Source organism: Synchiropus splendidus, chromosome 1, assembly GCF_027744825.2.
Source record: "Synchiropus splendidus isolate RoL2022-P1 chromosome 1, RoL_Sspl_1.0, whole genome shotgun sequence".
In the NCBI taxonomy this organism is placed as follows: domain Eukaryota; kingdom Metazoa; phylum Chordata; class Actinopteri; order Syngnathiformes; family Callionymidae; genus Synchiropus; species Synchiropus splendidus.
The window spans coordinates 35,746,447-35,853,919 of NC_071334.1; the positions used below are offsets into that span (position 1 = coordinate 35,746,447).

Below are 107,473 nucleotides of genomic sequence, written 5' to 3' on the forward strand. Positions count from 1 at the left end.
GACGTCTTGTGGAAATTGTCCGATTCTGTGTGCTGCGCTGTCCTCCACTGCCTCATCTTGATTCATCCTATGACAACTTGCCAGGCAATGCTCAGTCATTTTTACTCTTGTCTAGCTTATAAATTTGCGCTGTTTTACTTTACTAACTCTGCTTTAACTGTCCCTTAGCTCTTCTGTGATGCCATGTCTATGAGTTTCCTTTCATCTCACTGTAAACCATCCGGTACCGTCCTAACTTTTTCCTTGCTTATTTAAGTCTTGCTCGGCCTTGACCAATGCAGCGTGGTGTGCAATGCTCTATGTTAGTGCTCTCCAGCTCAAGCTTCTCTGGCACATCTTGTCCGTCACAAGTTGCTATTATCATGTACTCTCTTCTCTTTCTTACACTCCTGCCCACTCAAATCTGTTCTTATCTTGCCTCGGATTGATGGGAATTGGGAAAGTAAGTGTTGATTTGTCTCTCACGTGTTGGTCTTTACAAATCTTACCACAACCATTGACAGAAACAGGGATACTATTCAAGATGACCCAGTCCTCTTAAGCAGGACCAATGACGGTGAGAGTTTTCCCTTTGGTCTTGGAGCAGGAAAGTCTTTTTCATATTTATGTTATGAACCTTATGTAATCGCTGCCTCTACCAGCTAATTTGTTTGACATGCAAAGTTCTGCGCAGCAAACGCACGCGTCTGCACCGATGGCCGGTGTTTTCTATTTCCATTTGAATGTTTCCATCACACCGCAAATTGTCCAGATAAACACATTTTCCAATTCAAATCGAGGCGGTTCCGTGGTTATGTTCCTATTTGCATCACTGCATCATCGCCATCATCCACGGCTTGTCATATCTTAAAATAGCTCGAGTTCATTCAGGAGAGGAGCGGGATTTTGTGTGTTACAATGGCGCCACCTAGCGCAAAATCGTATAGAATGGCAGGCTAAGGGTATGACATTTTTGCTGTATAAATCACAATTTCAATGATTCTTGTAAACCGGACTCATCATCCATTTGTGTACCCCATGGTGCACTTTCAGTATATATGTCTAAGAGCTCATATTATTTAACATTCTCGAACAACAGATTTCCAACCACTGTTTTCCACATCATTCAGAACGTCGGTCAGACCTCGTCATTGGTTTGCATGGCGTTAATAAGGCTTGGTCACTAGATGGCAGCAAAAGCCAACGCCGAGACTGTTGCTTTTCCCCCTGGTTTTACTTTTCATTCGTGAAATTCAAATGGTGCTCGATGAATTCCATGCAGGAACTGCTGCCACTGTTTGGTGCTTTTCAAGACCTGGCCCCCATTGATGTCACCGAAATCCCCCTCGTCCAATCAGATACCTGCTCCTCTGCGTGGGGTCGTTAGCGTCTTGCAGACCCCGCACTCAGCTGAGAGGTGGTCTTTGTTTCACCGAGCGGAACCGGGAGCACACGCAGCGGAGAACAGACCCTGGGAGAGGAGAACAGCTGCTCACGTTGTTCACCAACAGTCTCCATGTCTGTGCGCGAATCTGCCTGATTCTCCTCCGAGACGCCACAACTTAGCAGAACTTTGAGATGGAGACCCGGTTCTTATGGCTGACGCTGGCGCTGTCAGCCGTATGCGCAACCGCTCAGGACGCAGACACCGGAGCCTCCTCCGAGGACATCCCAGAAGGAGCATCCACCCTCGCTTTCGTGTTCGATGTCACCGGTTCCATGTACGACGACCTGGTCCAGGTGATAGAAGGAGCCTCCAAGATCCTGGAAACGTCTCTGAGCAGACCCAAAAAGACGCTGTACAACTTTGCCCTGGTCCCCTTCCACGACCCAGGTAATTTTAAACCACGTCAGGATTTCAAACCATTCCCCAATTCTGCGGTTCCCGACTGTTTCTGACTTACTCGGTGGAAACAACAGCTCACTCAGAAAAGTGAGAAATGTCTTAGTTTGCTCACAGTCCGCCCTTTGAATGTTCCTCACACCTTCCTCTGTCTCCGCGCACAGATGTTCGAACCAGGCGCTCACTATCATTAGCATTCCGTCCGGCACGGTCATTAGTACCGTGAGCCGCGGACACCCAACCAAGCACACTTGCGCCGCAGACCGCTTCATTTCAACCCTATTTTGCTCTTTGCTCGCTGGGATTAGCTGAGCCGTTCAACAGCGGCGTAATAAGAAAAAGTTCACCCTCTATTGACATATAATGACTGGGGCTGTCAGTAGATTGCAATTTTGAATCTCTGTTAATCACATTAAAACTGAACTAACTCTCGTTTACTGGCACATTAATCAGTGCTTTCCTCGTGCAAACAACCTAACATAACATAACATTATTGGCCACTCATGGGTTCACTTAAAGTTGCATTGGAATAGATACAAAATGTGTGATTCATTTAATTTAAATACCCTCTAATTGCGAGTTAACTAACTTTAGTGTGATTAATTGAGATAAAAAATCTGTTGAAAGTCCTAGTAATGACCTTTAACAACATACTGCATCATAAAAACTAATTTATCAAGTCAATAAACATGCAAGAATTTGAATGAGAGTTCTTTAAACTTACTATTTTGCACCATATTTTAACAATCTGTGCTGCTGGGGCAATCTCCAAATGCAGGTCCCACAAGAGAAAAGGTTTAAACCACTGGCCACTTGCATGTTTGAGTTTTATACGTCTGGCCTTGACATCTGTGTTTGAAATGTAAGGCAAGTTTAAAGTGGAATACTTGTGACTTCACTAGTCTCAGTCTCATCACAGATGTTCTGGTTTCGCAAAAGCAGCATGTACTGTACTTTGTGATATTCTGCATGTCTCATTGTCCAAAACACGGCGGTGACTTTATTTTTTTGGTACACTCCAGGGTTAATTGGTGAAGAATAATATCATATAGTAGTTTAATTTGCAGTACATGAAAGAGGTGGCCTACTTATTTCATCTTAGATATGCAATCAGAAGGTTGATTTTAATCACAGATTGTCTCAAGCTGCTTCACAGCAAAGTGAGTTTTGATGTCTCTTCCAAAGCCCATGGCTTTGTTTGTCCCTCATCATGGAGTGATGTTTGTTTTGTTACTTAAAGTGTTTACAAGGACGTCCGAATGTGTTCTTCGGAGGCCTCTGGGAATAGAGGAATGATTAACACAGCAGCAGGTCAGGGTTAGATCAACATCTCCAAATTATTGTGCTGTCCAATTTGTTCTTTCATAAGCTTCCTTGGAGAGAAGACACATTTCTGTTAAGCTCTTTATTTAAAGCTTCAGTTTGACTTAGAGCCCTAAATTCTCCTCGCCATCCGTCCCAGTGTGATTAAACGCTCTCCCTCTGTTTTATTTGGCTCCTGTTCAATCAGAGACCACAGGCTTTCCTCTTATTTACACGGCACTATGACATGGTAAACATTGAAGTGTGTATTTGAGTGTCTGTGGTGCTGTCAATCTGTCTTGTGTGCTCGCCTTTTTGTGTCAAGCGAGTGTCAAGAGGATGCCTGGATATTGGGGCCAGGCTGGTTAGAGTAGTCAGGAAGCCCCCCTTCCCTCCATCCTGCAGGGAAAGAAAAGAAGGAAAGCAGGAGGATACTTCACAAGTCATTCACTAGAGGCACAGGGGTTGTGTATTTAACACCACTGCCTGACTTCGTTCAAATGAAACAGTTACAGGAAAGAGGTTTCAATCACAATGTGGGCTTGGTATTCAGATGGTACTTAAAAAGTTGCAAGAGGTTACTCAAACAAGACAAAGGGACATCATTGCTGCCACTGGAGTGAGGAATTATGATCTTTATACCATAAGTCCTTTGAAATTCATGTGTGTTTTGGTTTCCCTGCAAAATGCTCAAATAGTGAGGGAGAACTGCAATCTAACACTTGTTAAAGTCAGGGTGGATCTTGCTCGGTTGTGTCTTATGTGGCTGGTTTCTTCCCCACCTTGTAGTGCTCATCCATGCATAAGGAATAAAGCAAAAATAACTTCAGTGTTCAGGACACTTGTTAGAGCCATGTGTGAATACATGTATGTATCATGAACTGGTTCTTAACTGAATATCAGAACACACCTTTTAAAGCCTTGTGGGCAGTTGGCCACTGTCCAGCTTGTGCTTACGTTGCAGTGATCAAACCACTTGTTTGAAAAACTATTTCAAAAATAATTGTTTGCCATTTTCACATTGGGGCATGAATATAACTGGCCTCCATCTCAAGCAAATATCAGCATGGCTGTTGGAACTGGATCTGAGAAGCATGAAACACCCTGAACATGTCTGTCATATCGACAGACAACTCTGAAGACCTATTCACCCCAACATTATACAATTTAGAGTCATCACCTAACTTCTGTATGCTGTGAGAGAGCAGACAAACTCAGAGTACCTGCCTTCCCGAGTAGCCTCAAGCTTAGTTCGAACTCTTCCTTCTGGGAGCCTGCTGCCCGTTCATGAGTGGCAAGCTTTATAGCAGTTTAAAGTCACATTTTAAGATTTTTTTTCTTTCTGTTGTCACATGAACTTCTTAGGTAATGGGGTTCAGGAGTGACAGGTGGAGTTGGAAGTTATAACGTCTACTTGCAGCTGATCAAAGGTGCTGTTCTCAAAGCCTCCTTTGTTGCTGCCCAGCCCTCTCCTTCACCATCCCATAGTTCTTTTGTATTCTTGTTAAAGCCGTGATTCCTTTTCTGTCAGAACGCTCCCCTCCGCCTCCCCCACCCATGCGAGATTACAAGGAGCCTGCGTTTAGCTGGTCACAGTTAATAATGATGCTATTAGTTTGGAATGTCAAAAGAGATAGGTGGAGGTTCAGGAGAATTAGAGGAAGGGCAGAGTGTGTCAGTCCACGTCGTTTCATGTCCCAATACACCTCCCCTGGAATATTAAAATGCTCTCTAATTTTTAGGACACTACATGCGCCTCTCTGAAGTGCCCTGAGGTGCTCTTAGCTCAGCAGCCTTTAACTCTATTAACCTTTGTAATTGGTGGCCTTTGGTTATTCCCTGTAATCTTGGCAGCACATACCTAAAGACAGCTTTGCAAATGTGTTGCCTGAGCTTTCAGTTATTAAATGTTTCTGTAATTGTGTGTCACAAGATTACAAGGTATAGACAGATTCTGGAATACCTTTGCTTGCTCTTTATATGACCTTTTGTCAAAGCTTTCTGCTTGCGGCTGACATGTATTGGCGAATGCTCCTCTGAGGTTCATTCTTGACGTCAGTAGCCTCCATAAAATCTCAATGTATTTTATAGTAATACATGGAAACAAAATGCTATGAAAACAAATGCTTTGTACTGTATGCACTGAATGAAAGCCAAGTATTTCTTCTCTCTAATTATGTATTGGTTGATATTGGTGTTGGTAACATGTTCTGTTGCCAAGGCCCATTTTATTTATTGTGGAAATTAATTCTCTAAATTCCAGTGTTGCTTAATAACGTCCAGACATCATAACCACTTGTTAATATCCAGTCTGAAAGGTGTTGATAACAAATATGGCGTCCAGGAGGGCATGAGAATCTGTGAAATTACTGAGGAGAAACACAATTTTTCACAAAAGCCAGTATGATGGCACAATGATCAGAGCACAAGACAGACAATAATGATTGGAAATTGAAAAAGAGCCTACTGAAAAACAGGTTGTCCAATTTCTCATGTTTCTCAGTTTAGGGTGTCCTGCTCTTTAGCTAAAGGCCTGGTCTGTTCCAGGTACTCCCCATAATGCTCGCTGCTTGTTTATGTCTGATACCCAAGGCTTGTATGAAGATCTATTTCGATTGTGGCTTTTAATGCCTCAATACGTGAAAGATAATTTTATCAAGCGTTTCATGTTCTAATATATGCTTTCATGTTTTTGAGCCCATTTCTTTGTGACTGTCCGTCAAGGTCCTTTCTTCAGCCCACCTGTGCGCCGTTCTTTCGCTGTTGTAAAACTGGCGACTGAAGATGAAAGCCTTTTGACTGACAGGTCGGCCTGGATGGCTTGTGAGTGTGGAGAGCAAATGTTAGAGGGTTCCTCAGTGGTCTGCCAGAAAGAAGAAAAAAGAAAAACTTCATTTTTCTCGTAGACATAGTTTATTTTACAGGCTCATGACGTGAATTACAAGCACGTTGTGGGCTCTGGTGCTGCAATAATTGTTCTGCAACGACAGAAAAAAGCTGGTCGTTCAGTATCTCACTCTGGTGTAGGCAGAAAATTTGTTGCATGCATAGTTTGTCTCTTAGCTTATCATGTGTACATTAGAATGTATTTGTATTGGATTGGGTTATAAATGCTGTGGTCACTTTTTTAGAATGAGTATGACAGTAGCACTTTTTCCACATCATTTTCAATTTGACGATTGTAGATTTCCGTCCTTTATATGACCAATGTCTACACTATGGTGAAATGCCTGTATGTGGCATATTTGACTGAAATAGTTATTTTCTTCCCCCATTGCTCTGTCCATTTCTAGTGTACCTGTGGTTGCATGACACATTGGGGTCAGTTTTGAAAGCTGGTTTGTTTTGTAAGATGTACTCAACATGTTGTTGAGGTAATTTATGGGCTGGGAAGAGCCATTACAACTTGACCTTAAAGCCCCCATGATCAATCAAAGTAGATGGAAGCAGGTCAAACTGAGACAACTGTGACCAGTCAAGAGCCACAGGTCAGCAGAAGTTTGAAAAAAAAAGATAACCATATCACTTAACATTTTTCTTTACTAGGGAAAAAGGGCAGTTTATAAATTCCAGTATATTTCTGTGTTCTTAGTCAATACACAAACAACATGAACCCTAAAGTCATGTTGTGACAGAGCCGTCGCTTTGTTTTGCAGCCCTTCTTTTGCTGTGACAGGAGGAATATATTGATGCCACACTTGCTCAGAAACCCAATGACTAAATATGAATTATCAGGGGACTTTTCCACTGAGCCTCTGTATTCAATACCGACTCAGTACAAGACATGTGTCTCATGAGTTACTTTGTTCATGTGCATAATAGTGAGAAAAAAAGGTTGACGTCTGGGTGATGAGAGAAAAATATGAATGATATGTCCTGGCTGCGAGGTACTGTGACAGATTTGCTTCGACAGGCAACCCACCTGTGACTCAGAGCAGAGCAGATCTTTCACACAGACACATTTGAGATGGCTGAGATGGTGGGTGTCGGGAGGCTCTCCTGGAGCAAGAACGTGGGCAAGACCTAGACATGAAGGATAGAGGGATTACATTGACACACAGATCTTCCAGAATGTTTTTCATAATGGACACCTATAGTAAGATCATTATACATCACACATTGCCACATGCCACGTCTTCACACCTACATGAACATAGATCAAACTCACCTCAACATGTGTTCTGTGTGTTGAACAAATTACATAAAATGCAGGATCCTGTGTGTTTGTGCTGCAGGGTTGTGTAGTTGTTGTGTATGCTAACAGTCAGGATGACAACTGCTGACATTCTGGCAGATTTTAAGTCTAAGTCAGCAGAATGACAGACGTGTGAGTGTGTGTGTGCGCGCGTTTACTGCCCCTTTGCTGTTAAGTGATATAACAGCTACTTGTTGTGTAACTCAGTCGACATAGCAAGGGTCCTCAAGCATGTGCAACAGCGTCAGGAAAAACTTCTGCTTTTGCTTTCCATGTACACACCTGGGAATATATAAATAGTTTATCCGTGTGGTGTAGGGTCTGTTACATTTAGAGATAGCTTGGTGCCTGCCCCTACTCCCCCACAGACCACCTGATCATGCACTCTCATTGTCCAGATCTAAATCATCATGGATGGGTGAGAAGAATACTTAGGTGATAACTGAATGGTCCAAGTGATGGTAAAATGTTGACAATGTCGGGTCATGCAAGACATCTGATCTGTTTCTGATGTTGCTTGTACACCATGTGTAAAACACTGACACAATATTCTATTCAGTGTAAAGCTCATTATTGTGTGGCTGCTGGTGGTCTTTTTTCCCAAATGGTGTAGTTAGGTCCAACGCCATGTAGAGGTAAGCTTGCAATCTGAGGTAAGGAAAAGTGGAGAGTACAGAAATCAAACACTATAAATGTCTTCAAATTTCCCACTAGTTGTTGAGCTTCATCATTTTGGTCACTGTAACCTATGACAACTTAGAATGTGTTTCCAGCACTGACCGTATCAGACGTGACTCACACACACACAAAATTGCTGAGCAGGTAGACTAAAGGTGGGTACAAGCCCGGATTTTGAATGCACCTCTGCAGTTTCCTTTATTCTTCTCTTGATGTGATTCACGGTGAAATGCTCCACATCTGGCTTCACTGATAAATGGAAGAATGCTGATGAGAAGCCTGGACTTTGTTGAGATGATTTGCTTTCATGCATGCGTCACAGATGAAGAAAGCAGGAAGAGTCTCAAACTTGTGTTTGTTTGATGGTTCTGTTATTTGTTTTCTCAACCTGACATGAGTGTAGTGTGAGCGAAATCATTCTCTGTGATGATGTGATTATCTTGTTATGTATTCCGTTAAATGTCAGTAGAGTAACTACATGCACTCTTCGTAGTAGAAGTTTGCTCATCAGGTGGAAGTGCCAGTCTTTACAAGTGAAAACTCAGCAATTAGAAGCATATGCAGTGGCCCTGTATGACCCAGGTGAAATGGAAGCAGCATTTCCAAGTGGCAGACTTGGCAACACAATGATGCAAGTTTAGTTCACAGGTGACAGGGCCAGTTGCCGTCTTGAGTTGAGCTGAACCCATCTATGGCAAAATCATGGAGTGCAGTGGGATGCTGAGTTGGACAAAAAGTAATTTTGAATCTCACTACTTCAAATGAGCAAGTAACATCACTCTTGTAGAGAAAGGGAGAGAGAGAGAGAGACAGTCGCAGGTGAGGGGAACATCCAGGGCAGCAGGCACCACTGTAACCTGTGGGGAGTGTAAGTACATTTCAGCTGATATATGTACATATATCATACATACATAGCACATATAAATCAACTGTCTGACATTCAGTTAGGACACCATGACACAAAAACAGAGAGAGGACTACCAAGATGAGGCATCCGCTACAACCACGAGGCTCAGGTTTTCCTTGTTTGTCTCAACGAGGATGGACAGATTTCTGGCATAGTTTTTATAAGTGACTTTGATATTTGCTAAATCACCTGGATGATTTGCAAAGACTCCAAAAAGTTTGAAATGGAAATACTGGAATACTTGAATGTGTCGGGTCATTAATGCAAAACAAAGAATGATGATCCTAAGTGGGGGTTTTCTGTTAATGTCCTACTCTCCACAGCAGGGAAAGTCCTGTTCCCTAACATGCTGCATTAGCAAAATTGCTGTGTGTGATTTTGCTCCTCCTCATCAGGCTCATTCCTTGTCACAGCTGCAGTGGCTGAAGTCACACAGCTTGACTCATGGAGAAGCTTAGCAGCTTGTTGACTTGACAACAAAGTGAGCTGAGAAACAGTGATGAGTCAAGACCTTGTTATTGCTGTGTGGTCGCTGGATAAGAAGGAACATCAGCCTGAAGTAAATAAAAACTCAAAACATTTTTGGCATGACTGGATAAACAGGTTGTCAGTTTGAGAAAATTAATTTGGTGTTTTTGATTGCTTGTTCTTTGTTTGTTTGTTTAACTTAAATTGTGATTTCATTAAAAAAAAATTCTCCCCTTTATTGTAACAAAGTTGAAAATTTTAGGTGTTGTTGCTGTATTTCGACACGTGAGCTGTAATCCAGGTCACATCACACTAACTACTGACTGAACTGAAAGAACAGTTACTGAATGTTTTCTGTGAGGACTGATTGTGCCACACCATTCATTATCTAATGGATATGGAATGGTAGTGTTGTCTGAAGCCTGTCTGCTGAACATCAGTTAACAGAAACTTATTGAGGGTATTTCAGGGTCAGCTGCAGCTTAGAAGGAGGTTAAATCTTGGTTAAACACTTGGTTGATCAGAGGTTATCATGCAAAGATGTGAACTGAGTTTACTGCTTTTAAGCTTTGTTTGAAACAACAGCACTTCTTGTTGGGGAGTTCATGCAGGGCAATTCTTTTTTCGCCAATCCACCTGAATGCAGTTTAGTGCATTTCAGGTGTCCTGAAACCACCTGGCTCATTGGAGACCTGTCAAGAATGAGCTTTACTGTAGTACAGTAAGGGAAGTCACCGTATGGGTGGAGTGAGCTGCACTTCTTGTAAATTATGAAAATTGAAGTCTGAAATTGAAATCGATATTTCCATTCTGCTCTGGCTCCTTACTTCCTCACACCCTCAAGTGTTTTACAAAGATAATATTTGTCTTGTAGAAGAATTTGGCAATGTTTTCAAACTCATACACATTTCCTTTTTTCCACTACAGAGATAGGTCCGATCACAATCACGACAGACCCGAAGAAGTTTCAGTATGAACTGCGAGAGCTGTATGTTCAGGTGAGCATCACCGCCATGGTCACATCAGGTCATCTGGCTTTGATAAAAACTGCAGATGGATGTCAAGCCAGACGTCTGCTGCACTTCTCAGCTGATTAGTCAGTCTGGAGATCAGTGATCAAAGATGTGACGTTGAGTGTTTACTTTCCTAAAGCGGACTGACTTTCTTTCGCATATGGAGACAATGACCAAGTGTCACGGTGAGGACCTCCGTGCTGCAGATAAAAAAAAAAAAGTTGTGTATTTTCCTTCCTGCATCGTTACAAACAGTGTATAAGCAATAACACACAACAGCTAGAGAGATAAACAAAGAAGTGCCAAGTTCAAATTCTTCTATGATCACTCGGGAAGAGACAGGAAGTAGGGGAGGAACTTGGAAGTTAGCATGCTGGGAGTAATCGGTGATTTTAGATGACAGATGCAACAGTCTTAAAAATATCATTCCTTTGAAGACTTTGGCAATACTCCAGGCAGACTTGGCAGAATCTTTTGTACCGTTCAGACCAGATTTAGTGTGTTTGAAGGGCAAATAAATAAAGCTTGTTTTATCAAGGCCCATCAAAACCTCCGAACAGCCAAATGTTGTTGAAGTTCCAGGCAGTCTTGCCAGTGAATTTACAACCTGAGAATGTCATGTGGTACATGTCGGTTTTAAAGATAGTACAGTATTTGTGATTTCTCAACGACCTTTCAAGTTATTTAACTCGTGTCAGCATTGTGGGAAAGATGCTTTCACTGAGCATCACCTGATCCTACACTAATATTTCCCCTTAAATATAGAGCCGTCCTAGAAAGTCCTCTAATGCAGTAAGTGGTTTAGTCGTATTCAACTCCTGTTGATAAAAGGGTCTCACACTGCCATCTCTCCAGGCTTCCTGCATTTTGATCCCACGGGTTTAAAAAAAAAAAAATCTAAGCGGATGAGAAACAGTACTGCGACTGGCTTGTTTGTCTTGCATCATCTTCTCAATCACTTCCCTCATACACTGGGTTGTATAATTGAAATCTCCTTTTTCGCAGGGCGGTGGTGACTGTCCTGAGATGAGCGTTGGTGCCATCAAAATTGCGCTAGAGATCTCGTTGCCGGGATCGTTTATTTATGTCTTCACAGATGCACGTTCCAAGGATTACAAACTGACCCACGAGGTTCTTCAACTCATTCAGCAGAAGCAGTCACAGGTCTTCACACAGTTGTTTAGCAGTCATAATTGAATTGCGCTGGGATTTTTTTAAACTAAGGTGTGATGCGTATATTCAGGTTGTGTTTGTGCTGACTGGCGACTGTGATGATCGGACTCATATTGGCTACAAAGCTTATGAGGAAATCGCCTCCACCAGCTCAGGGCAGGTCTTCCATCTGGACAAGAAACAAGTCAATGAGGTAACTATCTTATAGCAAGATCAAGATGGTGCACTGGGGCGAAATCTGTTTTTATTCCATAAATTTCAGACAGCATTGGCCTGATCATCATTGGAGCAGTCAGTTACTCCTTTGCTATTACAACATTTTGTTTTCCCTCTTGTTGACTGCATGCTGTACTAGACACTTGCCATCTATGTTCTCAGAGTCAGAGTATGTCTAAAGTGAAGTGTGGTTGCGACGACAACCGACAAGCTTTCATTGGCATAAGTGTGTTCGTCTTTTGGCATTTCTCATCAGGTTTGTGATAATGCCTCTCCACCTAAAACTATCTTGATCAGTGTCGTGTCCTCATTCACTGCATCCTCCAAGCTCATTGTTATCTTCCTCTTTTACATCTCCTATGTTCAACAGTGGTCCAACAGTGTCTCTCTTCCCTAACTGTCTCTGAACTTCTCCACATACTGTCCTTCTGATGTACTAATTTCTGATCTTGAACACCTCTCTGCTTGGAGATACACGCAGTGAATCAAATACAACCTTGTCATTAGTAAGTCATTTGAGGATGAGAGAAATATCAGTCAATGTCTCATGGCTATCCCTACAGGTGTTAAATTTTACCAAATAAGTGATTTACAACAAGTAAAAGAAAAAAACTACAAGGGAAATTCCTCAAAGATGAAGACACTGTTCATGTCATCATGAATAACATGTCTTGTTGCTGTAGATCCTGAAATGGGTGGAGGAGGCTGTCCAGTCCTCGAAGGTCCACCTGTTGTCAACAGATCACTTCTCAGGGGTCAGCAACATTTGGCGGATGCCCTTTGATCCCAGTCTCAAGGAAGTCACAGTGGCCCTCAGCGGACCGGCACCAGACATTGAAATAACAAACCCAATGGGTATGTAAATTGTTGTGTTAGGAATGTGCTTGCAATAAAGACTAGAATCCCTTTTCCTCATTATTTTATGTTCATTTATGTTTAATTTTCCTTTATGTGAAATAGTGATGCCATCTGTTGGAAAGAACATTGCAGTAACATGTTATACTTTACATTATTATTTATCCTTTGATTTGATTTTGAAGGTTTGGATTAGATCAGTTTTCTTTCTCAACTTGTTGTGGATTGAAGTGTCGCAGAAAAATGAATGTGTGTGTTGATGTTTTGCCTCCAGGAAAGGTCATGAGGAAGAGTGATGGTCTGACTGAGCTCTTGCACATTCCCAATTCTGCCAAAGTCGTGAACATCAAGGACCCACTGCCAGGGATGTGGTCCATCAAGGTAAACAATGCATTCTCTACTTGGAAATCAGCGTGAAGCCACAGGCTTCTCATTAGAAGTTCCAGGGAAGAGCTGTCCTGTTAAGAGGACTTACTGCCAGTGGTTAGCTGGTTAATGGCTGGACCAAGGTCACAACTCCAGGAGGGAATCCTGCTCTCATCTTCAGTGAAATGCAGTATTTCATCAGTGTAGTCACACACGGTGACATGTAATCTAATATGGAGTGAGTTTAACAAACATTTTTCCTTCAGGAAGTCGTTAAATTAAGACAAAGTCAAGGCCACTGGTGTCAGAACAGCCTGTTACATTGTTGTAAAGCTGCTCTTTTGAGAGGAGCCGCTGGCACCCTGCTTGCAAGAAAACCAAAAAAAGGCTACTTATTTGACGTCCAAGCTTCTCTAAGCCAGATGTTTAAAATGGAATTCATTTAAGTGGTTTGCTGTCCGACTCGTGATGGAGTTCATAGGGAATTCTTCTTTGCATTGTGATGTTAGAGGCAACAACGCTTTCATTACACTTCTGGTTAATGCATCCACGCGCATTCACAATGTTATTCTATCTGTCACTGCCCAAAGCTTGTGGCCATCGGTGAGAACAGGGACTTAGAGGGAGCTTCTTCACCATGAGTCATTGTCCTGATCCATCAACCAATATCATCAATCTCATCTCAATCAACATCCCTAGATCAGGCACATGGAGTTTAACCAATCAGGAGTCTGAGGAGGATCGGAATCAGTTAATTGTCGTCTTTCTTTTAGCGGCACAATCACCTGGTTGGTTTGAGCATGTGTGCTTGACCTGCGCCAGGTCAACTAGTAGACCACTTCTCCTAGGTACTTGAATGCCTCCACCTGGGGACTGCACGTTCCAACCTCCAAACCTGTTATTAACCTCATATTAACTTGTGTTTTATGCTTCACACTGGCCTCAAATCCTTTTAGAGTTGGCTCACATCCCACTTTCTTGAGCTCTACCAAGTATTCCGTTCTCCTGGAATTTTTCCCTGGAACTACACCATTGTCATCTGGCATGAAAACTCTTGGCTGACTCATCCTGAGTGAATCCGGTTTCCACTCTTGGCTATGCATCTCTTTTTGAGCCCTGAACATCATATTTCAGGCTTGGAGAAAAAAACGCTCCTCATCTTTGGTGTTCACATAACCGAGTACATGCATATGTTAGATAGCTTATGCTGTTCTACCATGCTGAGTTCCAGTCATGCTAAGGTCTCATGTCTCTGTTGTGGAAACCCCAATGTCGTAAATTTTTGTTGGAGAAAGAATTTGATCCATTTTAGTCTTCCTGTAGTTGCATAGTGTAGGGCTTGAACGCAAGCCATCCTGCAGTCTTTTTGTGTGAATGTTGAGCAGGTTGGTATTTGTGTGTATGTGGAAGTATGCACCTTAGCAAGTGTTCTCCATGTGAGACGTCTGTGTGCTGCTGTGACCCCGACATTGACGAGAACATTTAAACCTCGTACTGAATTTTATAGGCCATGATGATAGTTTAGGAAGCTTGTTATTTTCAAAGCATGCAAAGTGTGCCTGTGGCTGTGAACCGCCTTTTGTGCGCTTTTCTTGCACCCATCTGACCTAGTCAAGTCAGTCGTGTAGTCGTGTAGCTGTACAAACAAAAGTATAAGGGATCTGAGACTGAGCATTTAACTGGCAGATGTAGCCACCAGCTTTGTATAAACCACCTTCTGTTGTCTAAATGGGATTTGTGTGATGTTGATGTCGCCTACAGCAGGGGTGGCCAACCAGTCAGATGCCAATTGCCACGTTGTTTTACTGTGTTGCTGAGAAGAGCCACATCCGACAAATATGTAAGGCTGCAACAGCTGGTCACGTGACTTAGCGGCAGTATAGTGGTTAAAGCCTGTGTGTCACAAGGTTGCTGGTTTGCGTCCGGCATATGTCTGCTGAGCACGTATTTTTAAAATTCATACATTTTACAGTGATCCTCCGCGAAATATCAAGCGGCGTAGATAGAATTGTGTGCATTTATTTTACTTTACAACAATGAATAATAGGTGAAACACATGCCATACGTTTAGTTTAGGGAATGACAAAGTGAAATGTGGAAATAAGTAATGTGAATCGCATTGATCTTGGATCTGATGATGGTCCAAGTCTTGGGACCACGACTCAACCCACCCAGCCTGGAGCATGTTTATTGTATGTTTCAAAGTTAAATGCCAGTCAAAGTCTTTGAACAATATTTTGACACTTCGCCGAAATAGCTCTAACTTTTTCGTCTTATTTCACCTATAAACGTTCATTTCAATAGCAACTTCACCTTTGGCGGCTCATTTGGTGAAGAGCTTATTGCATTGCACTAAAAATGTAACAGTCGTACAGTTGTTATAATCCAATGAGGTCATTTGTTGTGTGGAAAACCACTGGGTGTCACCTCTACACTCACCTATCAGGAGCTTCTTCCTGTCATTTGTGTTCCCGTGGATCCCTGTGCCGGTCAGTGGGTCCGGGCGTGAAACTGTGAAATGAGAGCCTTAATTACAGGGTGGTCTCACTTATTAGGTCAGAGCGTGACCGTATGGTCTATTATTTCCCTGCCACCGGAGCCTCACTAATTCCATGGCAGCAATTAAGGAGCTCTGTGGGCCGTAACTCCCATTGTGTTTTATGATTGTATTGGTGGTATTAGCATTTCGGGCTCCACCAAAAATCCCTTTGTCCTTTTGTGTTGACTCACTATTCCTTCAAATATCCATGCAATTTAACAATTTTCTTCCAGTGGGTGAGCGCCGTGTGGTTTGAACTGAAATTAAAGTCTACTTATAAAACTATTATGTCAACTGAATATACACTGTCAGTATATTGAAATAAAGTCTGACACCTCCATGGAGTTTCCAGCCCTCACTAACCTATACTCCTATGTAATTACCGCTCTCTGGATCTGCCTTGTTTTACAGGGCTTTTGCGTGATTGCGACCACATGAGACATTTAATGTGATATCATTTGTCATTATGGTGATATTATTATTATGTGTGACTGAATTGGCTTTTGTTGAACTTAAGATGCTTCTTGAAGTCTCGGGAGATGACTTACTAAAGCGGCAGGTTGATACTTGCACACAAGCAAAAGGCTGTCATTGGAGTCTGTTGAGACCAAACCTGTTATTTTTCTCTTTACTGGCTGAGATCATGAAACATAAAATATATGACACTTAAAAAAATGTCAAGAATAAAGTGTTGATTAGACAAATCTTACAGTATAATCATTGCTATTACAAATATCATAACTAGTATTCTTAATGTTCATCTTACAAATAAGACAATCAGTCTGGCACATCTCTGTCTCCATTTTGTCTCCTCCACTCTAGACCTCAAGTGAAGGTAGACACTCCGTCCGTATCTCTGGTCTCAGCACCATTGACTTCCGAGCTGGCTTTTCAAGGAAACCAACGCTGGACTTCAAAAAGACCATCAGTCGGCCAGTTAAAGGTCAGCGAGGAGTGTTTTTCAACAAGCTTTAAATGTTAGTAAATACAGATTCACCAAGAAGTCGATATCCATTTTGCAGGTATTCCTGCCCATGTCCTGCTCAACACCACCGGACTGGCTCCGCCTGCTCGGGCAGACAGACTGGAGCTGCTGTCTGTCACTGGAAAAGTATTGAAGACAATGCCAGTCCCTTATTTCCCCCAGCGTGAACCCTATGGTCTCTGGAACATCACAGACTTCATCCCCCCTAATGAAGCCTTCTTTCTGCGACTCACTGGATATGATCGAGATGGTTTTTTGTTCCAGAGAGTCTCTAGTGTTTCATATTCAAGCATCGTACCAGGTTATTGCTTGCAAATTTTAGTGTGAAGTGTGTTTCGGTATGGAGATTTAACAGTTTTGCTTCTCTGTTTCCTGTTAGATTCCCCCAAAGTGACGATGCCTCCCACAACCCACGGTTATTACCTCCAGAAAGGGGCGGTTAATTGCCACGTAGAGAGTCTCATTCCATTTACGCTACGCTTTAGCAGGGATGGGAGAAGACTTGGTGTGGATCTGCTGTTCAGGTGATGATGAAATAACATGGAAACTTTAATGATCTCTTTAGCCTTGAGCAACACTGTGGAATACATCATCAGATACTATGGTTTTTGTCATGGTCTCAACTTTACTTTATACTGTCTTGATTACCTGATGTGTTCTCGCTTCCAGAGAGTCGGACAGAGGATCGTGGGAGATTGAACAGGTCACTCTGAAGGATGAGGGCTACTATGAATGTGTTGCGGTCAGCAGTGCAGGGACGGGACGAGCTCGGACCTTCCTGGATGTGTCGGGTAACATTAATGACAGAAACTGCTGTTTGATGGAGCAAAGGCATACTACTGTACCCCTTGTGTTAGCAGTGTTTATTTTAGTTCGCCAAGTATGAGAGTGTAGTTTAAGTTAATCAGCAGTCCATCGCCATAAGTGTGTGTAATGAGCCAAGCAAGAATGTCGTGGAGTTTCAGGGCTGGTTGGCATTAGACTGTCAACAACGTAATTGGTGTGTGATGGATCGACTCAAAGGGAAGTTTTTTAGGTATCATGGGTGCCGTGCAATCTCAAGAAATAAGCTTGTAATTGACATTCTGAGGGTCCACATGCGTTTATTCAGGCATGTGCACGCATATGGGTTTAACTTTCATCTGCTGATATAGCTGCAACTTATCTCCAGCTAATATAGATACCTATACAACTACTCGCCACTGCCAGGTAGTTGGAAGTCAAAGTTAAGAAGTCTCGACTGCCGGAATGTGTACAAGCCAGACACAATATAAAGCAACTAAAAAAACCCCAATCTTTTTTTTACAAGAAGAGGTGAGCATAGGACTGTTAAATTGTGTTCAGATTTCTGTGTAACACGCTTTAGGGCCGTTTTCCGTTTGTCTGGTTCTTCCCGTGTTGATGTCAAATACTGCCATATTATAGCATATTTTGAAGTATTTTGTTATTTTACAGCATGTATTTCTTTTGAATTTGTAAAAAAAAAACAGAAAGAAACATTGCAAAAACCAGCCCCGATATAATCAACTCACACAGACTACCCGATCTGGCAACATTGTAGCAAAGAGATTCTTTTCCCTGGTCAATCTGGTTAGTCATGAGACATTCCAGCGCCAGGATGCACATGGAATTCCTCCACTCAGTGCTGCATTGATGGTTCCTCTTAGAAGGTCGGTCAAGGTTTGGGACCCAGAAATGGGACACATAGCAGGGTCGTATCTTAGCAATGTGTAACCCGTGTTTAATCCAAACAAAAACCTTAGAGAGGGTGAGGAGAAAACTAGACAAGACTAGCTGAGACATAATTGGCATAACTTGGTGAGACAATGACTTGATGTGGAGACTTGATGGGGCAAGACAAGACAATAGCTTGACCAGACAAGACTCCACCAGACTGTTGCTTAAATGGAGACTTGACTAACTTGACAAGAAGACAGACTTTACTTGACAGGACTCGTCCAAACTGTTTATGAACTGACACGGAGACTTGTGGTGATGAGGAAAGACAAGACAATGACTTGGGTTGGCAGGACTTGACCAACTCCAGTTTCCATCAGAGGAGCATATAAAGGGGAGACAAACTAAGACACCAGGTGCAATCAATGAAGGGATTCGATTGGGACACAGACAAGACAAACAAGGTGCACACAGAGTGAACAGACTAACCCCACCATAATAAAACAGGAGATAAACAACCAAACGAACTAAACAAACTAACAGATGGATGGAGACAGAGTGGTGGCACCCTGCAGACTTCTCTCTCTAATTCAGCTGTCTTCAAGGAAACCATTGCCTTCTTCAGCTCAACTTTGGGTTTCACCTTGTTGGTTGCCTATCACCCTTCCTTTGCATGTATTGAATGAATGGCATAAAAACTGTTGCAGAAAAGAACGCGTAAGACACATTAATTTAGGAGTTGCGTTGTATACAGAAGGTCGAGCTAACGAAAAACTGCTCCTTCAGAAAAACCATAAAAAAATCTATCCACCTTTTTGTGCATATTGCCATTAACTGAAGTCTTGTTTTTTGTTCTGCCTTTTTTATTGAAAGGATGAATTATGCGCCTTATAAATACAATATACCCAGAAGTGTGAGTGTTGGCTGAGTTTAAAAAGCTGTAAAGTTGACATTGTTTTTCCCCTCTTACAGAGCCCCCTCCTGCCATCTCAGTCAGCAATGTCACCGTCTCACCCAGTGCCAGTGCTGTGCTCACCTGCCACGTAGTCAGCACCGTTGGTTTTAACCTCACCTGGCTACGAGGAGGACAGGATGCCCGTCTGGACCCTCGGGTGCAAATCCTGACCAACCACTCCCTGCAGGTGTCTGCCGTCACGCCAGATCACGCTGGCTGGTATGAGTGTGTCGCTATCAACGAGGGAGGACTGACAGCTGAACGTGTCTACCTCGTCGTCCAAGGTAGGAAGTGTTTTCCTCCAAACAGCAGATGCTTTTGAGCTGGACTGCGTGTTGGACTTTGCAGCTGCTTTTCCTTTTTTTTTGGTTGTTCTTTGGCAAACAAAACGTGTCCTGCTTGAAATCATCTCCTGTGTTAACTCATAATTCACTTGAATGCTTCAATGTACATGTGAAATCATTTGTGCTCAACTCTTTGGCAGTGTTTAAGTGGGTTCTCTGTCTCATTCAGCTTTTATGGTTTTGTACTTCACACCGAGCTGAGGTTTTGACAGTTACACAGCGCCTGTCATAGCAGTAACTGTTCTCAGATGAATTGAGTGTCCTTTTAACCTACGGGAGCCAAAGAGATCAAAAAATCATTGCATTGTCAAGTCTAATGTTACACACTGTTTGTTATATAAGCATCTATCTCAGGTCAAGTGAAATGAACGGCCACATGTATTTCACTTTTGTACATCTATTTTTTTTACTGTTTAATGAACATGGTTTAATGAAGTGTCTTCTTCTTTTAAGTAAACTTAATTTGTAAACAAATCAAATTTCACTGTTGATTCTATGCGGTTTTGTCCTCAGGTGTACTGTATTGAAAGACTGCTGGAGGTTTCTTTTATATGGCATTTTTTTCTGTCCTTTTGGTCTTTCAAGCTTTTAAACATCTGTCAACTCTGGGTTTTGTAACTGGCCCCTGGCCGGTTCCCTCCCAGTTATTAGCCTCACTTTGAAATAGTTTGGGTCAAACTTGTTGCAACACCATGTAAAAACGTGATATAACTGACCTTCAACCCTCCAAAAATATCCCGGCCCAAGTTCTTGGGTTTTTCTCCTGGTGCAATTAATGCTTTTCACTTGCTGGATAATTTACTATTGAATGTACCGTATTTGTTCTTCAAATGAGAGTATAATAGTATAATAATTATACAAGAGCTACAAATGTGTAAGAATGAGAGCAGAAAGTCAGTGCAGCAAGATTACTCTTAAATAGATGGAACATGGAAACAACATGGAAAATGCACGCCATACTTATACTTGATTTTCCATTGTTGGCTAATTACGCAATGTAAGGTGGCACAGTAGCAAAATAACAAATGTTATTTGTCTTTAGTCATGTGACAAAAAAGAAGTGCACATTCCTTTTTATGACTCATGAAACTACTGACAACTATTATTTTAAGTGATAGTTGGAGTTTAACACAAAGCCACTCTCGGATTGCAGTAAAAATTTGTGACTTGGTTTTGATGTCTTAACAAAGAGCAAGGCTGTATTTACGGTGCGCTAGTGCAATTAAATGTGCCTTATACAGTTGGGCTCATGCTCATTTTAATTCAGTTTAATTTCAAGTTGCCCCTCAGAAGGATATTGCATCACCTCAAACTTACACGTACATGTCTGTCACCGTCAACATCTTACCTTTTTGATGCATTGCTTGACTTAGTTTTTTTTTAATTCCTTGGGTTCACAATCTGTTCTTTTATGTGGTGTCAATGAGTTAGAGATGAATGCAGCTGGGGGAGGACAGTAAAAGAAACACCCCGTATCTTGGATGGAATTCTGGTCATCAATCAGCTGTAGAGCCTGGGCCTGGAGTCTTTGTTGCTGTGCCAACAATAATAAACACTACACATGGAAGTGTTAGTTGGCACTTCACTAGCAGTATAATACTCCAACAATATGTCCAGATCTTGCAATAATGAAGAACATCACTTTGACCCTCATTTTCATTAAATTTTAGAGCATTTTTTCCTGGTAATGTTCTGTTGTAACTGAGTTGGACTTGTGTGGTATTAATCAGTCATCAACAGATATTTGTACATATTGTTTTTTTTTTTATTTATGTTGTTTGTATTGTTTTCTTGTAGAGGAGCCTAGAGTTTTGGTTAATCCCCAAAACCAAACCTTTGCAACAGGAGATGAAGTGAGGATCAGGTGTTCTGCCAGTGGTTACCCTGTGCCTCGTCTGGTGTGGACACACAATGACATGTTCCTCATGGCCACAAACAGGTGATAATACTGGTCACCAATCCATTAGACGGGTTTTCAAGTAGTGAAAATTTCTGGATGAACTGATTACGGCTTTTTGTTTGTGTTTGTTGGAGAGTCAGACCACACTTCATTCATGTTCATGTCGTGTTGGTTTAAACTGTACAATGCTGTTAGATAAAGAATCCGGTTGATTTCTTTTCTTCTTCAGACACAGGATGAAACCTGATGGAACCCTGGTAATTAAGAAGCTGCAGAAAAAAGATGAAGGCGTGTACGGCTGCCTCGCGAGCAACCAGGCTGGAACAGACACAATGAACTCCATTCTGACCTACATTGGTGACTAGAAGAGAAATCACTATCTTTCTCTTATCAAGACATAAACATTGTTTTCTCTTTGTTTGTCTATTGTAGAGTCGCCAGAGGTGACAGTGGCTTTGAGTGAAATAATGATCAGCATTGGAGAAACCGCAGTGCTGGTCTGCTCTGCCTCTGGACTACCTCCGCCTGAGATCTGGTGGTACAAAGGTGATGCCACTGGCAGCATCTCCACACATCAGTGAATTTAGCTTCACTGTATTGCTCTGTTGGCCTCATCCAGATGATGTCCTCATGAGAACCACCCCCTCTTTGGATGTTGACCCGCTGGCTGGTGTGTTGACCATTAAAGATACACAATTGGCTGATGCTGGAGACTACAGATGTATGGCAGTCAATCCTGCTGGTACAGCAGTGGGAAAGATCTCTCTGGACGTTGGAGGTACTGTTGTCACAATTTGGACCTGTGTCACCTCGTTGAACATTTTGGCGGCACTTTACTTTAAACTCTTATCTATTAGACATTATTAGTACATTTATAAAACATCATAATGCATTTACAAGAGGATTGTCAATAATGGGTTAAAACTTTATTAACGCTGTTATGCTAATGTTACTAACCTGCTTTACATAAATGAGATCCCTGTATACATGTGCTGCAGTCACATTACCCGTCAAGTGTCTGACATGCTTCTAATTAAAGAAAAAATCAGACCCATTTTTCTATGAACACGTTTTGGTCTGCCAATGAGGCGTGATTTTGCTGTTTGCATTTTTGCGGCTTTGTAAACATGCAGACGTCTCCTGTACATCTGTTATTCCCATTAGTCTAGACTGAGCCGAGGTTGTGATGGAGTGCTTGACTGTCTGTTGAATGAAATACAGATGGACACCTTCCATATAGTCTCTGACCCCAGCTGTGTTTGACCTTGACCTTGGCAGCTGCACCACAGTTCACACGAGAGCCGTCACATGTGGCGATGGACATTGGATCAAACGTGACGCTCCCCTGCCTTGCACAAGGGCACCCTGCCCCTCAGGTGACCTGGAGGAGAGAAGATGGCTGGCCTCTTCTCAACAGACATCATGGGCATGGAACCATCAGTCTGCGAAGGGATGGTCTTTATATAACTAGTAGGTTTTTGGTGTTGTTTTTGGAAAGCCAATAAATATTTAGCGATTAAAAGGTGTCTTGATTGATTGCTAATGTCTTTGTCAGATTTGTGGGTGGAGGATGAGGGCGTGTACATCTGTGAGGCTCAAAACCATTTTGGCAAGATCCAGACTCAAGCTCACATCGCAGTGACAGGACTGGGTGAGTGTACATGTGTCAAACAAACAGTGAATGGATTCTCATCTCATGACTGACTCACCAGCTGTGCTGCAGTTGGCTGCTTTATGGTGCCTTATGTCGATAGTAATAATCAAATGAAATATTCAATTATACAATTAAAATCAAGTTAAAGTCAATATTTATCTGATTCAGTACTAATAAATGGGTGTTTTTTCACTTAATTCCAAGATGTGAAATAAGTCTTACTGTCATGGCAGTAGAAATCTTACAGTCACAGTAATCCCTGCTTGTCTGTGACAGACTGCCGTGTTTTTACAATGTGATAAATCCTTTATATCTTTCAAGACACATCACTGCTTGTTACAGTGTTGGAACACGTGTGCCTTGTTAACAACTGTTTCTGTTTCACCCACTTTTTATGTGTGGGCCAAAGTACTGACCTACACAGATGACTTGCCCCACTGTCCCCCTGCTAGAGGCGATGTCGCATAAGACACATTCATTTTACACTGACACAGGAGTAAAGCTCCATCATGTCTGTTATGGCTCCTATTAATTACATCATTTGCCCCACTTACGGACAATTATGGATGTTGTTATTATGAAAAGCACACTCAGCATACCCTGTTGTTAATGTGTTTATAGGAACCAGAATCCCTCTCACTGATTCCCACAATGCATGTGAATCTTATTAGAAGTTGGCTGCAGGACAGACCCATGAATATCAATAATTAAAGGAGTTCTCAACATTATTCAAACCTGGGTTTTCTGCATCCATCAAATATGGGAATCCTGTAGATCCTGTGGAAATGAAATCCAGCTGGGATACGTTGTGTGAGAAGTTAATGTTGGACTCTTTTCAGTTTTTTTTGCACTTTTTGGTATTTGATTTGGCTTGTTTTTATAAACCTCTGATTCAAGTAACTTGAAACATTTGCTCCTTGTATGTTTAGGCATTGTTTTTATTAAGTTTTGTCTATTTAAAAAATGTATTATTCTTATTTGGCATCCATAGTGTCTCCAGTCATTGCAATGAGTCCAGCTGTGCTCACTGTGATCCAGGACCAGCAGGTGACGTTACCTTGTGTGCTGCTGGCTGGGAACCCGCTGCCAGAGAGACAGTGGCTGCACAATTATGGCCTGGTAGGAAAAAGAAAGCACAGTATTTAGAGCTTCTACTACACAGTTCTGAAGGTTTTTTTCCTGCTTCTTCAGTGTTCTTCTTCATCTGTGTTGTCACTGAGTAATAATTCTTCTTTATATTGTGAAAACTTGTTGTTAAATAATATGCTCACCACTTTCATCCTTGTTAAGATGAATGAATTATTAATATTTTTCTGTGCTGTTCACTCTTCTTCTGATGCATCAGCTGAGCTCAGACCAGTACGTGTCTGTGAGGAGAGATGGAAGCCTGCACATTGAACGTGCCCGGCTGGAGGACAGTGGTGACTACTCCTGCCTGGCTGAGAATGTTGTAGGGGCCACCAACCACACAACTACCCTTTATGTCTATGGTAATGTTCACGAGCTGTATCTTTTTTATTTCTCCAGCTCCTTAGGGAAAGCATGTAACTGCCATAAAATTTCCTACCATCCGTTTCATACTAGGCTAGAACACTTTTGTTGCATGTTGCAAATATCGGTGTTTTTATTCGTCACCATAATGACCATATTCTACTATAACTACTGTTGATCTTAATTTCAGCACACACAGCACAACTTGTGAATTTCTGATTATTAATAGTCAACTATAGATGACTATCTTTATGACTCAATGTTTATTGTTTATTGTTTATGCAACTTGTTCAAGTACAACACTGTTGTATCCCTAGTGATGCCAACCATCCAGCATGGACCTCAAGTGTTTAGCACGATTGAAGGCACCCCAATTTCTCTGCCTTGCCGTGCCACTGGTGTACCAGAACCTGAGATCACATGGTCCAAGGTATTTTAATGAATTATTCTGTTCATTTGGTTGCACAGACCATGGATAGTTTTTGCAGTTCATCAACTGTGTTGCACTCTTTTGTTTATGTCTACACACTCCATCACATTTCTTTGTTGCTGTAGAAGAATTGTTGTTTAAGTGGAATGCTCTGCAGCAACCTACTGTATAGAACTGTTAAACCTGTCCTACTTGGTTTTCGACCCTGATGTTACCAGTCAATTTTTTGATTCCATTGAGGACGCACTGCATTATGTGTATGACTGTTCTTGTTTGCATAATCTGGTAAATGGTCATTTATTGTAATGTCGTTTGAAGGGAGGGGAGCTGCTTTACTTGGGTGGTCCAGCTTTCTCACTGGATCCTAGTGGAGGTCTGGTCATCACGTCGCCCTCGGGGAAAGAGGCCGGAGAGTTCCTCTGCTTGGCTACAAATGCTGCCGGCTCTGCTACTATTAAAGTCCAGCTCACTGTTTATGGTAAATCCCTTTCAATTTGTGAACACTACATTTGATCTACAGTACAGATAATCAATTCATAATAATACAAATAATCTTTGATATTCAGTCACAGATAAACGTTAATATATTTCAGAATTGATTCTAATAAACCAATAATTCATTAAGTCATAGATCTTCAAATTGGCTTTTCATATTTCTAGCATATGATTTCTTTGTATGTTTTGCTAGTGCGTCCAAGGTCAAGCACGGATCCAGAAGACACATCTGAGCCTGTGAAGGTGACGGTGGTGGAGGGTGAGGATGCTGTTTTGCCATGCGAGGTCCTGAGTGTACCGCCACCCTCGATTAGCTGGGCCAAAGAGAGTCAACTTATCTCCCCTTACTCGCCCAGGTGAAGTCTCCAAAAGCATATATCTTAAGCATCTTATGCATCATTTTTATTGTGAATTTTGCTCTTGAAAACTCTTTGCATGTGTCACCCTTGTTGCCTTTCACCTCAAGCTTTGTTTCACTAAATGACGGATAATCGCACTCTGTAACCTCTTAAACCTGCTGATGGTCTGTTTGATGTGGTTTAGTTGCAATTACTGCACTATATGTTGACAGCAATCCAGCATTACTACTAGTAACACTCTCACTTTCTACTCGATTTAATTACTGTCTGTGCGTGTGTGTGTTCCTTCTAGACACAGTCAACTTCCCACAGGGTCGATGAAGGTCTTGGAGACCAAAGTGTCAGACAGTGGAATATACGTGTGTGTTGCCTCAAACATCGCCGGCAATTTAACTCTATTTACTGAGCTCAGTGTTCTGGGTAAGTATACAGTATATTCCCAAGGAAGATTGGCCTACAGGTAACTGTTCTTCTCACTGATCCACAAATACTTTGCGATGCAGTCCCTCCCAGCATCCAGGCAGGTCCCAGAACCATGAAGATACAGATGGGATACCCTGTGGAGCTTGCCTGTGTTGCACATGGAGTCCCAAAGCCCACACTTATCTGGACCAGGGATGGTAACAGCTTCTCAGCCAAGCCTGATGGAAGTCTTGCCCTGGGGCCAGTGACTCTGGATGATGAAGGAACTTATACCTGCACAGCTACTAACGCTGCGGGCAGAGACCAAGTCAATGTCAAACTTCAGGTCCAAGGTGAAGTGAATGCTTAGTTATATTTGAGTGTGGTTGTCTCACTGATTTCATCCAGTTCATCACTGATGCATTTCTTAAAGTTCCCCCAGTGGTAGAGGTACTTGAGCCCCCCTTCAATAGACCCCTACAAGAAAGAGTTGCCAATCAACGTATTGCTTTCCCTTGCCCTGCTAAAGGTGAGCAGAGAGTCCAATGACGGTTGATTGTCTTCTTGCATCACGCTTAATTGTCCTTCTCCCAGGTCTCCCTAAACCAGTGATCCGCTGGTTGCGCAACGGTCAAGAACTGTCTGGTAATGAACCTGGTGTGTCCATCCTGGAAGACGGTACGCTGCTGATCCTAGCCTCTTTGTCACCCTTGGACAACGGCGAGTATGTCTGCACGGCTGCCAATGATGCTGGTTCTACAGAGAGGAAGTACCAGCTCAAAGTAAACGGTGACTGACCATTAAATCTCTTAAAAACAGATGACGCTCGTCTCCTCAATCATGTGTATAACTCTTTTGAATTGAATGTCTTAACAGTGCCACCAGACTTTCATGACAGTGGCACACCAGGCAACATGTCTGTGGTCCTGAATCAGCCAACAAATCTGGTCTGTGATGTCAAAGGCAGTCCAACCCCTGTGATCACCTGGTACAAGGATGGAAATCCTGTAGGTACTTTCCTTCATAACATTGTGCATTGATCACATTCTTCAGTGGTAAATGGAAATGGCCTGATGAAAACTACTGTCTATCTTCTGAGAATGTCTGGTATGGACTTTCTATTAGTTACCACTAGATACCACTCTACATGTTTCCATTTACATATTCCCCCTGCTACGAAGACCATTCAAAAGTAAGATGGAGAGCAATTAAAGCTTCACCAAGTTTGAAGGTGGAGGAGGACTGCCGTAATTCCTGATGGGGAGTGACGGAGCGCAAAGAAGCTATGAGTTAAAATGATTCATAAGAGGACAAAATTTGAATCCCCAGTCTTGGTGTTTCCTTGTATGTTAGCACGATAGCATATTCTATCATGATGACGTGATGTGATAGGGTTGTGCCCAGTAAGTATAACAGTCTGATTGCACCGTAGCTGATAAAGAGGAGCCACATCTTATCAAACTTGTCGGTGGAACGTCTTAAAAGAAAACAAACATTTTTCGATTTCAAATGTTGAATAACATCTTGTAGCCACCATTCATAACTGGGAGGGCAAGGATTTTTTTTCCTGTTTATCAATATGAGTCTACGAGCAATGAACAGACTAACATCGCCATTCTGTATCCTGAAGTGGACCATTATTGCTGTGGATCCCAAATAGGACAATTTTGGATCAAGGCTGATTAAAAGCCCAGTAATTTCTGACAAAGAGGTAAAAACCAGGCAGCAAAAGTTAAATCAATTTGGGCAAAGCCAAAACATGTGTCCAAGAGATGCTGGATGTTATCTGCATAGGTCAGAAAGGGGATTCGGTCGTTTGCTTTGAATGTATTTTTGGCAAACTTGGGCTGCTTGGAAACAGGCTGCCTTAGAAGTGATTTTGGAGAAGGTCTGTAGCTTCATTTGGTCATTCGGAGAGAGAGAGTGAGAGTTTGAATCAATGTAATAAATCAATTGTAATGTGGTCATTGAGACAAAATGTGGATTTACCAGTGTTTTGAAGGTTTTGTCATGCATTCCCTCTTCTTCACATCTTCCAACCGTCATTGAAGCTATGACGGTGCTGCCACCTCCTGTCCAATTGAGTGCTCTGAATATTGTGAACAACAATTGGGGGGGATAAAGGGATTGGTCAGTATAAAGAAAATGCTATCTGCATGGAAATGAGTTGTTTCGCTGACACGTTTGCGTTCCTTGATGCATTTCTAGTTAGCATTGTGCTACAGCTGAAACATAAATAAACCCCCAGTGAATACCAAAGTGGGATTCAAATCTAGTTGTATGCTCAGCTGAATTTAGTTTGTTTATATGTCTGGGTATTCTATTGACAGGTGGTTCCAAATAGCAACGTTCAGGTTCTTGATTTGGGAAAGACTTTGAGACTCCTGCAGGCAGCTACGGAGGACGGCGGAGATTACAGCTGTAAAGCTATCAACATCGCCGGCAGCACAGAAAAAGACTTCTTCTTGGACGTACTAGGTGAAAAAAATTGAGGGTATAGTTTTGGAACCTGTTTATCGCTTACCGTCTATTTCAATTTGTTGCATGTGTTGGTTTGTAGTTCCTCCCTCAATTGAAGGTGCAGCGTCTTCCCAAGATGTCTCCGCCATCCTCAAAAAGGAGATAAGTCTGGAATGCAAAGTGCATGGAGTTCCATTTCCCACCATCCAGTGGTACAAAGACAGAAAGTATGTTTGTTTTAGCACATTGGTTCACTCTTTACCATGTAACCATCTACCACCATTCACACACTCATGTTTCTTCTTTAATTATTTGCTTTGTATTTCATGTCTCCTTTTTCATCTTTGCCACCTCATCTTGGAATAATCCAATTTTCTTTTTACTTGTATTTTATTGCTTACCACCATTTGTGATATCTGTATTTTAATATTATATTTAATATTCTATGAAGCAATACTTTTTATATTTTTAACATGTTTTTCTTCTTGTTATTGTATTATATTATAATTCTAATGTAATTATTGTATTATTTCCCCTCTGTTTACTGTTGCAAAAATATATATTTGGTTTGTATTATTGAAGTCTTTTCATAATGCAGATAGTAGTTCCTTTTTAAGTACAGTTCTCTGTTGCCTCTTGATACGTATTCTGAATGGTTTTGTAGTTATCCGCAGTCCATTGCTGTAGGCAAATAATGCAAAGTGCTATTCTGCTGATCAGGAATACTTGTAACAGTTTTTATGTCCTTAATTTTTAGATTGGTGTTTCTTGGTGATCCAAACTTCGAGGTTACAGATCGTGGTCAGGTTCTGAAGATAAAGAGTGCCAGACTGGGCGACCAGGCGAAGTACCAGTGTAGTGTTGTTAATACAGCAGGCAAACATTCCAAAGACTTTAAGCTGAGTGTTTATGGTGGGTATGTTTTACTGTGTGTGTATATGACCACAAAACTATCAGCATATAACATATATATTTGTTCTCGTAGTTCCACCGTCCATCAAAGGTGGCAACCTCACGACAGAAGTCACAACCCTGCTGGACACGGTGGTAACACTGGAGTGTGAGGCCCGTGGAGTACCACTTCCCACCATCACTTGGTACAGAAAAGGGGAAGCCATTGTGTCTCACCGGCAGGCTCAGTATGTAGAGCGTGGACATTATCTCAAGATCCCGCATGTGCAGGCTTCCGATGCAGGCCTGTACACCTGCAGGGTGACCAGTGCGGCCGGGACAGCTGAAAAGAGCTATGAGCTAGACGTTTACTGTAAGAGTCAAATTTATTGTCTTCAAGTTGTCTCACCATAATGTACAGGGTGTCTTTTCCGTATTATATTTAGTACCTATGTCTTTTTTTGTCACTGACCTTGAAATTCGCAGTTCTCAGGATTGACTTTTTCAATACTTCGTCTTGCAGTGCCTCCGACAATATCCGGAGGAAGTGACACCCCAACTGAGATGAAAGTGGTCCTCAGTAAACCTCTGATACTGGAGTGTAAGGCTGCTGGCTATCCTCTCCCTTCTGTGACCTGGCTGAAGGATGGAGTTCCTGTTCGGGACGGTGAAAATGTCCTAATTCTTGAGCAAGGCCAGAAAATCGAGATCCCATCAACCTCGGTGTCTGACTCGGGGCAGTACTTCTGTGTGGCCACCAGCATCGCAGGAGAGAAGGACGTGCAATATGATGTCAGAGTTTTAGGTAAGGGTTCCTTTTTCTAAATTGCATTTCTCAGTTCTGGCCTGAAAGTATCTCACTATGAATAGGCCCTTAGGCAGTGTTAGCATCACGCATTGCCCATGGGAAGTTGTCACCTGGAATGTCCGTATCTCTCTGCACTAGACTTTGAAGTGCAGGATGGATTTGACCAAACATTTGACAGAATCATTTAGTTGGTTGCTTGGTAACATTTGCTTTTACTTTTCATTGATAGCAAAATGTTTTGCCTTTCCGTTGTGACGCAATGTTGTCTTTGAGTCTTTCAAGTGGAGGACACCGGTATTGTCAGCCCTGCAAAAGGATTCGTAATAGAACTAACAATGTACCCAATATGCCGGAAGTAAGAGCACTATGTGTTAACTTGGTCCTTTTTCCAAGTGAAAGTGTAATCCTATTGGTTGTTGGCAGGAGACTACAATAGAGTTCTCTTCCATTGCTGTAACCACTCAGCCACAGCTCGAATATAGCTGTCCCTAGTGCTAAACTCACACCACATACATATCTGCAAATTCAACCCCTGGTACATAATTGTCTCGTATGCTGCACCCAGCCGAGTGGCTGTGAAATATGTAACTCAGTAAAACAACTCTGGACTGTACATTTATTTAAAATGTTCCAGTATTACATGCATTTCTATCGCATGATATGGCTCAGAGCACAACTACACACCAAGATTCCTTTTTTGGCAAGATTTGAACCTGTGTATGAGTTAGTGACATTTCTGCCACATTCCCGGCGAAGAAAGTAGCTCATTTCAACACTATATTTACTATTTATCAATGACTGACTTTTTTTTTTAGAAAGTTCCCTATAATTTCTTGCCCTCTATTCATCACAATCGCATAAACCTTGATCAATTCACCATTGGACCATATACAGGGGTCTGACAAAATAATGGAAACACTTTAAAGCTAAAAAAAAAACTTTAAAGTGTCCATTATTTTGTCCAACCCCTGTAAATGAAATTATTATTCTGTCTATTATTCTATCATTTTCCATATCTAAGAAACCCACTGTTACAAGTTTTTATTTTCCAACCTATAGTAGCACTTTTCCTCCTATTTCAATGTATTTGTTTTATTTTCCTAAACTGTACCTCTGTCCTTTTACTCTTCCAGCTACAGATGTTGGACAAAATAGTGGAAACACCTTAAAGCTTTTTTAGCTTTTAGGTGTTTGCATACATCACACTCATCCCTCCTGTGCTGAACCTAAGCACCGTACGATCACTCAATTGTGTAATTTGTCTCCCTGTGAATCTCTTTCATGCTTATAAAATAAAAAAGGGTGGTGGAAATGAAAAATCATTTTTAAAAAATCATGAAGATAAAATATACTGCTAAAACCCCAATGATTCTCTAGTCCCAGTCAGGTATTCTAAAGTTGCTAGGATGTTCTGTTATCTTTATGTAAGGTGGCTAGGTGTTCAGTGACGTTGCTGGCATTCCAACTTCTATTGTGGTGTGGTGATCTGAAGGTAAAAACATAGCTGGCCAATTTTTGGCTTGCTGCTTCGTTGTTGGCCATATTCAAGTTAGCATTGTGCTATTCATCACCTTAATCACTCGGCTACTGAACTACTGAGCACTTGTTCTTTCTATTTTCATTAAAAAAAAATAATTTTCATTGTGGCTTCTTGTCTGCAGTGCCTCCATTCATTGACGGTGGAGATGACGTGACGGGCAGCACGGTGATCATCAACAGCCCCCTGGAGCTGGAGTGTCAAGCCTCTGGAACGCCGTCACCTGTTATAACGTGAGACCTCTGACGTCACCGCTAAAAACATGCACCTAACTCTAACACGATATGTTAAACAGGTGGTACAAGGATGGAAAACCTGTCAGACAGAGTGAAGGACTGAGGGTTGCAGCAAGCGGTAGACGACTGATCATTTCCCGAGCCCAAGTCTCAGACACAGCCCGGTTTCAATGTGTAGCCACCAATGAAGCAGGAGACCATGAGCGGGATTTTGATGTTTCTGTCCATGGTAAAGATTTTTTTTATTTAATTTTACCAAGAAGGTTTGTGATTATTGTGCTTTAATGTAAATTCAAGCTGCTGGGACTCGATAGATTTGGTATCGAGATTCTTAATGTACCCAGACTATCTGTGAGTTGGAATCTGTCTATTGTGCTGTTATGATCATGAATGTTCCATTTCAGTTCCACCTTCGATCCGTGCCACCGGTACTGCTGAACGTGCAGTGGTTCTCCACAAACCCACCAGTCTGGAGTGCATCTCCAGTGGTGTTCCCCCTCCCAGTATCACCTGGCTCAAAGATGGGCGGCCTTTGGACACCACACAGGAGCACCTAAACGTCAGTTTACACATTTATTAACGTTTTCTCTGTGTTGATTTTTGATTTAAGAAAAAGGCTCACATGTAGTGCAAGACACTATCAACTCGCTAGTGGATCTAAACACTGCTATGTGTAATTAAAAGCCTTTTCTTAATTCTGAAAACATTTCTCCCCTTTTTTGTCAGAAATGTGTTTATATACATTTTGTCCTTATTTCTTACTTGATAATGTTATCTGTATGTTCAGCTGGAGTCAGGAGGGCGATTGCTCAAGGTCATAGGTGCAAAGCTGGAGGATTCTGGGAAATACACTTGTCTGGCGACTAATGCTGCCGGCGAAACTCAACAAACCATCCGTCTCAGTGTCCATGGTAACTGTCACACCACCTGTGCTTCTGCCAGGTTTTAGAAAATAAATCACTTTCAACAAACCACTATGTTTAAACCCTAGAGCCACCCCGTATTCCAGACTACAAGGACGTGGTCAACCGTACTATCGTGGCTGGTTTTCCCATCGAGCTTCAGTGCAAAGCCACAGGCAGCCCGCTTCCTGGTGAGATGACTGATCCAACTCAATGCAATTTTGATTATGTTGTCCACTGGTGCAGGTGCAATCACAGCTTTGTTAAGATCATCACGAAAAAAAATGTTATTTGGCTAATTTACATTTCTTGCCTGCAGCCATCACCTGGTACAGAGATGGGCGACCTCTGACCTCTGCTGCTGGGGTGACTATACTAAAGCACGGTCAGGTGCTTGCGATTGAGAGGGCTCAGCTGTCAGATGCTGGGATTTATAAATGTGTAGCGGTCAATGTGGCTGGAGCGGCAGAGATCTCTCACAGTCTGCAGGTGTTCGGTGGGTGCCCTTTTCTTCTTTGAGGGGGCTTCGTTTCATGCATTTTTGTAGAGTAAATAGTGACTTTGTCATATGCCTCCCAGTGCCTCCTGTGATCTCCAGCCGTGGCGGCACAGTAACAGTGGTGGTTAATGAGGCTGGCAGGTTGGAATGTGTTGCTTCTGGAGTTCCATTCCCAAGTCTCACGTGGCTCAAAGACGGCAGCCCCGTGGCCAGTGTGTCCCATGGAATACAGGTGATTTTTTTTAAATGGCAACAAAGTGGTGCTATGTACGCTCCTGAACCCATTTGTGTTTCAGATATTGTCAGGTGGCAGAGTGCTGTCTCTCAGCAGCGCCCAGGTCAGTGACACGGGCAGGTACACATGTGTGGCCGTCAATGCTGGAGGAGAGCAACAGCGTGAATACGACCTGAAAGTTCATGGTGAGACCAAACACTATCACACTATCTACACTATTTTTACAAAAAGTGGAGAAGTCTATACCGTATATTTGCTGTCATGCAATGCATCCATGGTTTCTTGATTTTGTTTTAAAAATGTTACTGTCAGCCCTTTAAATGTCTACTTTTCTTAGCAAATCAGCGTCATCATTAAGAGTCCATCAAAAATGAGATACAGTTGAGTTCTCACTATTCATTGAGATATTTCTTGCCTCATGATTATTATCATACTTTTGAAGTTTTTACTATTTTGAAGTGTTATAAAACAATATATAGAGAATTATATATTGGGACATTTTCATTTTAGTCATACTTTGAGTTCTCTCTTTTTAAGGAAGTCCTGTTTAGACATTGGATATATATTTAGTCCCTGTGATGCAGTGGTGACCTGTCCAGGTTCATCCTCTGCCACCATTGTAGCAAGGATAGGCTTCAGCTCCTCTCAGGCTCTGTTCTAGCATTATCCATAAGATGTCTTAAAGGACAGCAGAAGCAAAGCAGGTGTACTGCATGTGGTAGGACGATGCAATTAATTGAGAATCAGTTTTGATTTTGATTATGGCATTGGACAATCCTGCAAACAAGATGAGATAGTAAGATCATATTTTGCCTGTAGTTTGCCTCTTTAATGTCAAGTGAAGTTTTTAAGGTCAACAAACCCAAATCCCAGTCGTTCTGAATCATCATGATTTACAGTATGAATCAAAAGTAGTTGTGATTATGCTTTTGGCCATTATTGCCCAGCCATGCTATACACATATATGATAAGTATGGCTCAGGCTTATGTAGTTTACTGCAGTAAACAATCCAATTTCTTGTGTTGGGCTTGATGGCAACCGGAGTATGATCAAAGCCGCTGCCACTGAGCCACGACCAGAGCAGCTGTTTACTTGCTGGTAATCTGTCCCCCAGGACATGGGACACTTCATGGAAGCGAGATGCAGATGTCCACATGTAATAGATTTGCATAGAGAGATCAAGAAGAGCTTGTCCAGAGATATAAAGGCAGATTTGTAGTGGTAATTACAACCATTCTTTGACTGCTTCCTGTGTCTGGCAAAAGGCATCTGCTGTTTCTGTCCTTCTCTTATATTATGCTAAAAACCAAAATGACTAGTCTAATGGCCTGCAGGTAATTGCTGAACACAACCAGACTTCCACAAACAATGGCTGTTTTATTTGAAATTGAGGGAAACCCAATTCAGTAACCTCTTTTAAATTCATATTAAAAAAGGTAAAAAAAAACAAAACAAAACATGGATTAAAATATCTATTCCAGATTCCAGAACATGATTTTAATGTATTTACTCCTATATTGTTCTGACATGAGGGCAAAACTGCCCTGTATTGTGACAGCCCTGTTGTAAATTTGCTCTGACATTAAGACCGATACACGTTTGCAATAGTGCCCCCAAATATCAAAGGTGAGGAGGCTAATGCCACAGTGATGCTGGGTCATCCGGTGGAGTTGCACTGCCATAGTGATGCGATACCACCCCCCACGCTAACGTGGCGCAAAGATGGACGTCCACTGTTTCAGAAGTCGGGCCTGACTGTCTCAGCTGATAGGAGTCTTCTGAAGGTAAATTGTAAATTACCTTCTGTGTCACTGTGGTCGATTGTTTGCATTAAATCATTTGCATGGTCAGGTTGATGCCGCCCAGATTCAGGATTCAGGCAGATATACATGTGAGGCCACCAATGTTGCAGGGAAAACGGAGAAGAACTATAACTTGAATGTCTGGGGTGAGTTTTCATGACAATGTAAAGTGAAGCATTACTGCAATAACCAGTAACTTCCGATATATATTTTTAGAAAATCTGTTTGAATTGCATGTGTAATTAAAAAAATATATATATCATTATTTATTTTCATGCTCAGAAATAAATGAGCATAAATGGGTAAATGTTAAATTATCTTATGAAATGTTTGGAGTGCCATGACTTCGAAATTCATGAGAGAATGAAGGAAAATACATACATACATACATCGCCACTCAACCATCGCAGTTAACCATCGCTTAGTCCTGTTCAGGGTTACACCCTAGACAGTTCGCCAGTCAATCACACATACCATTCACACACACATGCATACACACACAGCTAGGAAGCAGTTAACCTAGTGAGCATGTCTGTGGGAGGAAACCAGAGCACAGCCACACTCAGAGAACATGCAAGCATGGCGGTCTGACCCAGGAATAGAACCCGCAACCTTCTTGCTGCAAGGATTTTGATCATAGTCATTTACAAATTATGGCTCTCCAAACACTTTGCCTCTGCCTTCCAGCTAGATAACTCAATGTTATTTTTCCATATTCCTAGCAATACATTTTGTGATATGCAAAGCTTAATTTGTGTAAAATTGCTCACTAATGATGGTGATTTTACAGCAAATTGTGTTTTTCATAAATTTACCACGGGTTTTTTATGGTTGTTTTTATGTCTGCTAGCTTCCATTTTATATTTTATATTATATTCAAAATGATACGTGAGCGTCTCCTTCTGGCATGTTGTGATTACTACAGTGCTACCCAGTATCCGTGGCTCTGAAGAGGTGAGCCCACTAACTGTGATGGAAGGTACTCTGACCACATTGGTGTGTGAATCCAGTGGTATCCCGCCTCCCAGCCTCATCTGGAAGAAGGACGGTGAGTATCACGCAAAAAACACTAATAGTGAAGAAGATTTAAGACGGTGAAACGTTTACCTCCAGATGTGGAAGTCAAGCCAAACCAGAGGCTCAGAGTTTTATCAGGAGGTCGCCAGCTTCACATCTCCAATGCTGAAAGAACAGATTCAGGTTCCTTCACCTGCACGGCTACCAGCGCTGCAGGCACCACCTCTAAAGACTACAGCCTTCAGGTTTATGGTTCGTGGACAATAATTCACCATCTAGAAAGTGTTCACACCAACACATCACTGGGCATGCTCTTCGTCTTACCTGCTCCTCTCACTTCAGTCCGGCCGTCCATCAGACGCAGTGAGGGGAAACCAAGTGATGTCATCGTGACTACAGGCGGTGATGTCAGCCTGCAGTGCTTGGCGGATGGCGTCCCTCGACCTGCAGTTTCCTGGATGAAAGATGGACGTCCAATTGCAGGCCAACAAGGAGCAAAGGTCTCGAATGAAGGGAGGCTGCTGCAGATTAAAAATGCCAAAGTGTCAGACACAGGTCGCTACACCTGCATTGCTGTTAATGTGGCAGGGCAGGCTGACAGCAAACATGACGTCAGTGTGCATGGTAAGATTGGATGGCTAACATTGTCCAACTTTTTCAATAATGTCCTTCACTCTGGTATTCCATCCAGTGCCTCCCAGCATCATAGGCAAAGTCCACTTCCCAGAGAATGTCAGTGTTGTGGTGAAGAACCCAGTTGGTCTTAGCTGTGAGGCTTCAGGCATTCCCCTTCCAACCATCTCGTGGCTTAAAGATGGTCGGCCAATTAAGGGTTCCAGTTCTGTGCGAGTCCTCTCAGGTAAAATATATTGTGAATGTTTTATCTTATAATTTGATACCTCGGAATGAGCTCACGAGGGAAAGCAGGTGGCAGAACGGGTTCTTGATGCAAACATCCGAAAACATGGTTGTAATTAATGTGCTTAATTGAAGGGGGGAGAAGCCTGCGCCTCATGCATGCTGCAGTGGAAGACGCTGGGAGATATACCTGCGTTGTGTGGAATGCAGCCGGAGAAGAGAGGAAGAACTTTGACCTCAATATCCTGGGTTAGATGACTGACTAACTTAAGCAAAGTTAAAGCACTTACTCCAAAAAGTTGAGGAATATTGAAGATATACTCTCCACTTCCAGTCCCTCCCAACATTGTCGGTGAAGGAACAGTGATGGACACAAAGGTCAAAGAGAAACACAACTTGACTCTGAACTGCGACGTTTCAGGTAAATGTTGTAGTCATCTGTTTGTCATGAGTTTTGGGAATGGAACTTTCATGAACCAACCTGTCTCTTTTACCATCAGGGAACCCGGTGCCAGATATCATATGGATGAAAGACGGTCAACAGGTGGTGCCCGACGCTCGGCATCAAGTGCTGTCTCATGGCCATTTCTTTCAAATCTCTGGTGCCCAAGTTGTAGACACTGGCAGGTACAGCTGTGTAGCATCAAACAGTGCGGGAGACCGCAGTAGGCATTTCAACCTCAACGTCCTGGGTGGGTGATTCTACTTCCTGAGCAAAACTAAAAACAATTCCAGCCTTAAAGCCTGCTAACTTTTGTCCTGATTTTTTGACAGTTTCCCCAACTATTGCTGGGTCAGGTCCTGATGGTTCTGCAGAGGAGGTGACAGTTACACTGAGCAGCCCAACATCACTGGTGTGTGAAGTCCAGTCGTACCCACCGTCCCTGATCACCTGGTTGAAAGACGGAACACCGTTTGAATCAAGCCGCAATGTCAGACAGCTTCCAGGTTTGACATCTGCTCACCAGCTGCTGTCATTCAAATTTGGGGATTGTTTTTAAACTTTCGTTGTGAACTTCGTTAACTTACCTTGTCCAAATGATTACTTATTAGATGTTGAAGGCTTTTTCATTTCCCCTTTTAATGTATGAAACAACTATGATGTTTTACAAGGTGGAAGGACACTACAGATTCTCAATGCCAAACAAGAGGATGCTGGGAGATACACTTGTGTGGCCACCAATGAAGCAGGAGAGATGCTTAAACACTATGAGGTCAAAGTGTTTGGTGAGATATTCTGACATACCACCATGTTCCGATACTATATGTGTGACTAATGTCGTCTTCAGTTTCTCGTGTACACAACGCAATTGAATATCAGAGCGCAGACCTTGAAGTGTCACTGACTTAACTGACTTTTGTCGTCCTTAGTTCCACCACAAATCAATAAGAATGATATACCAGGTGAAGGACTGTCCCCTAAAGAGGTCAAGATCAAGATCAACAGCACTCTGACTCTGGAATGTATAGCTCAGGCTTTCCCTACGCCCGTGCTGCAGTGGTACAAGGACGGGCAGGTAAATCAATATTTCTCTCACGCGAGTTGCTGAAGCGAGAATAATCACAATTTCCTTCCAGATCCTGCGAGTGGATGAGCATGTGTCCATCACAGGCAATGGCCGCATCGTTCAGATCAAACACACCCAGGTCTCAGACACTGGACGTTACACCTGCGTGGCCACTAATGTTGCAGGAGAGGACGAGAAGGACTTTGATGTAAATATACAAGGTGACTTGGGTTGACTGGCAACTGTCCTGAATCTGCATTTTTGGGGCTCAGAATAAATAAGTCAAAGTGCAAGATAGTGGAACAAGCGCCTCAAAAGCGTTACTTGCCATTATGTGAAATGCTTTTTAAATGAGCAATGTTTCATTTTCCAAACATTTTGCTTGCTTCTTTTTCTCTCAGTTCCACCTCATTTTGGCAGAATTGGGGGACTCGGTGACACCACATCCCCTTCTGGCTTTGGGGTAGAAGCCAGGGAAGTAATACTCAATAATCCCATCTCTCTCTATTGTGAGACCAACGCTGTTCCCCCACCAACTCTCACCTGGTACCAAGATGGGCAGCTGCTCAGCTCAAGTGATAGTGTTTTGATCCTTCCAGGTGAGACAAGGACATCATGCTGCCAAACATCTAGAGTGGCAGGAAGTATTTAACAATTCTGTTTTGTCTACAGGAGGAAGAGTGTTACAGATCTCCAGAGCTCAGACAGACCACTCTGGCAGATACACATGTGTAGCCATCAACGAGGCCGGAGAGGACTCCATTCAGTATGACATCAGAGTTTTATGTGAGTGGCTTTTCAAAGGACAATAATGCATTCAAGAAATCATTTACAAACTCCCAGTTATGTTTCGATCAGTGCCTCCAACTATAAGAGGAACAGAAAGTGACTTGCCAAGTGAAGTGACGGTTCTGGTCAACAAAACTACACAAATGGAATGTTATGTCGATGGAAACCCTGCTCCTAAGATTACCTGGTTCAAGGACAACCTGCCGATTAGCTCCAGTAGTTTGATCAGGATTACTTCAAATGGACGGATCATTCAGGTAACTGCAAAACCATTTCCATTTTCTGTAGATGACCTTTCAAATGCAAGTCTGATAAAAATGAAATGGATCCCTTTGAATCTCTCCTAAAAACATTAAAAAGATGAACCTAAATTAAAACTAGTCTAAACTTGGGCAAGCGTGGTCCTTTCACTTTCACTGTTATGACAGCGTATATCCATATCACCACCAAAGGCATGGCTGAGGTTGCTGCACCTCTCTATCCATGCCCCTCTCATGGACAAGACCCCAACTCCTCCTTTAATATCCATCTCCAGCCAAATGTCAACATCAGGCTTCTTTTTATTTCACACGTTTTGGAGAGGGGAGAATGTGAAGTTCAGACATGCCACTAAGCTTCTTTTCACACTGTGTTTTATTTATTCAGCATTTAAGAACACAAGGTGCTTTTTTGTTTTGTTTATAGTCAATATTAATTAGCATCAATTGCTTTTCTGTGGACGATTTGAAATGATCAATCAGTACATTTTGTTCCCTAAATTTTGTGTCAATTATTCACTGTGCTACAATATAAATATTGGTTAATCAATCGCTATAGAAAAAAAGACTCACTCAAGTGTTTTTTTTCAGGTGATGGACGCCCAGGTAGCGGACACGGGTCGTTATGTGTGTGTTGCTGACAACATAGCAGGAAGTGCAGAAAAGTCATTTCATCTTAATGTTCTTGGTGAGATGCAGCAGTGATTCTCAGTTAGTTGTATCCTTGTGATTAAAACTCTTCTTTCTGCAGTACCTCCTGCCATTTATGGCTTCAACCCTGAGAATGTCACAGTGGTGGTGAACAATTTTGTGTCCCTCTCATGCGAAGCCACTGGGTTTCCTCCTCCGACTTTGAGCTGGTTGAATGATCGAGGCCCAATTCAAGCCAATGCCAATGCTGTCATCATGCCAGGTACCCAGCTCTGAGGCACAGCAAAGAATTCAACATCAACACCAACTATTTGTGTTTCTTCGTGCAGGTGGTCGAACTTTACAGATTCTGAAGGCAAAAGTATCTGACGGTGGAAAATATATTTGTGTGGCCATGAATCCAGCTGGAGAGGCATATAAACAGATTTACCTAACGGTCTTTGGTGAGTTGACAATGACAATGGTGACAGGATCCTTAACGCTAACTCCTTCACTGTTTCTGCTGAAGTTCCGCCCATCATTCGGGACAGCGGTGGAGAATCACCTGTCATTTTCAATGTGCTCGTTGAGAAATCTGTAACTCTTGAGTGTGAGTCTAACGCTGTTCCGCCTCCCACGATAACGTGGTACAAGAATGGCAGGATGCTCACAGAATCAGAAAACTTGCAAATCCTGGCGGACGGGCAGATGCTTCAGATCAGAAACTCAGAGGTGAGCGTGACATTGTTTGCTTTAATGGAAATTGAACTTTATAGAGCAGTTATAACATGATGGTTTAGTCCATCTAATTGACATTTTTTTATCTGTGTAGATAAAGAAATAGCTGTTATCCCTGATGACATTCAACATTCATACCCCACTTCTCTTAAATGACCAGGTTTCTGATACGGGACAATATGTGTGCAAAGCCACTAATGTTGCTGGACAAGTGGACAAGAACTTTCACTTGAATATTCATGGTAGCAAAATATCTCATATCCCCCCTATTGTTTGATCACATCTAGTATATTAATGAGAAATGTTCCCCTCAGTACCTCCTAGTATCGAAGGTGCAGCGGAGGAGGAGGTGGAGGAAACCATCAGTAACCCAGTAACCTTTGCATGTGAGGCTACTGGAGTCCCTCCACCCAACCTTATTTGGTTGAAAAACGGAACTCCCATTGGTGAGCCTATAACTCTATTCTATACACTTAAATTGTTCGTAATGAGTCTGCTGCTGTTGAGGCATCTTATATGACGCTTATGCATTAACAGACAGCACTGGTTCTTTGGAAATGCACATCTTCTCCAGTGGCAGTAAGCTTCAAATTGCTCGGTCACAACTTTCTGACAGCGGCATTTATACTTGCCTGGCCTCTAACTTGGAGGGAAACACACAGAAGACCTACCGCCTCGACATACTGGGTATTGTATTGTATTACCTTGTGACAACTGCTCATTATTTCTCTCTAATAATCTGTTCAGTTCCTCCTAGTATCTCTGGATCTGAGCTGCCCAAAGAGGTCGGAGTTCTTCTAAATGAAAGCATTCAGCTAGTCTGCCAAGTCCGAGGAACCCCGACTCCCTCCATCCAGTGGTTGAAGGATGGAGAACTCCTGAACAATACAGTTGACATGGGATTCAGGTAGAATAACTTGACTAAAAATAGATTGTTTAGTAGAAGACAGTAACTTAAAATGAAACAAGCTACCATATAATTTAACTATTTTATTATCACTTTAAAAAGAAGCACATTTGATTCTGGAAAATGTATAAACAGACAATGCATTATCCTTTTATAATGTACTATGAGAGTCTTTCACTTTCACTAATGGTGCCTCTTATTCAAATGAGAATTTATTATTACATTCGTCTTTATCACTTGTCTTTATCTTTTAGCGGTGACAAGCTGTTCTTTTTCTGTCTCATCTGGGTTGCCCCAGCAATACAGCCTACTACATCTTGTGCATCCTCACTAGTCACCCCTATCCTCGTCATATCCTCCATATCCTGATCCTCAATGGTTGTCTTCCTCTCCTTCATTTGCATAGTACTTCCATTTTTAACAGTCTTTGTCCAGGATGCCTCCTGCCTCTCGTCCCCATGCATCCAAACCACCTGAGTCTGGCCTCCTGAACATTGTGTCCAAACCTTTCTACATGAATTTTCCCTCTGATATACTGATTTCTAATCTTGACCTTCCTAGTAGCGCCCAATGAAAACCTGAGCATCTTTACCTCTAACTCTACAAACTGTGCTTCCTGTCTTTGTGTAAGAGCTATTGTCTCCAAACTACCCATCATGGCAGGTTTCACTACTGTCCTGTACTGAACTGTCACTGATACCACAGTCGCCTCTACCTCTTCCACCTCCTTCCTGCACTGTACTCCTCTCCTCTCAATCCCCTCACTCCACATGACTGATCCCAAACTCTCAACAGTTTTCACTTCCTCTCCGCCCTGCATCTTCACTGCCACTCCTGCCTCTCTCGTTCAGACACATGTATTTTGTCCTGGTTGTACTTCATTCAGCCACAGCAATTATTTGGTTGGTTGAATTTTGAACATTTAGAAAAAATGTTTGCAATTAAAACATCAATGAATCCTATATCCTCAATCGTAGCCTTCTAAATTTTGCAAAACCTCGACGATGACCATGTAAAACTGGTTTTGTTGAAGGATCAGTCCGGATGGCAGCACACTCACGCTGACAGAAGCTCAGACGGAAGACAGTGGCAAGTTCACCTGTGTGGCCACCAACAGTGCTGGCGAGGAAGACAGAATATTCAATCTGAACGTTTATGGTCAGTTTTATTGACATAAAAAATGAAATCAGTTAAATTCCATTAATGATTCTGTAATTTTAACTGATCCATTTCTGTGATTCAGTTCCACCTGTGATTGAAGGCAACAGTGAGGCAGCAGGGCAGAGGACTGTCACCCTGGACAGCTCAGTCAACATAGAATGTGTAGCAACAGGCTCTCCCACACCACAGCTCAACTGGCTGAAAAACGGTCTTCCTCTGCCAGTGTCCTCTCATGTTCGACTGCTCTCTGCTGGACAGGTGCTACGGTAAGACTGTGGGCAGCTCTAAGAACAGTAGTCATTAAAACGCATGGATCCATCGCTCATATTTACATTTCAGTAGTTGGAATGTATTCAGATTTTCGACATATTCTACAGGATTTCCCGTGCTCAAGTGTCAGATGGTGGCACTTATACTTGTGTTGCATCAAACAGAGCTGGAGTGGACAATAGACATTTTAAGATCGAAGTGCATGGTGAGTCTGGAAGCATAATGAAGACGTAGTGAAAACTAAATCAATGAAAAACAAATCGCTCGTATTTGTCTTTGTAGTCCCACCAGTTGTGGATGGGGTAGGAAGTGTAGAGGACGTGACCGTTGTGAGAGGGAACTCAGCGTCGCTGGTGTGTGTTGTTGATGGATCTCCTGCTCCGACTGTGTCCTGGCTCCTGGACGGGGACACCCTTCAGCTGGACCCTCATCTAAGGCTCCTTAAGCAAAATACAGTCGTGGAGATCACACAGGCCCACGTCAATGATTCTGGACGCTACTCTTGTGTGGCTAACAACACAGCCGGTCAAGCAAGTCGGCACTTCAATCTAAAAGTACTTGGTCAGTGAAAATGGTATGTCAAGAGCACTTTAATTTACAAATCAAATGAAAATAATCCTCATATTTCTGCTTTCAGAGCCTCCCAATATCAAGGACTCTGAGGCACCAGATGAAGTATCAGTTTTGTTTAATGACATCCTGGAGATGCGCTGTGAGGCCTCAGGTATCCCTGCACCTTCACTGACATGGCTGAAAGATGGACGTCCACTGCCCCAGACCGACAGTGTGCAGCTCCTCGGAGGAGGAGAAGTACTCCGAGTGGCCTCAGCACAGGTGCTTATGGTTCCTTATGAGTGTTCAAGGTCTTGGTCTTGTTGTAGAAAGGTGGAGTGGAAGCACTTATGGAAGCACTATATGCAGCAGTGGAGGTAGATATCAATGAGGAGCAAAGAGAAGGCCTTAGGTTGAAGAGAGTATAGAGGAGTCAGAAGATGTCAGACCTTCAATTCTACTGTTTTATTTGGTTTCAGCTGGAAGACACCGGCAGATACAGCTGCTTAGCCAACAGTCCAGCAGGAGACGATGATAAAGAGTTTCTGGTTCGAGTGCATGGTAAGTAAAAACAATTATTTGCAAGGTGGAAATTTTGTTTACAGTAACCTTGATCAGCTTTTTTATTGTTTACTTTTTGACTTTACTCATCAGTTCCTCCTAATATCGCGGGTGAGAGCACACCTCAGGATGTTTCAGTGCTGCAGAACAGGCAGGTGACACTTGAGTGCAAGTCAGATGCTGTTCCACCTCCCACCCTCGTCTGGCTCAAAGATGGTCTGCCGCTTGAGGTCAGAGGTCATATGCTGAACGAATGGCTTTGTTTGTTATTGTGACATCTAGGGACGTGTGAATTTTGCAGGCCTCTCCCCGTGTGCGAATCCTTTCAAATGGACGGTACTTACAAATCAACATGGTTGTGGTCAGCGATGAAGCAGAGTATACATGTGTGGCAAGCAACGTTGCTGGGAACACAACGCGCCAGTTTAACGTGGCTGTAAATGGTGCGTTTTTCAGATTAAGGGAAACATGCTGTCAACTATTTTAATACTCTTAATCCTGGCATGTCTTTTTATAGTTGCACCTACTATTAAAGATGGCCCCCAGACTGTGTCAGTACATGTGGACAAGCCAGCAGTGCTGGAGTGTATTGTAAGTGGTGTACCACCACCACGTGTCACTTGGAGGAAACATGGAGCACTGTTGACAGAGAATGTTTCCCGGTAAGGCTGTTTTTGTTGTCATGTGAAAATTATTATCCCTCTTGAGCAGTTCTTAGTTGGTGTGTGTGTGCGAGCAGGTACACATTTGGAGAGGATGGCTCTTTACTCATCCACTCTGCTCAAGTGACTGACACCGGCCGCTACTTGTGCATGGCAACTAATCAGGCGGGAACACAACGCAAGAGAGTGGATCTCCAAGTACAAGGTGAGAACCATGCTTGCATGCTTGTACAAAAAGATCCCTTTGAGAACTGTCTTTTATCCTTCAGTCCCTCCATCCATCGCTGATGGTCGCACAAACATGACGGTCATGGTGAATGTTCAGACCACCTTGTCCTGTGAGGCCACTGGAATTCCCAAACCTACTGTCAGTTGGATGAAAAATGGCCGCCGCATCAACGTAGACCAGAACCAGAATATGTACAGGTTGATTCCAGGTTTTAGCCACTTGTGGTGGGTCCTTTAAATTAAACGTATACCACAAGCTCATATATTTTTATGTTTTCCAGACGGCTTTCGTCAGGGTCTCTGGTGGTGATCGCCCCCACTGTGGAGGACACAGCAGTTTATGAGTGTGCCGTCGTGAATGAGGCTGGAGAAGACTATAGGTCCATCAACCTCACTGTTCACGGTGGGCACTGTTAGCTAGGCAATATTTCTATAAATACATGACAACATGGTTTAAAACTACCTTGTAAAAAGTGTGCTACCTCTTTTCTCAAAGTTCCCCCATCAATTGCTGACGAACCCACTGAGCTGGTTGTAACCAGACTGTCCCCAGTGGTCATTGCCTGCACTGCATCTGGTGTGCCAGTGCCAACAGTCCACTGGAGTAAAGATGGACTGGAGCTTCCCAACCAGGGTTCAGGGTACCACGTCATGAACACAGGTACAAAAAGTAAATTATCCATGTCACTCCCTCACTACTAGACTGTATAGAAATGCTTTAACCAATCTGATGAATGATCAGGTCCAATTGAGATCACGTCAGCTGAGCTCCATCATTCTGGACGTTACCTGTGTGTGGCGAGGAATGCAGCGGGATCCACTCAGCGTCACGTTCAGCTCGTAGTGCAGGGTGAGATCCAGTCGTCATGGTTACATTTTTATGTCACCTGACAATTCACGTAATCTCTCTCCAGAGCTCCCAGTGATCCAGGACCACCCGCAATTGCTGGATGTGATTCTCAACAACTCCATCATGCTTCCATGCAAGGCCTCAGGCTCACCAAGGCCAACCATTACCTGGCAGAAGGAGGGGATCAATATACATACGACAGGTTAGCGTTGGGTTTGTTACCTTCTCGAGATCCAACGCTTCATCATGTGATTGCCTTTTTGACAGGTGGAAGTTTCACATTGCTGCCCAGCGGGAGTCTGCAAATCTCCCGAGCTTCTGTGTCTGATACCGGCACCTACATATGTGTAGCTCAGAACCCTGCTGGCACCGCACTGGGCAAAACCAAGCTAAGAGTTCAAGGTACCTTTAAAGTCACTGATTTATGTTAAGTTCTTTTTCTTTCTTCTTTTGTAGACAAAACATTGCTGGGTCTTGATTTGATCTGGCTTTATGTCCTATAGTCCCTCCTGTCATCAGCTCAGAGAGCCAGAAGTATGTGTCACCTGTGGACGCCTCCGTGACACTGGAGTGCCAAGCTGATGGCTCGCCTCCCCCATCGGTCACATGGCATAAAGACGGGCAGCTACTGAGTGGGTCAGTGCGTCAGAGAATTCTGATCTCAGGCTCACTGCAGATCGTCTTCGTTCAGCCAAGCGACACCGGACGATACACTTGCACTGCTGCAAACGTCGCAGGGACGGTCAATCTGGAGATGAGCTTGATGGTACAGAGTGAGTAGTTCTGACACACAACTCCAGTAGAAACAGTGAACTTGTGAGGAAAGGTTGTAGAGGCGAGGAGGTTCTGCTACGCATCTTAACTGTTAAAGACATTTTTGTTGTTTGTTGTTTCTATTATTGATAAGATACGTATGAATCTCATTAAGGGCTTTCTCATTGCAGTCCCTCCTTCCATTCTTGGGACAGAGCAGCAGGTAGTGGTGGTTGAAAACAGTCAGGCCCAGCTGGCGTGCTTTGCTGAGGGCGTCCCTCAGCCGACAGTGTCCTGGGAGAGAGACGGAATGTTGCTCAGTGACAACGCGAGTGTATACACCTTCCTGCCATCTGGAGAGCTAATGATCGACAGTGCTCAGGTGAGGCCCCCAGAACATGATCAGATAACTAAGAAAGTACAGTATCTGCAACGCCGTTCTTAAAGACACTTCTTCATGTTGAGTGTGATACTGACTTCTCAAACCAGCCAGAAGATGCAGGCAGCTACACATGCGTTGCCACAAATGCAGTCGGACAGGACAGTCGGACGGTCGAGCTCTCTGTTAACACCCACCCTGAATTCACTGAGCTGTTGGGAGATGTGGCTCTGAACAAGGGAGAGCGCCTCCTACTGACCTGCGAAGTCAGTGGTATCCCAGCACCAAGAGTCACATGGGCCTTCAACAACAATATCATTCCAGGTTTATTGGTTTCTTAATTTCAGCAATTTTCCCCAAACCACAAAATCAACCAAATTAAATTTCGCTCTCTCAATTCTTTAGCTCATTATGACCACATGAATGGTCACAGCGAGATGGTGATAGAGCGGGTGACCAAGGAAGATTCAGGCACCTACTCCTGTGTTGCAGAAAACATTGTGGGAACCATCAAATCTCTTGGATTTGTCTACGTCAAAGGTAAGAATTGAGTTACTAAATTTTCTGATTGAGTTGAGGAACTGCAATTGGTGAATTCCTTTGCGCCCTTTTTCCTCTTTTTTTTTTTTTTAATAAGAAACTGTTACATCTTTGCGTGCTTTTGGCAACCCCAACATTAATTTTTCGCACCAGTAGAAAGGACAGACTGAATGCAATGGAGTTGTTTTCAATTGAAGTTTTATTTTTTAGAACTTGTAACTTACAATTTATATAAAATTACATTGATACATTCATTTAATATAACACTTTGACGCACACTTCTCAACCCGTTTTCAAATAGATTTTCAAAATTCAGCTTGTGTTACGCATATTTAATTTCCAGTAGTGTAGTCAATATTGTGTGGAGGTCAGACGAGACCAATGAGGGGTCGAGACCAAGACCGAGTCAAACTGAAGCCGCGAATACAGAAGCATAAATCTATAAACACATATTAATTTTGTACTGCAAAAAAGAGGCCATCATTTTTCCAAAATAAACAATTAACAACTGAAATGTTTGTGGTTGTTTGTTTTGCTCTTGGTCCCACCCCCTCATTGGTCTCTGTATGTTCAGGTCTCGACAGGTCTTGACTACAATGCTATTTCCAGTGTGCTGTCTAGTCTTTTATATACATTATTTTGGAAAATAAGTCATTTAGGCTAAAGTCTGATTTATTTCTCACCTGTCTTTTTAGAACCACCAATCATTGATGGAGACCCCCATTCCAACCACATTGAACCTCTGGGAGGCAACGCCATCCTCAACTGTGAGGTGCGTGGGGACCCCCTACCTTCCATTCAATGGAGCAAAAATGGAATTAACATCCAGATCAGCAACCGCATCCGTCAGCTGGACAACGGTTCCTTGGCCATATATGGAACAGTGGTAAGAGCACTGTCATCATGAAATGTTTTGTTTTTGTTTTGTGTTTTTAATAGACTAGACTAATAGATTTGACTGTAAACAGAGTGAAGATGCAGGTAACTACATCTGTGTGGCGACCAATGATGCTGGCGTGGTGGACAGAAGTGTCACTCTTAAGCTACAAAGTAAGTGCTTAGTCTACATTTGTTTGTGTTTTAAAAACACATGCACTCATTGAAGTTGTTTTTAAGGGGCACCAACTGTCACGGTGGAGCCCATGGATGCTGTGGTAGATGCAGGTACCACAGTGGTGCTAGACTGCCAGGCGGAGGGTGAGCCCACACCTGTGGTCGAGTGGTCCCGTCAGGGACGTCCACTGCTGAGTAGCAATCACTTCTCCATCATGAAAAATGGCTCACTCAGGCTCAGCAGCACTCAGAAGGAGGACACTTCTGAATATGAATGTGTAGCTAGAAACCTGATTGGATCTGTGATGGTCAGGGTCACACTCACTGTGCAAGGTAAGCTGTCTTGTCTCCTGTTAGTTATCTCCTAAAATGTAATAATACCCAACTTTGTTTTCTGTCTGAAGTTCATGGGAGGTATTCTGAGTGGTCAGAGTGGGGAGTGTGCAGCGTCACTTGTGGAGCAGGAGCCCAAACAAGACAGAGACTATGTGACAATCCTCGTCCGGCCAACGGCGGGCGCCACTGTGAAGGGGTGGATGGAGAAACACGTGGCTGTCATGGGAAACCTTGTCCTGGTGAGGCATTGTTCAAGGAGTAAATCTTGAAATTTCAATATCAATGTCCTAGCATACAGCTGACCCACAATTTTGTAAAATCCAAGTTCATGTGACTGAGCTTCTGATACTTTTGTTTTGCAAAGTGGATGGAAACTGGTCAGAGTGGTCTTCCTGGGAAGAGTGCTCACGGAGTTGTGGGCAAGGCAACAGAACCAGGGTCCGGTCCTGCAGTAACCCTCCTGCTCAGCATGGGGGTCGCCCTTGTGAAGGGAAGGCAGTGGAGGTCATCATTTGTAGTGTCAGACCATGTCCAGGTGCGGTCATCATGATCTCTTTTTCCTACTCAGTCAACTTCTTCATGTATTTTCTAAATTTGAATGTGGGTTGATTCTTTTTTTCCTGCAGTGGCAGGTAACTGGGGTTCGTGGCTCCCATGGACTCAGTGTAGTGAAACCTGTGGTAAGGGGATGCAGTCGCGAATCCGACTCTGCAACAACCCCCCGCCTGCATTTGATGGTCCGCAGTGTGAGGGCACCGATACTCAAACCCAACTTTGCAAGGAGAAGCCTTGTCCTGGTGAGGACTCTTGCACATCTCTCATGATTTCATTACTTGCAAAAAAAAAACCATTCAATCTTCTGGGTTCCCTGCTCGCTCACCAGTGGATGGCAATTGGTCTTCATGGATAAGTTGGGGTGCCTGTAGTGTCTCATGCGGAGGTGGAACCCGTCAGAGAGCCCGCCTCTGTGCTAGTCCCGCTCCACAATATGGTGGCAGACAGTGCGAGGGCAATGATGTGCACATTGACTTCTGCAACAGTGACCCCTGCCCTGGTGAGTCTGCATGCATCAACTTGTTTGTGTATCCTTTTGAGTGACTCTCTTTCAATTTTCTATCAGTGGCTGGTAACTGGGGTCCGTGGAGCAGCTGGGGCAGCTGCAGCAAGACCTGCAACGGAGGTCAAATGAGGCGCTACAGAACATGTGACAACCCAAGACCGGCCAATGGGGGGCGAGCGTGTGCAGGCACGGACACGCAGATACAGAGATGCAGCACATCGGATTGTCCCGGTCAGCTTATTATCTGTCTCAAACTTGAATTGCATGGAAGTTGAAACTGATGTGAGATGGATCAGCCACTAGAAATATGTTTTGATATCATTAAAAATGGATATGGGGTTCCCTGTTTGCTTAGTCCACTGGCCTGTCGGGTCTAATACTGTGTGGTACCTGAGTGACTGCTCTACGTGTACAAGACATTGATGTTTGTAATCGGTTGCTTGATCAACTACAGTTGATGGTAACTGGGGATCATGGCAGCCGTGGGGAGAATGTTCCGCGTCCTGTGGAGCTGGAGAAAAAACCCGTGTCCGTCTTTGCAACAACCCGTCTCCCATTCACGGTGGTCGTCCGTGTGCAGGGGACTCTTCGCAGCTGTCCAGATGCAACACTTTGTCCTGCCCAGGTGATACAGGTGGCATGCATTGGCCTTGTCCAGGCAGGAGAACAAAGCCAACATATGTTCTGTGTTGGTCAGGTGGACCCCAGACAGCGAGAGGAAGCATCATAGGGAACGTCAATGACATTGAGTTTGGTATTGCCATCTTGAATGCGACTGTCACGGATGGAAAATCAGGCAGCAGCGTCATCAAAGCTTCCATCACTAACATACCAAGGAGTCTAGGTTTGTGTGTGAAAAATCTTTTACATGTATTTCCAGTCACTCTGATCCTCTTCATTTGTCATCTTCCTTCATCTCCAACATTCTTGCTTCAACACTGCCTCTACTCTCCATGTGTCCAAGCCATCTCTCCTCTCTATAATTTGGCCTCCAAACACCTTAGCTGTCCCTCTGATACACTCGTATCTGATCTTGACGTCTTCCTGTTAGTAACAAAATTTAATGAAGGAAAATGGTCTCCCTTAACAAGGCCCTGCGATGAGGAAGCTCATCTCCATCCTGAATCCCATCTACTGGACCACAGCAGAGGAAGTTGGCGAAGCTGTTAACGGCTACACGCTAACTGGAGGCGTCTTCAGGAGAGAGACACAGGTGGAGTTTGCCACAGGTGAGCAGGACTTGTATACATTGGCTAAGCTCACAATCACACGCAGGACAGTAATAAACATCGCACCGAGTGAATCCTGGTTAACACCACAATGCCATTCATTACCTTGGACAGAAATTGGTAATGTTGTTGTAGCAACTATGCTCACTAGGAACAGCACACTGCGCGTGTGCCACCACAGCAGGAGCAGGAGATATGAATATGTTCATATCAAAATAATCAACAATGATGAAAATACATGGAGAGGATGCACACATTTGGACTGTGAGTGATTTTCTCTCCACAGTTAGGGTGAGGGATGAATGAAACACAATTGGAGAAACTGAAGGATATTTTAGCAACGATCCAACTGTCTGATGGTGAGGGTTTCACTGGGCGACCAGGGTATCATTAACAAAAAAAGAAAAGCTCTCTGAAGCTCTGGCTACACGTTACCTAGTATTTTGTGTGTGGACATGTGAAATCTTATTAAATGGACTGTAACTTCACTACTCTCATTGTCAACGCATCGGAGGAGTTCATGTGTTCACGGGTTTGGCCAAGTGGAGAGAGGAAAGGCTGACCTTGCCAATCCTGTCTTGTCCATGTTAAAGATATAACCTGGAACATTCTGCTTGTATTGATAACTAGGCGAGATCTTGAGGATGACTCATGTTGCCCGTGGGCTGGACTCAGATGGAGCGTTGCTACTGGACATTGTGGTGAACGGACACATCCTGCAGCTGCCCTCACATGCCGACATCAGCATTAAGGTGTGGGGATGTATCTACGTGACTGTGTTGTTGTTCTCCAGAGTCTCATGAGGTCAAGTCTGTTTCTAGGACTATACAGAGGACTACATCCAGACCGGGCCAGGTCAGCTCTACGCTCAGTCCACTCGCATGTTCACCATTGACAGGGAGAGCGTCCCCTACTCCTGGAATCACACCATTTCTTATGACGTGTCCCGGGGGAAAATGCCCTATCTGGTGGAGATGCTGCGTGCCACTGCCATTAGTGCTCACTATCACCCTCTGGAGGAGATGCTCGAATTCACCATTCGAGCCAGTATCACAAAAGGTGATTCTTAGTTTTGAATTTTGTCAAATCTTCATAGTGTTGTTCATATTGTCTCATGTGATTACAGGTGAACGGAGCAACCAGTGTCCTCAAGGCTTCACCTTGGTCTCGGCTGGGCCCTTTTGTGCTGGTAACGTTTACTCACACTGACATGTTCTGATGAGGACATTCGCTGATAGAAGTAGCATGACACTGGCAGGTTTACCTGCTGGTTATAGTCCAGTGTTGGGAGTTTCAATTTCCCCTAATGCTCCAGCAAATCACACAAAAAATGTGAAGGTCAGAGTCCATGTTTGTGCTGCAGATGAGAATGAGTGTGAAGTTGGGAACCCCTGCTCTCATGAGTGCCACAACGTCATGGGCACCTACTACTGCTCCTGCCCGCGAGGTCTCACCATCTCAGCTGATGGCAGGACATGCCAGGGTAACACGCTCACACACAGCTTTCCTTTGACAAGCAGAGTTTCAGCCTCATGTTCGTATCGCTTTCCTTTTCAGATATTGACGAGTGTTCTCTGGGAGGAAATGTGTGTCGCGACGGTCAGGACTGTGAAAACACCATTGGTTCATACCGATGCGTGATGCGTTGTGGGCGAGGCTTTAGGAGAACAGCTGATGGCCTCAGTTGTACAGGTACGTGCATTAACTTCAAATTTTAGGGGTGTAAGATTCGATTCATCGATTAATATCCCAGTGATCCAAACTCGTGATTCCGAACTATCTGTCATCGTCATCAATCCATTGTATCAATGTTAGAGAATTATACATTGCATTTCATCACAGCAGACCTCATATAAATGTGTTCCCTGCACTGTTGGTTATGATACAGACACTAAACATGCCCCGATTCAGATTCAGCTGGGCTTCTCCGCTACAGCAGTAAACTAAACAGCACGCACATGGTGGTGTGAAGCAGCGGTGCGAGGAATGATGAAGTCAGCGTTAGGGACCAGTGTTTTTAGCTTTTGCAACAACGGAAAAGTTCTAAGTAGTTCGCGGTTGCAGTATGTTGGATGTGTAGAGGTGAAGGAAAACACCAACCATCGAGGCATCTCAAGCTGTTTTAGTGCTGTTAAATATCACATGTTCTCTTGTTTGTTCATGAACATGAGAAGACTAGCAGGTTCAACCACTGATCAGAAGTAATGCTGCACTTTATTTTCATGTCTGTATTGTATCTTTGCCTCGGAAAAACAAAAACTGTAGAAGTTTAGCTTCACTTACTCAAGTTTTTGTTTTTCAATTTAGACACATTGCAGTATCAATAAAAAAAAAATTGAATTTGTTATATTTAATTTCAAGTCACTGAATTGTCTGGAATGGTATTGTTCTAAATGAACCAAGATCGTCCTTGAATCGTATCTAGCCTTGAAAGTAATCGAAGCGTTGTCAGAATTAATCCTTGCCCCCCTCTTGTATATCCATCCATGCAACTTAGTGTTTTGTTTACAATGTCATTTCATCTGTTAAGACATAAACGAGTGTCAGGAGTCAAACACCTGCCATCAGCTCTGCCTCAACACAGTCGGAAGTTACCGCTGTGGCTGTGAGCCAGGCTTCCAGCTCCGGAATAGGCGTTGCATTGGTAAGACACTCAGGTCCAGCAAGTCAGTTCACTTCAAATAAAACATCAAACACATTCACTTTTATTTCAGATATTAATGAGTGCAGACAGAGAGTGTGTCGCTCGGACCAGCAGTGCAAGAACACACGTGGGGGCTACACCTGTATTGACCTCTGCCCGAGTGGAATGACCAAAAGTGCCAACGGAACTTGTCTAGGTTTGTGATCCACAGCTTCACTTCAAAGCATGTCGGTGCCACCTGTATGAGACTTGGTTGCTTCACTGCAGATATCGATGAGTGCAGAGACGGCACTCATCAGTGCCGGTACAACCAGATCTGTGAGAACACCAAGGGGAGCTACCACTGCACCTGTCCCCGCGGATACCGCTCACAGGGAGTGGGCCGGCCCTGTCTTGGTATGTGCTTCACTGAATTCATGCTTGAAGATGTGCTACTAAGCTGTTGCTGACTAGGAAAGTAAACAGTCTGTGGTTAAACAAGAGCCAGTCAAACTAGATGTGATCTAATATTTGAAGTGCTGCTGCTGCTGCTTCTCGAGTCTTCTCACCTGCTGCCGCTAGAACTCCTCCACGATCATCACTGCTTGCACTGCAGACTAACACCTGCTGACTAACTTGTGCCTGACCCAGCGCATTTTGGGACATCTATGACAACGAAACCCCACACAAAGAAAACACACGGTTATGTCAGGGCAGTAGTGTTAGAAGACCAGCACCTCTTTTCCACCTCTCTCTTTCTCTCGGTTTTTGGTCGTGGCTCCCTCTCTGTGATGCTTTGTGATGGCGGACTGCAGCAGCTACTCTGGAGCCAGCGTCTGTTAGGTCACACATGTCGAACCTATGTTGATGCTTTAATGTACATTGAAGTGAGTGACTGTCGTCGATACATTTGAGTCTTAGGGACAAGTGTCTTGTTGTGCAGCGGGCTAACTGTCCCTTCTGTCTCCCTCTCATCCTCTACTTTTCGACTCTTTCTCTTTGTCACTGTCTCCTCCTGGTGCTGGTCTTTTCTTTGTGACGAGTTCAGATGTAAATGAGTGTGAGCGGCTTCCGCAACCTTGCGCCCACCGGTGCATCAACACGCCGGGCAGCTTTAAGTGCACCTGCCCTCCAGGGCGCCACCTGCTGGGTGATGGCAAGTCCTGCGCTGGTCTGGAGCGGCTGCCCAGTTACGAGAGCTACTCGTACGGCTACCGGACGTCTCAGTCGTCCCCCAATCACAGCTACCAGCGGCTCTACCACAACCTGGCTTCTCAGAGCTTTCACTCCTACAACGCCAACACAAGGGGGCAGCAGAGGCGACGTAGTCGCAGAGAAGCCGATTGTCGGCAAGGGTTTGTGTCCAGAGGTGGCAAGTGTTTGGGTAAATATTGAAGGACAGGCAGTGTTGAAGGAGGGAGAATGTGAAAACTAGCGTTTTATTTCTCAGAGTTTTCATCGATTGTTGACCTTAGTGAGTACATGAGCAATGTTGTAAAAGATTCATTTTGTCGTGTGAAGAAGTACAGGAAACAGTGGAGGTGCATACTATATTGACCACTAATCTGTCGCCAACAAAAGCACCAGGAAGGATTTCCATTTCAGCCAGCTTTGAGTGTGAAACCTCAAAAGGTTCTTGAGCCTTGTCCTGCTAGAACCCTGTTGTAGTGGCTCTACCCTGAACCTCTGATGGATGTCGGAGCTTGTCACTCTTTCAGAGACAGCCAAACTTGGGAGTTAGTTACCAAAGATTATTGGCTGAAAGAGTATTCTTCTCCTGCCCTGCAACTGCAGTGACGTCATGAAACCGTCACACACACCTCATCTTAGTTACGTTGTCCAGTAAACTTGAAAATGGCTTCGTCAAAAGCATGTCTGAACATTAATAAAAGTTCACGAGCATATTTAGTTGGTAAAGCTTTTCAAGTTTGTCTTCACGTTCCACTCCCTGTGTCCTCAGACATCAATGAGTGTGAGGTGAGAGACTCGTGTCAGCACGAGTGCATCAACACCCCAGGAAGCTTCCGCTGCCTCTGTCCGTCAGGGTACCACCTCATGGCCAACAGCAAAACCTGCCAAGGTGAGAGCTGGCCTGTCCACCCCATCGCTCATCATCACGCTCAGATATGATCACATTAATGGAGTACTTTCAGAGTTTCACTTCTAGTTCTTTTGAACCGGAAGTCACTCGACACCACTCTGAAGCAAGAAGGCAGTCAGAGACTCTTGTTTGTGTCCTCAGACGTGGACGAGTGTCTGGAGCAGAACATCCAGTGTGGAGCCAACAGGATGTGCTTCAACATGAGAGGCAGCTTCCAGTGCATCGACACCCCGTGTCCCCCGAACTACCTGAGAGACAGCACCACAGGGTGAGTACTGGTGCTGCTGAGTCGTGAAACCTTTTCATTTCTGTTTTAAACAGTTTTATTTGCCTCTCTAGTAACCCACAAGAGACCAACTTTTATTTCTTTCAAGGAAATCAATTTGACTTTTGTGGTGGCCAGCATCACAGTCTGGGCCCACCACTGTACAGGGAGCTACGTCCCATTGAGCTCACTGCTATTGCTGATATTTGAAATATATAGGGCAATATTGATGAAGTGGTTTGTAAATTCAGATTTTGACAGGCTGTGAATGCTGAAACCTGATTTTTGCGTTTCAGGTTCTGTCTAAAAAACTGTCCACCTAACGACCTGGAGTGCGCGCTGAGCCCGTACGCACTGGAGTATAAGCTCCTGTCTCTGCCCTTCGGCATCGCCGCTAACCAGGACCTGATACGATTGGTGGCCTACACGCAGGACGGGGTCATGCACCCGCGGACCACCTTCCTGGTGGTGGACGAGGACGTCACGCTGCCCTTCGCGCTGCGTGACGAGAACCTAAAGGGGGTGCTGTTCACCACACGGCCGCTGTGTGAGCCGCACACCTACCGCATGAAGGTCCGGGCGCTCTCCTACAGCGAGGACGGCGGCATCGAGTACCAGACCACCTTCATCGTCTACATCGCCGTCTCTGCGTACCCCTACTGAGAGCACTTGGTGGAGACCCAGCAGATTGAAATGCAGACTTGATGCGTGTGCGTGTCAGTGTGGGTGAGGCAATTGAATAGCACCACCCTGAAAACCTGTCAGTTTAAGAGTCTGGACGTTCAATGTTTAAGTGTCTGCTAGAGGTGAACTGGACACTCGAGTCTGATGATGTCTGATGCTTGTAAAGTGAACGTGTTCACCTGCAGGCAAAACTGGTGCCTTGACTGATCGTGTAATTCTTTGAACGACTCATGACATTCAATATTTGCAGGGCTTGATCACGCAGTATATCAGTGTTATGGATGAACAAAGTTGTACTCCACCTTAAAGTCAATGCTAAAAACTAGGACCGCTGAAATTTCCCATGACATTGAATGCAGCATGTGTCTCAGAAGTCAATGATGTATCCAGACAACTTATACTGATTTCTTTTTTATTTAACCTTAAAGGAGTAAAAGGTGACAGTACTCACTGACCAAGTCAAACATTGTAAGGTTTGGAAAATGTGCTTTGAGCAGCATGATGAAATGGTGTGTGTTGCACTCTTCTCGTGACTGTACTCAAAACCAACACTTCATGAACCAAACTCATATGTAACACGGAGCTTGTGTCAGCTTCAGATCCATTTGTTTGTCCAGTTAAACATTTCTTCTCTACCTACTCTTGTAATTAACTTATTAAGGACCGAGCCTGAAGGTGTAACTCAGGCCGTCCCTGCATTACAGCATCTTAAATCAAGGCCTTTGTTGAGCAGCTGTGTTTACTCTGGACTTTTATAAGTTGTATTTTAATTTTGATGACTTGTACATACAGTGTTGTTTCTCCTTACCTTCTGTACCTTATTTGTAATTAAAGTGTCATAAACACAGCAAAGTTTCATGTCTTCACAGAAGTTGAATTAAATTTGGATTAGTCTTAAAATCACAAATAAATGTAGAAATTTAACGGTGTTACCCATTTCCCTGAGCGAGGCGGATTTATTTGGAGACAACAGCAAATTCTAATTAAAACTTCATACTGAAAATGTTAGTTACAGTGACTCGCACACAGGCCTCTTCTGGAGGTCCATCTGAAGACACGACTGATTTCATCCCATTCTCTGTCCAAATGATGCGTTTGAGGCGAAATATTTCTTTTTTTCCGGCTATTCTCGACTTTGCCAAAGCCAAAAATATTTGATGGGATTGTAAGCATTCATGTTTTCGTAAGGATGAGAAGAATATTAAATAAAATACCATGGTGCTCGCTCACATTAAAGGTGTTAATAAGACATCAAACAAACCAGGACACGTGTTCTGTCAGCATTTACACCTTTTATTTTATGTCAAAAAAAGCACTAACATAAGAAAGGAGTCTTCAGTAAGGCAGTTTGTTTCCACCAGTCTGGTTCCATTGACAACCCCAAAAGAATCCAGTGAGGATGCTTCTTACCTGATTAATCACACTCCCTCATGTGAACTACACGAGTACAACTAACATGTTTCTGAGAACAGAACGATGCTGAGGTTTTTTTTTTGTTTTACTTTACAAGAAATGAAGTTCAAACATGACTCTGCTTTTAAAACTAAGACCTCTTTTTGAAGCTTTGTCACACACATCTTCACAACTCCCCAAGTCTTGTTTAACCCAGATATGAATCCTTTTTCTGAAGATTTTCATGACATTTGACCATTAAACAGGCACCCAGATTGCACATGGCTGAAGAGTCACGTATAACTGCCGATCGAATGAGCACAGCCAGTGCCAACTCACAAGGAATACGTTTGGCAAATGAGGAAGGAGGTCATTTTAATTCCTCTTTCTTATATATATAATAAGTTTTATAAATTAGTGTGATGGTCACCTGAACCCAGATTGCATACAAAAGCTCCATAACTAACTCACAGGAGTACAAAATTTAAATCAAAGTATTTGTATGATTGGTCAAGCTGTTGTTTTTCAGAAATGAAATCAAGAGAAAGTCACTGCTGAAGAGGAATGTGGATTATAATTTGGGATAATTATTCCATTTTGAAGCGCAGTACTAATCCTCACACATTTAAATGAGTGAATTTCTGTAAGGCGGCTGTTTTCAACCGTACCAGCAGTCACACGACTCACAGCTCAGACAGTGAGTTGCATTGTGGGTGGTATTTGTCCACTGGGGCAGTGGGCAAGAAGCGATGCGAGGACAGAAGACAGGCTCCCACTCCCTAACCCTGAGTGTGGAGTGGGATTGAGGACTTTTCAATGAGGTGATACTGAGGATCAAGATCATCTACAAGCTCGTGGGGCCACGTGACCTGCAGGTACAGGGTACAGACAGCGACGCTGCGCGGGAATGACGAAGAAAGGCTGAAATGAGGAGCAGCGAGGTGAACGGGGGGAGTTCATGCAGGCTGATGACACACACTGCTCAACCATTGAAAAAAAAAATCCTTTTAAGTCCGTTTACCATCAGGTGTAAAGTGTGTCGGCTTGAGAGCACTCCCAGGTGATGAAGAACGTTCATCCGTTAAACCGTCTTCCTCGCCGTCAGTACCCGAACAATGCTCCCCACACCACCGGCCACCAGCGCCTGACAACGACAGAGACAAGTGAAACCCTGTCTGCAGCACATCCTTGACTCAGATAAGAGAGAAGAGGCCGCTACCTTCTCGTGCCACTGCAGCAGGACAGCGCTACTGTTCTCCGACGGCCTCTCGAAACCCTTGTAGATGTATTTCATCAGAAGGTCAACACCGTTCTTGTCCAGAGACTGCACTCCTTTCTCAATGTCGCTGCTCTTGAAGGCGCTGAGGACCTTCAGCACAAGATTCTCCGCCCGCTCCTGAGGACACCAGGGATTTTTAAAAGAACCAAACATGGGATTCAACGATCCAAACATGCATGTCAATCAAAGCACTCGGAACTAGAACTCTTGGCTCAACACAAAAACACAGCTGTTAGTTTGACCTATGTCTCATTTGTGATACACAATAAATAAACTCACCTTAACGTTCTGGTTCTTAGTGTTGATTGGTGGGTTCTTTAGAACTGCGTGTAGGGCCTCCATCAGGTTGCCTGTGCACAGGCGGTTAAGGAGGCAACAACACATACCAGCTTCTTTCTGAATGAGACAACAATGTGTTGCTTCCCCAGTTTCAGTAACAAAACCGTCTTGCGTGTTGTTGCATGCTGCAACCACAACTTAGCTTAAGAAGACAAGGGAAGCTTTAACAGGAGAGGGTTTTTTATGGGAAAGGTTTAGAGGCTCAGGAGTCAGAGACAGATGAGTCAGAGACAAAAACACTGAGGTTGTCATTGGAAGTGACTAGAAGGGATCAGATCAGTACATCAGCATACATATACATATATACACACACACACACACATATATATATATATATATATATATATCTATATATACATATATATGTGTGTGTGTGTGTGTGTGTGTGTACACTGGAATTTTTCATTTAAAAACAGAGAACCTTGACCTCCGGTGGCGGTAGGTCAATAGGGCCACGTGGCACAAGGAGCATCATATTTATCATTTTTCATTATCATCACTATTTTGAGTGACAGAATGTCACCAATAAAAATAGAAATTCTTTTATTTAATGATAGCTGCTAATAACTATTAGACTGTCTTGACTACTTTCAGGTTTGTCCGCACTTTGTTTGGAAGTATAATCTTGTCACATTCCCAACACTTGTTAACATAATCCGACGGTTCATGTTCCATAGTCGCCTAAAGTGAACTGGCAGCTCAAATCCTGCTAACTTCCCCGAAAAAATAAATAAAAAATAAATAGCTTCTGGAATTTTCGCCAGCATTCAGAATGCATCAGCATAGATCACTGCTGTGAGCTGCGCATGAATGTCAACAAGGAGTGTTTTTAATCCAGCTCAATGTGGAGAAATGATGGCAACAAGAATTCACAGTAATATGAAACGGTGCAAGAATGACTGAATGAACTCTGTCGCTGTTAAAATAATCGGTGTGGACATTTCCTTTCACCAGCCGACGTTGCTGACCTCCATCATTTCACGGCTTCACCGAACTGTCAACCATGTTGCTTGGTGCAGTCTTGAAAGTTAGTGGCCAACACGAGGCAGGACAGATTCGTACTAGAGCTAGAGCTAGGATTGTGGTTCTGAATGGGAGGTCACTGCGTTCAATGAGGAAGTGCAGAGGTTTCTCGCCATATAAGGCGTACAAGTGTCAAACTCACGACTGGGAAGTGAAATAACGAGAAAAAGCTGCAGGTGGAGTAATTCCATCCAGTTGGTTTATCGAACAGAAAGAAACCAAATACTGATCTAGTCTGCAACATGAAAGTGTTGCGTCGACTTGGAGTGCAGAGCGACACTCTGGCGAACAGTGAAACGTATTAAGATGAAGAAGAGCGAACATATAGAGCAGGCGGCGAGGGTTCGCCTGGAGCACTTATCCCTGGAATGTGACTGTCAGGCGAGTCCCAACTGGCCTGTCCACCGTCGCCCCGTTAAAACGCACCGAACAGCACCGACGATTTCTGTTGAACCAAACGACAAACGATGATCGAGCTCACTGGAAGGATATTGTCTGATCAGCGAGTCCACCTCCGCCTCGTCCGGACCCAGCTGGTTCTCTGCTCCGTCTTCCTCGTCCACGAATTTGTTCTCGTCGTACTCGTCCACGTCCACTCGTCTGAAGCGGGCCGACACGGTGTTCTTGGCCATTTTTCAGATGGTTTGAGGTGAACAGACAGAGTCAGAGCTGAAACTCTATTCCGGCCTTTTTTCGCTCAGGAACTGACAGCAGCTTCCTGACTTCTTCTCTTTCTTCCCACCCTGAGGATTTTGCTTCCGCGTTGAGGCTGCTGCCCTCTAACGGGGGAAATGCTGTACAACAGTTTGAGTGCTGCACGTTCAAGTGGTGTCCACCAGAGAACAGCAGCACATCAGAAACACGGCTACTCCCGCTAGTAAGCCGAACACGCGAGTAAAAGATATATTCGAAATGAGCGTAAGGGGGAAATCACCACCTGTAATGTTTACAAAAATACATCATTGTTTTTTTTTTATCTTATTATTTATTTATTTTATTATTCTTTCAATTCCTCAAAAACCCATAAACACAATTCTCATTTCAAATATTAAGATTAAAGGCGCCCTCGTGTCCACTTTTTCGTCTTCAGTAATCAATTCTCACACACTTATAGCGTCGCTTCATATCAAAATAAAACAAGTTAAAGCTTGCAAAATGGCTGCTTTACTCTACACACACCTACATGGGGCATGAACTGAGCTCTCGTGTCACTTCCGAAGTGTCACTCACCGAAGCATTTAAACAAGCCTGTTTGTTAATGTAATTGATTTTTAAAATAAAAATGACTCACCTGTCATCCTGGTGAGATGTTTGTCGCAGCTTTTCAACATGGAAGTCAGTGTCGCGGCTGCCAAAAGTCCACATTCATGGGAGTGAGGATGGGTTGGTGACAGAGCGTTTGTGTACCATTTGCAGATGAACACTCACATCTGATGGTGTAGAATAATGTAGTAGCAAACAGCAAGGCAAACGCAACAGTTAAATATGAAGTCGAAGTCGGTGAAGTTGAACACACCTGTTTACGAGTCGAGACGTTCCCTTCCTCCCTTATTTCATATATTTGTTCTCATTCTAGTCTTGTACACCATGAAGTTCACCAGTTTATTGGTGGCTTAGAATGTGGCAAAATCACAGTATTCACTTCACTGAGCGCAGCTTCAGTGAAGAGAAGTCACAGATTTTGTCTTCAAAGTCTGGATCAGGACACGTGTGTGGAAAAAAAAGGGCAAGGGCTTTTGAACCGGACCTGGATAGCTAGAATACCAGGTTGCAGGGGTCGGCTGCGTGAGCTACATGGGACTCTTCAACCTTCAAGTTGTGACTCCCCTCAGCACTGTCTAGTGATAGGACAGCAACAGCTTCATCAGCGTTTTACAGTGAACAAAATCCAGTTTTAGTCCATGTCCTGCGCTGAGACATAATTCACTTGCGTGGTTACGCGCACTGAGCCACATTGCACGTGTGGACACACACTGGCGTTTTGGAGACGGTTGTAGCAAGCAGCCACCCAGAGCGGTTCTTTTTCATGTCACCAGCTCAGAAGCAACTCGGAGGGAGTCTGGAAGACCTTCGTTCATAGTCGCAGTCCAAATATACTTTTAATACAGACAACGCCCTGTAATAACATTAGAAGTAACAGAGACTTGAGTAGTGCTGGATTTATTTGATGCGATGATGATTCAGTTGTCAGACGTTTAGATCATAGTGAGACGCACGAACCACACAAGAAGTCAGTTAGTCAGCATTTCACCTATTCGTCATTGATCGCTGTGAAGTCATTTTAATTTAGCGGAGCAGAGAGTCAAAGCGAGATGCTCCAAACCACTGCGTCGCCTCCACTTAATGGTAGCAAGGCCATGATAACGACGAGATGGAGATCTGCCCAGCAGCATCAGAGCACCGGTGGAATCTCAGTCACGCACGCCCCTGCCAGCTACGGTAACTCCCGACCTGACAGATCCATTATTCCTCTATGATCATTGAAAGGGAGGAATAAACCTGCAAAAGCTTATTTGGCCAGCAGGAAACACCAAATCTCACCATACCTTCCTCTGCGCTGGGACATTGTCAGTGTCTGTCCCTTCAATTGATCATGGGGTGTTTGATGTTTTTTGATGAAATGTGATTGATGGAACTTTGATCAAAGTGTTATTGTTGCACAGTTCTTTTGGAGTTTGGTGTATTCATGTTGTAACCCATTGGACTGTTCTACGTTTCACCATGTGGTGCAAAGACAGTACAAACTTCAAGATTGCCGACATAGCAAAATGTGCAGTACCTTTGGCCAAATATCAAGTTGGCGATTGTCTGAACACCCACAGAACGCAGGCAGGTATTGACAGAGAGGCTGGAAGTCAAACGACAAGCACAGGCAGCACAAGACAAAACTGACAGGCAGTCAAAGAATCAACCAGACGAAAACGAAACAGAACCAGAACAAACATGGCACAAAGGTTTGAGTGCAAGTCGCTGTTTTCTTGCCATCACACTTTGTCATGGGATAGGGACAGATCACTGTGATCAATAACTTCACTGTACTTACTGCGCTCAGGCTCTTGGCCTGGGTTTTCATTAGAGGAATGTGGAATATGCTTTTCAGTGCAACCACTGGCTGCTCTGCTGCTCTTATATAACCTCTGACTGTAAGGTCCAGGACGAAATCCAGCTGCATGGATTTGGGAAAGTGACTCAACTTTGACGGGCACAAGGGAACGGATAGACATCGCCTCGTCACTAGAAACACAGTCAGAGATTCGCAAATCCGTGACTCCACCATATTCATCGCTCTGTGTTTCTGTGCAGCCCCCGACTTCCGCTGTCCAGGAAATACGTAGACTGTTTGCTGTGTTTAAAATCTTTTTGTTTTAGTCACAACTTGAAGGGTTGGATGGACAAATTAATAAACAAATACACCAATGCTTGACCCATACATTCATAGATGAATATAAAAAGAATAATAAATAAAACCTTGGTGGTGGTTAACCACGACCATATTCACTGTGGAACAATCGAATAATTCTGTTAAGCATTTTGTGTGTGGTGAAAAGTGCTTAAAACAAACAAAAACATCGATTATTAGTACTATTGAATTGAATCGAACAAAACTGTAATATAAATCAAATGCTGATGTTCCATGAAAATGTGAAAAAAATAAATGTAATGAAAATGCATAAATGCATTTCTAATCAAATTCAAATCAAAATAAGATTCAACACTTCTTTTGGGGATAAAGACATCAAGATAAATGAGTCATTATAATTAGGTTTAGGTATAAGTTTGGTTCAAAGTTCTGGTTGAGTATATGCATTTGTATTGGATTGTTGTAGGTTTAGGGTGAGAGGCTGGGGAACACTGAGTTACTGTTATGCAACCTCATGCCTCTTGGTCATGTAACCGAGAGTGAGTCCATATGTCTCCTATGAGACTGCTTCCTGTTCAACATATTACATTACTCTTCTTTACACGTCTCCACCAAAGAGAAGTTCTGCATCCGCAGAGCCTCCAACGCATGTTTCTCCTCTGAGGTCGAACAGCCACCCGGATGAATCATATACACTACATATATACAGAAGAGTGCGTGGAGGAACAAGTGACGGTAGAAAAGGCATGGGAACATGATAGCTGATGTTTTTCTTTTTCCTCCCCAGTGGAGTCCAGACCAAGGAAATTAAAAATTCCAGTAGGTGTGCCCCGTCTTCCCAGAAGCGGCGTCTGATTTGGAATTTCTGCCGCAGCTTCCACATCTCCTGTGTCGAGGTGCTTCCGGGTTTGCCAACATTTTCTGCTCCACGAGTCATCTAAAGACAACAGTTCTGTTTTTCTTGGAACTTCCTGCGGAGAGAGTCAGACTGGTGTGCTCATGAAAATCCTCTCCTATGTTGCTTTTGAATTGCCGAAGTGAGGTCATCACAATCGCCCAGTGTTTGCATTGACACTGGTGCATGAATCAGCGCAGACTAACACCGAGCTAACCACACTCAGTGATTTTCCAGGTCTGCTGCAAAGCATGAAGCTCGCCATCATCCGCCATGATTCACCGGTGGATTACAAACAACCGTTGAGATTTCATCTCAGCTCATAAGTGTTGCTTTCTCTGGGCTTTAACATTTTATTCGTAAAACATGTTTCAATACGTAATACATAAATCCATGTTGTAAAGAGAACTACTGACACTACACGAAGCTAAGCAGTACTATCAGCCTCACTGCTATATTCATTTCCATGGTGTCTTTGGAGTGAACACATTATATTGCTCTTCTGTTACTTTGTTCTTCTGTACTGTTGTTTTTCCCACATTTTAGATGCCCGCGCTTGTGTATGCTGGAGTGTCACTTCAGCCAGTTGCTGGGCATTTATTTGACGATGATTAGTCGTATGCAGAACCATTTCTGTGAGTCGGGAAGCAGGCATAACCTGCATGTAGACCACCAGTTACCACCAGAGCCCAAGATGGTTGATGGCTGATTTGTGTGAAAATTGGAGATAATCCCTGGAGCAATTTTACACCACTTCACACAGTGTACTGTTTTTTCTTAGCTGCGAATTTCAACATCTTGTTGCTGTAAATTTTCATTCTATTCTATGATTTTTTTAAATGTATATATGTATAAAAAAAAAACTAAGAATTTGCAGCTGTTGCAGGTATCACTGTGATCAGTAAATGTTTTCAGTTCAACACTTTGTTTAGCTAGTGATGCTAACTGCAACATTTAAATGGCACAGCATTTTTTCATTGAATTGGCATTGTAACAATGTACATTTAAAAGGAGAATAAAATAATATAGCAACAGCTGATGCTTCGTGTTTATCATATAGATTGATCTATATGCTTGCCTGAAGAGCACGAGCAGTGATCTCCGTCACAACAGGTCCTGTGACTCACATGGCAGATACTTCATTCATTCTTGAATTGTTATCCTTCTGGTGGGTCACCATCAGAGAAGCGTTGTGTTTCAATGAAATTGTGGTTTTCATCAAAGCTTGGGTGGGCAGTTGGTCTGGAACTGACTACTTGTTGGGGCTGTCAGTTTCCAAGAATTGTTTGAATAAAACTTGTGGCCCTCCCTCACGACTAGTCTCGCTACATAACATGGCACTTGTAGAAATAGACTCGGCTTCCCTGCCTTGTACTTGATTCTGGGTTGAATAGGTGGCCAAACTTGAAAACTGTCATTGTAACTCCTCAGCTGCGTAGGAAACGCTTGAGTTCTCTCTTTTAATATGACCTTTCCATTCCAATGTTGACCGTAAACCCTCTGCTGTCCCTTCCACACACAAAGTTAAAATAGCATGGCCCTATCAAACACACACGGCGTTGCGTGCATTTGTCGAGAGTCTCCTCTTTGTAGGTGAGAGGAGTGGCGCAGCTATGTGGATGACTCAGCACATCAAAAGCCTGCGCTGCAGGTACATACATGACCCTCACGTGAATCTTCAAATTACCGTAAGAATTCCAGTCCGGCGTCGGCTTCCCCTCCACACGCAGAGGCTGGCGGGATGATGAATGAAGGAGGATCCCGAAGGCAGCCTGCTTCCCCGGATTCAACTTGAGCCTGGGGATTCCGTGCAAGAGAAAGAGCCAAACAGGGCAGCAAACAATCCTAAGCACATAATTGGTACTCTGACAGGACGAAAATATTCCTCTTGAGTGATGCTTTAATTGCCAAATGTAATGATTTAGTAGCTGTTGTGTTGGAGCAGGTTGTCAGGTGGGGAGAGATAGTGGGTGGTTTCCCCTATTTCTGGAGGGAAAGTGCTGTTCCATAACGACATCTGTGTTCTGAAATCGTCCTGTATCCTGTGTCAAGATATGAAATGATCAACAGAGCTGATCCACAACACAGATCAGTGCCCAACTTTTGGTCATGTCAGAATACAAATAAATACACGTTTGTCATTTTTAACATGACTGATATCGGCCAAATGCTTCTCTGCCAGGCTGAGGGGGCTTTTCAATTACGGCACTCAAAGATGGTGTGTTTTGGCCTTTGGACTCCGTTTCCAAGGGCTGCTAAGCTGAAGGCAATAATTGTTGCTTTTTTAACATACGTATTTCCTGTTGTGTAAGAGACACATTAACAACATTTGAAATTTGTATAAAAAGATCTTTGTAGAAACTTTTGAGGGCAGTTATTCGTTGCGTTAAAAGCAAATAAAACAGGCAAAACAAAAGCGGGGATTAACCAAAATGAATGTTATGAAGGTGAAAAAAATGATGGTTGGTATTGGTACTTGGTTGGTATTCGGTCATTTGAACAAAATAATGGTGTATTCTGACATGTGTCTGTTTTAAAAGCAAGGACCAACCCGACTGAGAATTTCAATTGAAGTCCAGATTGATGAATTTGTTATCAGTCTTTGTTGTTTGTGGGTTATTTATTATTTTAGTTTTACGATGATTATTGCTATTAATATGTTTTTGACTGCACGTTTTCCAAAGCACTTACCTAGTTGGTGGGATCCCCACTGATCATGTCAATAAATCTGACTCTTTTTTGAAGAGTGTCGCAAAATGTATACAAAATGCCTCTTATTTCATATGCTGATCTGTGGTGCTGGTGATGGAGGGGAGTGTTCTGAGGTCACTTGTTTCCTGTCCTCTCACACCCTCACACCTCCCCCACCCCCCGAGTCTGGACCTGGGACAGGCTTCCATAGTGGAACACCAGAAATCGGCAGCACAAATAATGAAGTATATTACATCTTGAGTGGATTTATCACCATTAAGATGCAGTTTCAACTGACTAATACTGAATATAAGGTAGGTAGGTAGGCAACTTGTCAAATATGCTACAGTACAAGACATATAGCATGGATGAAATGGATGAAAGCTAATGAGAGTCAACACGGTCCTCCTGTGACGGGAGGCTTTTATAGGGGTCTGGAGTGGAATGTTCTGCCTGCAGGAATAAGAGTCAGATATCAGCCTGCAGGTGTAGGGTGCGAGCTGCAGGAGTGAGGGTCAGACATGAGATCTGATCACATGATCCCACCTCAGTTTGGAGGACTGGGAGGAGAGAACTTGAAACTCCATGCGCCCTGATGGGCTGACTGAGAGGGAGGGCAGGGCGTTGCCATGGAGTGGGACTATGTTTTTTCCAAAATGGTGGACTGATTACCAGGCACTCCCCGCTTCCCTGTGGGTGAGTAAACAACACTGTAGGAAGTGCGCTTGGCGTGTTTAGGAGTTGTCATCAAACACAAGTAATAGCCTCTCTTCTACCATCCCAAACAAGATTACATGTTTAGACCAGTCGTCCAGTGGAGAGAGAGAACAAGAAGACGGTCGCACGATCTGGAGGCAAACAGAAGCAGCTCAGGCCTAGTGGGAGTCAGGTCAAGTGAAGGATGGCATGTGACATCATTCACTGTTGACTTTGTTTTGCTCCACTTCATTACTTTTCTTCAAGTGACTGTCGCGCCTGAAACGTTATGAGCAAGTTTGTAAGAATTTTTATTGATAATGGGACATTTTGGCCAAAATATGAGAGCTTTATTAGTAACAGTCAAGTGATTAAAAAAAAACAAAACACAACATAAATAAGGTTTCACCTTTACCTCACAACATTTTGGAATCGCGTTCCTTTTAAAGATTGATTTGTTGCTTCTTCCTTCACTGTTCTTCTCTGTTCACTGGCAGCATACGACTCTGCTAATGGATTAAGCCCAAAATACACCTGGAAACTGATTAAACGTCACTGAGAAGATCTCGACGTTCAACTTAAGCACTGCTTGCTGTCAGATGATGCCATCCTGAACAGAAAGTCTGGATCTTTTAAACACCAAAACAAGTTCCTATTTATAGAACCCTACAATTGCCTGGCGTTTTTCTACATGGGGAAGATCTCTCGAGAGTTAGTATCGGCTGCGCTGTGTGGCTGATGACCTTAAAAAACATTCAGCAGTGCTCTGTTTTTCCTTCGTTTGAATTCCCATCTTAAAGAAGTGAGCATGGATCACCAAAGACAACACAACTGACAAAGTTGCGAATTACAATTTCTTTTGTGTATTTGAAGCAACAACCCAAAGTCCTAATCCAGTCAATGTGCGAGAGAAGACGCACAGTCTCAGCTCTGTACAGTTAACTGTTCCAAACTGTCTCTGCTTCCAGCATTCGTATCACGTGCAAATAAAGAGCCCACAAAAATTCTCATAGTGACCGTCGGTGGAATCCTCTTCTAAGCCTATCGTGAAATCGCTATCATCCAGTCTATTTGTTAATGTTTGTCGTTGTCCAGGTTACTCCTGCTGTTCTTCTTCTGAGCAGCCTTGTTGAGAAACCTCCTGTTCGGTAGTGCGCTGAGGGAGAACGGCAGGGAGACTCCAGGATTCTCTTTCCGGGCTTCAACACATCCCTTAATAGCATCTTTAATGACCTGGAATACAGAATCACAGGAGAGACATTTCAAACACAGGTGCTTTTTATTTGCTCATTATTCGGTGGCACATTCATGTCATGTTGATGTTCCATTTCATTTTCAAATGCAAATGACTCTTTGAGTATGTATTCGAAAAAGAGAGATCTAGAAATCTCTCTCAGAGTGCAAACCTCTGCCAAAAAAGAATCCTTTAAAACCTTCCTGGAAATTCTAAATCTGCCCATAAATTTAAGATGTTTTGAACACAGACAAACAAGCCAACATCGTTGAAAACACAGCCTCCTTTGCGGAAGTAATGAATCTGGAGTGAAATTCCCATTAAAAGAACACTTGACAGTTAAGATAGTTCTGATGAGGGTCGTGGTAGGGTTTTTAGTAGCAGTTGAGATTTTAAACAAATGCACCATCCCTTAGGGAGAAGCCGATGAACTCGTCGGAGTTCACTTCTTCCCTGCAGAGGTCAGAAGTTTTTGTTTGCTGTGTCAACAGATGAGGAGGACAGCGATCCTGTGACATCATAATAAAAAAAAAAAACATTGATTCTAGTGTTGGGAGCTGGTGTATTTTATGCTTAACTTTGCCTCCCGTGACTATAGAAAATGCAGTTTAAACTCTGGGATTTATGAATGCATCTTTAACTGAATACAGAATGTCTCAGCGACAAGAGAAGCTAATTCAGAAAACCTATCAGCCTGTATGATCAGATTTTTGGCTAGAACATAGCAAATGATGGGGCCAGCTGGCGCATTAGCTGGAGTCCCATTTCAATTTCCTCTTCCTCCTGTCCAGATCCAGGCTCTCGAATTAAAGCAGAATCCCTCAGATGAATCCTGAGATTTTTTATTATGTTGCACAACATACTACATTCCAGAACCATGTGAAACAGACTAATCTGCTGTATGACTGAAGACTAAATCGAGACATTAGGAAATGTGACTTGTTTACTGAGGTACACTAGTAAAAGCATTATTGCATCATTCGAAAACGCTTACTCATGGAAGTGACTCAGCTCCATAGTCCAAACTCTCACCATAACATATTTCGCGCCAGATTAAACCTGCATGATTAAGATGGAATTTTTGTTGTTTCACAATCCAAAAATAATGGCTGAACACAGACAGCTCCTCGGCTCACTGATGTTTGGTAAACACTGGAAAAAAAATGACGTGGGACCAACCTCCAGATTGTTGCGGGTGTTGAACTCCATCAGGTCATGTAGCCGGGTGAAGGCCTCGTTGGAGTACTGAAAGTTAAAGGTGGAGAACGGCGTCTCTGGGTCGTCAAAGATGTCAAAGTCGGCCAACTCAAACTCCTTCTCTGTCTCTCTGGGGACGCCTGATGACATGAAAACATGCCAGGGGTCAGTGTCTGATTTACTGCCTCCATCTCAGCCAGTAGAGGCCAAAACAGTGTTGCAATTTCTGAGATAAAACTTCCTTAGACTCATTCAACGATATTAAAATGAAAGGAGATCAAATTCCATTCCTGCTTCTTCAGCAAGGAGGGAGTCTCTGGTCCATCAAAGGACAACCACAAAAGCTCACGCCTTTGAAAATTTAGGCCTGTGTAGGTTCCGTTTCCTGAGCAGGAAGTCCATATATGGTGGGATTCTCCTAGACACAGATGTGTTAAAGCGCAGCCCTTTAATGTCCTTTCCATGAGCATAAGAAGTATGTGGGTCGGTGTCTAATGTAAAGGGTCAGCGGAGTGGAGACGAAGACTTATTCATATGTTTACACACCAGACTCCCTCGCCAGAGTGAGGGATCTCACGACTGCCCTGCAGCTCAGCACACAACCATAAATCAACCAATGAGCTCATAAAACGTTCTGTGTGTAGGTGGTCTTCCTGTCTAACAACTCTCTTGTACTCAGTGCCCCCCAACTTTCACTCCATGATCTGTTGACCCAATAAGGGAGAATCCCACAGCAATTTCGAGGAAGTGGTGGCTCACTTGCCATGATGGTAAACTGCCACGGTTGTTGCATATTTTCCTCTTTTACACATCTGAACCTGACGACTCACACACAGACACACACATGTTATGTTTTTATGTTTCATGGAGACATTTCTTTGACTTTCATGCTTTCCCTAGCTTGTCTGCCTAAACCGAACCATTGAAAAAAACAAAAAAAATAACAGGGAAATGAATTATAATGACCAGTTATTTTGGAGTTTTAATCCTCAAATTGAGGTCTAATTCTGTGGGGAGCGTCAAAAAGTCGCCACAAATAGCAAAAGGTCCCCGTTTCCAAGAACTGCTTCCCACAGGTATATAGCTAAACAAGGATGCGCATCACGCACACACACACTTACCAGGTGCTTTAAATGACCTGAAGTTGATGTTGACCAGGACAAAGTGGATGACAGTTGGACAGTTTTTTTCTCCCCTTCTAGGTTTGAATACATAGCATTCCTTGAGCCCTTCCCTGTCAAAGACCTTGGGGTCAATTTTTGGGAAGGGGAGCTTGTTCATCCGAGCCCACTTCTCCGCCAACAGCAGTTCCTGCGTTACGAAAATACAAATTACGAAATAATTACCGCATACGGACAAATTAAATACTCACCTTAAACGGAGGGCTGGTGTCACTCGGTCGAGCGGAAAAGTCAAAGGAAATAATGAGGTCAACCCCACGCTGTGGCCGCAGGAGGAGAGGGTAGGGAAGGTTGTAGGTCAGGCCGCTGTCCACCACATGGATCTTCTTGCTCTTTACATCCAGAGGCTCATAGATGAGATCAAACTCATCAGGATCTGAAAAAAGCAACAAAAATACAATTATTTCAATGTTTCTACACATCGCCAGAACCTCCTTTCATGCAGCAGTGCAGGCTCGTCCTTCCTTGATCATTTTAGATTCCAGTTGTTGACTTTATTTTCTAATTCAGAAACTTTGTGTTGGTACTTCAATGTAAACGCAGATTCTTGGGAGCAACTCGGTTATACATGTCACAGAATGCCTCGTAGTATTCCATGTATATTTAGAACACAACCATCGACCCACAAGGGCAGTTCAACAAGGTTGAGAGAGATTTTTTAAATGAACTGCTCGAATGAAACTCATCAAGGCAATCTGATCAAAAAGACACATGAAGTAGCAACCAGGGGGCAGAAGAATGCGCTGACATTGTGTAACCCAGAAAAAACTGCTCACAGCCACAAAAGTAAGTTAGAATGGGGGTCCACATACTGACAAAGATGAACCAAAACCACTAGTTTGGAAGGTTGAATGATGGCATAATGAGTGTTGCGCTCACTGTCTGCAGTGCAGCTGCAACTGTTTACCACTTGTCTGGTTCTTGTGACTTTTCTAACATTTTCCGTTTAAACTTGGGAAACGAAAAAAGGAGAGCTTTGTTGACCAATGAAAAAGTTAAAGGACAACAGAGACCGCAGCGTGTTATGTCCTGTGTCCCTTTAGTCAAACTGTAATAGATATTTCTAACCATCATCTGGATACAACACTCATATCAGTAACATGCTACTAAACTGTCACTGTGAGCTTCTTCCTTCATGTGCAGCACTGCTCTGAATTTCCAGTCAAGAGTGAAGCGTCTTATCTCCTATTATTTTTGCTGGTGGGAATAGTTTGGGGAATTGTCTGGCCAGAAAAAGAAGGCAAGTTCTTCAATTTGTGGTGCTTCTTACTGTAGACTGTTCTTCTTTTATAGTCAGCTGAAAAAGAAATGATCAGCAAACTCATTTACCAAAAGATCTGAGTCTTTTCTTAAAATTATAAGTTTCAAAACTTAGATTAAATCATATTTTGACACGGAAGTACCAGAGAGGAAATGAGAAACACACCTGGTCACAGTTTCATCGTGCTGTTCTGCAATACAACTCAATTTTCAGTGGAAATCTGATAAAGAGACTAAGAAAACTTCTACATACCATTTGCACATTGTCACTCAAGTTTTGAGAAAAATTAGTAATTACCTGTGACAGCATCCACCTCATCCTCAGGCGTGTAGACCTGCTGCGTGACTCCAGTCAAGGGAGAGAAGGGCAAGCTGGTGTTCAAGTTCAGGCCCAGCATGAAATTATGAACCTTTGCATCAACAACAATTAATTTAGTAAGTCAGTTTAAAAGCCAGCAAACCTCCAGTACATGTACTAGTTTGGAGAACCTTGCCAGCTCTGCCCTCTCTGGTGTTGAATAGCGCCGAGTCACCAAAGAGAGAAGTGAACATCCGTTGGGCCCAACTGGCCTGGGCTGTGCGGTGATACTCCTCCTCAGCTTCCGGGTTTTCTGTGCCGACTAAACCGACGACAAGAAAACGTTACCACAGTGGCAACTTACGTACGACAGAGAGCTTCACAAACGTGAAATTGAAAAAGTGTCAATTCAAACATAAATATAATTCACATCATTACAAATAGTAAGATGATGGGAAATAAATGAATGTGGAGAGAGACTTGAGTGATGTAAAACTATGCAGCGTCCATGCCGGGCCTATGCGTACCATGGATGGCCTTGTAATGTCCTAGCTACAAACGAAGAAGCATACAACACGCTACAGGGAGAAGCAACAAAGAGATGCTACATGTATAGTGTCGACTGACAACGACCTTGAGCTGTTATTACGAGTCACACAGAGTCTCAACAGAGGCCATTTCCAGCACTGCGCTGGTTGAAACTCAAGAGTTGACATCCCAGGGTTAGGGCCTCGTGCACTCAACAGGCTTGGTGAGAAGATTACACTGTAGTGCAGACCTGGGCAAAGTGCGGCCCGGGGGCCATATGCGGCCCTTTTCCTGTGTTTTTGCGGCCCTCATGAGGTCGGACTAAAACTATACAACTGATAAGTAGTCATTTTTCGGACTATTTTTTGTCTTGTTTCTTTCTTAGCATTACTATTTCAAGAATGATTATAACATGTTCAGGACTTAAATTTCTTTTCATCTGCCATTTTAGTGAGTATTTTTTGTTCCTCAAAATACATGAAAAGAAAATTAAAAATATATATTCTAATTTCCTTTTAATATTTCATAGATATTTTTGCTCTAGTTTCATTATTTATATTCAACTTAAATTGCATAATTGCCTAATAAATGCAATATTTTTATAGGTTTCATGCCATATTTGCACTTAATATCTTTGCTTCCATTGAATGGTTCGTTCTTTGTTACGTAAGATTTTTTTTGTCCCGTCATGTTTCTTAGTCATCGCCGCCTTCCTTTTGGCATGATGGCCCCTCACTACTGTCACAGTTTATAATGTGGCCCTTTAGGAAATTTAACTGCCCACCTCTGCTGTAGTGGATGGTTCCATGATTTATATCCACTGATGTGGACCATATTTCAGGGGAACCTTTGCTCTCCCTTGTAGCCTCTGGTGGTGTCAAATTAAGTACTGCCTCTTAGTGAAGATCTAATGTCACAAACTGAAAGCGCTATGCTTGCAGTATGTCTCTCTACTTCTCCTTTGTTCTTCCTGAATTCTGACGTTTTGGCTGTCTTTTAGATTCATGCCGCTGTTTGAGTTTCACACCCGGCCATGTGTACGAACTCCAAAAAGGACGATGTGTACCTCAAAATCAGGTCTGTTTATTGTGCTGGGGTTGCTGAAGAATTGAAATTCTGAATTTTTCTCTGGTATAAATGGATTAATTATTTTAAAGGATTAAATATGATTAATCGTGATAAAGGCTTAGTACGTTCATTTTAAGAGGTCTAATTTTCTTTTTTCTTTCTTTCTTTTCTTTTTCTACTTAAGTGAATTCTAGATTACCTATATTCCATCTTAATCTGACCTCAATCTTGAACCGCATTTTTCCATTGGATTTGATTTATTTTCCCTTTTCTTTTGCCGACACTCTCAGTATTCGTAGGTCTCTATTTATCTATTTATTTGGGTATTACAAGGTCTATTCATCTCAGACGTAATAAAAGTTGTATAAACCATTGATAATAATTTACTATCATATTCTTTTCTCATAGTGACTTTAGCATGCCATCATTGTATGTGATTTAAAGTTCATCCGCCAAAACCATTTGTAATGTGACAATTGCAGGGGTGTCAGGCGTGAATTTGGATGCCTAATAAATGTAATTTTTTGCGATCAATGAATCATGCTGCTCGGAACACTAAATGAAGCAACCAAGCCAAAGGGATCTGAGGCACCGATCAGAGCTGCAGTGACAGAGCACCTTGCATTTGTCAAATAACAGTCCATCGCATAGCTTTCTTCCCAACCACACCATTTGAAAATAAAATAAGATAGCTTGGAAATGGTCGAACAAAACAAGATCACCTTTACGTGGTTCGTCGTCATTGTCCAAACTGTCCTCTCCCACGATGTGCTGCGGCTTTATCTGTTCTGTGACACAAAATGAGGTTTGGGTTACCAGGTGAAAGGACGTCAGGAAGGTAGTTTCTAAATACAATACACAAACATGACATTATCAAATATACAACCACAAACCCAGACAGTAACACAATCTCTCAGACACACCACAAGAGTGTGTGAATGTTTCAAGGTCAACCAATGAAAATACTTTGTCAATGGAAGCTTCTTACAGATGTGGTAACATAACACACATTCATAGTTGGATAGTTATATATAGAAGGACTTTTATAACCCTGCAGAGGACATGACAAAAGGATCAAGACAAAACTCAGCCTGGGCTCGGTGAAGGAGACCCAGTGTAGTCTCAACTGAACAATGGAAATATGAGGAGGAAGACTCTTCATCTGCTGTCACTGATCTCAGGGAACACCTGGGTATTCCACGTGGAGAGCAAAACAAGGTCTCTGAGAGGGAAGCAAGAAACGAATAAATATCTAAATTCATGCAGTATGAGCTATAACTTGTATGTGTAGATTTGGAAAACAATACAGCAGCTTGTGTCTCGGTCATTCTTTAGGTCGCCACAAAATGTTCACGCGCAATTGGAATGTGAATAAACTGGTAATTCCTCTGGCAACAGACACATCCACCACTCCGCCACATAGCTGCCTCTTTTGCGCGCTACTCAAAGAGAACAGGAGCAGAGATCACAACTAGAACTTGGAGTTTGGCAAGGGGCCAAAAATATAGGAAGCCATTTTGGCTATGCTTTGACACTTACCGAGCTCTTCCTCCATGGTGCTACCCCCTGTTGAGTCTTTGACCCCCAAAACTCTGTTGAAGAGAATCGAGAAGGCGCTGCCCCACACCCCTTTACAAAAGATAAATCACAGTTAGTCAAAACACTAACTGAAGTGTACTCAGACCCCTCAGTTTTCTCACCCATAAGAAAGTGTAGAGGGTTTTCTTCATACTTCTTCACTGCAGTTCCCATGAAGAACTTGCTTCCAAACAAGTCTGGAGTCATGAAGGTGCCGTACTTTGCCATCCCAATTTCATAAGGGCTGAACTCAACCCAGTCTGGAGATTTAAAAATAACATTGTCAGAGCAATTGAAGATGTTTGCGCACAAAAAGGCCGACTTGAAAAATACATGTCTTGAGTTCAACGTTCAATTAACAATCCATTAGTTATTATTGCAGTATGAATTAAGTCTAGTCTAAGTCTAAGTCTCTAAGTCTAAGGTTGCAGGTTAGATTCCCAGGTCAGACTGGCTGGTTTTTCATTGGGTACTCCTCCTACACTCCAAAAAATATCTCTCTAGGTAAGATTGCACCTAGGTGTGCGCGTGAATGGTGGGTGTGCCCTGGGATGGACGGGCGACCTGCAACGGTGGTGTATTCCTGCCTCTCACCCAATGAGGACGCCAAATGTGACGGACGTGTTAAAAGCGACTGATTTACGTGTGGATACAGAGGTACAGTCTCAATACAACAGGGAGGCACGTAGACACTTCAAGTTGTATTAACAATAGTAGTAAGACAATCTGCAGGGGGCAGGTCTTCAAGTGTCACCAACACACCTCAGGAACAATGCACAAATATACAGTATGACTCGTACACAATGATGGTTCTGCTGCATTATAACACTAAATATCAAAATCAGTGAAAGTCAAATTCAGAGGCATGTTGTAGAATGAGAGATCCCAAAACAAGCCTTTGTGGCGTCACTGTAAGTAAATCCTGTCGGCGCTAGAATGGAGATAGAAAGCTCTTCCGAATCCGAACCATGACATGACAGCTGGATGTTCTCATGGAAGCCTGTTCTGCTACACAAAAGATGCGAAGAGCGTATCAGAAATAGGTGAAGCAAGTTTAAAGAATGAGGGACAAGTGGCAACCATCTGCATTTGGCTGCTTTGCAGGACTATTTCGCCCTGAGAGTGTGTAGCCCACGCCAAATGCCCAACGACAAGTGGTGATGCCAATGCTATCAAAACAGCGCAGAGAAGCTAGCAAAACATAGGTGGGGAGGCGTCAATACTTGTCGGTAAAAGACAGAGTCAGTCACACTGCTTAACCAAATGCATTACCCTTCAAAAGAGAGTTTTTACATCACCTCTTCATTACCGTTCAATGTTGCCAATACTCATACCATCATATCCAGACTAACCGCTACTCTATTCTCGCTCTCAGAATCCCCTGGATTAAACCTATACGTCTTTCTGATACGAAACTGAGCCTCTGCAAATGAGTGTACAAAAGGGCTTACAAATGACTGCCACTATGCCATCAGAGAACTGATCTATTTTTTAATGATGAAATCTCACACGATCAAATTAAACTCTACAATCCTTCAGAGGTTATAGCTTGGTGAAGCTCATAATAGCGAATAGATTATAATAGTTGTGAATGCCAGCAACAGCCGTGTACAGCTTCTCCTCCATTTCATTTCTTTGCTGTGTTGATAAATTCCCTCTGTGCATATGTCATTGAAAAATCCAGGACCTGATTAGTTAACAGGCTGCGACTAGTCTTTGGAGTTCAGATTTTTTTAACTGCAGTGTTTCACTGGAAGCTGCAACCTTGTCTCCGAAACGCGTTCCCCACTACCATAGACTAGTGATTAGATTAGATGTGCTTTATTTGTCCAACAGTTTGTCGTATGTAACCTTGAAGACTGGTGCAGGAGACGAGTGAAAGCGGGATGTATTTAGTGACAGACTCAAGCAATTGACCCAATTATGACCAGAGAAACAACAGCAATTTCTCTGTCACCAGTTGAAGTGGCTGGACTATGATTCTGTGCGTTTAGATTTACTCCAGAAATATAAAGTCAGGCACAACAGTGGACCACAATCTAAAAGTGACTTCAATCTCAGAGTTCCATTTAGCTAGAGGCGAGCACAACTTAAGCTACAGCTCAAGCGTACGTAACCAAACACACGCGTGCTTCCTTTGAGGACAATGCAACAATGTGTTTCCATGGACACAAAGAGATGACATGGAAAATGTATCAAAAGATATTCATATTTGACGGCATGAACTTGAGAATCGTTGAGTTGAAAAACAAAATGATGTCAACAAAGCGTAATCGACAAAGGGAAGTCACGCAAGTAACGCATAGTAAAGTTGCTTGTGAACATCAATTGAAGTGAACAAGCAGGCAGAGGCCGAAGTACCTGCAAACATGAGTTCCGAAACGTCCGGCTTGACATGCAAACATGTGAAGAGAGGGAGAGGGCACTGCGCTTGGTTGACCCTTTCCTGGATCTCACTCAGCTTGATGTCCATCCTCTGGCCAGGAACAAACAGCGTCATCGATAAACATGTGATACCAACCATCTGTTGGAAATTTCTTTATTCCAAATTATTTAAAAAAATATTACAAATTGTTGTTTCAAAAGCAAAAAAAATGTGATAAAATTTAGCCTTCATAAATGTAACTTTTCAGTTGAATATACTTATTCAACTGGTTCAAGAATGTTATAAATAGTTAGAGGAAACATGCACTACACATACATATGCACTCCTGCGTGTGTGTTCAGTACTTACAGCTGGTATAAGTGTTTCTCCAATAAGCATTCCAAAGATATCAGTGAAGGTAACAGGCTGTCCAGAGTTCTTCTTACTCCAGAGAGCATGGATGTAGTTGGTGATGTGTTGAGGTAGAAGCAGTCTCAGGGGGTTGCTGCTCACTCTCTGCATCAGCTCCTTGTTGATCTCCTTTGGTCCTATATTTGGAAAATCAGGGTGAGAGTACAGAGTGGACATGTACCTGCAGGAGAAGAAGACTGCATGTTAAAATTCCACCAAGTTCGTGGTTAACCTTAGATTTAGGAGCGATTAATGAAAGCAGAGCAGATGGAATCGAAAACATCAATCTCATCATACCAGAAGAGTAGAAAAGGAGAGTTTTCCAGGAAGCACTAATAAAGGGGAGCAGCAAAGGTGTGTGACAGAAAAGAGACTTCAGATACTGAAGCAGCTATGACACCTAATAGATGACATATCGAGAAAACATAAAATCGTACCAGGTAGATCCCGAAAGACCAGCTATGTAGGTGACGCAATCGATCACCCCTGACTCAAAGAGGGCCTTCATCACACCTGAGAGTCCCACCATGGCCCGGAAGCCTCCTCCAGAGCCTGCTACAGCTATAACTGGCACCTGGAGCACAAACAGCAGCTTCAACCCCAAATAACAACACAGATTAACTCCTCATCAGAGTCATGTTTATGCATCTTTTTTATATTTATGCCATGAAGTCCTCCATTTCAAAACTGTGGTTGTGTAACTGAACTTCTTGCCAGGAGTCGGGGGTTTATCTGGTGGCTGCACAGGGATACAAAAATGCTTTCCACAAAACCAGCCAGTGATATCGTGAGGTCATGGTGCAGCACCAGTTATCTCACTCCTGCACAAATTCCAGCACAAGCTAAGACATCACACGTGGCACTGAAGGCGCCTGGCAAAACCTCCTTGTTTTGAAACTATACTGGTGGTTGTTGGAAGGTAATCTCCTTACAGACAGTGGAAGCAACTGCTGTAGTGGATACAGTCCACTAGCATGCATACTTTAACGTTAGTCAACAGCTAATTCACACACACACAAACCCAAGTCTATTCTACTCCAAGAGAACCAAGTGAGGAAAATATTAAAAAAAATGTTTTACCGCTCACAAATAAATGACCTCTAACAAATGAGTAAACATTTTTCCCAAATTTCAGATGTAATGTCCTAAACCTGTCCCACCTGATCTGGAGAGCTGGGAAGGAACCGAGGCTTCTCCATGTCCAGAAGTTTTTTTATTCCCAACATGACTCGTTCCCGGCGAGACTGTCTATATTGCTTCTCCTTGTCACACAAGGTCTGATTGAATCGCAGGTCTTGGTTGGTGCTGCCGGAATATTGTTTGGAAACATAGAACACAGGTTTGTTAATGCATGGCTTTAGGTCAGATGACAGATTTTTTCACCAGAATACAGTGAGGGTGGCATTTAGCCACAACTTGAATGGCCTTTGTATGCAATCTCTCCTTCTCACTTCACCGCCATGTAAACACAATTACATATACGCATTATGGGACTACAGCTGACACACATTAAATACAGACACAATTTCTGCTATTTTTGCCTGTTTGCTCACGTCTTTGCTCCCGCATATCTGTCGCACCTTTATTCCTGTTTGGAATTTGTCTCACGCACAATGATGCAATGATGCTATGGAAAATATGACGCACATCCAACAAGACAAGTGTCATGTTTCAGTGCAGTTCAATCCTCGCTGAAGGGACATACCTGCACAGCCTATATTTAAACCACAAGTAAACACCATTCACCTGAAGCCAAAGTCTCAAAAAAGGAAATGGATTTCCATACATACCAAATCTCCAAGGACATCTCTAAGAAGACTTTTGTTGCCTGTCAAAAACCAAAATAACACAATTATTTCCACAAAGTTGACTATGCATCATTAGCACAGTCACAAGAACGAAAATAGTACAAAATAGGAACTAGTACAGAAGCTGTTACATTGACCAAAAATACCCAAATAGGAAATGTCAATGACACGTTCTGATACAACACAAATTAAAAAGGTAAACATATCAGACACCAAATAAATAATTAAAACAGCCACTCAGAGTGATTCTAAAGTGATTTCAGTAGTTCACTCCGCCTTTCCTGACTATTTGCAGACTTTTTTTCGGTTTCACAACAGTATTTGACAGAAATATCAGGATGAAGCACTCACACCAGCCAACCATCACATCATATGCTTCACACACCCAGGAGGGGACGGCCGTGCAACAATCCCACCCACTTGTAAAACGGTTTGACAGTCAGTCCCAAGGTAAAACTAAATCAATAGGAATAGTGCTCAAGCGCTTGCACTTCCTGGGTAAATAGTCACACCACACCACCTGCCACAGATAAAAAACAACCTTACTTTGCCAATGAGGAACGTTTCTTTCTTTGTTTGACCAACTGTCAGGGTGCTGATGTCAAACGAGGTCGCCCCGAGGGTCTCATCCATGACATAGTTGGCATCCATTAACGTGATCTGGGATAGACAAAATTACATCATATTTTAAACAGGTACGTTCAAGTTGGACACGTCTGGACACCCCAACTACAGCAAATATTTCAGGAGATGTAAACACATTTTACCTCCAAAATGTTCTGCTGGTTTGGATCCAGTATGAAGTGAAAGGTCTCGTTCCACTTTGGATTAATGTCATTGTCGATATGCTTCGTCTTCTTCCTGCTCTCAGGAGCCGTCTTTATAAAAAGCTCCACATAGGGGTCGGGAGTGTCCACTGCTCACACACATACAGATGAAGATGATCACTTAGGTGACTGCATGTTGATGCGTCGTCACTCAGAATAAAAAAATGGCGGCGGCCGCGGCATCGAGTAGCAGCGAGTCGGGGGAGAAGAAAAGAGCTCATAATAAGATGTCAAAACTATGGGACTACTTTACACCTAAAGAGGAGGCACCTGGGAGCTGCTTGTGTGGAGGAGAGGACACCGTAAGTTTTCAACTTTTTTTCTTTGCTTGTTTGCAATGATTAACCCCGTCATTCATCCAAACCGCACCACGTAACTTGTGCTCCAGCCTCGCACACACAGAACACGTGACCGCTTAAACACACACACACCTAATTCCTCCTGAATCATCGAATGTGGAAAATAAGTGGAAATGTTGTCGCTAGCAACCAGCTCCCGTCTTTTTTTTTATACAAATCACTTTCTGTGAAAGCACGTCTTGAGGGCTGCACCTTCTCAGTCTCTCTTTTTTTTTTAAATACAACATTCATTGTTGTTTTCTAACTTTCAACTTTTAGGTTAATGTATTATTATTATTATTATTATACTTTATTGACATGGGCAGATCATTCAGAAATATATATTTTTATTAACCTATGCACTGTGTTTCTGATTTATGTTTTCAGGGACAGGGATAAGCAGAAAAGTTTGGAGGACCATTATCAGACGAAAAAAAAAAAACACCCCCCCTCCATCCCTAGGTGGCTGCTGCACTTACTGAGAGCATCCTTTTGATGATTTCACAGATTTAAATGATTAGGCTAAGTTGCTAACTGTAAGTAACTGTAAGTACACTTTTGTAAGGACTAATACTTACACAAGTCTCCCAGTGCGCCCTTGGTGACACTCTCCGCTCGCACAACGGTCACAGTGAAGTTGTGAGAGACCTGGTGTTCCACCTGAGAAACAACGGTCGGGTCAGTTTTCGGTGTTCAGGAAAATGTCACAGTCCAGTTAGGTTAGGTTGGGTTAGGTAACTTTATTGTCAAATATGCTACAGTACAAGACATATAGTTCTCTACGCTCAATGATGCTCAGAGAAGCAAACGATACACACCGAGCAGAGAATGGCATTGATGATTGAAAAAGTCATGCACTGATGTCAGTTTGATTCCACATGAGTTTGTCACTTTTCTTCAGCGCGGTTACTTACGATGATATTTGCAGCCATGGTGCAGATGAAGCCTCAGTCAGGATGAAATCAGGAAAGCATCTCAGTGAGGGTGGAGATCCTTCAAGCCCATGAAAGACACCAGAGAGGTTCACACCCACTTTAATCACATTTGATCAAGTGCCTCATTCTGCCACATTGTGCCACAATTCTGGAAGATCACAAACCCCCACACACACACACCTGAGTCTGATCCTGCGATCATCCCCTGCTCTACTTAAACGCCGACCGGATGACAACCAGCGTCAGTTTGTCATATGTTTTCTCCCTGTGCCTGTTAACCTGATTCCTCTCCCCCCAAATCCTGTGGACTCGTTTCACTTTCCTGGACTTGCTACGCACTCACAGACGCTTGTTAATTCATTTGACTGTTTCTCTTTGTGATGGTTGGACGCTGTCACCATCTGCTGTATTTTTGTATTACATTTGTTTTCGCAGCTCCCTTAGTTATTTAGAGTAGAGTGTTTTATTTCTGTATTTCGTAGATTAGAAGTAGAGTAGTTTTTTTCTTGTTAGGCCCTTTTTATTCTAAGTTTCTTGTCCTGTTTAACTCCTTCTGTACTGAGATTTAGTACTTGAATTGAGTGTAATTGCTGAACTCAACCTCCAGTCTCAGTCTGCTGCATGTGGGTCTCCCGACTACGTTCCTCACACTCTCTTCATTTATAGGTTGAGCTGCACTCAAAAATTACCTAAGATTTAATTATGTATATGTAAATTGATACTAAAATACTGGAGTTGTCATCTCATACTGAAAGAGATATGAAAATGTTCCACCACTTCCTCAAAACGCTTGCAGCACCATGGTGTGCGCGATGGAAATGAGGATCGACATTCTCACGCTGAACAAGAGTGAAAATACTCAAATAGCTAACAAATAGCTTCGTATATCCGTGATCACTCTAACTTGCGTCTCAGTGTCATTGCACTGGCAGTAGAGTCAATTGTCCGCTGCTCAGCAGAGCATATTATTTGTGGAAGGACTTGGAGCACGTAGGGAGGCTGTGTGTTGACAGAAATCATCACGTAGCTAGGCTTGGATCCAAATCCAGCAGTTCAGGCTGCCCTTGTTCATTGTTGTACAAAAGGTGCATGCAACTTGTTGATTCTACGAGCCAAAACGCACAGGCCCATCACACCACATCACATTCCCGCCTCTGAGCCCATTCCCAGGCCATCCTCCTTGATCCATTGTGTCTGAGACTAGACATACACGAAGCCAAACCAGTTACTGAACTGAAACTGATGAAATGAGAAGAAGTGATGCATACAATAGTTTTGATGAATAACATCAAAACTTAACTATGGAAAAACCTTCCATCAAGGTAGAACATCGACTTAAAGCCTCACAAATATGTAGTAAAATTGTCGTGAACGTAAAGCGCAATTAATATACTGGTTTAGCTGTCTTTCAAAATGATATTGCACCTTTATTGAACACGGCAGTGTGTGTCTGTTTTTCTGAATTGAAATATATACACAACGAAATGTGCATAAGGAAAGCAAAGTGGTTTTAGTTAGTTCAACAATGTTCAGGGAAGCGTCACCACGACGAGCCAGCCACGCTTGATACTGGACAGTAACAGTAAACACGAGAGACATGGGTGGGACATTCAAAGTCATCGTTGACTGGTGTTGAACCGCTCCTGCTTGGTCGTCACCAGAACATCTGCACCTGGCGGATCGGGTCGCCATACTTTCTTCTGCAGAGGTCCAAATAAGTTTAGAGAAAAACAATCAGTCGATTCAAATTGAAATGATGGTTTGGGCCTTGTGTATTTATATATATCTATAGAATGCAGTGAAATGCATGGTCATTTAGGCGTTTTAAGTGAAATGGGACAATTTGAGCGCAGAACCACTTGAATGCATTATGCATCAAGATGAAACCCAGATGGCTGCACCTGGGATACTGAAGCCCATTTGTTTGCATTTCCCCACACAACCTCGTAAGGCACAATTGCAGTGGAACGAACGCACTGGGAGATGCCTGAACCTGAAGCTGTCGCAGGAGGGACGCGCGTATTAGCGCGGTCAGTATCTGCGGAACACTCTAATTCAGGAGTGAAGTCTTGAATTTCTCCAAACAAATCCCAAACAAAACAGGTTCTGCTTGATTCCCCTCGCTCCGTCCGCAGGCATGGACGGAGCTCGTATAGATTAGATAACACTGCCTTTACTCTTCCAACAATTGGGGAAATTTGGGTTGTTACAGCATATGATGCGCTTGTAACAGAGTTCAGGAAACAACCAACAAATAAAAACATCGACCGTGAGAGCGTGCATGGTCTCACACTATCATAGATCGATTCGAAGCTTTTGCTGCCGAAATCAATGGCGTTTAAGCTGCGCAATTGTCAACTTCACACTCCGGCGTCAGTCAAAAAGATAACCACTACTTCAACTGCTCCTGAAGCCCTCGAAAGCCAATATGTGGACTACATTTTAAAGGAAAGCTCGACCTACCTCAAGTCATGAAGAAGACGGCATGCCGATTTAGAAAGTCGTTCCACCAGTGAGCGGCTGGGGCGAGAGGAGGCGCTTCTCCAGAGATGCACCCGGACTTCATATGAGCTTCATGTCCAAGCTCTGGAGAACCATTTAGCTGTTGGGGCGACGCGGCGGCAGGAAATCGCTGAAAACGAGAAGCAGAAACCGGCCTGGTCGACGAGAGAAGTGGCGACCGACTGTTGCTTCACCTGGAGCAGGGTTGAAGTCGCTGTAGCGTCCACAGGAGGGCGGTGTTACTCATACGGCATTCACCTTCCGAAGGGAAGACGTAAAATGCCACTTCTGATCCGCTGTTCGGGCAAAGAAAAGAATAGATTGGGTATATTGGCTTCTCTCAAGGAGAGGACCGGAATAAGGTGGTTTGCTCTCTCCGGGCCGGTGGAGAGTTCTCGCCCCAAGTGGTGGAGTTTAAGTATCTCGGGGTCTTGTTCTCGAGTGAGGGAAAAGAGGAGCGTGAGATTGATAGACGGGTTGGTGCAGCGGCAGCAGTGATGCGGTCACTGTATCGGACCGTTGTGGTGAAGAGGGATCTCGATTTACCGATCGATCTACGTTCCCACCCTCACCTATGGTCACGAGCTTTGGGTCATGACCGAAAGGATGAGATCGTGGATACAAGTGGCTGAGATGAGTTTCCTCCGCAGGGTGGCTGGGCGCACCATTAGAGATAGGGTGAGGAGTTTGGTCATCCGGGAGGAGCTCGGGGTGGAGCCGCTGCTCCTCCACATAGAGAGGAACCAGTTGAGGTGGCTCGGGCATCTGATACGGATGCCCCCTGGACGCCTCCCTGGGGAGGTGTTCCGGGCATGTCCTACCAGGAGGAGACCCCGGGGAAGACCCAGGACTCGCTGGAGAGATGATGTCTCCGGTCTGGCCTGGGAACGCCTCGGGATCCCCCGGGAGGAGCTGGAGGAGGTTTGTGCGGATCGGGAAGTTTGGGCTTCCTTGCTCCGAATGCTGCCTCCGCGACCCGACTCCGGATAAGCGGCAGAAGAAGGTGAAGGGTATATTGGTGAACCAGTAATCCAATCATTGAAAATGTGAAGTCTATTATAGTTTTCCATTGGTTCTTCTCAGTTGTTCCCACTGTCGACTAGTCATGAAAATATGGGTTCTGATGGCAACTAAGTAACCGACTATTGCCACTATTCGTGAGATTTAACTGTGTCAGAGGATTACAAATGCTGACGATATCAAAACTGTGTGATGTTTGACGATGTCTGATTGATGCAGAAAACGCCAAGCATTGGATACGTCCACTTTGCGGTGGGTCTGCCCCATACCAGATATACGCCCTGAACTTTGAGGGTGAAAAAAAAAAACTCCGACAACTCGTCGCTGTTCGGGGGGGGTGAGTGTTCCGGGGGGTGACGTCACCACCACTGTATAAAATCTCCCCTCGCTGGTCCACGGTCATTTAAGTTCCGTTCGGAGACAAAAAAAGAAACCATCTCCCTGACCGAGATTTTGGAGCATGAACAACCTCATATCTGCCGTTCTTCTTGCGGCTGTGGCTTTTCTTGTCTGCGAAGCAGGTGAGTGAGATTTATGGCAACTTTTGAACGACATCTTACCTGTTCTGACATACCTTCGCTCACCGCACAGGTAATCCGTGTTGCTCAGAGCCGTGTCAGAACCGAGGAGTTTGTACAGCACTTGGATCAGACGACTATGAATGTGACTGTACGAGGACTGGATTCTATGGCCAAAACTGCACTACACGTGAGTAAAGTCACCAAGTCTTCGATGCTTACCTGGGCACGCTGAATAGTCCGCGTAAATTCTAAAACTGCACAGTTTTAATGGTAGTGTTAATTCATGGATGAATTCTTTTAGCATGAAATGAGGTTAAATCTATCAAATATCACACAGACAATGTTGAAGTATTAGTTGTAACCTCATAGATGTAGAAATCACAGAATATTTTGGATTAATCTCAATGACTACACTATCAATGACAAGATTTGTTATTTCTACTTATTCATAATACCTTTAATATTATTGTACTTTATGAAGGTTACCAAATATGTGCTGATCATAATGATGCCATGCATCTGTAATGGACTCCCTCACCAGTGACGTAGGAGGAGTTTGGATATGAATATAAAATACTTCTTTTTGTGACCTTGACAGCTGAATTCCTCACTTGGATTAAGGTGACACTGAAGCCGTCTCCCAACACAGTTCACTATCTCCTGACACACTTCAAGGGCTTCTGGAACATCGTCAACAACATTTCGTTTCTCAGGGACTTCATCATGAGATACGTTCTGACGTGTGAGTTTCCTCAGCCTAAAGTGTTTATGCCACCTTTGACATTTTTCCTTCATAGTGACGTGTGTTTGCTCTCCCCGCAGCTCGGTCACACTTTATTGACAGTCCACCAACTTATAATTCAGACTATGGCTACAAAAGCTGGGAAGCCTACTCCAACCTTTCATATTACACCAGAGCACTTCCACCGGTGTCAGACGACTGCCCAACCCCAATGGGAGTAGTAGGTAAGGACTCCTTTTTTCCCTCCAGCAAACCAGTTTTCTTGGATTCTTGAGCAGTGACTGATGCTTGATCTAATTACATCACAGGAAGGATGTGAGATATTTAGCAAGTAGTGTTGCAAGCACTTCTCAAACATGCTGCACATAGAGCTAACAACAGTGGAAAATAAATGTATAAATATTTGAATTGCAGCCTGTTTTGTATTTGACTCTCAGCAAATTCTGATTCATAATGATGGCTATTTGGGTTGTCCAAAACCTGCCGAATGAGCAAGTAGCCTTTACATTAATGAAGCAGGTATTTCTAATGTTTAGTTCATCGATAGAACAGAGCTGTCCATCTATCTGGTCCAATTCATTCCGGTTAAAAGGTGCTGTCGATTACTGTGCGTTCTTAACAATGATATTTTAGTGGCTGAAAACTGAACTATCAAGTACTGCGGGGTGTTTTGAAATTCAATTTTAAGAGAATTTTTAGAATGAAAATGGAAGAGCAATTTCTCTGTGATATCTGTGCAATACTTTTAAGTTGATTCGTCCTCTGATTGTAAACTCATTCCCCCAGGTAAAAACGAGCTGCCTGACGCCAAACTTCTGGCTGAGAAGCTACTGCTGAGAAGACAGTTCATCCCAGATCCTCAGGGAACCAGCTTGATGTTTGGATTCTTCGCACAGCACTTCACTCACCAGTTCTTTAAGTCGGACCTGAAGAAAGGACCCGCATTCACTCTGGCTAAAGGTCACGGGGTAAGTGGATCAGAAATCTGTGCCGCAACAAAAGGTTTCGTTGGCATAGTCTAATGTACCATGGATGCCCTCAGGTGGATCTAAGTCACATTTACGGCGACAATCTTGAGAGACAACACAAGCTGAGACTCTTTAAGGAAGGAAAGCTTAAGTATCAGGTGAGAGGCAAAACATCTTGAAGCACACTTCATTGAACCTTCACTTGGATGTAACTTTGGCTTGCTCTTTCTGCAGATGTTGGATAGTGAGATGTATCCACCGACCGTGAAGGACGCTGGCGTAGAGATGCACTACCCTCCGCATGTTCCCGAGGCCGATCGCTTCGCTGTCGGTCACGAAGCATTCGGTCTGGTTCCTGGTCTGATGATGTATGCCACCATCTGGCTCCGGGAGCACAACCGTGTCTGCGACGTCTTGAAGGAGGTCCACCCTGACTGGGACGATGAAAGGCTCTTCCAGACCACACGACTCATTCTCATCGGTGAGTGGTTGATTAAAAGTGAAAAAAAAAATGCCACCTGGATGGATAAATAAGCATGAAATTAGTTTAATTTAAATTCTCACCGGGCACATGGCTTAATCTGTCCCATCAGGTGAGACCATCAAAATCGTGATCGAGGACTATGTGCAGCACCTGAGCGGCTACCACTTCAAGCTCAAATTTGACCCCGAGCTGCTGTTCAACCAGCGTTTCCAGTACCAGAACCGAATCGCATCTGAGTTCAACACCCTGTACCACTGGCATCCACTGATGCCTGACTCCTTCCACATCGAGGCACGAGAATACAGCTACAAAGAGTTTGTCTTCAATAACACCGTGGTGACGGAGCACGGCATCAACAACCTGGTGGAGTCCTTCTCCAAGCAGATCGCAGGACGGGTGAGCTGCTGCGAAAAAAGCTGCGTTTCAGTTGTCACTTTCTGGTGGTATTCTGACAAGTGCTTTCATTTGTAGGTCGCTGGGGGTCGAAATGTACCAGGCCCCGTCATGTACGTGTCCATTAAGTCGATAGAGCACAGCAGACAGATGCGGTACCAGTCACTGAATGCCTACAGGAAGAGATTCTCCATGAAGCCCTACACTTCATTTACTGACCTGACAGGTGAGACAGACCTAAGTTCTGTCAGAAAAGTATGTTGACTTCAGATAGTGTTGAGAAACATGTTGCCACGGCCAACCGACTTCTTGCAGTTCCATCATTCTTTTTTTTAGTTAAAGGTTGAGGGAAAGGATGCGTCATTACTGGTTTGGAATGTATCTTTAAAAGCAGATGTTGACACCATCTTGAGATCATGTAAGCAGCAAGACATGATGATCTAAACAGACTGGGGCGCCCTCTCACTTTAGCATGTTGAAAAGGTGAAAGCAACAGAACGTGACTTATGTTTGATTACAAATGTGAGTCCGTGAGAAACCTTGGAAGTGAAGAATAAATCACAACCCTGGACTCGTATTTATACTGACTCAAGCATCTGCAGCTGCTGATCTGGTGTAACCATAATGATTTCCTCTCATGTGTTCTTGCAGGAGAGACAGAAATGGCTGCAATTCTGGAGGAGCTGTACGGTCACGTGGACGCTGTGGAGCTGTACCCTGGCCTGCTGGTGGAGAAACCCAGACAGAATGCCATCTTTGGGGAGACCATGGTGGAGATGGGCGCTCCGTTCTCCCTCAAGGGCCTGATGGGGAACCCCATCTGCTCCCCAGAGTACTGGAAGCCCAGCACTTTTGGAGGCAAAGTGGGTTTTGATATTGTCAACTCAGCGTCGTTACAGAAGCTTGTCTGCAACAATGTGCGCGGCCCGTGTCCCGTGGCCTCTTTTCACGTGCCAGATGTGAAAGACACAGGATCCATGATTATCAACTCCAGCACGTCACACTCCGGCGACATCAATCCCACTGTCATTCTGAAAAAAAGGACTACTGAGCTCTAATTGGGTATCATTTTACGTACCAATAAGTTATTTATTTATTACAGTATTTATTTGAACTAAATTTTTTATAAACCTTTGCGTAATGCCTGAGCAATCAGGGTTTATTTATTAAAGACCCAAGGACTGTGTGGTGATGACGATACTTGAAAATTAGTTTACAACTACAAGGTAGTTATTTTTTTATCTCTCTAAATGAATTGCTGCTGATTCTCTCAATGTGTTAATGTACTTTGAGTGTGAATACACTTATGGAGAACTACACATGAAAGATTTATACTTAAGTTGTGTAATTAAAGCGATTAGACTTAAATAAACGTTTATTTAATAATTTTATGTTCATAAAAATATTTTATTTATGCATTTTGTTTTTTTACACGTATTTATCCATTATTTATTTCTAAACATTTCACGTTTAGTTTTCCATTTGCCAGTGATTTACACGACTGAGCTTGACAAAACTGTTAAAACATGACGTTCTCCATTATTTTGTAGATCGTAATTAATGTGTAATGCTTAAATCTCGATATCGGAATATATATGTTGTGCTACACTGAATTTCAGATGCACGGGATGTTTACAATGTCTTTGGAAAACTGTAATGTGAAAGTTCAGATGAACACTAATGTTGTTTAACACTTGATGATAATAAATGCTACCAGGGAACGTGCTCTTGTCATTTTTCTGTATTCATTTTCAATCTCAAACTGGTTCCGGTAAGAGCAGCAACAGTCCATCAGAAGCAAAAACTGCAAACTTCTCAGTTAGAAAAAATTAGGGAACAGGGACTGAAATGTTTCACTAGAAGGAACAAAATATGACAATATTTTATATTACAGGTCAATTCTTAAGCAATTCTCAGTGGCTCAAAGATAATCAATCCTGAAAGAAAATAATTCAAGGAGTGACCAAAACGTTTTTTTTTTTTTGAACTGTGTACCACAACTAACACCACCCTCACCTTTTCTTTTATAATATAATATTTAAAAAATACTTGCTTAGATTAGCATATGGCATATAACCCAGAGAAGCATAAGGCTACAGCTTGACTCTATGCTGGATGAACAGTCTTCTTAGTCTTTGATCATTTCCCAACACAAGTTGCCCCATCCTCCACGTGTTTTCATGAACCTCATTGATTATCCTACCCGTCTTCTTCTTCTTCTTCTACTACTCCAACACCCTTTGTTGAACATTCTCTCCTCATATGGCCTCCTTAACTTTGTCTCCAAACTTCTCCACTCCAGCATACGCCTGTTTCTGATCTTGTCATCTTAGTCACACACAATGAAAACTTGTCGGTAAACTACCGTCTATAAACTGTAAATCATGTCGTGCATCCCACTGGACAGGCATCCCTGCCTGCACTCTCCTCTTCACCACCCTTTATCCCTGCCATTGACTCTGGATGACGGATACTTGAACTGATCAATGTAAAACAACTGAACAAACCGTTAATATAATGATTAATGAATGAATGACAACACACCATTGGCTTGAAATGTAAGAAAGGCTTAGAGTCACAGTGCTCTTTCTCCACGTCAAGAGAAACCAGTCTAGGTACAGTAGTTCATGTCAAGATGCCTCCAAGCCACTTTTTGTGGCACGCTTCCAAATTGGGAGGTTTATTCAACTGAATAAGACAGGATCTTGCCAGTACTTTTCCTCTTTTAAATGGACAAGACTTTGGGGGAATTCACCTGAGGATGTGTTACTTCATCTGGCCTTCACCTACGTCAGCAGATGTGGACATGAGGCCTTAGAGATGGATGTCACAGCATCTTTTCGAGGATTGCTCAGACTGTTAGAGTCTCAGGGAAGATCTCCCTTTTTAAGTAAATGAGAAAGCTAGGGATAGGTTTGATTACAGTCAGGACATTTGTAATGAAACTGAAGACCTGTGGCAATCTCACTTGGATTGTAAAATGTACACATGATCAGCCGAACCGAATGAAAACTGTCATTTCAAGTTTGACCTTTGGTGTGAATTTCCACTTTCAGTTTTCAGTTGTTAGTCTGCAAACAAATATGTTTATATATATATATATATATATATATATATATATATATATATATATATATATATATATATATTCCTTGTAGATGTCAATGGTGCACTCATTTTGTTGAGGAGTGCTACAAACATACCCTCAGAGAATTGTTTAGCAGGGAAGAGTCTGGGATAGATCTTGATTGAATATGAACAGTGAATGAACTCCAGTCCAAAACCAGTCAACGGTGACAGGAATTCTTGACACAGTCTGACAGTGGAGCAGCGGGTGCCCATTCCTACGCAAATATCCCCGAAAATGTCGACGTGACTGGCAGCATGGTGTACTGAGTCAGGGGGAATCATTGTCTTCGCACACAGACAGTGGAGGGCAGGACTTTCCCATCCATTCATATATTTATACAAGTGACACGTGGCGCACAGTGGCCCTCGAACAAACATGACAAAAGCAAGGGAAGTGCATGAAGTCATTAATTTATAGACAAATCCACTGAACACTTCCTCCTCTTCATCTTCATCAATGGCTGCGGGCATTTGGTCAGCAGGCGCACCACGCAATGAAAATGACCTGATTATGAGTTCACTTTACTTGTTTTCCCCGCTGCCTCACTGGGTGTGTTATAATTCCTTTGTCCAGCAATGTGTGGCATGCTCAGGTCTGGGTCTATGAGCGCTGCCAAGGGAACACATTCTGCTTTGTGAGGGGGTAATGAGCTTGGGCAGGCTGTTGGACGAGTGTGGGAGGATATCGGGGATGATGATGATTTTTTCCATCTGACCTCTAACTGGACCTGTTTGGAACGAGAAGCAAAACAAAGGTCATGCTCTGTGACCTGGGTTACGTGAAGAAATGCAGGTCAGAGGGCATAAGACTGACTAGTGTCCACTCTTTGCACGTGAGCAACTGTGAATCTAAAGAAGAAGGGAGAAGTTCCTTCTTCTTCTCTGCTCCTCACCATCAGGACTTAGTTTAAGCAGTGACAAACACTTTTTGTCTCGCTATGAGCACAGGAAACGTGATCTGCTTTATACATGATTCTAATAGAATCCTTCTGTAGCAGAAGCAGTGGCCTTGTGTTACTTTGGCAGGTGTTCCCCCACACCTACTCTACAGAGTCAAGGTGTAGTAAGGCGAGTATCAGAGTATAGTACAGTGTTCCGGTCCTCAAATGGCCGGGGTGGTGCAGATTTTTGTTCCAACTGATCAAGCACACAGTTTAACCAATGAGATTTCAGCTGAAACCAGCAACAACAAACTGACCATCTATTGATTATATCCTTAAGACACTTGATAGGTGAAATGGTGCACCCACTGGCGCCCTTTGCGGAACTAAATGCCCACACATGGTTTAAAGCATGTTTCAAACTATTGGCCTGATTTTACAATATGCAGTCTGATAGAGCTAAAAAATGTTGATTGATTTAAAGTGCACCAAACACCGGTACTTTCAAAAAATGAAAAACTGATGCAGATGGAAACATGTGAAAAAGGATGTGAAAATTCCATTCGTCCAGAAAAAATCCAAAGTGTCTTACAACACTGGCCACTGTGCTCTGAGGCGGAGACTATGGTGAACAACCTGTGCCTTTTAAAAGTAACCACAGGGCTTTCATTCATCAAAAGGGAGACTGATATTGGACTTCATGAACCATTTTGGCTGCTTGCTTGGATCATCTTCACTGCCATTTTTTATCCTGTATAAAATAAAGTTGAGTTACCTCTGAAAAGTGCCATCCAAAAGAGATAAATGTCCTGAGATGAAAACTTAATGAATTTAGAGGATAAGGAAATATAGATAAAAAAAATTGTGAAAGTGATTGAAGACAAGAAAATATGGAAACAAACATGCGTGGGGAAAAATGCAGACAATTTTATACATTATTGTACGTTGGACTGATTTGGATCATGTACCGACATGCACATCACAGAGTCACGCAAAAGACACATTCCTCTGTCCTCTAGCTGGCGAGTGTGAAATCATCACACTCCTGTCATACTGCATGCAAAGCCAAAGACACATTCATAGATTTAAACCAACAACACGTTGATGGCCTATGTAAATTACAATAGACAGTCTTTTATTAGAACACATGTACTAATCTACTGACCGTTCCAAAGTTACTAGTTGATCTGTTTAGTCTTTATACAAACTCACCTGGTCACCTGTAAATAATGAGGTGGCTGTTTGTTTTCGTATTTATGTCATAACAAACGTCATCATATATGTAGGTAAACTGAATTGTGTCATGTCATGAGTGATATGACACAATTCAGAACATCAGACCCTCTCAAAGGCCAAATGTTTTGGTTTTTTTTTGTAGAAAAATGACTTGTCGCATATGTGACATGTAATCATTCAAAAGAGAGTGAGAGTCAACTTTATTTATCCCAACAAGAAACATTTTGTCTGTTCTTACTTTCAGTAGGCAAAGACTAATGGTGGGTGCAGCTTGGCCTAATCTGATCGTGGGCGTTTTTCATTCCTGCACAAGGATCTGTTTTGTTGCTGTTAGGCGTGAACCTACACTGCCAGGGGTGATCTTTAACAGTCACAGCCCATGATATCATGCTTTCTAACTCACGTGAGAAAAGACTGGAGGCATTGCGCGGAGTCAAAGATTGGTGAAGACAGACCCTAAAATAAAGTCCATCTGGTAATTAGGACATTTTGTCAGAGTGTGCTATAACATTCCTGTTGAAGGAAGGGACAGATTTTCTCATAATCCCTGAACAATTCAACATTGAGCAAGAAAGAGGAAGTAAGGATTTGATGAGTCAGTCTGATCCAATTATGTTTTCACAATGATTTAGGCTTAGTGGCATGATATTGAAGATATGTAAGCATCTGTGTCTGACAAAAGCTTTTAGTGATTAAATGAACCAAGAATTCCGACCGACCTTCCCTCTCTACCTATGGGCCCGCCAACTTCTACCTGCTGTCTCTACCTACCAACCTGGGTAGGTAGAGACAGCAGGTATCCGCTGTACCTACCTACTTACTAGGGCTGATTATTTTGGTAGTCCACTGGTCACCAACTATTTGGGCTGACAAACACAGCAACATGTAGGATTGTAGTGCTGTAAATAGAATATTATTATTATTATTATTACAATTTCTATGAAACTCAAAATGTGGAGTGGATGGTATGTGTCCTTTGATGTGTCCTTTGTGGAATGGTCCCATACTTTTGATGTTTTGGGTCACATTGTTTGCATAGTCTCAGCCATTTCTGCTCTTGCTGCGGACTATTTTAAGAGAAGAATGATGTCACGACTAGACGCCTAATGACCCAGAGAGAGTGTGGTGCTGTTTTGACACACACACACAAGCACAATGCATCCAGAGGAAATTCTATATTAAACAGGCTGATCCAAAGCTGGCTGTGAATCACTTTTAAAAGGAAGATTGCTGTATCGGCAGGGCCCTGTTGTATTGCTGGCATGATCGGTGGTTCAAGCCCTCAGCTGCGAAGCGATACTGGCATCAGGTGGAACCGGTTTCCGTTTCTGTTGCTGCTTCACTGACACAGTCATAACTTCCTTGTGAAAAGAAGACCGTTTACGTCCGGTTCTTCAGGCTACAGTCTGAACATAGCCTGCAGTCCGGTCTCCATTGATTTTTAAAGTTCAGTTATGAAATCATTTGGTCCGTAGAGTTTTCTCTCCTTTGGTAGCACGAGAGAAAACACACAACAGCGATCAAGTTAATGATGAATTTGAATGATTTTACCATGAATGTTTTATTTTCTTGACGATTTTGTGATAATATCGTTATTGTGACAGACCTACTACAACCCTACTGGTATCTGTCTAACTGCGATGGCTACTTTTGTAGTTGAACACTAACGGAACATGTTCCAAAAATATTTCTATTGTTTACAGAAGTGTGTTATTTATTAAGCGTCAACAAAAGGTGACATGGAGATGGCTTCTGCCTTGGTATCAGTAGTGCTATCACCTGATTTGCAATGTTTGACTTGGCAGCCGATTGTTCCACTGCCAGTCAGGCTGTTTCTCAGATCTGATCTGACCTCCTGGTGACCTTAATTCCAGCTTCTAGTATCAGTCCATCATTCTTCGAATTGAAATCGCTATCACTCATGACATACTCATCACTGACACACACACACTGCTCCATACGTGACCATTTCAGGGCCTGAAGAAATGAAGTGAGTGAACACATACCAGAGACATGAGACTATGAATGGTCTGTGTTTTGTTATGGTCTGAAAATGTTCTCAGGCAGGTGCAGTTTTCATTTGACACCTGTTTAAAAACAGAAGTTTAAGTTCCAAGTGTGACATCATTCCTTTACTGGAAGCGATTCCAGTCAGGTGGTTTTAGACCTTTAGTTGTTATGTGATTAGTTGTTTTATTTTTTTGAATTCATAATATGCTTGCATGTTTTCTTCCTTTAAAGGGTCTGAGTTCTGTTTTCCTCTGTATCATTTCCCATTTTGCTCAACTCCTTTGTTAATGATGAACTACATGTGTATCAATGAATAACACTGTCGTTCACTTATGGTCTTGAAACTCTGAACGAATAAGTGCTCATTTGTGTTCTGTTCACCGTCTGGATGATGAAAAGATACACATTTTGGATGACATCTGCATCATCTTAGCTACCTGGGCAAGGCACAGAGCAAGCAAATCTTCCCACACTCTGCTGAACCAAATTCATCAGACAAGATAAACGTCGTATTTCAGTGACTAACAGTCTCACTTTGACACCCTATGAATGTCAACTGTGTGACAATGCATCTCTGGAGTGTTTCCCAGGTCAGTAAGTGGACACACCCTGCCAATCTATTTGATCGCCAGGTTCCTCATATTTTATGCGTCGCTATGGAAACATTGATATAATGATGATTAAGTGTGAAATCATTAAACTCACTTTTTATATGACTGCATGTGGAAGCAGAGAGGCATAACTTAACAATTTGTAAACACTGTAAATCATATGACCTTTTTCAGTTTTACATTCTTCACTTGATGCCGCTGACTAGCGCGTTCATTGTTAGCATATTTGAACTGCATTGAGTACGGATGCCGCAAGCCGACATTCATGAGCGGACCCCAGCCTGCCTCGGCAACTTCAACAAGTTATGTACGTTTAAAATGTTGATCGCTTCTACATTGCGGCTGTAAAACCCAAGCCATGTTCTGTGATGAGAAAACGTTGAAGAGAACATTTGTATTACATGAAAACAGTCAGGTTGGTGTCAGTCAATCCATGCAGTACAAATGGGAGTTGGAATCCAGGGTGAAGTCATCCAAGGCCTTCATTCAGACCAAGACATGCCCCATACAAATTTGAATTAGGACAGGCACTCCAAATGAATGAAATAACACAGATAAATTGCATCAAAACTTTCTGTCACGGGGAACAGTTGTCAGTGCACCGATTCCAGGTGCTCCACATTGTATGAGCACCTGATGTCTTAAGCAAAACATCCATGATGAAATGAGATTTCACATGGAATCACAAATGTATTCTGTGCACTTTATACAGTCGAGTTCACTTACTATCGGAACACTTCCAGCCTGATGTTCAATCTACAGTGAACATATTGAACTCACTATTATTGTTATTTTTAATCGAGTCCCACCCCCTTTGTTGCATGGCAAAATGAAATCAAAGCTTGACATCCAATAATCCATAAATTAAGACGTGATGTGGATCATTTACTCACCAATGATGGTGAAGACAGTGCAGTCCAATATTTGATTATTTTATATTTTCATCCACATACCAAGAAAGTTGCCATGTCCTGTAACAACGCAATACCCAGACAACACAATACATACGTACCTAGATCAATAAACCGTGCACACAGTGTCACTCTATTTCTATAAAATCCTGATATTACAGTTGTGTGGATTAATACAGCGTAGTATTGGTAAACTTGGTAGTTTTCTCGAACATTTCTCCATGACGTTCTAGAAAAGGAAGTTGCTGTCAAAATTTCCATGATGGGAAGTCTGCAGTCTGTTGTCACAACACATCAGGTGACAGTAAATGGTCGTAATGAGGAAAATAACCACATATTGTGCAATGGTTTTAATTTCAGTAAAAAGAGGACCATTGGTAATAATAAGTGAAAACGCAGCAGCAAGAAAAAGTTACATTTTAATCATGAGTGTTTTTTAAAGTTTTATCCCTGTTTGACAAGTTACATGCATATTCATATTTTAAACATTACAACCATTTCTGGCCAGTTAGGTATTACGTGAGACCATGTTATGTTTTCACCCTAAATTCTAAGTTAAGTGTTTCATTCGTTACTACATTTTTTTTAATAAAAACGAGTAAGTCCACTAGTATTCCTTGTATATCTTGTTTATGGATGAGTCATGTGTGACACAATTTTAACCTGATAAGAAAGTTGTTTAGGTGTGAGTGAAGCGCAACATACTTGACAGAGCAAGTGGAAACTGGGCCGTTATTGAATTACAGGTACAGTAAAATATGTGCTATCATAATTACATAGAAGTAAAGATGAATGCTCCTACGTGACAGAACCACTAGAAAAGCTCTTAGTCATATATCTGAGGTGATGGATCAGAGGCCGTCAACTACGATGGTGAAACCACGCAGTAATCCTGGTATCAACGCTCAGCATGTTTCATCAAGTCAATTGTTCACTAGTGCAATTCCAGTTGTGTTCACAAGTGTATCTGAGAAGTATTTTAACAGGTTTCCATCAATTTTGAACATTGACCGGCAAAAATAAAAACAAACAAACAAGGGCGCAAATTCTGTCTCCCAGTCAGTCATAGTCGTTCAAGGAGTGTGCAATGAAATTGGGGAAAGATTAGGCCCCCACCTTTGATCTAGTGCAAAGGAAACTATGAGAACATTTAAGAATAACTCAATAAATAAGATAATTCGTGATTTCAAACTTCAAATATTCAGTCTATTTATCTGAACTCACCACATACTGTTGTGATATGACATTCTTTACTGATCAGAGGACTTTAAAGTGTAACAATACTCAATACCAAACACACTAAAACAATGTGAAGGCATCCAATGTAATTTTATAAGATCTATCAAAGGAAAACACAGAATGAAGGAGACAGAAAAGAGTGTGTAATGAAAGAAAAAAGCCAAAAACAATTTGAATAAATACTTTTTGTTAAATTAATCTAATCTCAGCTCAAGATACAACCCAAGCATAAATCTGGGATGTGCGTAACGTGAATCACCTCTTAGAATGAGGAGCAGGATCTGAGGATGCCGGTGTGTAAGCAAGCAAGGCAGCGGTCACAGTCAGGAGGTCAAAAGAACTCACTGCAAAGCCCCACTCTGGACTCTGCACTCTGACCAGGAGCATGATGAGAGTTTCCAACTCCACTCTGCTTGACGATTGGTTGGAGACTTACATTACTATTATAAGATCGTCACTTCGTCTCTGCTCCTCTGCTCCCTCCTCCAGCAGTATACTTGGATTCAGCATTCCACCGATCAATTTCATATTCAATTTCTGAAACTGATCTGAGCTGGATTACCAATGTAACAGTCAGTAGATGAAACATTCAACCATGCACGTGATTGAAGGCAGTGTCACATGACTTTGTCTCCTTGAGAGACCTGTGTCTGAACCCAGTTCCTCGATGGAGAAATACTGTACATGTTTCATCACATGAATGATGTATGCTCAAACACATTCCTTTGTTGCACAAATAACTTTTTGAGGGCCTAAACTGGTCAGTGGTGCCTTCGGTAACCAGGTTTACTCAGTCAGGCATGTGGATAATGGACATAGAGGGAGCAAATAGTCTCTTGGTGTGGGGTTGAAGAAATACTCATCCATGTCACTACACCGTGAAACACGCAAACTCTGATTTAAGTAATGTCGCACTTAGGTCACGCTCTCTACCTAACGGCTCAACTCTGCTCCACATTCCAACGGCTCCTTGTGAAATAATACCGTATCATGTTCTTCATGATGCGTCACTATTTCCATTTGATCTCCTGGAACCCCCATTAAGAAACACATTATGACAGGTGACAATAATTTGTGAATGGATGCTATAGTACAAGCAGGAGCTGAGGTTGAGGGGGTGGAGGTGAGGGCTTGCCTCGACACTCCCTTCTATCACGTGCACAATAAAAGGAAGACAGTATTGTGTGGCAATGCAAACAAAGTACATGCAGGCAAAGTGAGTCAGTGGTCCTTCCCATATTTACTCTTCAGTTTCCTGACTTTCCCATGCTCACCAGAACAATGATAGAGTGCTGTGTGGATGACCACAAGAAGTGATAGGGCTGACTGCTGTTGCTCGTGCTACACTTTTGTGCCATCTTTTGACATCCCTTCATTAATCTCTTCTCCCACTTTTGCCACGAAGAGGCGGGGTTGGGGTTGAGCCAAGGGAGACCTGCACACTCACTAACACCTCACCGCTAAGTTACCTGAGGCAGCCACTCCCTAAGTGGGTTATTATTACACAACACAATTTGTTTTCTGACTAACCACATGGCGATGGTATAAGTTAAGAGAAGAAAACAAACAGCGGTTGCCATGACTACCAAATTGAGTCAAATTCCGCTCAAAATTATCTCTGGATACCAGAAAGATATGCCAACAAAATATTCAGCATCAGATCATTAAACTCATGGTCAGCACGCAGGGGGACGGGACTCACTCAGCGCATGTGGCGCACCAAACATGCGTGACACGATGTGTCAAATGCTACAAATGAGCAGAGCCCCAACACTTGACACAGGCGTCGTGGTGGTCTGCTATGTCAAGACCTAGCTCTCATGACTTGCAGGAACGAGACATTGCTACGTACTTTAGCAACCGATGATGATGACAAGTCAGCCACTGGTGGAAAAAGAGGATGAGCAGCGGAAGACAATGGGGTAATAGGTAGTGGGCGGAGACTACCTAGGCAGTGAACCAACCAATTAAAGTCTCAGGCCGAGGCCAGTGCCTCGATGTGGATTAACCAATAGTGAAGGCCGTTAGAGGGCATTGCACATGTGACATAGAACATTTCCACCTTCAGTGACATAATGAATCTTGTGTTAAAAAGATTCCCATTCCACATATGAATGCAATGAATATTGGGGAAAGATTAGGCAACCAGCAACAATAAGCTTTTTTCTTATCTGTTAGGAGTAACTCCATGCTGTCAAACCAGACTAAACAATGGAACTGTTTTTAAAAGGAAACTTGCCCTAATAGCATTTTAAGTGGCGGCACACGTATAAACACTCCCGGAGCACTTACCGTTAAGTCATTTTGTTTGTTTAATACATGACCTACTGTGGTATTTGTAGCCTAAATTCTAGTATAAATGTCGTCACTTTCTTTTCCCTTCACCTTGAACGTGTTGGTTGACTCATACATGCAATTCTCAGAATGGTGACCCCAGTGGATGATATTTGATATTACATTAAAAGGAGAAGGAAAAGGTAATTGGGAATTCACATTAAATATCCCCCATTATGCGTTATGTTTTCAAATCAACGCTGTCTGTCAGTAAGAAAATAAAATGAAAATATGAAGAGAAAAAAAAAACATATATATATATATATATATATATATATATATATATATATATATGAATTTTGAGTGTTTGTTTTGTTTTTTTCCTGGAATCATAACTGTGTCTCAAGGTAAAATCCTGACCTCTAGCGTTGATACAAGACATGAAGTTTGCCTTTACTCACCTTCTCATCCAGCAGGATAATCTCGTGATTGCTGATCACGTAACTCTGAATAGGGCACTGATACAAACTCATCGGCTCATGGCAAAACACATTACCACTCAATTATAACTTTAGATTTTAAACGGCACACTGTGAAGATGCCATTCAAGTATTGATTACCACTGACTGTCAGTTTTTATATTCTTATTTAGACCAATATTACTTCACTCATCTGAAACACTAGTTAATAATGGTTGAGAATAGAGTGACAATTGAAATCGATCACTGTGGTGGAGAGAAAGCCACAAGTAAATGTATCTATTCTCCAAATAATATCCCAGATGCACAAGGTTTATGAAGTGTGATGCCTTCAGGAGGTCATCTGAACCCTTCCGTCCTGTCTGACTCATCGGTTCTCAAGTGAGTTTTCCAGAAATTTCACCCTCAATGTCCTTGAGAGCAACTCCAGTTTTTGTTCAATTAATCTTTGACAACATCACTAAGCGTTTGGTAAGAATATAATAAAACCCCTTGTGCTTTGCTTTTTTTAACTGTCATTTGTCTGAAATTGTCCCTCCCCAAGTCCTGTGATTATTATGGAGGTCCCTTTTATCGTATAGAATTTTACCTCCGATTTCACTGGGCACTTCACTTCAAATATAGCACACCTGGTATTGAAGCCAGAATGCCCAGAATTATTTGGAACAACAGGTGCTAAATAATCAGCTTGAATTCCACTTTAAGCTAGTGGTGCTGACAATAATGCAAGCTCACCTGACATGCATACTCTTTCTGTGCCTGAATAAAAAGGTCTTTAATCCTTTAAGCCAATAAATACAGGACACACAGAGAAAGACTAAAGGCACCAGCTGAACTCTGGTTGCATGAGCAGTCCTAGAATACGTTCTCTGGGTGGGGAGAGAATGTACTGAATGTTTGCACTGCAGTGATTCAGCAGTGAATATAGCAGAGATTGCAGTCAGGCATGCGGGGATAGGCACCTAGCTTCCTTTCTTTGATCAAATAACATGAGCAAATGTGAAAGAATGTCTTAAAAAATTATATAAATAAGTACATTTGGTCACCATGCTGTACTTTGGATAACAAACTTTGAGTAGTAAGCATGAGCATGACAGGCATATGCAAGATATTGGATCCAAAGCAAATTCACGTGTCAAAAATATACTTTCAGCTTTATGGGTTGAGTCCATTTAGTGTTGAAAGAATATTTACGAGTCTGATGGAAGCCATGAGGATACCTGCCTGTGTTCATGTTTGAAAAACAAAAGAGTTCATAGCATTAACGGTTGACATCTTCAATCATTTGCTCTTCATGAGCTGCGATAGTGTTTATTAAAAATGATAACAACAAGATCACATGCTGGTTGAGGATAGGGCGTGGTATAAGATGGTGCTCCATTCATTCCACATGAAATAATGTGTCAGATTGCTATTTAAAGGCCATCAAACGGCCATGCATTTTAGTCACAGTGAGTCAGTGCAGTCATTCAGGAGGAAGGCTATGTAAGGGCTTACACAGAATAGCAACTGACATCCAGTGTGTTTCAGAGAAGAGAGCTGCAGCATTGTCCGTTTCTAAGTTGAGCGTTCCCGCACCCCTGGTGCTCCTCATGCTCCATGATGCGTAATCCACGCCTGGAGCTGTATGGAGGTAAAATGTGATGTTTTTTTTCTCTACCCCAGCACATGCCCCATGCACCCGTGCACGAAGCTCCATGTGGCCCTGCGCAATGCACGACCCACGTCGCCGCCTATGACACTATGGAAGGAAAACGTTCTTTTAGTCCATTGTGGGAAGTCTATGTATTACGCCATGGGAGTGAGGATGGGTTGCAAAAGCCCATTTCTGCTTTGAGGCTGTCCCAGATGACTCAGCTCCTCCCCACACTCTGCGGAGAAGTTCCTTTCAATTGCTTGTATTTGCAGTCTTGTTCTTCATACTCGTGACCATAGGGGACAGCAGGGATGTAGAGCACCCAGTAAAATTCTGAGCTTTGACTTTTGGCTCAGTTACTAGGAAGAATACTGTATGATATTGAAGACATAGTTGTGCTTGTTTATTTCCTGAGGTGCTGTTTCAAATCATGCCCCGAGTAAAAACGTGTCATGTCTAGGAACTGTTGAGGAGGCAGTGGGATAAGAAACAAGTGATTTCACTCGTGGTGTTCTAGATTACCACCCGATTCCACGAATCGAGAGCATTTGTCACTGACTCATAAGAAGGAGCTACAGCAACATGTTGTGTTCAGTACAATATGCAACGTAAGAGACTTGCAACAAACATGACTTCATAATAGACAAACAAAATCAATTTAAAAACTTACATGTGGCGGTGGTGCCAAAATGGGTTGTTCATTCCACAATGTTTTAGGGTCGATTTAAGGTCTTCTAACTCAGGAATTCAGATGTACTGCAGGGCTGACAACTCACACGACCAACAAGACACAAAGGACACTCTGGCGCTCGCGTCACACCTCCCATTCCTCACACATTTCTTCCTGCTGCAGCCACAGGAGGTCAGGTTTTAAGTCTTCACCAAAAGCATTATTCTAGTTATTCAACTTGAAGTCACAATTTAAATGCACTATGTTTTCTAAAAACCATGGATGAATGTAAAAGGGCCCTTTCTAGCTGATGTGGAGCATCAACATTGAGTCTGGAAAATGTGCATCAATGAATGAGCTTTTCACCCTCTTAACTACGTGTTCATTCATATTCCACAAGCAGTGACATCATCGCCACCGGCCGGAAGGTGAGCTGGCTAATTTTAACCCAGAAGCACCTGTGTATATAGTTATTTGACATGTGCAAACTCTGTGGGGCTGATAGTTCCCACTCTTGACCCCCTTTTCAAAAGATGTTGTATTCAGGTGGCAACGTCAGCGTGTAAAGAAACACCGTCTCTGAGACAAAACAGTGCAACATTTGGTCGTTTCCCTTTCAGAGCTAGTTGAAGACATTACAAGCGTTACATCTGGCTCAATAAATTGACTGAAGGCAAAAAGCTATTTCATAAAAACTAATCTTGGAGCCCATTATTTGGGGGATTTTGATTGTTCTTAAAAACCACAGGAAAAAGCCTTGTTTTTTGGTTTGATATTTGGTTCACGGTAAAATGCATTACATCTACAGGACTTACACCAGACACAAACAGCCAACCTTATGTTCCCTGGGAAGGCATTCTTTCACCATAGAGTCACATGTAAAAGAGCTCAGCAATTTGGATATTTTCATCACATTTAGACACATTAAATGTATTATTTCAGTGATAAACCGACCAAGCAACAACAACATTTTTTGGGAAGGCTGCCCTTTTTCTGGATGTCTGTGCATGTGCCTGGTATAGAGCCTGTATGCACCTTGGATTATTTAAAACATGAAATATGATTTACGATACAGTGCATGACTAAATATATCCATTACAAAAACACACAATTCTTGCTCTAGGTCGTGACTTTTCCTCATGTAGATGAATCTTTCAATGGCAGAGTTGTCTTTTTTTTGGTGGGGTGGAGGATTAATGGGATTTGTTTGGCTGTTTTAAGATAGAGAACAAAGGAGGAGGTAAGGTACAACAGACTTTAAAAGTTGCCAAGGTTAGTCGACATGCACGCATACTCTCATGTTAATTTCCAGCTGTAACTTTATGTGTGCGCCATTTTTTTTTTTAATTATGATGGTGAAAGAGAAGGCAATATCCAAAGATGTTTTGCTTCTGGCCTGAGAAGCACATGACCAGCATAAGTGCACAGACCACACTCATGCCTTCTGGTGCTTTC

General features: G+C 42.8%; 4 protein-coding genes across 6 annotated transcripts; 2 read left to right on the forward strand and 2 right to left on the reverse strand.

The window, feature by feature from the left end:
• Positions 1–1,447: 1,447 nt before the first annotated feature.
• hmcn1 (hemicentin 1) lies at positions 1,448–58,417 on the forward strand. Of its 3 annotated transcripts, XM_053881574.1 has the most exons (107): positions 1,448–1,813; positions 10,300–10,370; positions 11,391–11,549; positions 11,629–11,751; positions 12,458–12,629; positions 12,904–13,010; positions 16,357–16,477; positions 16,557–16,820; positions 16,899–17,043; positions 17,189–17,310; positions 19,169–19,435; positions 21,293–21,434; positions 21,625–21,752; positions 21,828–21,941; positions 22,015–22,173; positions 22,674–22,865; positions 22,951–23,046; positions 24,041–24,168; positions 24,395–24,539; positions 24,858–24,970; positions 25,289–25,448; positions 25,659–25,821; positions 26,117–26,244; positions 26,328–26,579; positions 26,660–26,755; positions 26,821–27,015; positions 27,103–27,233; positions 28,557–28,704; positions 28,787–28,913; positions 29,444–29,598; positions 29,672–29,950; positions 30,101–30,382; positions 32,047–32,155; positions 32,218–32,387; positions 32,563–32,717; positions 32,946–33,069; positions 33,150–33,251; positions 33,380–33,556; positions 33,640–33,791; positions 33,856–33,979; positions 35,404–35,579; positions 35,647–35,743; positions 36,523–36,645; positions 36,711–36,866; positions 36,957–37,238; positions 37,306–37,473; positions 37,608–37,721; positions 37,807–37,893; positions 37,973–38,164; positions 38,247–38,420; positions 38,586–38,699; positions 38,844–38,989; positions 39,051–39,201; positions 39,382–39,579; positions 39,653–39,766; positions 39,839–40,026; positions 40,618–40,714; positions 40,778–40,939; positions 41,007–41,120; positions 41,186–41,388; positions 41,555–41,636; positions 41,709–41,840; positions 41,932–42,081; positions 42,142–42,301; positions 43,335–43,459; positions 43,545–43,728; positions 43,840–43,937; positions 44,015–44,293; positions 44,370–44,566; positions 44,764–44,845; positions 44,939–45,075; positions 45,147–45,288; positions 45,363–45,507; positions 45,585–45,712; positions 45,777–45,933; positions 46,017–46,138; positions 46,232–46,396; positions 46,478–46,585; positions 46,650–46,787; positions 46,853–46,987; positions 47,089–47,358; positions 47,530–47,720; positions 47,828–48,041; positions 48,123–48,257; positions 48,953–49,143; positions 49,226–49,307; positions 49,374–49,643; positions 49,715–49,885; positions 50,011–50,181; positions 50,273–50,443; positions 50,530–50,700; positions 50,767–50,937; positions 51,161–51,331; positions 51,404–51,550; positions 51,798–51,935; positions 52,566–52,687; positions 52,757–52,994; positions 53,062–53,124; positions 53,299–53,418; positions 53,493–53,627; positions 54,466–54,579; positions 54,650–54,775; positions 54,847–54,975; positions 55,607–55,942; positions 56,519–56,638; positions 56,801–56,927; positions 57,221–58,417. In XM_053881574.1, exons 1-107 carry the CDS (start codon positions 1,558–1,560, stop codon positions 57,585–57,587), a joined length of 16,836 nt encoding a protein of 5,611 aa, XP_053737549.1. In that variant the 5' UTR covers positions 1,448–1,557; the 3' UTR covers positions 57,588–58,417. The 3 variants fall into 3 exon arrangements, with proteins under 3 accessions (XP_053737549.1, XP_053737565.1, XP_053737556.1); XM_053881590.1 differs by lacking the exon at positions 55,607–55,942; XM_053881581.1 differs by lacking the exons at positions 41,186–41,388; positions 41,555–41,636.
• Positions 58,418–58,886: 469 nt separating this feature from the next.
• On the reverse strand, positions 58,887–62,398 carry arpc5b (actin related protein 2/3 complex, subunit 5B). Its single transcript, XM_053876513.1, has 4 exons — positions 62,133–62,398; positions 60,559–60,630; positions 60,220–60,396; positions 58,887–60,144 (listed from the first exon to the last, which is right to left on the reverse strand). The coding sequence occupies exons 1-4, from the start codon at positions 62,271–62,273 to the stop codon at positions 60,082–60,084; spliced, it is 453 nt and encodes a 150-aa protein (XP_053732488.1). The 5' UTR covers positions 62,274–62,398; the 3' UTR covers positions 58,887–60,081.
• A 7,185-nt stretch (positions 62,399–69,583) lies between these two features.
• pla2g4ab (phospholipase A2, group IVAb (cytosolic, calcium-dependent)) lies at positions 69,584–87,035 on the reverse strand. The gene is made up of 19 exons (XM_053861267.1): positions 86,776–87,035; positions 84,292–84,370; positions 83,956–84,037; positions 82,980–83,128; positions 82,759–82,872; positions 82,195–82,232; positions 81,565–81,709; positions 80,842–80,978; positions 80,363–80,585; positions 79,990–80,104; positions 77,751–77,888; positions 77,590–77,679; positions 76,773–76,838; positions 74,646–74,776; positions 74,455–74,566; positions 73,088–73,272; positions 72,837–73,026; positions 71,698–71,855; positions 69,584–70,517 (listed from the first exon to the last, which is right to left on the reverse strand). Exons 2-19 carry the CDS (start codon positions 84,307–84,309, stop codon positions 70,359–70,361), a joined length of 2,250 nt encoding a protein of 749 aa, XP_053717242.1. The 5' UTR covers positions 84,310–84,370; positions 86,776–87,035; the 3' UTR covers positions 69,584–70,358.
• A 1,171-nt stretch (positions 87,036–88,206) lies between these two features.
• ptgs2b (prostaglandin-endoperoxide synthase 2b) lies at positions 88,207–92,661 on the forward strand. Its single transcript, XM_053861270.1, has 10 exons — positions 88,207–88,355; positions 88,426–88,542; positions 88,954–89,097; positions 89,178–89,321; positions 89,884–90,065; positions 90,140–90,223; positions 90,300–90,546; positions 90,659–90,945; positions 91,021–91,168; positions 91,594–92,661. Exons 1-10 carry the CDS (start codon positions 88,295–88,297, stop codon positions 91,998–92,000), a joined length of 1,821 nt encoding a protein of 606 aa, XP_053717245.1. The 5' UTR covers positions 88,207–88,294; the 3' UTR covers positions 92,001–92,661.
• The last annotated feature ends 14,812 nt before the right edge of the window (positions 92,662–107,473 follow it).

What these genes read in the sequence shown, in the direction of transcription:
- hmcn1 (XM_053881574.1), top strand. Translation starts at nt 1,558, where the DNA reads ATGGAGACCCGGTTCTTATGGCTGACGCTGGCGCTGTCAGCCGTATGC. An exon ending in GACCTTCCTGGATGTGTCGG is followed by an intron (nt 17,311 to 19,168) that starts GTAACATTAATG and finishes CCCCTCTTACAG; the next exon opens with AGCCCCCTCCTGCCATCTCA. An exon ending in AGTGGGCCGGCCCTGTCTTG is followed by an intron (nt 54,976 to 55,606) that starts GTATGTGCTTCA and finishes TGACGAGTTCAG; the next exon opens with ATGTAAATGAGTGTGAGCGG.
- arpc5b (XM_053876513.1), bottom strand. Translation starts at nt 62,273, where the DNA reads ATGGCCAAGAACACCGTGTCGGCCCGCTTCAGACGAGTGGACGTGGAC. An exon ending in TGGACTCGCTGATCAGACAA is followed by an intron (nt 60,631 to 62,132) that starts TATCCTTCCAGT and finishes CGCCTGTGCACA; the next exon opens with GGCAACCTGATGGAGGCCCT. An exon ending in CTAAGAACCAGAACGTTAAG is followed by an intron (nt 60,397 to 60,558) that starts GTGAGTTTATTT and finishes TGGTGTCCTCAG; the next exon opens with GAGCGGGCGGAGAATCTTGT.
- pla2g4ab (XM_053861267.1), bottom strand. An exon ending in TTCGGAACTCATGTTTGCAG is followed by an intron (nt 77,889 to 79,989) that starts GTACTTCGGCCT and finishes TTAAATCTCCAG; the next exon opens with ACTGGGTTGAGTTCAGCCCT. An exon ending in TGAGGTGGATGCTGTCACAG is followed by an intron (nt 73,273 to 74,454) that starts GTAATTACTAAT and finishes TGCTTTTTTCAG; the next exon opens with ATCCTGATGAGTTTGATCTC.
- ptgs2b (XM_053861270.1), top strand. Translation starts at nt 88,295, where the DNA reads ATGAACAACCTCATATCTGCCGTTCTTCTTGCGGCTGTGGCTTTTCTT. An exon ending in TTTTCTTGTCTGCGAAGCAG is followed by an intron (nt 88,356 to 88,425) that starts GTGAGTGAGATT and finishes CTCACCGCACAG; the next exon opens with GTAATCCGTGTTGCTCAGAG. An exon ending in TTCATTTACTGACCTGACAG is followed by an intron (nt 91,169 to 91,593) that starts GTGAGACAGACC and finishes GTGTTCTTGCAG; the next exon opens with GAGAGACAGAAATGGCTGCA.